The sequence below is a fragment of the Bos mutus genome, chromosome 19 (assembly GCF_027580195.1).
Source record: "Bos mutus isolate GX-2022 chromosome 19, NWIPB_WYAK_1.1, whole genome shotgun sequence".
NCBI lineage: Eukaryota > Metazoa > Chordata > Mammalia > Artiodactyla > Bovidae > Bos > Bos mutus.
In genome coordinates this window covers 33474211-33618389 of record NC_091635.1, presented here as the reverse complement: position 1 = coordinate 33618389, position 144179 = coordinate 33474211, and the positions used below count along the sequence as shown (strand labels likewise).

The 144179-nt window shown below is 45.1% G+C and overlaps 1 protein-coding gene and 2 non-coding genes across 3 annotated transcripts; 2 read left to right on the top strand and 1 right to left on the bottom strand.

Moving 5' to 3' along the window:
* The first annotated feature begins 43076 nt into the window (after positions 1–43076).
* Positions 43077–143635, top strand: MARCHF10 (membrane associated ring-CH-type finger 10). The gene is made up of 11 exons (XM_005905332.2): positions 43077–43309; positions 51073–51179; positions 64591–64710; positions 92189–92360; positions 107593–107745; positions 113841–115269; positions 122276–122442; positions 125081–125190; positions 132891–133004; positions 139497–139539; positions 142710–143635. Exons 2-11 carry the CDS (start codon positions 51090–51092, stop codon positions 142745–142747), a joined length of 2436 nt encoding a protein of 811 aa, XP_005905394.1. The 5' UTR covers positions 43077–43309; positions 51073–51089; the 3' UTR covers positions 142748–143635.
* TRNAW-CCA (transfer RNA tryptophan (anticodon CCA)) lies at positions 123992–124064 on the bottom strand. The gene has a single exon. It is a non-coding gene; the product is annotated as a tRNA-Trp (tRNA).
* On the top strand, positions 124282–124355 carry TRNAG-CCC (transfer RNA glycine (anticodon CCC)). Its single transcript has one exon. It is a non-coding gene; the product is annotated as a tRNA-Gly (tRNA).
* Positions 143636–144179: the final 544 nt, after the last annotated feature.

Genomic DNA, 144179 nt, shown 5'->3' with positions numbered 1-144179 from the left:
CCAGAAATGTTCATGACTATGGAAATATATATACAAATATGTTTTCCCCCAACAGATGGTCTCAAACTGTACATACTTTTCTGCAATTTGCTTTTTTCCTAAAAACATTTTAGACATTTTTCTACATCAGTATGTGTAGATCTACATCTTTTTTTACAGAAATAAATCCATTTATACTATTTTCACAACTCATATAAAGGAATAAAACTCACTGCTTAAAGGTTATAAAGTCAGTGTGGGGAAAAAAAAAGTCTAGCCATGTGCTGCTTACAAGAGAAATACCTCAAACATGATGCACAAGGCCTAAAAGTCAAGGGATTCACTCCTACACTGTTGGTAGGAATGTAAATTGGTGCAGACACTATGATGAGCAGTATGGAGATTCCTTAAAAAACTAAAAACAGAGATACCATATGATCCTACAATCCCATTCCTGGGCATATATCCAGAGAAAACCGTAATGGACAAAGATGCACGCACCCCAATGTTCATTGCAGCACTGTTTGCAAGAGCCAAGACATGGAAGCAGCCTAAAGTCCACGACAGATTAACAGATAAAGAAGATGTAGTACACACACACACACAAGGAATATTACTCAGCCATAGAAAAAGAATGAAATATTGCCATTTGCAATATTTCATTGCAAATGAAATATGGATGGACCCAGAGATAATCGTACTAAGGGAAGTAAGTCAGATGAGAAAGACAAATATCAGATGCTATTGCTTATATGTGGAATCTAAAAAAAAAAAAAGATACAAATTAACTTGTATATAAAACAAAAATGAGGGCAGGAGGAGAAGGGGACGACAGAGGATGAGATGGCTGGATGGTATCACTGACTCAATGGACACGGGTTTGGGTGAACTCCGGGAGTTGGTGATGGACAGGGAGGCCTGGCGTGCTGTGGTTCATGGGGTTGCAAAGAGTCAGATATGATTGAGCAACTGAACTGAAAACAAAAATAGACCCAAAGACATAGAAAACAAATTTATGGTTACCGAAGGAGAAAGATGGGGAGGGATAAATTAGGCATTTGGGATTAGCATATATCATACTACTGTATATAAAACAGATAACCAATAGGACCTACTATATAACACAGGGAACTATAATCAATATTTCATAATAACTTATAAGAGAAAAGAATCTGAAAAAGAATACATGTGTGTGTATAACTGTATACCTGAAACTAACACAATATTGTAAATCAATTGTATTCCAATAGGAAAAAGCACCAAAAGGTGGAAAGGAGACAAAAAAAGAAAACAACAACAACAAAGTGTTCTTGAGAGTTGTTAAAAAAAAAAAAAAAAGTCAAGGGATTCATTAAATAAGAACACATGAATCTGTGTGTGTATATATATTTAAATAAATAAATGGAGGAGAAGCGAAATTTCTGCCTTACAGAAGAAAAGTAACCAGTAAGTATAGATCAAATGACGAAAGTAGAAAACTGCCACTTGGCAACCATGATAGTAATAACTGATGCAAGCAAGAATCACTGATTTTTACTAAAGGGCAGTTGGTGATGGACAGGGAGGCCTGGTGTGCTGCAATTCATGGGGTCGCAGAGAGTCAGATACGACTGAGCGACTGAACTGAACTGAGACACTTGAGAAATGACAGCTTATTCACAATTGTCTCAAAATCTCTCTCCAAAAGAGAGAGGGAATTTACAAATTACAAAAGGAAAAATAAGAACTTTCTAATGAAAATTCTTGACAGACACCACCCTAACCGGGTGATCTAAATTAGCAGCACAGTTAAGGCACACATCATCTGATATCAGGCACTAAGAAGGACATAGCATTACTTCTGGAGTATTTCTATCAAAATGCATAATGTGAATATCGTTACGATGAACCATCAGACAAACCCAGCTCTGGAGACATCCTGCAACAGTAACAGATCCTTCAAAAAAGTCAAGTTCATGAGAGACAATGAAAGCACTGAGGAAGCATTTCAGATTTAGAGTAGCTAAAGAGATGTGACAACAGAATGCAATCTGTGATTCAGGACTTTCTTTTGCTATAAAGGACAAGGAGTTGTCTTAACTGGGATAAACCCCAATGGTCTTCCAAGATTACAAATCTGATCTTATAGCCACCTCTACTTGACTTCTTCCCATAGAGACCCTTTGCCTTCAAAATAGAAACCAAATCTGTTAGCATGGAATTCATTGCTCTTTGTAAGATGTCCCATCTGTAAACCCTTCAGTATGTATCTCTAAACAATGACTTTTTTTTGGTCCACACTGCCCCGCATGTGGGATCTTAGTTCCCTGACCAGGGATCGAAACTGCATCCCCTGCAGTGGAAGCACAAAGAAGTCTTAGCCACTGGACCACCAGGGAAGCCCCTCCAAGCAATGACTTTCTTGTTGATGGTAATGCAGCCACGATTTCATACAGGGCTGGGTATGAGAGCTACTAGATAGCAGAGAGCCGGTGGACCAGCCCCCACCGTCCACGATGGTGGAAGCACAGGTGTACAATTGCTATAGATAAGCTGAATTCCATATCTCTAAGAGTGACGCTAGGTCAGTATTTTTAAACCCACCTTCCCTCCAGGTGATTCGAGTATGTAGTTGGCCCCTAAAAACCTCTCTACTCTCCTCTCCCTACCCTCCACTCTTGAGCTCTGGGGATGAGAAACCATAGTTCTGGGGACCCACAGTCTTTTTTTAAAAAATATTTATGTATTTGGCTATGCTGGGCTCAGTTGCAGCACGCAAACTCTTAGTTGTGGCATGTGGAATTCTAGTTCCCTAACCAGAGTTCAAACCTGAGTCCCCTGTATTGATTGGGAGTGTGGAGTCTTAGCCACTGGACCACCAGGGAAGTCCTGGACCCACAGTCTTGAGCTTCTATCTGGGAGGATTCACCTTGCTGTGCCCACTCCCCTGCGCTGTACCTGGCTCCTCTGGACTCTAGCATTGCCACATAAGATGCGTGTTTTCCACAGATACAGACATTTGTCATCTCCAATAGACACATCTCCTTGAGGCTGACTGGGAAGCCACAGGGAAGGCACTGAACCAGAGGTTCTGGGAGTCTCAGAGGAGGGGGCAAGATGTCCCTGGGTTGGAAATTCCAGAAAGGCCTCCTGGAGGGAGTGGCTTTTGGGCAGGGCCATCAAAGTAGGATGGGTGGGTGGAGACCTATAATTGGACTTACTCCTATCTGATCTGAGTTCTCTGAAAGCCTGAGGCATTTTATTTCTCTTCTCCACCCTTTTCCCCACTTGAATTAAAATGTGATCTTCTACATCTTGAGGGTGCTTTAAGCATGGGCTTTAGAGTCTGAGAATACTGGGTCTGTACACATGTGGTCTGGGGTGTGTCAGGGGACCTCACTGACCTCAGCTTCCTCATCAGAGAGCTGGGGATGATGGTACTTCATAGGGTTGCAGGAAGCATTGAATGGAATGCTCTAGACAGAGAAAATCACTGAAGAGCAGTTGAACAATCATTCTGAGGGGGCTTCAAGTAGGGTTTGATGGACTTGGATAGGACATTTGTCATATCTCAAGTGGCAAAAATATTACCTGACTCTCTTAATTAAATGTCTTATTTTGAGATCATTGCAGATTCACATGCAGTTGTACGAAATAACTCAGAGAAGTCCTGTATATCCTTTACCAAGTTTCCCCCAATGGTAAGTCTTATGAAACTGTAGGACTATCAACCAGAATATTGACGCTGATACTATCATGATTCAGAACATCTCCTCCTCCACCAAGAGTTCCCAGGCTGCCTTTTTATAAGTACACCTACTTCTCTTCCACCCCATCCACTCCTTAACTCTTCAGTTCAGTTGCTCAGTGATGCCTGACTCTTTGCAACCCCATGGACTGCAGCATGCCAGGCTTCCCTGTCCATCACCAACTCCTGGGAGCTTACTCAAACTCATGTCCATTGAGTTGGTGATGCCATCCAACCATCTCATCCTCTGTTGTCCCCTTCTCCTCCCACATTCAATCTTTTCCAGCATCAGGGTCTTTTCTAATTAGTTCTTCACATCAGGTGGCCAAAGTATTGGAGTTTCAGCCTCAGCATCAATCCTTCCAATGAACACTCAGGACTGATTTCCTTTAGGATTGACTGGTTTGGTCTCCTTGCAGTCCAAGGGACTCTCAAGAGTTTTCTCCAACACCACAGTTCAAAAGCATCAATTCTACGGTGCTCAGCTTTCTTTGTAGTTCACCTCTCACATCCATACATGACTCCTGGAAAAACCATAGCTTTGACAAGACAGACTTCTGTCAGCAAAGTAATGTCTCTGCTTTTTAATACGCTATCTAGGTTGGTCATAGCTTTTCTTCCAAGGAGCAAGCATCTTCTAGTTTCATGGCTGCAGTCACCATCTGCAGTGATTTTGGAGACCAAGAAAATAAAGTCTCTCACTGTTTCCATTGTTTCCCCATCTATTTGCCATGAAGGGATGGGACCAGATGCCATGATCTTTGTTTTTTGAATGTTGAGTTTTAAGCCAGCTTTTTCCCTCTCCTCTTTCACTTTCATCAAGAGGTTCTTTAGTTCCTCCTTGCTTTCTGCCATAAGGGTGGTGTCATCTGCGTACCTGAGGGTATTGATATTTCTCCCGGCAATCTTGATTCCAGCTTGTGCTTCATCCAGCCCGGCATTTTGCATGATGTACTCTTCATATAAGTTAAATAAGCAGGGTGACAATATGGAGCCTTGACATACTCCTAACCCCTGGCAACCACTAATCTATTTCTATAATTTTATCATTTCAAGAGTATCATGCATGCAGGGAGCTCAAACCCGGTGCTCTGTAACAACACAGAAAGGTGGGATGGGGTAGGAGGAGGGACGGAGGTTCATGAGGGAGGGAACATATGTATACCTATGGCTGATCCATGTTGATGTATGGCAGAAGCTAACACAATATTGTAAAACAATTATCCACAAATTAGAAATAAATTTATTAAAAACAACAAAAAAGAACCCAAACCAACCAACCAGTGTCTTGTAAATGGAATCACATAGTATATAATCTCTTGGGATTTCCCTTATTCATTTGGCATAATTCTCTGAAGAGTCATGAAAAGGTTGTTGTGTGAATAATTCATTCATTTACATTGTTGAATATTATTTTGGATGGACCATCATTTAACCACTCACCCATTGAAAGACATCTAGGCTGTTTCTAGTCTGGGACTACTATGGATAAAGCTGCAATTAACATTTGTGTATAGGTTTTTATGTGAACTGAATGTATGTTTTCATTTTTCTGAAACAAATGTCCAAGATTGTAATTTCTGGGTTGCCTAGTCATTATGTGTTCAGTTTAAGACATTGTTGAACTGTCTTCCAGAGTGGCTGTAGCATTTTAACTGCATGCCAGCAATATATGAGTGAGCCAGTTTCTCTGCATCACTGCTGGCATTTGATATTGTAGTTATTTCTTATTTTAGCTTTTCTGACAGGCAAGTAGCAGTATCTCATTGTGGTTTCAGTTTGGATTTCCCTAATGGCAAATAGGGAGGAGGGAATGGCAAACCACCCCAGTATACTTGCTGTGAGAACCTCATGAACTGTATGAAAAGATAAAAAGATATGACACTGAAAGATGTCCCCCAGGTCAGAAGATTTCCAATATGCTACTGGGGAAGAGTGGAAGACAATAATAGCCCCAGAAGGCATGAAGCAGCTGGGCCAAAACGGAAATGCTGCTCAGTTGTGGATGTGTCTGGTGATGAAAGTAAAATCCAATGCTGCAGAGAACAGTACTGCATAGGAACCTGAAATGCTAGGTCCGTGAATCAAGGAAAATTGGACACGGTCAAGCAGGAGATGGTAAGAATTAACTTCAACATCCTAGGAATCAGTGAACTAAAATGGACATGGACAGGAATGGGCGAATTTAATTCAGAAGACCATTATATCTACTACTGTGGGCAAGGGTCCTATAGAAGAAATGGAGTAGCCCTCATAATCAACAAGAGTCCAAAATGCAGTACTTGGATACAACCTCAAAAATGACAGAATGATCTCAGTTTGTTTTCAAGACATGCCATTCAACATCACAGAAATTCAAGTCTATGCCCCTACTACCAATGCCAAAGAAGCTGATCAGTTCTACAAAGACCTAGAAGACCTCCTAGAACTAACACCAATAAAAGATGTTCTATTCATTACTGGGGATTGGGATGCAAAAGTAGGAAGTCAAGAGAGACCTGGAGTAACAGGCAACTTTGGCCTTGGAGAACAAAATGAGGCTGGGCAGAGGCTAACTGAATTCTGCCAAGAGAACGCACTGGTCATAGCAAACACCGATTTTCAACAACACAAGAGATGACTTTACACATGGACATCACCAAATGGTCAATACTGAAATCAAATTGATTGCATTCTTTGTATTGAAGATGGAGAAGCTGTATACAGTCAGCAAAAACAAGACCTGGAGCTGACTGTGGCTCAGATCATCAGCTTCTCACAGCAAAATTCAGGCTTAAACTAAAGAAAGTGGGGGAAAACCACTAGGTCAGCCAGGTGCGACTTAAGGTGATGAATAGGTTCAAGGGATTAAATACAGTAAACAGTGTGCCTGAAGAACTAGGGACAGGGGTCCAAAATATTGTACAGGAGGCAGCGGACAAAACCATTCCAAAGACAAAGAAAAGATGGCAAAGTGGTTATCTGAGGAGGCTTTACAAATAGCTGAAGAAAGAGAAGCGAAAGGCAAGGGCAAAAGGGAAAGGTACATCCAGCTAAACGCAGAGTTCCAAAGAATAGCAGGGAGAGACAAGAAGGCCTTCTTCAATGAACAGCGCATAAAACTAGAGGAAAACAGCAGAAGGGGAAAGACGAGAGATCTCTTCAGGAAAATTGGAAATATCAAGGGAACATTTCGCCCAAAGATGAGCACAATAAAGGACAGAAATGGTAGAGACCTAGTCAACTCAGAAGAGATGGAAAGAAGACACAGAAGAATTGTAAAAAGATCTTAATGAACCAGATAACTATGATGGTGTGATCTGTCACCCAGAGCCACTCTGGGGTGTGAAGTTAAGTGAGCCTTAGGAAGCACTGCTGTCAATAAAGCTGGTGGATGCAATGGAATTCCAGTAGAGCTACTCAAAACCCTAAAGGATGATGCTGTCAAAGTGCTGCACTCAATATGTCAGCAAATTTGGAAGACCCAGCAGTGGTCACAGGACTGGAAAAGGTCAATCCTCATCCCAGTTCCCAAGAAGGGTAGTGCTAAAGAATGTTCAAACCATCAGACAATTGCACTCATCTCTCATGCTAGTAAGATCATACTTAAAATATTACATGCTAGGCTTCAGCATTATATGAACCAAGAACTTCCAGACATCCAAGCTGGGTTTAGAAAAAGCAGAGGAACCAGAAATTAAATTACCAACATCTGGTGAATCATAGAGACAGCAAGCGAATGCCAGAAAAACATCCACTTCTGTTTCATTGACTGTGCTAAAGCTTTTGACTGTGTGGGTCATAACAAACTGTGGAAAGCTCTTAAAGAGATAGGAATACCAGACATCATCTTACCTATCTCCTGAGAAACCTGTAGGCAGGTCAAGAAGTAACAGTCAGAACCCTGTATGGAACAACTGACTGGTTCAGGACTGAGAAAGGAGTACACCAGGGCTGTCTGCTGTCACCCTATTTAACCTATACACTGAGCACAGCATGAGAAATGCCAGGCTGGATGAGTTATAAGCTGGAATCAAGACAAGTGGGAGAAACATAAACAACCTCAGATATGTGGATGATATCACTCTAATGGCAAAAGCAAAGAAGAACTAAAGAGCCTCTTGTTGAGGGTGAAGGAGGAGAGTGAAAGAGCTGGCTTAAAACTAAATATTAAAAAACCTAAGATCATAGCATCTGGCCCCATTACTGGCAAATAGAAGGGGAAAATGTGGAAGTAGTGACAGATTTCCTCTTCTTGGGCTCTAAAATCACCGTGGATGGTGACTGCAGCCATGAAATCAGAAGACAATTGCTTCTTGGCAGGAAAGCAATGACAAACCTAGACAGTGTGTTGAGAAGCAGAGACATTACTCTGCTGACAAAGGTCCATATAATTAGGGCTATGGTCTTCCCAGCGGTCAGGTACGGTTGTGAGAGCCGGACCATAAAGAAGGCAGAGTGCCAAAGAATTGATGCGTTCCAACTGTGGTGCTGAGGAAGACTCCTAAGAGTCCCTTAGACAGCAAGGAAATCAAACCAGTCAATCTGAAGGGAAATCAACCCTAAATACTCACTGGAAGGACTGATGCTGAAGCTGAAGCTCTAGTATTTTGGTCACCTGATGTGAACAGCCAACTCTTTGGAAAAAGTCCCTGATGCTGGGGAAAAAATGAGGGCAGAAGGAGAAGAGGGCTTCAGAGGATGAGATGGCTGGATGGCATCATTGATGCAATGGACATGAACTTGGGCAAACTTTGGGAAATGAGGGACAGAGAGGTCTGGCATGTTGCAGTCCATGGAGTTGCACAGAGTCAGACACTGTTAGGCGACTGAACAACGACAAATAATACTGAACATCTTTTCATGTGTTTTTTGCCATCTTTAATAGCATCTCCATGCCTTTTGGCCATCTTCTAATTGGCTTTTTGCCTATTTTCTTGCTGAGTTTTGAAAATTCTTTATATATTCTAGATATTCTGGGTAGCATATATGTGGCTTGCAAATATTTCCTCTGGAGAAACATGTCCAGAGCTATTTTTTTTTGTCTTCACAGAATCTTGTGCAGAACAAAAATTTAAATTTGATGAAGTCTCATTGATCAGTTTTTCTTTTTATGGACATTATTTTTTTGGTGTCAGGTCTAAGACTTTTCCTAGACCCAGGTTGCAAAGATTTTCTTTTTTTTTTCTAATTGTCTTACAATTTTACATTTCATAGTTAAGTTTATGACCCTTTTTGAGTTTTCTTTTTTGTAGCAAATGAGCTTTTTTAAATTTGTTTTTGCCTATAGATATCTAATTGCTTCAGCAAGATTTTTTGAGGTTTGCCTCCTTTGAATTGGTTTTATATGTTTGTCAAAAATCATTGGGGCATATTCGTGTGAGCCTGTTTCTAGATTTTCTTTTTTGTTCCATTAATATGTCTAAAGTGTCTCTTTGCCAATACTATGCAGCTGCAATGACTACGGCTATAGAGTAAGTCCTGAAATCTAGTAGACTGATTTGTTGTTTAGTCACTAAGTCATGTTCAGCTCTTTTGTGGCCCCATGGACTGTAGTCCATCAGGCTCCTCTCCATGGGATCTCCCAGGAAAGAATTCTGCAGTGGTTTGCCATTTCCTTCTCCAGGGGATCTTTTCAACCCAAGGACCCAATCCTCGTCTCTTGAATTGGCAGGTGGATTCTTTACCACTGAGCCATCAAGGGAGCCCAGTAGACTGATTACTTCCAGTTTATTCTTTTTCAAAATTGTTTTAGCTTTTTGTTTTGATTTTCCCTATGAAGCTTAGAAAATTCTTGTCAATATCTATAAAAAGTCGTGCTGGAATTTTGATAGGAATTAAAATTTTATATCCATCTGGGCAGAATTGATATCTTTACTATGTTGAGTCTTCCAATTCATGAAAAAGGAATATCTCTCCATTTATTTAGATATTCTTTGATATCTTTCCTCATATTGTAGAATTTACAACATACAAGTCATATTCTTGTTTTGTTACATTTATACCTAGGCATTTTTTTGGGGAATGATTGTTTATAGTATAGTATTTTTAATTTTTGTATCCACATGTTCATTGGTAGTATACAGAAATATAATTGATTTTTGGATTTTGATCTTATATTACACACCCTTGAGCTCACTTAGTTCCACAAGGGTTTTGTTTGGTTGGTTTCGTTGTTTTTTGTTGGGTGGGGGAGGCAGATTCTTTGGGATTTTTAATGTGGTCATGCCATCTGCAAATAGGAAACCTTGTAGTCCTTCCTTCTCAACTTATATGCATTTCCTATTCTTTCTTTTTTATACTGATTCGACCTTCCAGCACTACGTTCAGTAAGAATGGTGACAGTGGACCTCCTTGGCTGGCCTCAGTCTTAGAGGAAAAGCTTCAGTCTTTCCCCATCAAGTATAATCTTAACTGTTGTAGGTGTTTTGTAGATGCTCAAAGGCTTGGGATAGATTATTTCCATTCCAAAGGAGAGAAACAGGAAAGAAGGAAAGGGTGATGGGTCTTAAGCAAAGCTAAAACCTAGCAAGGCAAATTCCACTGGATTTTAAGGCTTGAGAATAATCTTCTCTGGTTCCATGCTCTGCCTCCTGGATCCCCTAAGACAGCAATTCCACTTCTGCGGCTTCCTTCATTTCACCTCTTTTCTTTATGACCCCTTTAATTCAAATTGGCTGGGTCTTTGCTGGTAGAATCCCATCTCTATTTCTGGCCTCTGTTCATTTCCATGTATAGGCTCTCTAGTTGTGGCGCATGGGTTCAGTTGCCCTGCAGCCTGTGGGATTTTATTCCCTAAACAGGGATTGAATCTGTGTCCCCTGTATTGGAAGGTGGATTCTTAACCACTTGACCACCTGTGAAGTCCTCTCTCATTTTTTTTTTTTTTTTTTTTTAACAATATGGATAGGTTGAAAATTTTCTGAATCTTCAAGTTCTGGTTCCTTTTTCTTAATTCCTTCTTCAATTCATCGCTCCTCTTCCACGTTTTACTTCAAGAATTCAGGAGGAACCAAACTTCTCTTTCAGTAATCTCAGCAAAGTATCTAATTTTATCATTCACAATTCTACCTTTCCAAAAACACTAGAACACATTTCAGCTAAGCTCTTTGCCAAATTTTAACGAGGATCACCTTTCCTCCAATGTTCAAACTCCTGTTTCTCATTTCTGTCCAAGATCTCACCAAAATCACTTCTTTTGTTGTTTTTAGGCCATACCATGTGGTGGTGGGATTTTAGTTCCCTGACTAGGGATTGAACCTGCCCTCAGCAGTGAGAGTGCAGAGTCCTAACCACTGGACATCCAGGGAAGTCCCTCACCAAAATAACTTTTAACATCTATATTTCTAGCATGCACCTCAAAACTCTTCCAGCCTTTACCCATTGCACGCATGCATGCATGCTAAGTCACTTCAGTCATGTCCAACTCTGTATGACCCTATGGACTGTAGGCCACCAGGCCCCTCTGTCCATGGGATTTTCCAGGCGAGCGTACTGGAGTGGGTTGCCATGCCCTTCTCCAGGCTTTACTCACTACCCATTTCCAAAGCTGCTTCTGCATATACAAGTAGTTGTTACAGCAGCATCCCACTTCTCAGGATCAAACTCTGTTTTAATCTGCTTGGGTTCTAAGTTACTTCAGTCATGTCCGACTCTATGCACTGTAGCCCACCAGGCTCCTCTGTCCATGGGGACATTCCAGGCAAGAATACTAGAGTGGGTTGCCATGCCCTCCTCCACGGGATCTTCTCAACCCAGGGATTGAACCTGCATCTCTTACATCTCCTGCATTGGCAGGTGGGTTCTTTACCACCAGCACCACCTGGGAAGCCCTTGGGCTTGGGCTGTTATAACAAAAGATATACCATAGCCTGGGTGACGTAACGAAAATTTATTTCCCCACAGTTCTGGAGGCTGAAAGTCTAAGGTCAAAGGCCAACAAGGTCAATATCTCATGAGGGCTCTCTCCCTGTGTTGCCGTCTCTTACTCTGTCCATACATGGCAGAAAGCAAGTGATCTCTCACTCACACTTCTTATAAAACCACTAATCCCATCACAAGGGCCCCACCTCCATGACTTCATCTAACCCTAATTATCTCCCAAAGACCTCATCTCCAAACATTAACACATCGGGGGTTAGGGTTTCAACATCTGAACACAGCCCATAGCATTGTTGAGAAGTCTTCTGTCTTCCTAGGCTGTTCCTTTTCCAATCCTTTGGGAAGAGACAGCAGGCTATTGTTTGGGTTTTCTCGTCTGCTCCTGTTGGCATTTCCAGGTTGCAGGCTTCGTCAGCTGCAGGCTTGAGGTATATGAGGCAAAAACATCCAAGAGACAGTTGTGCTGCTCCTCAGGTCCTGACATCCCTAGCCACTCTGCCTTTTCTCCACATTTCAGAGTCTTCTTTCATTTTCTATATAATGTACAGGGTTTTCAGGTTTACTCAGTGGAAAGAACAGGGAGAAGTATATCTACTCCACCTTCCCTGTTACTCTAATCTTTTTACAACTCTATTGGAAGGCTGTGCCATAACTTACTGATGAACATTTAGCATTGGTAATAAATGTCATTTTTTCCTACTAAAAACAACACTGCAATAAACAATGGAGTCGACTGTTTAGTTGGCTGTTTGCTTGTTTCTCATTTCTCTATTACCAGGGCTCAGTAGTGCCAAGCCACATAGCAGGTAAGTAATAAATGTTTATTGAATGAATAACTGCATTGTGACTGAACTGCCTCATTCCCTACCTGGTGTGGACTTAAATGCATCAGAGACTCTTATTACTTAAAAACCTCAACAGTTAGAACTGATTTGACTGAAAATGTACTTCTCAGGCGAGGTGGGAGGGAGGTCCAAGAGGGAGGGGATATATTTATCCATACAGCAGACTTACTTCATCATACATCAGAAATAACACAACACGGTAAAGCAATTATACTTCATCTTTAAAAATAGCTTATTAATTGATAAAGACTTGATTTATACCTTCTCCATCAGTATTTGCACTTTATGATTGACAGAACTTAACTTTCTCCATATGGGTGCAAACATGATTAGAAGGAAATTCATGGAAACAAAATCCCAACATAAATGGGAAGGAAGTCCAAAAAGGACGGGATATATGTAAATATACAGCTGATTCACTTTGCTGTACAGCAGATACTAAAACAACATTGTAAAGTTAACTCTACTCAATAAAAATTAATTAAAAAAAAAAATCCCAGTGTTAACTCCCAATGGGATTATGGGTGATTTACATTTCCTTACGTTCTAAGTTTCCTACAATGATCACACTTTGTATCTGAAGAGTAACACAATAAAAATCACTCAGAGTCAAAAGCTTTTAAAACTCAATGGCCTGAAGCTGCAGTCATTGGTGGAGGGTCTGGAGTCCCCATAAATAACATCATGCTGTGGGTATATTTACTGGTAGGCTGGCCCTGCATGAATCTGGAAACAGAGATGGGAGCCTAATGTGAAATGCATCACACCACCAATAGCATCGCAGCTCAGGGGTCCCCAACCTCTGCTCCAAGGGCTGACACCTCCTGTCAGATCAGCAGTGACATTAGAACATAAATAAAAGGCACTATAAACTTAATGTGCTTGAGTCATCCTGAAACCATCTCCCCACCCCAACCCTGGGCCATGGAAAAACTGTCTTCCACGAAAATGGTCCTGGTGCCAAAAAGGCTGGGGACTGCCAGCCAGACTCCTCTGTCCATAGGATTTCCCAGGCACGAATACTGGAGTGGATTGCCAGGGGATCTTCCCAATCCAGGCATCGAACCTGCATCTCCTGCATCGGCAGGCAGGTTCTTTCCCACTGAGCCACCAGGGGAGCCCGCAGATAAACACGCAGAAATTTCACACAGCTGTACCCAGTGCTGGTCAGAGGAGTGAGCAACATGGAGGCAGACAAGTGGCAAAAGCTGGGGTGTGTTGAGCCATTGCCTCACGTCAGATACTGTTCTGGATGCTTCGCATGAAGCAACGTCCTAATGACAACACCTACTCCATTTCTACAGAGAAGATGGAAGCGGGGCTGCCTTGTGTGATTGCCCTCAGTCACACAAGAGCAGACAGAGGAACCAGGACTCAAAGCACAGGAAGCACAGCTTCAGAGCCCAGACTCTGAATTTCCAGGGTGTCAAGGTCTCCTCTGTCCTAAAAACACCTCCTTGTTCAGCTGTTTCTTGATCTGTCATGCTTGCCAGAAGCAGCACTGAGGTGTTTGTAGACAAAGGGAGATGCAATAAACCTTGCCCATGGGAATTCTGTGTGGGCATGTACACCCCCATGGCATGCCCCTGATGGCTCACTACTGATTTTCCCCTTCCACTGTTTCTAGAACACACCTCATGATTTGCCTTCACCCCTAACTTTATTTGGGGTTCCCCAGGTGGTGCTAGTGGTGAAGAATCTGTCTGCCAATGTAGCAGATACAAGAAACATGGGTTCAGTCCTTGGGTCAAGAAGATCCTCTGGAGAAGGAAACAGCAACCCACTCCAGTATTCTTGCCTGGAAAACTCCATGGACAGAGGAGCCTGGTGGGCTCCAGTCCATAGGGTCGCAAATAGACACGACTGAGCGCGTGCACGTGCGCGCACACACACACACACAGAGTTTGCTTAGCTGTGTCTAGTTGCATTATGCATGATCTTTGCTGGGCCTTGAGGGCTTAGTGGTTGCAGCCTGAGGCCTTGGCTGCCCAGCAGTATGTGGGATCTTATTTCCCAGATGAGAAATCAAATCTGTGTCCCCTGCATTGCAAGGTGGATTCTTAACCACTGGACCCCCAGGGAAGTCCCACCCTTAACTTTTTTTTGGAATATGATTGCTTTACAATGTTGTGTTAGTTTCTGCTGGACAACATCATAGATCAGCCACAAGTATACATTATGCCCTCCCTCGTAAACCTCCTTCCTGCCCTCCCATTCCACCCCTCCAGGTTACTACAGAGCACTGAGCTGAGTTCCCTGTGCTAGCCTTAACTTTTGACTACTACTAGACCTTTGCCTTTGGAATAGGTCTCAGCTACCTCATCACACCTCCTCTGGTTCCATCCTTACGTTCTATTCTGGCTGCTTCTCATAGTCATTCCCATATTTAGTCCCCCTGCTGGGGGTTGACAACAGTGGATTTATTTCTCTGGTTTTGGTCCCTGTGAAAACAGTATTTCTGGAGAGATACACTAAGTCTCATTAGTATTTTCTCCAGAAAACTCACACTAAGGCATAATAATTTGAGCCAGAAAATCATAGACTGTGAATCTGTTAAAAATGGAAGGGATGACTTTTGGTGATGATGTTGGTTATTTGAGTGATACCTCTGAGGTTCTAGAGGCTTTATATATACTGTCTTATATTGGGTTGGCCAAAGAGTTGGTTTGGGTTTTCACATAATGGGAGAACCTGAACGAACTTTTTGGCCAACTCAATATAATCTTCACAGTCTTGGCAATGATATCATTTCCCTTTTACAGATGGAGAACAAAAGACTCCGAGAAGTTAAATAAGATTACGTAGCCAAGATTCAAATCCAGGTCTGCTGGTTGCAAAACTAGAGTTCTTTCCCCATTTCTATGCTTAAACATGAGCGGAGGAGTGAGAAAAGAAAGGAAAAAGTTGAGGACACCATATACTGTCTACGCATACAAATACATTATAAGCCCATTACTGGGCATCATCTATAAGTTTTTTGGTTATTAAAGAGACATTCATTGGCTCACAGACTTTAGGTAATACATTTATACATACACACAGTATATTTCTTGAAAAATAAGAATTATATCCTGCCAAGAGCCACTGGGAGAAAAAAACAAATCTAAACAAAATTGACTCTGCCCAATGGATTAGAACACTGGCTTCAGTGCATAAAATTTCTTTTGTACTTTCTAAATCATTTTTGCAGAAAATGAAGTGAACATTCCACATTTGGGAAACAGATTTCTATTTGGTCTTTCCAAAGCTTAAACTAAATAGTATGGGTTGTATTTGTTTGCTGTAGGCCAGTGGCTCTCAAAATGTAGTCCGTGGGCCCCGGGGATCTGTGAGATCCTTCCTAGGGTGCTCACAAAATTAAAACTATCTTTATAATTCTAGAGATTATTAAGATGCTATGTGCCTTTTCCCTGTGTTAAAATTTGCACCGATGTTAAACAATGGTGGGTGAAATTGCTGGTATCTTAGTATAAATCAAGACAGTGGCACCAAACTGTACCAGTATGAACAGTCCACTGATTTTAGAGAACAGAAAGACAAGCAACTAGGAGAAAATACTTATAAAATGCATATTTGATTAAAGAGCAGTATCCAAAATATACAAAGAACTCTTAAAACTCAACAATAAACAACCCAATTAAAAAAAAAAATGAGTAAAAGATCTCAACAGACAACTCAAAGAAAATACACAGATAGCAATGAGCACATGGAAAGATGCTCAGCATCAGACGCCATTAGCAACGCAAAACGATGAGATACTACTGTATACCTATTAGATGGCTAAAATTAAAAAAAAAAGACAACAACTGATAACACCTAATGTTGGCAGGAATATAGAACAATAGGAAAACTCATTCACTGCTGCTAGGAACGCAAAATGGTATAACCACTTTGGAAGATAGTCTGGCAGTTTCTTACAAACTTTAAATAAACAGTCTTACCAGAAAACCCTGGTGGCTCATTTGGTAAAGAATCTGCCTGCAATGCAGGAGCTTGCCTGCAATGCAAGAGAGCTGGGTTTGATCCCTGGGTTGGGAAGATCCCCCAGAGAAGGAAATGGCAAACCACTCCAGTCTTCTTGCTTGGGAAATCTCATGGACAAAGGAGCCTGGCAGGCTATAGTCCATGGGATCACAAGAGTTGGATATGACTTAGCAACTAACCACAACCACTGGACACCCAGCTATCACATTCCTCAGCATCTACCCAAATTGAGTTGCAAAAACTCACACACAGATGAGTAGTAGCTTTGTTATAATTTCCCAAAACTGAAAGCACCCAAGATGTCCTCAAAAGCTGAATGGGTAACAAATTGTAATACACTGATCAATGGAATTTTACCCAGCTACAAAACGAAATGAGCTCTCAAGGCATGAAAAGGCATAAAAGAATCAGATCAGATCAGATCAGTTGCTCAGCCAGGCCTCCCTGTCCAACACCAACTCCCGGAGTTTACTGAGACTCATGTCCATCGAGTCAGTAATGCCATCCAGCCATCTCATCCTCTGTCGTCCCCTTCTCCTCCTGCCCCAATCCCTCCCAGCATCAGAATCTTTTCCAATGAGTCAACTCTTCACATGAGGTGCCCAGAGTACAGAGTTTCAGCTTCAGCATCATTCCTTCCAAAGAAATCCCAGAGTTGATCTCCTTGCAGTCCAAGAGACTTTCAAGAGTCTTCTCCAACACCACAGTTCAAAAGCATCAATTCTTCAGCGCTCAGCCTTCTTCACAGTCCAACTCTCACATCCATACATGACTACAGGAAAAACCATAGCCTTGACTAGACGAACTTTGTTGGCAAAGTAATGTCTCTGCTTTTGAATATGCTATCTAGGTTGGCCATAACTTTCCTTCCAAGGAGTAAGCGTCTTTTAATTTCATGGCTGCAGTCACCATCTGTAGTGATTTTGGAGCCCAGAAAAATAAAGTCTGACACTGTTTCCACTGTTTTCCCATCTATTTCCCATGAAGTGATGGACCGGATGCCATGATCTTCATTTTATGAATGTTGAGCTTTAAGCCAACTTTTTCACTCTCCACTTTCACTTTCATCAAGAGGCTTTTCGGTTCCTCTTCACTTTCTGCTATAAGGGTGGTGTCATCTGCATATCTGAGGTTATTGATATTTCTCCCGGCAATCTTGATTCCAGCTTGTGTTTCTTCCAGTCTAGCGTTTCTCATGATGTACTCTGCATATAAGTTAAATAAACAGGGTGACAATATACAGCCTTGATGAACTCCTTTTCCTATTTGGAACCAGTCTGTTGTTCCATGTCCAGTTCTAACTGTTGCTTCCTGACCTGCATACAGATTTCTCAAGAGGCAGATCAGGTGGTCTGGTATTCCCATCTCTTTCAGAATTTCCCACAGTTTATTGTGATCCACACAGTCAAAGGCTTTGGCATAGTCAATAAAGCAGAAATAGATGTTTTTCTGGAACTCTCTTGCTTTTTCCATGATCCAGCAGATGTTGGCAATTTGATCTCTGGTTCCTCTGCCTTTTCTAAAACCAGCTTGAACATCAGGAAGTTCACGGTTCACATATTGCTGAAGCCTGGCTTGGAGAATTTTGAGCATTACTTTACTAGCATGTGAGATGAGTGCAATTGTGCAGTAGTTTGAGCACTCTTTGGCATTGCCTTTCTTTGGGATTGGAATGAAAACAGACCTTTTCCAGTCCTGTGGCCACTGCTGAGTTTTCCAAATTTGCTGGCATATTGAGCGCAGCACTTTCACAGCATCATCTTTCAGGATTTGAAATAGCTCAACTGGAATTCCATCACCTCCACTAGCTTTGTTCATAGTGATGCCTTCTAAGGCCCACTTGACTTCACATTCCAGGATGTCTGGCTCTAGGTCAGTGATCACACCATCGTGATTATCTGGGTTGTGAAGACCTTTTTTGTACAGTTCTTCTGTGTATTCTTGCCACCTCTTCTTAATATCTTCTGCTTCTGTTAGGTCCATACCATTTCTGTCCTTTATCGAGCCCATCTTTGCATGAAATGTTCCTTTGGTCTCTCTGATTTTCTTGAAGAGATCTCTAGTCTTTCCCATTCTGTTGTTTTCCTCTATTTCTTTGCATTGATCGCTGAAGAAGGCTTTCTTATCTCTTCTTGCTATTCTTTGGAACTCTGCATTCAGATGTTTATATCTTTCCTTTTCTCCTTTGCTTTTCGCTTCTCTTCTTTTCACAGCTATTTGTAAGACCTCCCCAGACAGCCATTTTGCTTTTTTGCATTTCTTTTCCATGGGGATGGTCTTGATCCTTGTTTCCTGTACAATGTCACGAACCTCAGTCCATAGTTCATCAGGCACTCTATCTATCAGATCTAGGCCCTTAAATCTATTTCTCACTTCCACTGTATAATCATAAGGGATTTGATTTAGGTCATACCTGAATGGTCTAGTGGTTTTCCCTACTTTCTTCAATTTAAGTCTGAATTTGGCAATAAGGAGTTCATGGTCTGAGTCACAGTCAGCTCCTGGTCTTGTTTTTGCTGACTGTATAGAGCTTCTCCATCTTTGGCTACAAAGAATATAATCAATCTGATTTTGGTGTTGACCATCTGGTGATGTCCATGTATAGAGTCTTCTCTTGTGTTGTTGGAAGAGGGTGTTTGTTATGACCAGTGCATTTTCTTGGCAAAACTCTATTAGTCTTTGCCCTGCTTCATTGTATATTCCAAGGCCAAATTTGCCTGTTACTTCAGGTGTTTCTTGACTTCCTACTTTTGCATTCCAGTCCCCTATAATGAAAAGGACATCTTTTTGGGGTGTTAGTTCTAAAAGGTCTTGTAGGTCTTCATAGAACCGTACAACTTCAGCTTCTTCAGTGTTACTGGTTGGGGCATAGACTTGGATTACTGTGATATTGAATGGTTTGCCTTGGAAATGAACAGAGATCATTCTGTCATTTTTGAGACTGCATCCAAGTACTGCATTTCAGACTCTTTTGTTGACCATGATGGCTACTCCATTTCTTCTGAGGGATTCCTGCCCGCAGTAGTAGATATAATGGTCATTGGAATTAAATTCACCCATTCCAGTCCATTTCAGTTTGCTGATTCCTAGAATGTTGGCATTCACTCTTGCCATCTCGTTTTGCCACTTCCAATTTGCCTTGATTCATGGACCTGACATTCCAGGTTCCTATGCAATATTGCTCTTTACAGCATTGGACCTTGCATCTATCACCAGTCACATCCACAGCTGGGTATTGTTTTTGCTTTGGCTCCATCCCTTCATTCTTTCTAGAGTTATTACTCCACTGATCTCCAGTAGCATATTGGGCGCCTACTGACCTGGGGAGTTTCTCTTTCAGTATCCTATCATTTTGGCTTTTCATACTGTTCATGGGGTTCTCAAGGCAAGAATACTGAAGTGGTTTGCCATTCTCTTCTCCAGTGGACCACATTCTGTCAGATCTCTCCACCATGACCTGCCCATCTTGGGTTGCCCCATGGGCATGGCTTAGTTTCATTGAGTTAGACAAGGCTGTGGTCCTAGTGTGATTAGATTGACTAGTTTTCTGTGAGTATAGTTTCAGTGTGTCTGCCCTCTGATGCCCTCTTGCAGCATCTACCGTCTTACTTGGGTTTCTCTTACCTTGGGCGTGGGGTATCTCTTCACGGCTGCTCCAGCAAAGCGCAGCCGCTGCTCCTTCCCTTGGACGAGGGGTATCTCCTCACCGCCCCCCTTCCTGACCTTCAACGTGGGATAGTTCCTCTAGGCCCTCCTGCGCCTGCGCAGCCACGGCTCCTTGAATGTGGGGTTGGTCCTCCCAGCCACCACCCCTGGCTTCAGGCGTGGGGTAACTCCTCTTGGCCGCTACCCTTCGGGCATGGGGTCCTCCCAGCTTCTGCCCCTGACCTGGGACGTGGGGTAGCTCCTCTCGGGCGCACTTAGCATGCAGGTCATCACAGCCGCCTGTGAGCTCATATTGCTTTAGTGAAAGAAGGCAGTCGGAAAGGGGTATATATGGTATGACTCCAACTGTAAGATATTCTGGAAAAGGTGATAATATAGAGGTCATAAATAGATCAATGGTTACCAGAGTCTGGGGGAAGAAGACAAGGGGTAAGTAGGTAGAGAACATGGTTTTTAGGTCAGTGAAACTATTTTGTATGACACTGTCATGGTGGGCACATGACATGCATTTATCAGAACCCATAGAACTATGTGCCACAGAGAGTGAACTCTGTTGTACGCCATGGACTTTAGCTAATTATAACGTACCAATATTGGCTCATCAATTTTTTATGTTGTTTTTCAGTGGTTAAATCATGTCCAGCTCTTTGTGACTCCATAGACTGTAGCACACCAGGCTTCCCTGTCCTTCACTATCTCCCAGAGTTTGCTCAAACTCATGTCCATTGAATTGGCAATACCATCCAACCATCTCATCCCTCTGTCACCCTTCTCCTTCTGCCCTCAATCTTTTGCATCAGGATCTTTTCCAATGAGTTGGTCCTTCACATCAGGTGGCCAAAGTATGTGGACTATTATTAAAGGCTTTACTGAATTTGTTTCAATATTGCTTCTGTTTTATGTTTTGGTTTTTTAGACTTGAGACATGTAGGAGCCTTGCTCCCCGATCAGGGATCACACCCCTATGTTGGAAGGTGAAGTCTTAACCACTGGACACCCAGGGAAGTCCCCCGGTTCATCAATTTTAACAAACATACCACACTAATGTAAGATATAAATAATAGAAGAAACTGAGAGGGGGAAAGTTTATGGAAACTCTGTACACCTTGCTCAATTTTTTGTAAAGCTAAAACTGCTCTAAAAGTCTGTTAGTTTTTTAAAAGATAAACGTCCACTCATAGGATTTCCAATTCCTCATTGCAACTAACCTTTAAGAAGCTACAACCTGTGGAATCTGGGTTTGGTAGTCAAAGAAGAATATTCACGATTGTTTGAAAAGGCTGTTAAAATACTCTTTTCCAACTACCTATATGAGTAGGGCCAGATTTTTTTCACATACTTTAACCAAAGCAACATATTAATATCACAACGAGTTGAATGAACTAGCAGATATGAGTCTTTTTTTCTATTAAATCACACAAAATCTAAAAACAATCCCTCTCTTTGCACTATATATATTTTTTAAAGAAAATAGAATTTTTCTTTTGAAATGTCATTAATATTACATGTAACAGATTTTTAAGTTATTTTAAAACAAATACATATCCTTATTTAAAAATATGTTTAAATGGTCTCTGTTCACATTTCTTATACAATAAACATTGATAGATGTAATCCATACAAACAAAACCTCATTGGGGTCTTCAAAAACAGTTTAGGAGTATAAAGGGGGTCCTGAGAATAAAAAGTTTGGGAGCTGATGCCCTGGGCCTATATGGTCTGGTTAAACTTTAATTTTTAGGCTGTTTTCTGGACCATTGAAGAAATGATGGACTAATAGCAACTGCCATCTAATAGTTACATGGAAGCTGCCAATATCCAGAAAGTGGCCATCAGGGCTGTCCAGGCATAGGCAAAAATATGCATATATATACATGTATGCTAAGCATATCTCTTTTTCAAGTGTGAACTTGGAATTTGTTCAATTTTCATTCTTCTGTTATCTTTCTTTAGAATGAAACATTTCAAAGAATGTAATAAAACACGAAGGTAAATAAAAAAACAGTGCAGTCAAATTTATGGTGTGGGAACATAAGGCTTGCTATTACAGCTTTTAATGGCAGATAGTTTACAATAAACATTGGGCTTAGCCTGGTAGAAAATAGTCACAGACAGGAGGTAATTACTTGTCCATCTCCAAGCATCAGAAACGCTGGAGTCCCTCCAGCTGAATAATGTGGATCTGCCAACTGTCACTCACTTGGACGGATGCTTTTTTTTGGTTGTTGTTTTAATTAAATTGGGGGGAAAAAGAATATAAGACAAACCTCCTTCTGAAAGTGCTAAAATTCCATGGATGGATAAACCCACAGACCATCATTTTACACTGTCTTTATTAGTCTTGGATAAATCACAGGAGCTCCCATAAATAGAGTCACAGAGGGGAATGGAATGTATACGGTGCTAGAAAGGGCCCATTGCCAGCAAATCTGAATATTACAGTGTGGGTTCTATAAACAGTAAGACAGAAATGGCTAGATCCCCATGCAGATAACAAGAATATAAATGGACCTTTTAATGAGCTTTGCATCATCACATATGAAATAATAAATACACCCAAACAGAGAGAAAAAGAGGAAGAGCAAAACTATGCAAAAATTCTGTTGTTAAGATATGTGGGCAGCGTGACTTAAAATAGAAACCAAGCAGTTTTCCAAAGACTTGAAGGTTTTAGATAAGAAAATATAATCGCTCTAATTCTTGTTTAATCTTGTTCCCTACAGCTTTTGTCAGAAACAGTTAGTTACCCATCTCTGTTTATCTGAGGACAGGGGAAACTGTTCACAGACATATACTTGAAACAGGTACTCACAAGTACAGATTCTAATTTTAAGCCTTTTACATTAAAAAAAAAAATCATGGTGAAATTCAAGGTTATGTGTAGGGAGAATAGCCAAGACACAAATGCCATGCATATTTTATGTTCATCTCCAACGTGCCTCACAAACAACTTACACTTATTTTTACAATGTACTTTGGATGAAAGGGTAATTTAGCATCAATTCTTACATTGTTAACGAAAAAGGCTTTACGTTTATTAATACCTTAGATTATTTGAAATCAAGGGCTCTCGAAGTCACACTGATGACTTAGCCAGGCTGCTTTTTTCTTGAAATAAAGAATGTGGGTAAGAGTAATTCTAATTTTTATTTGGATTATCATTTCATTGGCTAAGAGGTTGCCCCAGAATTTGCTGTTTGTCTCGGGGAACTCAAACAGGGGCTCCGTAATAACCTGAACAGGTGGGATGAGGAGGGAGGTTCAAGAGGTAGGGGACACATATATACCTATTTCTGATTCATGTTGATATTTGGCAGAAAACAAAATTCTGTAAAGCAATTATCCTTCAGTTAAAAAATAAATAAAATCAGATTAAAAAAAAAAAAGATTATATATTAAAAAAAGAGGTGCCCCAGGACTTACTTCAAGGGAAATTTCCATTTCATTTCACAGTAAATGAAAACATTTTTTGCTTATATAACCCTATATAGAACAACTAGCCTATCCATGGCAATGCTAATAATAGTTTGATTTGTTATATGTTAAAAAAAGAAGTTAAAAATAAACAGTGCCAGAACTGAGGCACTGTAATGATCTTCACTTTCAATTTTATACTGAAAATGCATGACCTGTCACAGGTGCCAAATGCCAAAAAATAATGTGGACAGTGAGAAAATGAGTAAAATTTTAAAAGAAACTCAGAAACAGACTTGTGGACCTGGGGTGAGGGTAAGTAGAAAGGAGAAGGTGGGATGAATTGAGAGAGTAGCGTTGATATATATACAGTGGATGTGTGCTCAGTCATATCCAACTCTCTGAGACCCCATGGACTGTAGCCCACCAGGCTCCTCTATCCATGGAATTCTCTAGGCAAGAATACTGGAGTGGGTTGTCATTTCCTTCTCCAGGGGATCTTCCCAACCCAGGGATTGAACCCAAATCTCCTGCATTGGTAGGAGGATTCTCTACTGCTGAGCCAAGGGAAGCCAGAAAAACTTTAGCCAGAGAATAAGTTTAATCAGAGATATCAGAAAATACAGAAGCAAACGAAAGCAGTCAAAGAGGACAAAATAATAGCTTAGTCATTAAGCAAAGTCAGGTACCTTTAGTTCCTCCTCAAGGGCTACGGATAATATTCTGAGCCTCATCCTTTGAGCCGTATTATAAATACCAAAACCCCAACCAGGTAGAAGAAGTTAACTACATGATGACCAGACTGTAGCCATGACAGATGCTGCCAACATTCCCAGAACTGGCCTCAAGGAAATGGAACAAAACATCCCTGGAACTGAAGACTGCTGCTGCTGCTGCTAAGTCGCTTCAGTCGTGTCCGACTCTGTGCGACCCCATAGACGGAAGCCCACCAGGCTCCCCCAACCCTGGGATTCTCCAGGCAAGAACACTGGAGTGGGTTGCCATTTCCTTCTCCAACGCATGAAAGTGAAAAGTGAAAGTGAAGTCACTCAGTCGTGCCCGACCCTCAGTGACCCCATGGACTGCAGCCTTCCAGGCTCCTCCATCCATGGGATTTTCCAGGCAAGAGTACTGGAGTGGGGTGTCATTGCCTTCTCCGGGAACTGAAGACTAACTGTACTTAAAACAATCAAGATGACGCTCATCAGACCACTGCATGACCAATTTCAAGATAACTGTCAGAGCTGACCCAGTGCTGTTTCCATGTATAGCCCCCTCCCTCTGCCTACAGGAGTCACCACCACTGCCCATCTTGCTCCCCCACCCCTTGCCAGCCTCAGAAATAAAGCAACCTTTCTTTTCCACCAGCCTGGTCTCTATCTTGACTTCAGGGCGGTGAGCAGCCGGACCCCACTTTCAGTAACAATATGACTTCTCTCCCATTTTTCCCCTCTGGTACTGCCGCCTGCTTTCATCAGCTTCACAGAGTCAGGGCAAAAAGCAAACACGAAGCCAGGAGATCACCATTTTGAAAACCCATACAACTCAATATTGAGCATGAAGAAGTCTTAGCTTTAACTAAAAGTTTGCACGTGGAACACTTCTAGGTAGAAGAAACCTCATGAGTGGGCTTTACTTGACCCTGCGTTTTTCTAAAAATTGGATTGTTTGCCAGCATTCATAAATCAGGGTATTTCACTAGAACAGAAACAAACACAGACCTACATTTCTGTCTTCTGGAGTAACCGGACCAGCAGCAGTTCTGGCAACACAGGACCCCCGTCGCTGTGCCCTGGGTGCAGGGGGACAGGAGACAGGCCTTGGCTGTTCTCCACCCAGGGGCTCAAGCATTCCCCCCAGCCCCTGCCCCAGCTCAAGCGTCCCTCCAACCCCTCCCCCAAGCCCACTTTGCGCATGCACACTTCCTGCTTGGTATTCTGACTATGAAGACCCTCTGGATGAACCACTAGCTCTAGCTGTGAGTCAATGAGGATGAGCTGAATCAGATTCAGGTGTTAGCTTCTTCAGGGTTCTTCCCTATCCTTTCCAATAAAACCCAATATTCAGTATATAGTTTCCAGATCATGACTGAGCCTAAAATGAGAGGCATTTAGGGCCACTGCCCCAGATGAGAGGGCTTCCCTGGTGGCTCAGTGGTAAAGAATCTGCCTGCCAATGCAGGAGATTTGGGTTCAATCCCTGGGTTGGAAAGATCCCCTGGAGAAGGAAATGGCAGCCCACTCCAGTATTCTTGCCTAGAAAATTCCATGGATAGAGGAGCCTGGTGGGCTACAGTCCATGGGGTCACAGAACAGTCGGACACAATTGATCGACTGAGCAACAACAACCCAGATGAGAATCACTTTAAAGTCATCATTGATTTAGAGATTTTCTGGGAAATAAGAGCTCAGAGTCTTTACTAAAAGTTTCTGTCTAATCTAGGTTGATCTGGGTAATGTATCTTAATTCAGAGTGAGAAATTCTGAGACCAAGCAGGGAAAAGATGTGTGATGGAGGTATTACTGAAGTGTTTCGCTGGGTATGAGATAAGCAAGAGGAGAATTCCTGAGTTCTGGACCCTACTCTGCCCCTAACAACCTGTGGGACTTGAGGTGAGTTGCTTAATCATTAGCTCTGTTTCTTCACCTATAAAATGAAGGGGATGTTTCTGCACTCAGAGGCCAGGCCATACATTAGAATCACTTGGGAGGATTTTAAAGCCTACTGATGCCCTACACCTGACCCCCGACCACCTGAATCTGATTCTCTGAGCTGGAGGTCCAGGAATCAGTATTTTCCCAACATTTCCCTTTGTGATTCTGAGGTACAGACAGGGAAGCAGTGCAACATTGTTTCCAAGGAGAGATGTGAATCAATATGATCTCCAAGGTTCCTTCTCCAATTTTGTGGTCTCAGGGCTTCCCTCATAGCTCAGTAGGTAAAGAATCTGGCTGCAGTGCAGGAGACCAGGGTTTGATCCCTGAGTCAGGAAGATCCCCTGGAGAAGGGAATGGCCACCCACTCCAGTGTTCTTGCCTGGAAAATCCCATGGACAGAGGAGACTGGTGGCTGCAGTCCATGAGGTTGCCAAGAGTCGGGCATGACTGAGCAACTAACACTTCACTTCAGGAGTGGATGCCAGGAGAATAGCCATTTGCTCTGTTAATTTCTCCTTTATTTCAGATTGCTTGTAAAGGCTATACATTTCACACTTTTAAAATATTTTTTTTCAATAAGTCACTAAAAGAGGCCCAGACTAGAGCCCCAGTTCTGACACCCACTACCTTAAATTAACTTTCCACAACCATATTCAGGCATCACTTGTTCAAGGCCCACTGATTCTCACATTGTAAGTATTTTTACCCTGGGGAAAGTATCTAAATTGCTGCCATTTAAAGATACCAAGATTTAACCACTATAGAGAACAGTATGGAGGTTCCTTAAAAAACTAAAAATAAAACTACTAATATGATCCAGCAATCCCACACCTGGGCATATATCCAGAAAAGATGAAAATTTTAATTCAAAATGATACATGCACCACAATATTCATTGCAGCCCTATTTACATAGTGCTAAGGCATAGAAGCAAGCTAAATGTCCATCAGCAGATGAATGGATAAGAAGATGTGGTACATATATATGATGGAATATTACTTAGCCATAAAAAGAATGAAATATTGTCATTTGCAGCAACATGAATGAACTTACAGATTATCATCGTGAAGTCAAAGACAAATGTCATATGATGTCACATGTGCAACATAAAAAGTGATACAAATGAACTTATTTCCAAAACAGAAACAGTCTCACAGACATAGAAAACAAATTTATGGTTACCAATGGGGAAATCGGGGTGGGAGGGTGGTGGGAAGAGATAAATTAGGAATCTGAGATTAACAGATATACACTACTATATATAAAATAGATAACCAATAAGGATGCTGTATAGCATAGGGAACTTTATTCAGTATCTTGTAATAACCTATAATGGAAAAGAATCTGAAAAATATACAGATGGATAGGGAGCTATAGATCTGAATTACTTTGCTATACACCAGAAAGTAATGCAACACTGTAAATCAACAGTATTCAGTAAAACAAACAAAAAGATACTAAGCGTGTCACAGTATTTAAAAGGTAACTGCCAGCCACACCCGATGCACAAATACCTAGGATGTGATGAGTCCCAGTGGAGATGCCCTGGAGTTGAAAAACATATGATGTAACTTTAGCACCTAAAAAGTAAAATATCTCATTAATAATTTTTATGTTAATCCCATGTGGAAATAATATTTTAATATAGTGAGTTTAAAAATATATATTAGTAGGGACTTCCCTGGCGGTCCAGTGGTTAAGATTCCAAGCTTCCCTTGCAGGGAGTATGGGCTCAGTTCCTGGTGGGGGAAGTGATATCCCACGTGCCGTAGGGCATGGCAAGTTTTATATATACATATGTATATATATTCTTAAATGTATATTATTAAAATTAAATTTCCCAGTTTGCTTTTACCTTTCCAAATATGGTTACTAGAGAATTTTAAATTCCTTAGGCTTTCTCCCATTTCGTTGCTATTAGATCGTTCCAATGAGACATGTCTACTTTCTGAAACTTCTGTTGAAGTTTATAGTGTTGAAAAGAAGTCAGCTCCTCAGAATGAACTAAGTTAGAGTTTGAAAAGACATTTGATGCCTAGTCTTTACTGCCCAGGCCCCTACAAGGAGTTGATTTTTTTTTTTAATTGGAGGATAATTGCTTTATAATGTTGTTGGTTTCTACTGTACAACAATATGAATCAGCTTTAAGTAGACATACACCCCCTCCCTTCCTGAGCCTCCCTCTCACCCCCTGCCCCTCCCACCCCTCTAGGTTGTCACAGAGTACAGAGCTGACAAAGGGACAATTTTTAATAGAATTGACTGAAACTACACAACTTCATCTGGATGAGGATGCACAAAATCAAAAGCAGGCCTCTATGGCAATAGGACACTGTTATACAGTCAAGTAGGGCCCTTGGGAGAATCCTAGTGGAAAACTTCGAGGGAGAATGATGTAGAGGAGGTCACATCCTCCTTCCTCCCACCCAACATTAGGAATATAATTTCACTATATTTACTAGCCCACAATGTTTTCCTCATTCATGCATTCACTTAATGCCGGTTCTGTCCTGAAGCTGGAAAAATGCAAATGATAAAGAATGAACTAGGGACTTCCCTGGTGGTCCAGTGACTAGATTCTACGCTCCCCCTGAGGGGGCCTGGGTTCCAGCCCTGGTCAGGGAACTAGATCCCACACTCTGCAACTAAGAGGTTCTAAGTGCCGCAACCAAGACCCAGCACGGCCAAATAAAATAATTTTAAAAAGAAAGAAAGAAGAATGAACTAAATGAGTGAGTGCATTTGGAGGGGGCAGCATCTGAAGGTCCTACTTATAGCCACTTTGTTTTCCATCACTGGTGTCTCAAACGTTTCAAAGCCGTTGTTTCTGCAGCCTTGTGGGATTTCCAGCCAAAACGTCTCAGATTAGTAGTAATCGGGCCCCCACCCTTGCCTTATCATGCAGCCACAATAGAGGGCCGGGAGGGAAAAACATAAGACTGAATGGAAACAAGGCCAGCTCTAAGTGCAGAAAGAGTCGGCAACTATCCAGACCATGTGAATTCAGAGGTGCCTGTAGCACTCCAGCATGCTAAGGAAAATGGTTTTTCCACAGCCAGCCAAAGCTTAAGGCTTTGAAGCCGGTAAATGCAGGTGTTCCCAGGTGTCCCCCATATTAGTCATTCATACCTTAATGTGAATACTTTTCAGATCGGTTTGATTCTGTAAATGATGGGCCATGTGTGGCTGCCCTGAATAGAATTTGATAAGACTGGGAGCAAAAAGAAAGTGGGGGAGGGAGGAAACAGACAGAGACGGAAGGCGGGGAGAGCTGACGGCCAACGTCATCTGGCTCAGATGGAGCCAGCGCCTGGCACTGTGAGAAATGCTTCCATCCGAGGGGAACTGACGCGCCAGCAGGCAGTGCTGAGTGGGGCCTCCAGAGCGGCTTGGAGGCACTTCATTCCTCACCGTGAGAACCTTCCCTCTTTCCATCTCCCCGTCCGGGTCTCCCAGGCCCACACCCTCCTCTATTGTAGGGTTTGCTCCATCCTTGTTTACCTTCCTTCCTCCCCCACAAGCACAAAGACTGCATCTCATTCCTCTATGTCCCCAGGACTTGGCACTTAAGTGCTTAATAAGCGTTTGATGAATGAATACATGACTGTACTTCCCTGCCTCCTGAGGTGGGAGGATCCCAGGAGGGTCTATCATCCTGCTGGTGGAACTGGGTTCCAAAACCCTGCATCAAACTGTTTTTCTCAACTCTGAACACAACATTCTTCAACAAAGATGAAGGGGCAGAGGCGTGGGACAGGTCAGGGCATGAAGATACCACCACCTAGATATACACGTATCTATTCAGATGCTGCCAGAAGGTTGCTTGGCCCTTTCCCATGGACGCAAGTTACTGTTTCACACCCAATCTCTGTAGGTTGTTTGTTTTTTTTAATGAGGAAAAACCATTATTATAATTTGTTTTGCATCAAAATAAATAAAAAGCAGAGTATCTTTTATATCAAAATAAAAAGCAGAGTATCTCAAAACCCTCCCCTCTCTTATCCCTTCCCCAGTAGATTATTATACTTTTTAACAAACTGACTCATCACCATTTTCCAGCATTTGTGATGTGCAGCAAGCAAGTGACTGGCACTCAGGAAGCTCACGGTTCCAGTAACCGTTGTGTGGCCTTGGATAAGGGACACAGGGAGACTCTTTGTTCTCTGGCTTCTTCAGTGTATTAAGGAAGATAATGGTAGATTCAATGGGTATGAAACAAGCTTAACATTCGCCTGCATGAAGCTCTTTGAAATGCATGAAGGGCCCTACAGTGTATAAATGTAACACTTGCCCCAGTGTTCACTTAGAACCCTAGTCTGAACATTTATAAAATCTCTCTGTGGATGTGTGTACACACAAACACACACAAACACATACATGAATATATTTTAAATTGTTTAATTGCTTTTAAAATTTTAAGTAAACACACTGAAATGATTATAAGGCATCTGTACAATGTATCCTAAATGCAAGCCTGCCACGATAAGAGCTATTTGAGAAATGAAATCACATCAATGCAAGAATAGCAATGAGCCAATTGATGAAATATTGCATTAGCAACGGCCTCTGACCTCGTACGATGCCAACCAAACGCTTTTTCCTCCCTTTGTAATTTAGTTATTTTTCAGTTAAATTAATTTCTTAAAATCCACTCAGATAAGCCGCCTGTGTTAAAACACACACACACACACACACACTCCAGGTATAAGTGAATTAAAGGACAAACTGACCCCAGTTGGGATTCTCTCTCCCTCTGCTTGATTTTGGAAATGGACAATATCTTGTTTTCTTTTTTTTTTCTATCTCTGAAAGACTTTCCCATAATGTCTTCCTGCTAATTTGTGATGTCAAGGGCACCCCTCTTCCCAGCCCCTAAGACAGAAACCCGTTACCACAATACAAAACTCTGAAAATGCATCCATAAAAAACCCCACTGTGTCTCTGGCTTTTTTTTTTTTTTTTTTAAGTTTTAACAATTGAACACATACTAACTGGCTCGGAGGTGGCTTTGTAAAGGTAGCAGCTCTGAGAAGCGTGCTGACAAGCCCGCCCCACATGTCTGTGCTCAGGCTTGCTGGTGGAGCGTATTCCACACACAACCAGGAATTTGTGTGAGGACTGAGCGTGGTTAAGTCATGTTTCAAGAATGTTCTCTCATTATCCTGACTCAGAGGGTGCCGTGAGCCAAGAAGGGAGCCCGCCCAGTGATACCTTCTGTCCCGTCTGGTTTTCAAGAACTGCCTTCCGTGGTCTTGGTGCCCGTGGACTGATGTCACCACGGTTCAGCTCTTCACATATTCTTTTTACAGGGTGAGAGCAAGAGCGCTTCCTCCTGTTGACGTGTTTAAAACTGAGTGACCTCAGGGTTGGGCTGACTGAGAGAGGGGAGAGGTGACGGGGAACCAGAGAAGGCTCCAGCCTGGAAAGAGAGGCGAGAACCAGGGACTGAGATGACCAGCCAAGAAATGTTTGGGAGAAGATAGGAATCTAAGAGCTGCGGTTTGGCAAGTTACTCTTAATGAGAACGGCAGGGGGAGAAGTGGCGGGGGTGAATGGGACAAGGAGGGCAGAGGGGTGCTGAGGAATGAGAGGAGGAGGACAGCAAGACAGGAAAAAAGAGACAGGGAGGAAAAGGAGCGGGCCTCAGTGTGGGACAGAAAGGCGTCACTGGGACAGTGCAATGAAGCACACTGGAATGAGAGGCTGCAAGTTACAAACCAGATATGCTACGCAATATGGGACCTCTGGTCTTGTCAATGTCCTGGAAGTAGGAGAAAGGGCTTTGATTATTCGTCTCTAATCATCTTATCTTAGTGCCACTCGCCAGGAACGTACTTGAATGACATTTTGAAGTTTCCTTAATGGCTGGAAGAGGGATCAAGTGGTCCCATCTCCCAGTTCTGGTGAGGAACCTCCTCACAGGTCTCCATGTGATATGACACGTCCACACACATACACACACACACATGCACACACAACATGCTTTAAAACCACCCATGGCTTTCTGTTTTTTGGCTGCTCTGGGTCTTAGTTGCAGCATGTGGGATCTAGTTCCCTGACCAAGGATCAAACCCAGGCCCCCTGTACTGACAGCACAGAGTCTTAACCACTGCACCACCAGAAAGTTCCCACCCATGGCTTTCCATTGTACTTGGAATAAAATCTACCACCAAATCTTGCAACCTCGCCAGTCTTCCCTCACAACAGTTTTCCGGTCATGCTGGATTCCTCTCAGATCCTTGAATCCCATGAGCTCTCTTTTACCCCAAGACTCTCCCAACGTTGTTTGTCTCACCTGCGCCCCTTCTCCGCCCGCCGAGAGCTGGCTCCTCTTCATCCTTCGGATCTCACCCGCAGAGACCATCTTTGACTACTTTGTCTCAATAGGTTCCTGCTCTCCCCTTCACCACCACAATATCCTCTGTCACTGTACCCTATTCCTCTCCTGGTGCTAATAGCATGTATTTATTGATTTGTCTACACATACATTGTCCCTGACACCTATCAGTCAAAGATTTGTTAAGTGAGTCGACAGAATGTTCTAGATTCACTGGTTTGGAATGCACAGCTTTGAACACCAGCAGCAGTCCCCCATCTTGACTCTAAGTGTCTCTTCCTCCCCCTTGTTGTCCCCACCTAGCACCTATCTAGGCCATGAAGCTGTTCCTGCTGCCTGTGACACCCTGAGAGGGCCTCCCCCAAGTTGGAGGGGGGAGCATCAGTCCTTAGTGGGGGTGAAGGCAATGAGGGGTCACAAAGGGTTAAAAAGAAAAAAATTAGTTAGCCACTGATCTGATGCTTGTGCTCTGCTGGGCTTAGTCACTCAGTCGTGTCCGACTCTTTGTGACTCCATGGACTGTAGCCCTCCAAGCTCCTTTGTCCATGGGATTCTCCAGGCAAGAATCCTGGAGTGAGTAGCCATTCCCTTCTCCAGGGGATCTTCCCGACCCAGGGATCAAACCTGGGTCTCCTGCACTGCAGGCAGATTCTTTACCTTCTGAGCCACCAAGGAAGCCCCAGGTAGAACAACAGAAAGCAAATCATAAAGAGTACTGGGAATTCCCTGGCTGTCCAGTGGCTAGGACCTGGTGCTTTCACTGCATGGCCCTGGGTTCAATCCCTGGTTTGGGAACAAAGATCCTGTAAGCCCTGCAGCATAGCAAAAAAATAAAATAAACAAAAATTTTAAAAATAAAAGCTTCCTAAGAGAAGTGCAGACATTAGAAATATCCATGTCAGGGGCTACCCTGGTGATCCAGTGGCTAAGACTCCCAATGCAGAGGGCCCAGATTTGATCCCTAGTCAGGGAACTATTCGGAGAAGGCAATGGCACCCCACTCCAATACTCTTGCCTGGAAAATCCCATGGACGGAGGAGCCTGGAAGGCTGCAGTCCATGGGGTCGCCGAGGGTTGGGCACGACTGAGTGACTTCACTTTCACTTTTCACTTTCATGCATTGGAGAAGGAAATGGCAACCCACTCCAGTGTTCTTGCCTGGAGAATCCCAGGGACGGGGGAGCCTAGTGGGCTGCCATCTATGGGGTTGCAGAGAGTCGGACACGACTGAAGTGACTTAGCAGTAGCAGCAGGGAACTATTAACAGACCCCACATGCCACAACTAAGGGGCTTCCCAGGTGGCGCTAGTGGTAAGGAACCCACCTGCCAATGCAGGAGATGTAATAGACATGGGTTTGATTCCTGGATTGGGAAGATCCTGCAGACAAAGAAATGGCAACTCACTTCAGTATTCTTGCCTGGGAAACCCCATGGTCAGAGGAGTCTTGAGGGCTACAGTCCATAGGGTTGCACAAAGCAGGACATGACTGAAGGGACTCAGCATGCACACATGCCACAACTAAGACCCAGCGGAGGAAGGAAGAAGCAGATTCCACGTCAGGGATGAATGCTCCTGTGTGTGGCATGGTCCTTTGTTGTTGGTACTGTTTAGCCACTCAGTCATGTCCGACTCTTTTGTGACTTGATGGACTTTAGCCCGCCAGGCTCCTCTGTCCATGTGATTTCCCAGGCAAGAATACTGGACTGGGTTGCCATTTCCTTCTCCAGGGCAGCTTCCTGACCCAGGGATAGAACCTATGTTTCCTGCATTGACAGGTGGATTCTTTACCATGAGCCACCTTGAAGCCCATGGCACAGTCACTGGGGGATCCCCAGATACCTCCTTGTGAGTGCAGAGGGCAAAATCTCCATGACTGCCAGGATCAGGAAACACATGATTAGAAGGGGGGCTCGCTCCCCCACATCACTGCTGCCCCTGCTCCTCTAGGGAGCTGTCTTCTGTGCTGCTCTGTTCCCCCCCTCTCCTGCTATCCAAACAAAACATCACCAAGTAACATCGACTTATTGAAGGTCCAGGAGTTGCTCAGTGCCCTGTTGATGAGAAGGATTTTTTGTTGTTGTGTTTGGCCTGAATATTCATCTATCCAGAGCATATTTAATAATCACATGAGATCCCTGATGTTGTCATAGCTTTCTGAAACCTGAGTCTTGCTTAGAGCTTGGTGATCAGTCCACAAATTAAACTCTTGGCCAAACATATATGGCTTGAGTTTATCCCAAATCCAAACAAATCAGATATTCTTTCTGGACAGAAGTCAAATTCTTTCCTTTGGCAATAATTTCTCAGAAATTCAGAAAAGCCGTATGTTTTCTGTTCTCAAAGTTCTTATAATCATATCAACTGCATCAATTGCCATAATGAAGGGTTTTTGAAAAGTCTGAAGCTTCCAAAGTGGATAAAGAAATCAAAGCCTGTTTGAACTTTTGAGAACTATCCCAACAAACTTTAATGAGTTTGCCCTCTCTTTGTAAAACAGTACAACAAACCCACTGCAATTAGAAATGAGGGAAATTCTAAGGGATTCCCCCAAAGGACATCCTTTTTTTTAATTAAAAATTTTAATTTTAAAATTGTAGAGTTTGCCAATGTCCAGTAGAGTCTACTTTATCCTGCAAGAGAATCAGATCTCAAATATTTGACCTATGAAAGCCCAATAAGCATTACTAAATTTCAGATAGTTCATGGACGACTGCAAGTCTCAAACTGGATACACCCTCACAATTAGGTATAAGGTCATAAAATGTCACTCTCTGAAATTCAGAAAAAAAAATCAATCTAAACTTAACCACCATGATATTAGCAACATAAGGTGAACATTTTCAAGAAATAACTACTTTAGAGATGTTTTATAAACTCATGCATGATGTATGTACCTTGATGTATCCTCAGCAAGGAGAATTAAATTTATATTATGCAAATAATCATGACAGCTACCATTTGTTGAAGAATTATCATGTGACAGGTTCAAGACCAGAAACTTTGCACTTGACGTTTCATTAATCGTAACACCAAGCTAGTGCAGAGGCTCGGGCTATTCCCATTGTAACTATGTGGATCTCGAGGTGTGAAGAGGTGTTTACTACGTCTTTTTGCTCAGTCACTAAGTCGTGTCTGACTCTTTTGTGACTCCACGGACTATAGCCCGCCAGGCTCCTCTGTCCATAGAATTCTCCAGGCAAGAATATTGGAGTGGGTTGCCAATTCCTTCTCCAGGGGATCTTCTTGACCCAGGGGTCGAACCCGTGCCTCCTGAATTGGCAGGCAGATCCTTCACTGCTGAGCCACCAGGAAAGCCCTGTTTACCACATATCATACAGCAAAGGCCACCCAGGACTTGTCAAGTCCAAGCCATGCTGTTAGTGGTGTAAGTGGAAGAGAAATGGTTCAGAAAAGTTGAGCAAAAAGGCAGTTAACTGAAACAAAGATGGGGTAAAAAACCTCCCAAAGCTTTGAACAGTTCAAATCAGTTATCCAGACTGAAACCTCTCTGGAGGGAAGGAAGGTTATTCCACAGGGCCTCCTCAGCTGCTAGAGATATCCCTGAGGACACTCAGCTCCCTCTGATCTAATTCAACCTTCACCAAACACACCTTCGGGTCTTTAATTTGATCTCCCAGGGATGCCTTTCCACCAAGAGGGAGGACTCTGGATATGTGACCATGGATGGTCAGCTGCCAGCTTTAGTCTCTGGGCTAAAACATCAGCTCAGTCAGGTGGAGTTCATTTAGTCTCCACTGAGTAGAATTATTAGGAATTAGATCCCAATAATTCTTCCCTGGTGGCTCAGATGGTATAGAATCTGCCTGCAATGTGGGAGACCTGGGTTTGATCCCTGGGTAGGGATGATCCCCTGGAGGAGGCATGGCAACCCACTCCAATATTCTTGCCTACAGAATCCCAAAGGACAGAGGAGCCTCGTGGGCTACAGTCCATGGTGTTGCAAAGAGTCGGACACGACTGAGCAACTAAGCATAGCACATAGCACAGTTCCTATAAAGATCAGCCCTGAATTAACTAAAATGACATTTCTGATCTTAGGAACCCAAGGAACTCAATCCTGGATCTTCAGTGACTTCCACCAAAATGTATACCTAGCCCCAGGTCTTCCCTGATGGTCCAGTAGCTAAGACTCAGTGTTCCCACTGCAGGGGCCTGAGTTCGATCCCTGGTTGGGGAACTAGATCCCACCACAACTAAAGAAACTGCATGCTGCAACTAAGACCCGGCACGGCCGAATAAATAAATAATAAGTAAAAAATTTTTTAAATGCATACATAGCCCAGAAGATACACCTCAAAACAACCTACCAAGTTCTCTAGCCATCTTAATGACATTGATAAAGGACTGCTTTTAATGAGTGACATCAAGAGATGGTAACATTCCATATCCACAGTCTGGCCAAATATCTCTATGGGATGAATGCAGAAAGTCACAATAGTCCATGGCATATTCAATAATCCACTAGCCAGTTACGGTTACCAAGGGGATAATGGGGAGATGGGGAGAGATAAATTAGAAGTTTGGAAATAACATCTATACACTACTATATGTAAAATAGGTAAACAACAAAGATCTACTGTATAGCACAGGGAACTATATCCATAACTTATAATAACCTATAATGGAAAAGAAGCTGAAAAATATATATATATATAACTGAAGCACTTTGCTGTGCACTTGAAATTAACACAACATTGTAAATTACACTTAGCATCAAAGAATTGATTCTTTCGAATTGTGGAGCTGGAGAAGACTCTTGCGAGTTCCTTGGACAGCAAAGAAATCAAACCAGGCAAATCTAAAGGAAATCAACCCTGAATATTCATTGGAAGGACTGATGCTGAAGCTGAAACTCCAATACTTTGGCCACCTGATGCAAAGAACTGACTCATTTGAAAAGACCCTGATGCTGGGAAAGAGTGAAGGGAGGAGAAGGGGATAACAGAGGATGAGATGGTTGGATGGCATCACCGACTCAATGGGCATGAATCTGAGCAAACTCCAGGAGATGGTGAAGGACAGGGAAGCCTGGCATGCTGCAGTCCATGGGGTTGCAAAGAGTTGGATATGACTTAGGGACTGAAGAGCAACAACAAATATTTTTTAATTAATCAGATGAATCCCAGTAGGGTTCTGGAGGAGAACCCATGAAGCTTTAAAAGACCACTGTGCCCACAGTCCCCTTCTCAGAAAAGCCCCTCCTAGAGATTCTATCTGTAAACAACCTTCTATGCATTGAATGAAGGCAACATCACCTGGGTGGCCTCAGCCAATGAAAAACAGAAACCCATGGGTCACAGTGAGGACCAAGGTAAAAAATGACCATATTGCGTATGAGGGAGCCCATCTCCTTGTAGGACCACTTGGCATGAAGCACTATGTCCATCAGGGGAGCTCCTGATTAGACAGTGACAAAGTGACCTAGTTAGACTCGCTCTTAGGAAGAGGAAATACTAGGTGAACAAAGAAAGCATGGGTTGTTCCAGATCAAGTAGCTGGGCCAGGTCTCCATGAGGCACCTAACCCTCAGGGGCTTAGAAAGCAGGCTACAGCCCTAGACAGCTTACTCTTTGTACTGAGTTCAATATTTCCCTCAAAAAATGTGATTTCTAAAACCTAATACACAGTCTACTTCTGAAATTTTATACTTGAAGTTGCCCTTTGCAGAACCCTTAAATTAATCTAAAGAACTTCTTGATACTTATTTGCAAACACCAAATATCTCAGTCATTTGAATCTACTATCTACTTAAGTTGGTTTTTTCCCTTCATTTGTTTATCATCCGTCAGGGACACCATGCAAAGAGCAATGAAGAGTAGGATCCTTTCCCCAACCAGGAATTGTGCTTATTCCTCAATGTAACATTTCACGTTCTTTGCATTTTGCTCTTTAAGGCTAGAACTAGTCTTATTAGTAATTTACATGAGCAACTCTGGGAGATAGTGAAGGACAGGGATGCATGACATGTTGCGGTTCACGGTTGCAGATAGTCGGACATGACTTAGTGACTGAACAACAACAAAGCTCAAATTTACCCATTAAACACTGTAACAGGAGTTGCTTGATAAAAGTTTTTACAAGCTGACCTCTGGAACTCTTGCCCTCTTGCAAAGACACCATGATTCTTTCCACAGAAGTTAATTTTCATAAACACTTGAAACGTAGAAGAGTTTAAAACTGAGACATGAAGTGACATCTCCAAACCTTTTGAAGATTTACAAATGTTCAAAAATGTATGGCTGACATGCATATGCAGTAAATAAAATCTTAAAATATGCCTCAAAAAGTAAAGCTACTGATTATTGAGTGCTTAAGTGCATGCTAGTGCTCAGTCATACCCAACTCTTTGCGACCCCATGGACTATAGCCCTCGAGTCTTTGTCCATGGGATTTCCCAGGCAAGAATACTGGAGTGGATTGCCATTTCCTCCTCTGGGGGATCTTCCCAATCCAGGGATTGAACCCATGTCTTTTGTGTCTCCCGCATTGCGGGCAGATTCTTTACCTCCTGAGCCAGTGGGGAAGCCCAATTGAGTGCTTACTGTATATCAAGTAAGATGTTAAGTGTTTCACTTGTCCTGTCTCTCAAATCCCCATAGAAATCTTTTGAGGTAGAAACTATTGTTTTATACAGATGTTGAACTGGAAGAAAAATGTGGGTCTGATATGTACCAAGGTGCTTTTCTTACTAGTAGGTATCATCAGGGAATCAGGAATGGGAAGCCCTGCTTTTAAGCCACTTGCCATGTGTCCTAAGGCAGGTCACTTCTCTTTGACTTTCTCATCTGGATTTCAACTTCCTCCAGTGTTAATCATTATAATCATTTTTATTTGAGGGGGATGTCCTCGCTCCAGCAGAACAAACTCTCTACCCATCATTTCACTATTACAGTTTCAGTCCAGTGTGTCTTAAAGATTTTTGCATCTTTAAGCACCTCCTTTCAAAAAGCACAAACTGTGGGGAGAGGTCGTGGGTTAGTACTTCTAAGTTAATGCTTCAATTATCAGTTAATACTTTAATAAGGATTACTTAATGGCTAGCTGACAACAAGAACAGAATATGGATTGGGCTACTGAAATTCCAGAAAAGCTACTTCTGCTTCACTGGCTACACTAAAGACTTTGACTGTGTGGATCACAACAAACTATGGAAAATTCTTCGAGGGATGGGAATACCAGACCACCTTATCTGCCTCTTGAGAAACCTGCATGCAGGTCAAGAAGCAAAATTAGAACTGGACATGGAACAACGGACTGGTTCCAAATTGGGAAAGGAGTACATCAAGGCTCTACATTGTCACCCTATTTATTTACATTACACCCTACAACTTATATGCAGAGTACATCATGCAAAATACCAGCCTGGATGAAGCACAAGCTGGAATCAAGACTGCTGGGAGAAATATCAATAAACTCAGATTTGCAGATGACACCATCTTTATGGCAGAAAGAAAAGAGGAGTGGGAATGTAAATTGATACAGCCACTATGGAAGATGGTATGGAGATTCCTTTAAAAACTAGGAATAAAACCACAATATGACCCAGCAATCCTAATCCAATCCTAATCCATTTTGAAACCAAAATTGAAAGAGACACATGTATCCCATTGTTCATTGCAGCACTATTTACAATAGCTAGGACATGGGAACAACCTGATGTCCATCAACAGATGAATGGATAAAGAAGTTGTGGTACTTATACACAATGGAATATCACTCAGTTGTGGGACATATCACAATGGAATAATATACAATGGAATAAAAAGGAATGCATTTGAGTCAGTTCTAACGAGGTGGATGAACCTAGAACCTATTATAGAGTGAAGTAAGTCAGAAAGATAAATATCGTATTCTAACGCATATATATGGAATCTAGAAAAATGGTACTGAAGAATTTATTTATAGGGCAACAGTGGAGAAACAGACATATAGAATAGACTTATAGACATGGGGAGAGGGGAGGAGAGAGTGAGATGTATGGACAGAGTAACATGGAAACTTACATTACCATATGTAAAATAGCCAACGGGAATTCGCTGTATGGCCAGGAAGCTCAAACAGGGGCTCTATATCAACCTAGAGGTGTGGGATTGGGAGGGAGGTTAAAAAGGGAGGGGGTATATGAATACCTATGGCTGATTCATGTTGATGTTTGACAGAAAACAGCATAATTCTGTAAAGCAATTATCCTTCAATAAAAAATAAATAAATTTAAAAAAATAAAAAGAAAGAGAAGAAGAACTAAAGAGCCTCTTAATGAAGGTGAAAGAGGAAAGTGAAAAATCTGGCTTAAAACTCAACATTCAGAACACTAAGATCATGGCATCTGGTCCCATCACTTCATGGCAAATAAATGGGGGAAATGGAGACAGTGAGAAACTTTATTTTCTTGGGCTCCAAAATCACTGCAAATGGTGACTGCAGCCATGAAATTAAAAGATGCTTGCTCCTTGGAAGAAAAGCTATGACCAACCTAGACAGCATATTAAAAAGCAGAGACATTACTTTGCTGACAGAGGTCTGTATAGTCAAAGCTATGATTTTTCCAGCTAGTCATGTATGTATGTGAGAGTTGGACCATAAAGGAGGCTGAGCGCAGAAAAATTTATGCTTTTGCACTGTGGTGTTGGAGAAGACTCTTGAGAGTCCCTTGGACAGCAAGATCAAACCAGTCAATACTAAAGGAATCAACACTGAATATTCATTTTGAAGACTGATGCTGAAGCTGAAGCTCCAGTACTTTGGCCACCTAACGTGAAGAGCCGACTCATTGAAAAAGACTCTGATGTTGGGAAAGATTGAAGGCAGGAGGAAAAGGGGATGACAGAGGATGAGATGGCATCACCAACTCAATGGACATGAGTTTGAGCAAGCTCTGAGAGATGGTGAAGGACAGGAAAGCCTGGTGTGCTGCAGCCCATGGGGTCCCAAAGAGTTGGACACAACTGAGCAACTGAACGACAGCAATGCCACAAGAGATGGACAGGTATTAGGGATTGCTGAAGAACCAATGAAAGCTGGATGACAAAGTGCCCAAAATAAAGACTTCACGTAAATATTGGGTTGGCTTAATATTTCATTCAAATTTTTCATAAAAGTATGGAAAACCCAAACATAATTTTTGGCCAACTCAATATATTTGATCTGGGCTCTGCCAGGCTCAGGATGTGCCTTAGGAGTTGGTATGAAGGCAGGGAGTAATGTTCAGTGTGTAACACACAGTTGCTTCTGGTGGAAGTATGATTGAAGAAGCGCTGAATGAGGAAAAGCAAGAAGGTAAGCCCTGGGAAGGGATTTCATTCCCCAGGGAGTAAGGTATTTTGAGAGCTTCCTAATGTGTGGCTCAATGACACTGGATCTGTGCTGGTTTTAGAACAATGGAAATGGTGGGCATAGGGTGTGGAAGACAGGGATGCAGGGTGTGGTTAGGAGGCCCATCTAATAACCCAGTTAAAAGGTTGTGCGTGCGTGCTCAGGTGCTCAGTCGTGTCTGACTCTTTACTACCAAATGAACTGTAGCCCACCAGGCTCTCTGTCCGTGGCATTTTTCAGGCAAAAATACTGGAGTGGGTTACCATTCCCTTCTCCAGGGGATCTTCCTGACCCAGGGATTGAACCCACATCTCCAGCATCTCCTGCACTGGCAGGTGGATTCTTTACCACTGAGCCACCTGGGAAGATTAGTTAAAAGGTCACAGAGCCCCAAACTAGGGTGGTGGTGATAAAAGAAAGAAGGGTGTGTGATGCTGCAGGAGACATGGAGGTCAACTGGATTTAGGGGATTACTGAGAAGACACCCAAAGCACGGACACCTGAGGATTCTGAGCACGGATGAATAGTCCAAGTATTTCTATTCTCCCTTTTCCCTATTCTCTACCCAATCAAAAATGCCAGAACTTGACATTAGTTGGCAAGTTATCAGGTGTCTAAATATGCACAATAAATGGAAGAGAGTCATCTTTGCCTACGAAAACCACAGACAAAAATAAACCTGACAGAGGGCGTATCTAGCACAGGCTCAGGCGCCTTCTTTGCAAATCTGTGGGCACTAGTCTAAACCTCCAAGAGCCTTGGGAAAAGCAGCCAAGATTACTGACAACCAAGAGAAAACCGGACTCCTGTCTCTGATCTACCATTGATGGGGTGACCCCCTTAGTCATTTATTTCTTCCTTTTTATGTTGGCGCAGACATTTCAGAGATCCCCTGCGCAGCTCAGACTGCAGGGCTGCACTGTCTTTCCCTCTACCGTTGTGTTGCCTTTAATATTATTTTATTCGATTAAAAATACTTTCCCCTCTGGTTTTCATTCTTCAGCACTAATCCGGGCAGGAGCGAAGGCCTCAATATCTAGGTCTGGGCTTTGGACAGCAAGACAAAGCCAATCCGACTCCTTCAGCACCTCTTCTTCGCTTGCCGCCATCGCCGCTTGGCCTTCCGGATAGCATCCCGACTAGTTCCCACGGCAACCGGCCGGGCTCCCAAGTCCGGGTTCAGGACCTCCACGGCCGCAGCCCCGCCCCGCCCCCACGGCCGCGAGAGGAGGGCGGGGGCCGGGTTGCCAAGGAAACGGGAGGACGCTAGGCAGCCGCCCCCACCGCCTCCGCCCCTAGCAAGCCCGGCCGCCGCCGCCAAAAGCTGCCTCCGGGGAGGAGGAGGAAGAGGGGCCGGTAGAGGCGGGAGAGAAGAGCGAGGAGGAAGAAGAGCACCGGGACAGCCCCGCGCGATTGATGGGCGGCTCCTCCGCCCTGGACCGGCCCGCCTGCCCCGCCCCTCGGCCCCTTTAGCCCCTTCCAGGGGGAGAGGACTGACCCGCAAGGTAACGGCCGGCCCGGCCGCCCCCGCGACCGCGCGGCCCCTGGTCCTCCGAGGATGTGGGGGAAAAAGATGGGAGATCACTTTTCCTTGAGACGACTCCGATTCTGGGACGGGGTTGAGGGGGCGGGGGGTGCGGAATCCCGCCTAAATCCTAAGGACTTGGTCACTCCCTCTCAGCTGGCCACACCCCCCGCATTTTTCTACCTCAGACACGGTGTGGGGGTCCTGTATTTGCACTCTGGCAGGCCCCTTGCATCCACATAACTTCCCCCCCCATACTCCAAGAGAAGTATACGGTTCACGGCCCTTCCGGCCCCTCAGTGAGAAATTATTAGTATTGTTGAGAGCATCGAATTGCTGGTCCAGCCTGTGACATCCCCGCCCAGCCCCAGAGTTTCCCAGTTACACGTTGAGTCTGTCTTTTCTGGGCTTGATGGTCAGTGTATGACCGTCCGGCTCTTTCACGGTTTGATTGATAAAGGGAAGTCAACGCCAAAGAACTTTTCTCATAAGCCATTTACAGTACTGCACCCCAACCCCGCCCCCGATCTCCTAGGCAAATCGGATGGAAGAGTCAAACCATCTACCCTCGCCCCGCTCAGTTCCCCGTCTTTTTCTTGGGTCATAGTATTATTCTCTCAGTAGTAGAACGTTAGGAAGAGTGAGCCTAAATCACTCGTATTCGTCGCCTATACTCAAAATATTTTTGTAAGTTAAGATTTTTTTTTTTACAGATTTTTCGAATTTTTAAGATTTTTGAAAGTTAAATTTTAACAAATTTTGTAATCTTTGTTATTACAAATTAATTGTGTAAAGAAGATGAATAAAGCCTCTACAATCCTTCTTCCCAGCACCGAGTTATGGAAAGGTGGGAGATTTATAAACCTGATGTGCAGTGCTTAGTCACTCAGTCCTGCCCAACTCTTTGCTACCCCGTAGTCTGTAGCGCGCCAGGCTCCTCTGTCCATGAGGATTCTCCAGGCAAGAATACTGGAGTGGGTTGCCATGCCCTCCTCCAGGGGATCTTCCCATCCTAGTGATTGAACCCAGGTCTCCCACATTCCAGGCAGATTCTTTACTATCTGAGCCACCAAGGAAGCCCATAAACCTGATGATCAAGTATAAATATAAATACAGCCATTTAGGTTTTGGTTCAGAGGAACCTTAACTTGAAAGAGGGGCTTACATTGACATTTTTCTTTGTGAGTGAACCAATAACGTATTCATTTTGATGACACTTATAATATGAGATGGAGAAGGCAACAGCACCCTACTCCAGTACTCTTGCCTGGAAAATCCCATGGATGGAGGAGCCTGGTGGGCTGCAGTCCATGGGGTCGCTAAGAGTCAGACACAACTGAGCGACTTCACTTTTTCACTTTTCACCTTCATGCATTGGAGAAGGAAATGGCAACCCACTCCAGTGTTCTTGCCTGGAGAATCCCAGGGATGGGGGAGCCTAGTGGGCTGCCGTCTATGGGATCACACAGAGTCCGACACGACTGAAGTGACATAGCAGAAGCAGCATAATATGAGAACATCACAAGAAAACAGTGAAATGGCTTGATTATTATTAATAATAAAAAGAACTCCCTTCCCATCAATTCCTTTTTGTGAAACGTGACCATAGAACAGAAAGACAGCACATGTGATTTTTTTAGACCACTGGAAGAAATATATTCGGCAGTCAGACTTTGTTTCCCCTTAGTCAGGGAAATTAAGTCTGAATTCACTGGAAATTGACACTAGAGAGGAAGGCATATGTCACAAAGTTCTTAGAATATTCCTCCCTGAACTTTCACAGACGTGTAGAATTTTGAGGCCAAGAAGAATTGTTCACTCTCGCTTTCAGCCAAGTAGGACTTCCTCTCCCACATGCCTCCTCCTCCTCTCTTCTCATTTCCTGCTCCCTCTCCTGACTTAATATGGCTTCTCCTGTGGATTTCTAAAGCCCCAAACTGGCACATTATCACCAGAGACTTAAAACAGAAGTGTGCATAACCATGAGTGGATATTGAATTGAGAAGCAGTTCAAAGGTGAGAAACAGCAGAGAATACAGAATGCTGTTTTAGAAACATGCTCCCTGCCCACATGTTATTATCACTCTCCTCCCCTCCACCTGCCTGTATTTGCTAAGAAAAAAATTGGGGCTTCAAATGGCCATCTGGTTGAGTAGGCCCACAAAGCTGAGATCCACACATGAAGCATGATCTCATGTGGATTTATTTCCATATAGTGATTTCCATTTCTGGTTCCTCCTGCTCAGTTTTCCAAACCCGAAGTCCAGTATGAAGTTCAAGCGCCACTTCAGAAATGTGGAGGATGTTCACCTAAACTGTGGTGACCTACCCATCATCTCCTTGATCTAGCTCTAATAATCTGTTTCTTTGGGGCCTAGAGTATTTGTTTAATCTCACAAAGTATTGATGTATTTAAGTAAGAGATTAAATGTGGCACCACGATGCTTCCAAATATTGATTTTATAGTAGAGTCCAGTCATAGAGAGTTTATGGGAGGACAAAGAGACTTGTAGGCAATTTTAAAGTCCATTATTTGGTAGGTGATTGTGAAGTCAGAGGTAACCTAGCATGGAGTAATTCAGATAATGCTATTTCCCACCTCTTTAGACAAAATTATTTCATGTCTCTTGACTGAGAAGCCTCCTTAAAATAACACAGCATTAAAGCCAGGAGAGATTAGCTGGTTTTTCCAGGTTAATTTTGTAACCAAAATGTATCATCCAAGTGGATTCTGGGATGCACTCTTTTAGTGACCATTAACATATTTTCATTGTGAATCCTTATGTTCTCTGCCTGATTAATATTCAGACAGGCTTTTCTTTCCATCAGTAGCAGCAGGGATTCATCTTTCTGCCAGTTTTAACACCATTGTTTTCTGAAAAGCGTGGGAACATAAGTTTATTCTATGCAGGTACAAATTCATATGAAAAGTTAAAAGCAGTCTCTTAAATTAGACTTCCATAAATGACTATTAAAATTCTCAGAGACAAAATTTAGGCTTTGTGTGTCATCTGTGGAACTACCTATCAGATTGTAGTTTTGGATTCTGACTCACAAAGATCAACTTGCTATAAATGAGAGAAAATATGCCCCAAGGGGCCAACACAAGTTCCTAGACGATATTGTTTGGGGCTCAATGATAAATCTTGCAAGATTTCATAGAGACCAGACCAGACACTGGGTCACCATGAGTCAGAGGCAACCTGATTCTGCCAATACCTGAACAACTGGAAAAATAAACCAAACAAGGAAGGAGAGCCATAGAATACAGACACCTGAGGTCAAGAATGTCCTCTGCCTTATCTTGCTGTTTCTCCAGAGCCTCCAGCAGCATCTGTCACATGACTGTCATTAAAAAACACATGTAGGAAAGAAGAACCAAGCTGGAGGCATCACTCGTCTTGATTTCAAACTATATTACAGTGCTATAGTAATGAAAACAGTATGATATTGGAAGAAAAATAGACATATAGATGAATGGAACAGAATAGAGAAATAAACCCACGTATATGTGGTCAATTTATGACAAAGGAACCAAGAATATACAGAGGGGAAAAGATAGCCTCTTCAATGAACAATGTTGGGAAAACTGGACAGGCACATGCAAAAGAATGAAACTGGACCACTGTCTTACACCACACACAGACATCAACTCAAAATGGATTAAAAATTTGAACATAAGACCCCAAACCATAAAACTCCTAAAAGAAGTAAGATAGTAAATTCTTCAATATTGGTCCTTGCAATGGATTTTTTAAATGTGGCAACAAAAGCAAAAATCAACAAGTGGGCCTCCATCAAACTAAAAGGCTTCTGCACAGCAAAGAAAACCATCAACAAAATGAAAAAGCAAACCCACAGAATGGGAGAAAATATTTGCAAATCATATATCTAATAAGGGGTTAATATACAAAATATATAAATAACTCATACAACTCAATAGCAGATAAACAACCTGATTTTTAAAATGAGCTGATCTGAATAGACTTTTTCCCAGAGAAGACATACAGGTGGCCAACAGGTGCATGAAAAGGTGTTCAACATCACTAATCAGGGAAATGCAAATCAAAACCACAACGAGATACCACTTCACATGCGTTTGAATGGCTTTTATCAAAAAGAAAGAAACAACAAGTGTTGATGACAAGTGTTGGCAAAGATGAGGAGAAAAACCCATGTGCACTGTTCATGGGAATGTAAATTGGTGCAGCCATTATGGAAAACAGTATGGAGGTTCCTCCAAAAAATTAAAAATAGAACTACATTTGACACAGCAATTTCAGTCCTGGGTATTTAATCCAAAGGAAATGAAAACACTAACTCAAAAAGATATTAATATATGCACCCCTAGGTTCATTGCAGCATTATTTACAATAACCTAGACATGGAAGCAACTGAGATGTCTTATCAATGGATGAATGGATAAAGAAAATGTGGTGTATCTATAAAGATCCCCTGGAGAAGGAAATGGCAACCCACTAAAGGATTCTTGCCTGGAAAATTCCATGGACAGAGGGGCCTGGCGGAGCTTGTCCATGGGGTCACAAAGAGTTGGACATGACTGAGCATGCACATACTCATGGACACACACACTCTCTCTCTCTCTCTCTCTCACACACACACACACACACATAATGGAATATTATTCATCTATAAAAAAGGAGGAAACCTTGGCATTTGTGACTACATGATTGACCTTAAGGGCTAAGTGAAATAAGTCAGAGAGAGACAAAATACCATGATCTCTCTCATATGTGGAATCTAAAAAATGAAATCACCAAACTCATGGATACAGAGAGCATACAGAGAACAGCTTGGTGGTTGCCAGAGGCATGGAGTAGGAAGAGAGTGAAATGGCAAAGGAGCTAGAGAGTACATACTTTCTGTTATTAAATAAATACTAAGGATGCAATGTACAACATAGTAACTATGGTTAATAACACAGTATATGTGAACATTGCTAACAGAATAGATCTTAGAAGTTCTCATCACAAGAACAAAAAATAATTGTAATGATGTGGGCTGACAGATATTAACTAGACTCATGGTGGTGTTCCTTTCACAATACATACAAATACCAATGTACTCCTGAAACTAATATGATGTTATATGTCAATGAGGTAGTGCTTAGTTATGTCAGGCTCCTCTGTCCATGGGATTTCCCAGGCAAGAATACTGGAATGGGTCACCATTTCCTTCTCCAGGGGATCTTCCCAACCCAGGGATCAAACCTGTGTGTGTCTCCTGCATTGGCAGGCAGGTTCCTTACCACTGAGCCACCAAGGAAGCCCATATGTCAATTATATCTCAGTTTTAAAAAAAAAAAAATATATATATATATATAGATAGATAGATAGATAGAAATAAGTAAAAGAGCTTCACTGGTTAATAGGCCCCTGATGACCTTATAAATGAAAGCCAGTAGACTCACTATGAACTATGCCATTAACTAATTCAATGTTTTTGTCATAAATTTAGACCACACCAGTCAGAGACAAACTTCTTAAAAGCATCGTCTGCACTTCCTTACCTCACATTTACGCAACTCAGTGCAATCTGTCTTCGGCCCCGTCACTCCACTAAAAGGCTCTCACCAAGGTTATTAATAATCTCCTCCTTGAAACACGCACTTCTCAGCATCTGTGAAACTGCGCCCACCTGATTCTCGGTTTTCCTCCTGCCTCTCTGGCTTCTTCCCAGAGTTTCTCTTCTGCTGCCTTTCCTGTTCTTAAAATCCAATGGTCCTCAGAATTTTGTCCTGGGTGATCATTCTCTTTTCAATACCCACCCTGCCTTCCACTGCAGCTGTTACCAAAATGCCAGCAACGCCCCAGTCTTCACTTCTCTGGTCAGCTCCAGAGCAGTATATCTAACTGCTTACTCGACATCTCCATTTGCTGTCCCCGGCCCCCTCAAAATCTCCATTATTTTCTCACAAACCTGCTCCTCATTCCAAGTTTTCTGAAGGGAGGATTGGCATCAACCATCTGGCTGCCCAAGCCAGTGACCTGGGCAGCCTGCTGCCTTTATACCTCCATCTTTTTTATTATCATGTCATTTTTATTATCACCAAGACCTGATGATTTTTCCCTCCTCAGTGTCCCTTGAACTGATCATGATTAGAGCGTGGGCACTGGCATGAGACTCCCTGGGTTCAAACCCCAACTCTTGGGCTTACCAGCTCTGTAACCTTAGACAAGTTACTTAATCCCTTTGTGCCTCAGTTTCCTCATCTGCAAAAGAGATCTAATTTTTGCTGCAATGGTGAAGATTGTGTGAGTTAGTATGTTTAAATGTGTCAAACACTGCTTAGCACTTCCAGAGGCTTCATAAACAGTAGCTATGAGCTCCTCCTCCTCTTCCCCTCCAGTTGTGACCCAAGTCTGGGCACCACCTTACGTAGATTCCTCTAACATGTCCCCAGTGGCCTGTCCACTTCCATTCTTCCTCTACCTCCTCCCCCACCCTCCATCCAGTCTCTATCCTACAGCTGGAGGGACCTTTGGCTTTGTTTTGGTTTTGGCTACAGCTTATAGGATCTTACTTCCCCGACCAGGGATTGAATCTGGGCCCCTAGCAGTGAGAACATGAAGTCTTCAGCCCCAGACCACCAGGGAATCCCCTGAAGGGAACTTTAAAAATGCAGATCTAATCATGTCCTCCCCCTGAATGGAACCTTCCAGGGGCTTTATATGACTCTTTGAATCCAACCTCCAAGGCTCCTTGTGAGCTGGGCCCACAGCCCTTCCGTGGCTTTCCTGGCCTCCCTGTGTTCCAGCTGCCCCATCCCCTTCCTGCCCTGAAACCTCTGTACTTTTTGTCCTTTCTGTCCCAGATCCTTTCTGTCCCATTTCCAGCCCAGCTCACTCCTTAGCAAAGCCAGTATCCTTCCCTAAGGAAAACCTTGCCTCCCCCTCCCCCAATGACAGTTTCTCAGAGACCCGGTGTTTCCGCTCCGTCGCACTTATCAGCATCAGGGTCCACTGTCAAGTTCTAAGACTTGGGGTTTGAACCCAGAGAGTCTCACACTAGTGCCTGTGCTCTAATCATGATGGATCCCAGGGATACTCAGGGATGAAAACCATCAGGACTTGGTTTTCATATGGTTGGGCTAGGAGGGGGCAGGGTGAAGGAAGCCACCCAGGTTACTTGCTCGGGCAGCCAGCTGGTTGATGCCAACGTTCCCTCCAGAAAACTTGGGAGGAGGAGCAGTTTGTGAGAAAGCCATGTGGAGTCTGAGGGGCTGGGGGACTACCATATTCAGTGCTGGCTTCCACCCTAGATTGAGAAACACAAAGCCCAGGGCCATGTCATCATCCAGACCACCTGACCCCCATGCCCAGCGGAGTGCCTGAATTGGAATAGGGGTGTGATCATTGTAGAGTCCATGCGTTTATGTGACCACGGGGCTCAGAGCTTCGGTCATTGCTAATCGAGCTAGGTTCTTTTTTGTCGTGTGGTCAAACTGCTTCTGCCGGTCTAACTCCCTCTGAGTAACCAGGACAGGCTGGCTGAAGCCAGCTGATGAAAGTGGCTACATTATTTATGTCTGGAACAAGAGGGCTGTAAGGGCATCGACACCCAGACAAAGAGTCCTCTGAGTCTGAAAGGAGCATCTGTGCCCTTCCAACAATGGACATGAGATTAATAAGAGAATAAAAGCAATTATACTAAGAGAAGTCCCCAAATGGCAAAGCAACAAAGGGTTATATCACAGCACATTTATTCATCTTCTATACACAGGTCGGGGATTAAGAATCATGTTACATGAAGCAAAGGACAGGCAGAAGTTCGTCAGTGATGTTCAATATCTGCGGGACATGCAGCACAAGGTGGACTCAGAATACCAGGTAATAGCAGGAAGTGAGAATTCTCTTCCACCAGCAGTATGAGGAGAGAATCGGGGAAACGGTACTGGTATATGAGAAGCAGTAACAGGTTTCCAAAAGCCAAACCCCACACTTGGGACTTCCCTGGCAGTCCAGTAGTTAAGACTTCGCCTTCTAATGCAGGGGATGCAGGTTTGATCCCTGCTCTGGGAACTAAAATCCCACATGTTTCAAAGCCAAAAAAAAAAAAGTAAAACAGAAGCAGTATATTAATGCATATACGTGGAATCTAGAACAATGGTACTGATGAGCCTATCTGCAGGGCAGCAATGAGACACAGACATACAAAACAGACTTGTGGACACAGGCGAGGAAGGAGAGGGTGGGACGAATTGAGAGCAGAGCACGGAAACATACACACTGCCACGTGTGAAATAGATAGCCGGTGGGAAGTTGCCTGTAGATCACAGGGAGCTCAACCTGGTGCTCTGGGACAACCTAGAGAAGTGGGGATGAGGAGGTAGGAGGGAGGTTCAAGAGGGTGGTGGGGGGCAGCGATATATGTATGCTTACGGCTGATTCAGCCTGTTGTACAGCAGAAACCAGCACAACATTGTAAAACAATTATCCTCTAATTAAAAATATATTTTAAAAAAACAGAAGCAATATTGTAACAAATTCAGTAAAGACTTTAAAAATGGTCCATAACAACAACAAAAAAAATCTGTAAAAAAAAAAAAATCTCAAAAACCCATACTTAACAGCTGTGTGACCAATGAAAAGCTACTTCTCAGAGTCTGTTTCCTCATCTGTACAATGGGGATAATTGTGCCCCCCCCCTCCATTATATCCTCATGGAAATGAAATAACATTTTTAAAGTATTTAGCCCAGGGCTTGGCACACAAACCTTATCAACAAATGATATCAGGGCTTAAATTGGATAAACCAGCAATCAAGAAAAAAAAGACATTAAGGAGTTAACCGGGTCACCCTACCATTTATCAAACAACACACCCTTCCATTGTCCTGCAGCCAGAAGAAAGGTGGTTAACACATTTTACAACAAGCTAACTCTTCGTCACCCTAGTTACAGTGTTTACATGCAAAAACAAAACAGACAGGGAGCCTGAGAAGTCATGATGTAATTACCCAGAGCTGGCGTGGGACAAACCTACCAGACTGGCTTGTGGGATTCTGGGAGCAGTTAGAAAGTGTCACTCAGCCCACTGGCTGGAGGTCACCCTCAGCAACCAAGGAGGCACATCCTTAGCTTCAGCTGAGGATCGAAACGTGCTCCTTCCCGAAGGAGAACAGAGACCTGTCACCATCAGGCTTTTCCCCTTCTTGGCAATTTCAAATATAACCCAACCTCCCGTGTCACCAAGGCAACCAGACCGATCTCAGTAACCTGATTTCACCTGTATAATACAGTTCAGCTCTGGGCCTGGAAATGAAGTCAGCAATTGCCTCCTACTCTTGTCAATCCACCTCCAAGGCTGTAGAATTGAGGGGATTTCTATAAGATAATAAGAATGTAAACATCCGAACTGGTCACACTGGGAGGCCCTCTGCTTTCCACAAAGATGTCTCTGCCACAGAGCCCAGGTTTGGACACACTTGCTTGAAACTGTCTTCTGAACAGGCACGTAAGAAGATCAATCTTATTATGTGATGGTCTCTCCTGAAGAAAACCGCACAACCGTGCAGCTTGGAGTCACTTGCAGCTTTATTTTCTAATCTCACTTGGGCTTTCAACACTGTGCTTGTTAATAAGGACACTTTCAACACTGTTTTTATAAATAATAATTATTATTAAGTGCCTACTGTGTCCTGAACGGGGCTTCCCTGGTGGCTCAAGTGGTAAAGAGTCCACATGCTAATGCAGGAGACTTGGATTCGATCCCTGGGTTGGGATGATCCCCTGGAGAAGAAAATGGCAACCCACTCCAGTATTCTTGCCTGGGAAATCCTGTGGACAGAGGGACATGGCTGGCTACAGTCCATGGGGCAGAAAAGAGTTGGACATGACTGAGCGAGTAAACAACAACAACATTCTGAACAAAGTCCCTTCTCTCCCCGAGTTCTTATTCTATGACTGAGAAACAAGCTACACACACAAGTAAATTAATATGTGAGACAATATAATATATATGATAAATTTAATGAGGCCAGTAAAACAGAGGTAAAGGGGGTGGGGTGATGCTCTTTTACATAGGCAAGGCATCTTCTTTGAGGAAATAACATTTGATCCTGGAGGTAAAATGATGGGAAAGAGCTGGTCAGAGCATCCTGAGCAGCAAGGAAGCAGGTGCAAAGGCCCTGTGGCGGGAACTAATGGTGCAAACAAAAGAAGGTCAGCTTGGCTGAAACACTAAGGGAGGATGTGGATGGGACCAGATCACATCGAGTCTCTCAGGGCAAAGCTTGGTCTTTGGCGTTTACTCTTATCCCAGTGAGAATTATTAAACAATTTAAAGCAGGAGAGTGGTATGACCTGATTTACCTTTTTAAAAAGATCACTTCAGGGGCTTCCCTGATGGTCCAGTGGTTAAGAATCTGCCTTGCAATGCAGGAGACACCAGTTTTATCCCTGGTGTGGGAGGATCCCACGTGCCTCAGGGTAACTGAGCCCAGGCACCACAGCTGTCAAGCTTGCGTTCTGGAGCCCGTGAGCCACAATTACCAAGCCCACGTGCCTAGAGTCTGTGTTTCACAACAAAAGAACACACTGCAACGAAAAGCCTGCACATCACAACTAGAGAGAACCTCCCCACTCGCCGCAACTAGAGAAAGCTTGTGCGCAGCAATGAAGACCCAGAGCAGCCAGAAATAAATGAATTTAGGGGAAAAAAAAAAAAAAAAGATCACTCTGGCTGTTGTGTGGGAAAAGGACTGAAAAGGGCAAGAGAAGCTGCAGAGAAACTTGTAAGGAAACTGATAAAAATTTAGGCGAGACCAGCATGGTGACAGTGGGGGTGGTGAGAAGCAGCCTGACCCAGGAAATATCAACAGAAGCCGCACAGACATCTTGCTGATAGGGAGGAAGAGTGAGGGAAAGAGGGATGAAGGATAACTCCAATATTTTCTCTGTCCATCAGTTCCCTCCATTATCACGGTTTAAACTTTATTTTTTTCAAACCTCCCATTCCTGTACTTTCAACAAGGACCATCTCTCCCTGTTTTGCACACACACGAAACCAAAGAACTTGAGGCCGACAGGTGGGACCCCACTCAGCTCTTCCCCTTCCATTCCGGGATGCATGCCTGTCTAGCCCTCAAGGCTCAAGGGGAGAAGGACACTCTCACTGCTGGGGCCGGACCTGAGAGCTTGGTCCACGCCCCTGTGTTCCCAGCCCCTCTCCATCCGTGGACCTCTCATCTGCATCCTTGGAATTCCTTCTCTTCTTACTGTCTCAGCCCACAAACACGTTCAACTCTCTCACACTGAGAACAAAAGAACAAAGCTGTCTGTGGACCATGAGTCCTTTTCTAGCCGCAACCCCGGCACTTTCTAGTCTCCATATGTCCCCAAACAGTCAGCTAGACTTTTGTCTCCACTCCCTGCTCCCTCGAGTGCATCCCATTACCTACTGGCCTGTTAGTCTCCTAAGATAACTTTTAACTCTTTGTTTTCTGAAGCTTTATCTGCATTTGGGGCCATTACTCTTTCTTTCTTGAAACATTACTTCTCTGGCTTCCTGACATCACGTTCTCCTGGTTTTCCTCCTGTTTCACTCACATTCCTCGCTCTACCCATCACGTGTTAATTCCCCTAGGTTTCCATCAGCCCAGTTTTCTCCTAATTCACAGGTTCTATGGCCCATCTCAACCCTTCCTATGTGTTTAACTACCACTCATACACTGATGGGGCTTCCCAGGTGGCTCAGTGGTAAAGAACCTGCCTGCTAATGGAGGAGACATGGGGTCAATCCCTGGGTCGGGAAATCCTCCTAGAGAAGGAAATGGCAACCCACTCCAGAATTCTTGCCTGGGAAATCCCATGGACAGAGGAGCCTGGAGGGCTACAGTCCATGGGGTTGCAAAAAGAGTCAGACACTCATGATCTGTAATCCTGAGTCTTCTCAAAGTGTCAGAATCCCATACACACTTGCTTGCTGGATGGTTCCATCTAGGAGTTGGAAAGGCACACTGAATTCAGCACGTCCATGGTGGATTCTGCATGGTCCATCCCCGATCATCCTCTTGTGCACCCCTCTCTGAAGATGGTGGCCCAAGCCTTCCCTGACTCCTTTCTCGTTGTCACCACGCACAATCCCCCCACCCCCACCCCTGCCAGTTACCAAGTCCTGCTGAGTTTACCTAAAAGCTCATGAACTTGTGCCTCCCTTCTCATCCTGTGGCCATTGCCCTGGTTCCAACCTCCATGGTTTATCTCCAAGTTTATTAAAATATCCTCATATCCGGTCTCCCTGCCTGCAGCCTTGCCACCTTCCAGATTGAAATGTATGGAAAATGAGAACTGAGTATGCAATTCCATCATTTTCCCCTCACACAGAGGCAGGTCCCAAACCCAAGAACCACAGCAAGAACAGCCCAATCCTCCACCACTTCTCTAACCTCCCTTCCCTGGTCCTTATTCTCTCAGCAAGAGTGGTGAAGACCATAGTTTTAACTTAGAACTAGAGGGACCCTCTGTATTCCCATGGGACCCTCTCTATTCCCATAGCACCCTCTTCAAAACAAAGCAAAACCTTATTTAAGTGTAATTTACATATCATAAAATTCACCTGTTTTAAGTTTAAATTTACCCAGTTTGCTATCATCACCATCATCTGGTTTTAGAACATTTCTATCACTCCAATACCAAAGCACCCTTTTCATACCTCTTTTTCATTGTTGATGAAATTGTATTGGAATTGTCTTTTGTATGTCTTTCTATCAAACTGGACCACAGCTTCTTCAGGGAAGGACAGAGTCACTTTCCTATGTTGAATTGAATGCCTTGTCATTGATGAAAGCCAGCATTAGCGAACTTGACCACCAACGATGTTTATCAGACACAGGTCCAGCTGACTTGTAACTAATCTTCAAAGTCAAATCCACCTTCATTGAGCATTTTCAAAACCACTCACCACAAGGTCTACAAAAATAAATTTGATTGTCCTTAATATGTTCTGAGGATTGTCGAATTAAGTATATAGCAACCCACAGAAACTACTTTGATGGGAATAGTGATGAGTTATATTATTGACTCTGTCCTCGCCTTCTTCCAGAAAAGATTTAAAGTAGGGATTTAAGAATCAGTTGCATGCGACTTCCCTGGTGGTCCAGTGGTCAAGACTTCGCCTTCCAACAGAGGGGCTACGGATTCAATTCTTGGTCGAGGAGCTAAGATCCTACATGCCTTGCAGGCAAAAAAAAAAAAACAACTCTTAAAAACACACACACACACACACAACATAAAACAGAAGCAATACTGTAACAAATTCAATAAAGACTTTAAAAATGGTCCACATGGAAAAAAAAATCAGTTGCATGAGTTTAATGACCCCCTCAATAACTTGGTCCATATACAACCTGTGTGTATTTGGATAATTTACTAAGATAGACTTTGCACTGGGTAGATACTGAAACCCTGGGGCATCAGTGAGCTTGGCCAGTTACTTGTGGAAACCCCAGCTTTTACTCGGACCCCAGTGATGTGCAAGGGACTCCCCATTTCAGGGTGTACAATAGTGTAAGGCCTAATAACCAGATGTGACTCCCAAATCATAGACCTTTGCCACATACGCCTTCCTGTGCTGGACTTGCCTTTAATGAACTGGCTCAAATTGAAGCCCTTAGAAACCTGCTATACACACTATTCCTGCAACTGCCTAAAATACTCTTCAGGCTGGTATGCACCAAATTAGCAGTGCCTTTACAGGTCTGTCTGCTAGCAGCAGGAGAGGAAGGGTAAACCCACCCTGAGTTATTCTGATGCTGTGCCTCTCAGTGGTTGGGTGGGACACTTTTGAAAAACCAAGAGGAAATAAACATCTATTTGGCATATTACATGCTATTTCAGAATCTGGTAGCTAGTACGTAATTATACACCATCTCAGAATTTGGCTCTGTTTCTTCAAGGGTGTTCATGCTGTTTAGCTTTTTATTTCCCCTTCTTTTGGTCAAATGTGTTTATGTAGCTTGTGGCAAAATTTAGCCGTTAACATCCACTGAAAGCTAAAAAGAAAGATTACACCTGGCATTTCAGGATGATTTTCTAGACTCTATCAAATGTGTTCAAATGGGTTTCACTTCATGTTGCTTATTTTTCATTCGGATTCTTTCAAGTACAGATCAAAACCTAATATGATGATATAAACTTGTTTAAGGATGTGATGGGTCACTGCACCAGGTGGCACGAGTCTGGGGACTATCCACTCGGGGGGTTGAGGGAACAGAGATAATTCAACTTTTTCTCCTGCAGGAGTCACGGGGAGGGATATGTGACATGTGCATTCCTCTACTCTTCATAGAACAAACAAAAAACTCACTGGAGGGGAATAGCATATCAAACTGTTTTTTATACCTTTGATTTCTCAACCTCTTAAAACTGATGAACTTTGATAATGTCCCCAGTGATAATTAAAAGCCCAAACTCTGAGTTAGGCATGTTGGATCATTGTTGTTATGGAGTCACTCAGTTGTGTCTGACTCTGTGACCCCATGGACTATAGCCCACCAGACTCCTCTGGCCATGGGATTCTCCAGGCAAGAATACTGAAGTGGGTAGCCATCCCCTTCTCCAGGGCATCTTCCCAACCCAGGGATCAAACCGGAGTCTCCTGCATTGGCAGGCAGATTCTCTACCACTGAGCCACCAGGGTAGCCCGTGATGGATCATAAGAACAATTAAAAGCAACTGAAGGCCGAAGTAAGTCCCGCTTCTCAAAATGCTTGTGGGGTTTGAGTAACAATAACCTTGCTGATGAAGATGTAGAGTTGGGTCATCATTACAACGCTTTTTAGACCAGAACCGTGAAGCTGGAAGAGTTCCTGGGGTGTGTGGCTTCTTAAGGTACCAGGAGCCCAGATGATGACTAGAAGAGTGGGGCTGGTAATAAAAGGGACAAAAGAAACTTTGAGCATCCCTGTGGGTTCAGAAAGCTGTAATTCTGAAGCAAGTGGTTTACAGAGGTAGCCTGCATGACTGGGAGTGGGAGCTCCTCAGTTGGCTGCTGAGGGGATAGGCGGGCTTAGCAAGCAGACCCCTACTTCTGGGGCAGATAAACAAGGATGAACGTCAGGTCTGCAAGAAGAGTCTTTCTTCTTCCACAGCCAAGATTGGAGTCACATTATTTGGCAAGAGCAGACTTTAGAAAAAAGGAGTACACCCAGATGTGGGATTGGAAACAATTAGAAGTTGATTAAGACTACAATGAAGATGGTAGTGGTGACGATGATGGTGGTGGTGGTGGTAGATGGTGATGATGCTAAGTTTTACTGAATGCTACAGCAAGCCAATCACTCTGCTTGCTAAGCATCTTACCAACAGTCCCTCAGGCTCTCCCTGCAGTCTTGCAGCACAGAGACACCTCCATCCCAAAGATGAGAGAAGCAAGAATCTATGGAGCTTGCCCAAGGTCACAGTGCTAGAAAGTGGCAGAGCTGGGTCCCGTTGTGTTTACCAATACTGAGTTACAGTGAATCACAAAGCCCACATCGTCCCCCACAGGCACACAGGCACGTTTGTTTTCCAGCCCCACAGTGGTACCTTCTGCACAGAAGGCAACCTGAGCACGTGTTACAGTCAGAAGGATGGGTTTGGGGGTCCAGCGGGTGCGACACCAAAGAGGAGCGAAGGAAGAAGCCCCGATTCTCCCCAGAAAGAAGAAAAAAGGCGTTACCTGGAGCCTCCACTTCAAGACTCAGCCAGTTCTTGCCACAAGAACAGAAACTTATTTATAGCACTCTAGCTCCAGACACATGAAACTGAAAGAGAAATAAAGTCCCAGGATAAGGGGAGCCCCTGGTGATGATGAATTACAAATCTTTTCCTTCTCCCCATCCTGGGGAATTCACACTCCTCAGCCCCTATCCCTTCAGGACCCTCCAAGCAGAAACCGCATCAACATCAGAAAACAACAACAAAAGATCATTCACATGTACAAATAACAAGAAAACTGGTCCCTGGGTAGGGCTGGGGGGTATGGCCAGATTCTTGCTGTTTCTAGGACTGGAAGTCCAAACTTAGCTCTGTCCCCATGTCCCCTTCTTAGCAAAACTGTAACTTGGAGAGGACTAGTGTTTGATTTACATGGAAAGATTGCTTGGCTGTTTCAAGATTAAAATTAGAAAGTACCTACCTTGCCACTGGTTTCTTCTGCTCCTCTAATGAGAGAAGGTGGAGGGAGGGGGAGAACTAGAGGGGAAAAACATTTTTTTCTCAACATTGCAAATCATTCTATTCCTCCTCCCCTTTTAGTAAAGAAATGTTTAAGTCGCAGGCATTCTTGGAGAGAAGTTTCAAAAAACACTCAGCCCACAAGAATTCTGTTCATCCCACAAAATCTGCCTCGGTCCTGCATGCAGTTGCTAATACGGGCTCCTCCACTTTCAGCCCATCAGCATTTCCTTCCCCAGCCTTTAGGGTAACAGAGACCTCTGAGGCTCCAGGAAACAATACTACAGGCTGGGGCTCCCCTGCCCCCAACAGGCGCTCCACCACTCATCGTAAAGAAATAGGGAAAAAGAGGCCCATATTTAGTTGGACTTTACTGACCTCTCCAGCTGACTCTTTTTAGTTTTAGCTTGGTTTATTCTATCATTTGGTGTCTGTTTAACTTATTATAGTTACTATTCAGTATTGGGGGTGGTGGTGTTCTTATTTAAATTATTTATTAAAACAAACACTGTTCAGAATTATTTAAAAGGCTTAGCTATTTATTGAATATATGGCATCATTTTTGAAAATAACAAACCAAGGGCTGAAATCAAGATTGCTGAGAGAAATATCAACAACCTCAGATAAGCAGAAAATACCATTCTAATGGCAGAAAGTAAAGAGGAACTAAAGAGTCTTTTGATGAGGGTGAAAGAGGAAAGTGAAAAATCTGGCTTCAAACACAACATTCAGAAAACTAAGATCATGGCACCCAGTCCCATCACTTCATGGCAAATAGATGGGGAAATAGTGGAAACAGTGACAGATTTTATATTCTTGGGCTCCAAAATCACTGCAGATGGTGCCTGCATCCACAAAATTAAAAGATGCTTGCTCCTTGGAAGAAAAGCTATGACAAACCTAGACAGTGTATTAAAAAGCAGAGACATCACTTTGCCAACAAAGGTCCAAATAGTCAAAGCTATGGTTTTTCCAGTAGTCATGTATGGATGTGAGAGTTGGACCGTAAAGAAGGCTGAGTGCTGAAGAGTTGATGCTTTTGAACTATGGTGCTGGAGAAGACTCTTGAGAGTCCCTTGGACAACAAGGGGATCAAATCAGTCAATCCAAAAGGAAATCAACTCTGAATATTCACTGAAAAGAACTGATGCTGAAGCTCCAATATTTTGGCCACATGATGCAAAGAGCCAGCTCACTGGAAGAGACCTTGATGCTGGGAAAGATTGAGGGCAGGAGGAGAAGGGGAGACAGAGGATGAGATGTTTGGATGGTATCACCAACTCAATGGACAAGAGTTTGAGCATACTCTTAGAGATAGTGAAGGACAGGGAAGCCTGGCGTGCTGTAGTTCATGGGGTCGCAAACAGTTGGACACAACTTGGAGATTGAACAAAAACAAGGGGAAAAATTCCTCCATTTTGGAGTGTTCTCCCTTTCCAAGCAAGGCGGGGTAAAATGATACCTTTCTCATAAGTATCCAGGATTCACCTTGCTGCAGGTGCCACCTGGCCGCTGTAGATGAACTCTGAAACCAGTGCTTCACCTGCCAATCAGTTGTGAAGCATGGTGTAACTGATTCTCTGTTCCCAAGTCCAAGTGGTAAATGTTTTGTTAATATCAGGTCATTTCTACTCTTAACCTTGTGGCAGAATACTGGCTTTCCCCTTGGCCATGAAATTCTGGCAAGTCCTTCAAGGAAGGAGATGCATTTTCTAACAGAGGGAAAAAGATGTGGAAGGAATCTTTCCTTTCTTTAGCCAGGCAGGAAAAGGGAGATGTCAAGCCTCATTTAGAAATAAGATTGTCTTTATGCTGCATTTCTTTACTATAGCAGTGGATAATTCGGCTCTGGCAGGACAAAGGTGAGTTCAGTTATTGGACCTGTAGAAATTCTGCAAGAAATTTTGCTATTTTGCAGTATTTAAAATGTCAGTTGAGGGCTTCCCTGGCAGCTCAATGGTAAAGAATCCACCTGCCAGTACAGGGGACATGGGTTTGATCCCTGATCAGGGAAGATGCCACGTGCCATGGAGCAGCTAAAACGGTACACCACAACTGTTGAGCCTGTGCTCCAGAGCCCAGGAACCCTCGAGCCCTGGAGCCCATGCTCTGCAACAATAGAAGCCACTGCAATGAGAAGCCTGCACACCACAACTAGAGAGTGTCCCCGCTCGCTGCAACTAGAGAAAGCCAGCACAGCAACCAAGACCCAGCACAACCAAAAATAAATAAGTAAAATTATTTTTAAAAAGTGATGAAACAATTGGAAGGGAAACCATATACAAAGGGAGGAAGGGAAGGAGGAAGAGATGAGAAGAGAAGAGAAATAAATCGGGGTCCATACTTCATATAGGGCTTCCCAGGTGGCACTACTGGTAAAGAACCCACCTGCCAATGCAGGAGATGCAGGTTCCATCCCTGAGTTGCAGAAGGTCCCCTGGAGAAGGGCACGGCAACCCACTCTAGTATTCTTGCCTGGAGAATCCCATGGATAGAGAAGCCTAGTGGGCTACAGTCCATAGGATTGAAAAGAGTCAGACACGACTGAAGTCACTTAGCATGCATATTTCACATCATGGTGGTGGTTTAGCACTAAATTTTGTCTCACTCTTGCAACCCCACAGACTGTAGCCCGCCAGGTTCCTCTGTCCATAGGATTTTCCAGGCAAGAATACTGGAGTGGGTTGCCATTTTCTTGTCCAGGGGATCTTCCAGACCCAGGGATTAAACGCAGTCTCCTGGGCTGAAAGCAGATTCTTTACCAACTGAGCCACTAGGGAAGCCCTTCATGTCATATATAAAGTTAATTCCAAACAGATTATAGATCTGTATGTAAAACTATAAAACTTTTAGGAAAAAAATAGGAGAAAGCCTTTGTTTCCTTGGGTTATGAAAAGTGGCCTTAGATACACCAAAAGCACTATGCAAAAATAAATAAAAGTTGAAAAGCCAGATAAAGATAAATATCTTATGAACATCGCTCATGTGTAGAATCTTAAAAAAAAAAAGACAAAAATGAACTTATATACATAACAGAAATAGACCCACAGACATAGAAAGCAAATTTATGGCTACCAAAGGGGAAGCAAGGGAGGGATAAATTAGGAGTTGGAATTAATATATACACACTGCTGCTGCTAATAAGTCACTTCAGTCGTGTCCGACTCTGTGTGATCCCATAGACGGCAGTCCACCAGGCTCCGCCGTCCCTGGGATTCTCCAGGCAAGAACACTGGAGTGGGTTGCCATTTCCTTCTCCAGTGCATGAAAGTGAAAAGTGAAAGTGAAGTCGCTCAGTCATGTCCGACTCTTAGCGACCCCATGGACTGCAGCCTACTAGGCTCCTCCGTCCATGGGATTTTCCAGGCAAGAGTACTGGAGTGGAGTATTGCCTTCTCCGATATACACACTACTACATATAAAATAGATAATCAACAAGTACCTACTATATACAGGGAACTATACTCAGGATTTTGTAATAACCTGTATGGGAAAAGAATCTGAAAAAAGTGATTCATATATCTGAATTACTCTGTTGTACACTGAAACTAACACAGCATTGTACATCAACTATACCTCAAAAAAACACAAAAAATCCATTGACATGCCCATAGAACACAATGGCCTTGGGTTTTGTTCAGTCCTAATACTGGAAGAGAAATATTTTGGTACTAAATTTTGTTTTTAAAAATGGAACAATTCTTTGGTTGTTTTATTTATTTTTGCATTTGGGAATAGATAGTTCCCTCCAAAACAAAAAGCAAATTTAGCTAACATTAAGTGCTAGATGCTGGAGGATTCAAAAGACATGGTCTTTACCCTCAGGATTTCTTGCTGATCAGCAGTAGAAACAGGCTCAAAAAATAAAACAACTAAATACAATAGTGGAAAAGTTGCATAATTCAAGTCACGTATGTATACAGGAGCAATTAATAGGGCTGGGGAAGAATATACCCTGAGTCAGGGTAGAAACTACAGGGATGAGATGCCCTGTGAGCTGGTTCTTAGCAGATAAGCAGGGTTTGCCAAGAGAGCGTGCTGCGAAAGGTATTCCAAGCGGAAGGAACAGCGATGTGCTAAAGTTCTCATGTGTGAAAATTCTTATCCTGTAGCTGGAAATCTACAGAATTCTACCCTGTAACTTGGAATCTGACCCAAGGGGATATAGAGCAATGGAGGTGAGCATGAGGAGAATGAAGAGAATAAGAATGAGGGGAGGGATAAATTAGGAGTTTGGGGATTAACAGATACACACTGCTGCTGCTACTGCTGCTAAGTCGCTTCAGTCGTGTCCTACTCTGTGCGACCCCATAGACGGCAGCTCACCACGCTCCCCTGTCCCTGGGATTCTCCAGGCAAGAACACTGGAGCGGGTTGCCATTTCCTTCTCCAGTGCATGAAAGTGAAGAGTGAAAGTGAAGTCGCTCAGCCGTGTCCGACTCTTAGTGACCCCATGGACTGCAGCCTACCAGGCTCCTCCGTCCGTGGGATTTTCCAGGCAAGAGTACTGGAGTGGGGTGCCATTGCCTTCTTCAACAGATACACACTACTATATGTAAAATAAACAACAAGGACCTGTTGTATAGCACAGGGAACCATATCCAATATCTTGTAATAACCTATAATGGAAAAGAATCTAAAGAATATGTGTGTGTGTGTGTGTGTGTGTGTGTGTGTATACCTGAATCACTTTGCTGTATACCTGAAACTAACACACCGTTGTAAATTAACCATACTTCAGTTTTTTAAAAAAGGGAGGCTGAGAACAGAAAGAGAAGTAAATACAGTGTACTAGAAAGAGCTAGAAGGCAGCTCTAAAAGGCAGCTTTGGGGTAAGTACTTGACAAAATGCCTCTGTTGTTTGAATTTGTTAAGGCAGCAGCTAATATTCTTGACCTGGCATTTGGGGCAAAGAGAGGAGGAAATGATGCCTGGGTATCTTTACACCTGATAAGAGGTATTGGTGAACACTTAGATATGGACGCCTGTATTGCATGTTCCTCATAATAGGAATTCCAAGCATAAGGTTATCAGAGCCAGTTGTAGACCTAAGCCAAAGAAACATTTTTGTTGTTATTCTGCAGGCTTGTCTAAGACGACAGGAATACAAAAGAGACCCAAATGAGAAGAAACGAGATCAATTTTGGGGGCAAGAGACAAATTTTGAGAGATCCCGGTTTTCAAGCGGGTCATCTTCCAAACAGGTACTTCGAACTCTGGGAGACACTTTTTTTGCTGCAGAGGGGGTGTGTGTGTGTGTGTGTGTATGTGTGTCTGTGTGCATGATGTTTAAGAATTTCAAAGGGCAGGGCGGGGAGAGACAGCGGGAGAAACTCTCATCCTGGCTACCAGCCCCACCATGCCTGCTCCTCCTCTGCTGTGTGACCCTCCCTCTTTACCCTGTTGAGTCTCACTCTTCTTTCCTATACATAAAGGGTCCAGTGGAGAGGTACCATCCAAATCAGAAATGCTGCGACTGTTTAAGAGTTGGAAGCACTGGGCCTTCTAAAGTGCAGTATCATACTATATCTATATACCTGTATCTATGCCTACTTGATCTGTCTATATAGAGACATATATATGCAGGCTTATGATCTTACCCATTGCATTGCTTAGTATAGATTTTATTTCAAATAGAGTAAAATGCAGTAATAATTGCATCATGTAATAACTAGAAATTGTTCAAGTATTTTTGTCTGGATGATACTAATAAATAATGAGACCAATATAGGAACTTTCCTGGAGGTCCAGTGGTAAAGAATCCACTTGCCAAAGCAGGGGATACGGGTTCGATCCCTGGTGTGGGAAGACTCCACATGCCTCGGGGCAACAAAACCTGCGTGCCAGAACCCCCAGCCCTCGTGCTGCAACTCCTGAAGCCTGAGCACCCAGAGCTTATGGCCACAAGAGAAGCCACCGCAGTGAGAAGCCTGTGTACTGCGACAAAGACCCGGTGCAGCCAAAAATAAATATAAATAAATAAAATAAGATCAGGAATCTGCCTGCAAAGCAGGAGACCCAGGTCCAATCCCTGGGTGGGGAAGATCCCCTGGGGAAGGAAATGGCAACCCACTCCAGTATTCTTGCCTGGAAAATCACATAGACAGAGGAGCCTGGTGGGCTACAGTCCACGGGGTTGCAAAGAGTCGGACACGACTTAGCCTCTAGACCACTCCAACATAACAGCAACATGAAAATGATAACAACAGTAGTAATAGTTACCATCACTTGAGTGATTACAATGTTCCAGTACCATGCTAGGCGCTTTTACCTATTCATTTATTGAATTCTCATAAATCTCTTTGCAGGTTATAGCCTCATTTTATAGATGAGAAAACTGAGCCTTAGAAAAATTAAGGAAGTTTACCTAAGATTTCACAGCCAGTATGCCCTGGTGGCTCAAACAGTAAAGAATCCACCTGCAATGCAGGAGACCCGGGTTTGACCCCTGAGTCAGGAAGATCCCCCAGATCTTCAGGTCAGAAAGATCCTTCTTCCCCTGGAAAAGGAAATGGCAACCCACTCCACTATCTTTGCCTGGAGAATTCCATGGACAGAAGAGCCTGATGAGCTAGTCTATGGGGTCACAGAGAGTCAGACACAACTGAGCAACTAACACAACACACACACACACACACACACACACACACACACATTCCTTTCCAGGCAGTCTGACCCCTGAGAGGGTGGCTCTGAACCACTGAGCTGTATGATCATATTTCATGTTTAAGATCTTATCTGTGTAAGGTTTTACTTATCCTATGTAAGCACTGAATACCGCAGGCTGCATTCAACACCAGTTGTTAGTATGGAGAATTGATTTAAGATGAGTATATGCCTTTTATGAATTCTTATTTAATATTTTATGCCTAAAATATACTCTGGAGGATGGGCTCTCTTCTCTATCAGTAGTATGGATCCCTGAGATAGATCCTGGATACCTGATATCAATCAAGTTCTTGTTGGGATTTCTTCTCTAATCTAGGACATTCACATAGCAGTTATTTAATGTTCAAAGGACACCTTAAAAACATCAGTGATTGATGATTATGGATATATCCCTGGGAGAGACCTATACTCCCTATTAAGGAACATAAAATTGCACAATAAAACATTCCACCTGAAGCCCGAAGGTGAAAGAAACTACCTCACAATATTGGCAGCTCTGAGAAGAACACGCCGCCTGCATCTTTTCCTGCTGGTTGTTATTGTTTAGTCATTAAGTTGTGTCTGACTCTTTTGTGACCCCATGGATGGTAGCCCATCATGCTCCTCTGTCCAAGGGATTTCCCAGGCAAGAATGCTGGTGTGGGTTGCCATTTCCTACTCCAGGGGATCTTCCCGACCTGGGATCAAACCCACATCTTCATTGGCGGGCACATTCATTTCCACTTGAGCCACCAGGGAAGACCATCTTTTCCTGTTAGTCAAGGACCAAATAAAATGCCTGGTGCTGATTAAACTTATGGAGTGAGATTAATCCAAAACTTAAATCTAGTTTGGCTAGACCAACACATTTTTAGCATTAAGATAAATTCTCCCAGTTTTGCACTTAGAAACAAAAATCAAGGACAGATGAAAAAAGAAAAAAAAGTAACGTAATTTCAAACAGTAGCATAGCAATCTTCCTAGACTGGAATTACTAAACAAATAGGCAGCTGGGTTCTTCTTCTATTTTCATGCAAAGTCTCACGTGCAGAGTCTTGGCCATTTTGCACGGCAACACTCATGCATTTGGGATATTCTAGGACTTGAAGTTTCATGCTGTAAAAATTACTCATTCTTTGAGGCAGGCATCCCCAACCTCCGGGATCTAATCCCTAATGATCTGAGGTGGAGCTGATGTAATAATAATAGAAATCAGTGCACAATAAGTGTAATGTGCTTGAATCGTCCTGAAACCATCCCCCCGCCCCCGATTTGTGGGAAAATTGTCTTCCATGAAACTGGTCCCTGGTGCCAAAAAGATTGGGGACTGCTGCTTTAAGACAGCATTGCAAAACACTCAGACCACATCTAAAAAAGGACACAGTTGTACATATAAAAGTAATTATGAAATAAAGACAAAAATATGTGGTGAAATGCATAAAACTGGCAATTTCTAAAGCCCAAGGACAGGATTTTTCATGTTGGCTTTGTGTCACGGCACCTCGGTATGCCAGAGAACTCAAAACATGACTGAATACTCCCGATTTTTTCCAGATGATGCTGTCCCAAGGGCTTGGGTATTGATTGTACAAGTGCCAGGGCTGCCCTGATGGCTCAGACAGTAAAGAATCTGTCTGCATTTCAGGAGACCCAGGTTCTATCCCTGGGTTGGGAAGATCTCCTGGAGAAGGCAATGGTTACCCACTGCAGTATTCTTGCTTGGAGAATTTCATAGACAGAGGAGCCTGATGGGCTACAGTCCATGGGTTTGCCAAGAGTCAGACGCAACTGACATTTTCAATTTTCACTGTCGTACAAGTGCCTTCCAGGCTGCACCTTCTCTATCAGGAAGAGCGACAAAACACTGCTACATGTAAAATGGATAATCAACAAGGACCTACTGTAAAGCACATGGAACTCTGCTCAACTTTATGTGGCACCTGAATAGGAGGGGAGTTTAGAACTGGACATGGAACAACAGACTGGTTCCAAATAGGAAAAGGAGTACGTCAAGGCTGTATATTGTCACCCTACTTATTTAACTTATGTGCAGAGTACATCATGAGATACGCTGGGCTGAAGGAAGCACAAGCTGGAATCAAGATTGCCGGGAGAAATATCAATAACCTCAGATATGCAGATGACACCACCCTTATGGTAGAAAGTGAAGAACTAAAGAGCCTCTTGATGAAGGTGAAAGAGGAGAGTGAAAATGTTGGCTTAAAGCTCAACATTCAGAAAACGAAGATCATGGCATCTGGTCCCATCACTTCATGGGAAATAGATGGGGAAACAGTGGAAATAGTGGCTGACTATTTTTCTGGGCTCCAAAATCACTGCAGATGGTGACTGCAGCCATGAAATTAAAAGATGTTTACTCCTTGGAAGGAAAGTTATGACCAACCTAGACAGCATATTCAAAAGCAGAGACATTACTTTGCCAAGAAAGGTCCGTCTAGTCAAGGCTATGGTTTTTCCAGTGGTCATGTATGGATGTGAGAGTTGGACCATAAAGAAAGCTGAGCACCGGAGAATTGATGCTTTTGAACTGTGGTGATGAAGAAGACTCTTGAGAGTCCCTTGGACTGTGAGGAGATCCAACCAGTCCATCCTAAAGGAGATCAGTCCTGAGTGTTCATGGAAGGACTGATGTTGAAGCTGAAACTCCAACTTTGGCCACCTGATGCAAAGAGCTGACTCATTTGAAAAGACCCTGATACTGGGAAAGATTGAAGGTGGGAGGAGAAGGGCATGACAGAGGATGAGATGGTTAGATGGCATCACCAACTCGATGGACATGGGTTTGGGTGGACTCCGGGAGTTGGTGATGGACAGGGAGGTCTGGCGTGGTGTGGTTCATGGAGTCACAAAGAGTTGGACATGACTGAACAACTGAACTGAACTGAACTTGTAAGGGAATGGATACATATATATGTATAACTGAGTCCCTTTGCTGTTCACCTGAAGCTATCACATTATTTGTTAATTGGCTATACCCCAATACAAAATAAAAAGTATTTTTTTTAAAGCAGAAAAAATAATAGTGGTTAACCCAATTAATATTTCTTACAAACCTATAAAGTTATATCAATTTTTATTGAATTTATTCATATTATAAATAATGAGGGCAGTCATAACCCTATTTATTAATAAGCTAAGGACTTATGTGAAGAAGGAAATGGCAACCCACTCCAGTATTCCTTGCCTGGAGAATTCCACGGACAGAGGAGCCTGGCAGACTACAGTCCATGGGGTCGCAAAGAGTTGGACATGACTGAACACACACACACATAAGGACCTAAGTACCAAGATAGATTCTCTAAATCATTCATCACAAAACATTGGATTGGCAATAAATGTGGGAACATTTTATCCTACAAAGTAGTATTTAATTAAAGGAAAATTAAAGGGTTGATTTACAAGGTTAAAAAAAAAAAGTGACAAAATTCGAGTTTTCCACAGTGAATTTCACCTCTGCTTCACTCCCTGATTACAGACATTCCTTGGAGGATCTTGGAGGGGGTTGCCTCTGGATCAAAAGTGCAGGCAGGGCAAGGTGAGGGGAGATGTAACTCAAGGCATCCTTCTCAACAGCCATCTGGCTTGTGTGCTTATAATGCTAATCACTTCTCACTCCATCTTTTGACTTCTGCCTGGTACAAGTGAAGCCAGAGAACCCTTATGTTAGCAGTCCCCAAGCTTTCTGGCACCAGCGACCAGTTTTGTGGAAGACAATTTTTCCACGGACTCAGGGGAAGGGGATGGTTTGGGGGGATGAGTCAGGCATATTACGTTTATTATGTACTTTATTTCTATTATTATTACATTATGATGTATAGTAAATAATTATACAACTCACCATAATGCAGAATCGGTGGAATTTACTATGGTCTCTGTGCAGTCAAACCTCTCTGCTAATAATAATCTGTATTTACAGCAGTAGCTAGCATCACCACCTCAGCTCCACCTCAAACCATCAAGCATTAGATTCTGATCAGGAGTGTATAACCTCCTGCTGCTGCTGCTAAGTCGCTTCAGTCGTGTCCAACTCTGTGCGACCCCATAGATGGCAGCCCACCAGGCTCCTCTGTCCCTGGGATTCTCCAGGCAAGAATACTGGAGTGGGTTGCCATTTCTCCAATGCATGCATGCATGCTAAGTTGCTTCAGTCGTGTCCAACTCTGTGCGACCCTATGGACAGCAGCCCGCCAGGCTCCTCTGTCCACAGGATTCTCTAGGCAAGAATACTGGAGTGGGTTGCCATTTCCTTCTCCACATAACCTAGATCCCCGCATGTGCATTTCACTGTAGGGTTCATGCTCCCATGAGAGTCTAATGCCGCTGCTGATCTGACAGGAGGCGGAGCTCAGGCGGTCATGCAAGCCCAGGGGGAGTGGCTGTAAATACAGATGAAGCTGGCTTCCCTGATGGCTCAGTGGTAAAGAATCCACCTGCCAATGCGGGAGATGCAGGTTCAATCCCTGATCCAGGAAGATTCCACATGCCGCAAAGCAACTAAGCCCGTGCGCCACAGCCATTGAGCCTGAGCTCTAGAGACCCTGGAGCTGCAGCTAGAAGTACACGTGCCTAGAGCCTGTTATCCGCAAGAAGAGAAGCCGCCTCAGTGAGAAGCCCGTGCACTGCAACGAAGAGTGGCCCCTGCTCGCCGCAACTGGAGAAAAGCCCGAGCAGCAACGAAGACCCAGCACAGCCAAAAATAAATAAATAAAATTATTTTTAATTAGAATATAACAAATATTTTTTAAAGAGAAAAAGAATGTAACAAATATTTTTAAAAGAGAAAAAAGCAAAGAAAGGGGCAGGAGAAAGATACAGTCCAATGAGATAGCGTGAACCCAATCCAAGTCCTCTTCCTTAGGAGAACACTCCCCTGAGTAATATCCTTGTGAAGGTGGCTATGGCTGCAAACTCGAAGGGAGGTTTCACCTCAGATTGGAGAAGGAAAGTTCATTCCCTGATTCAGTGGGTTGTGTGAGAGTGGATGGCTTAATCCATGGGAATTTTTCCAACTGTACAATCATGAGGTAAGGCATGCCACCACCTCATTTTGACACTTGTATTACAATTTCCATTACTCGTTCATTCCTTAACTCAGTCTCAGGCCATCACAATGCTGATGGGCCTGGAATAAGTGAGGCATTTGCCATTAAGTAATAGCTATAGGACTTGAGTTTGAGTGAACTCCGGGAGTTGGTGACGGACAGGGAGGCCTGGCGTGCTGCGATTCATGGGGTTGCAAAGAGTCAGACATGACTGAGCAACTGAACTAAACTGAACTGAATAGCTACAGTATCAAGAAATCATTTCCAAGCACCTGCCTGGGGGGTGGGCAGATCCCCAAATGCGCAGCTAACATGGTAACCCTTCCCTTATGGCCCAACCTCCTTACTCCTGAGGCTTGGTGCTCAGTCTAAATCGAAGATAAAGCAATCTTCGGCAAGCCTGTGCTGAGCTGGTCTTTAAAGCAGCACCTTCTAGAAAAGGGACCCCTTCTGCACTGTTGGTGGGAATGGAAGTTGGTGTAGCCACTATAGAAAACACTGTGGAGGTTCCCTAGAAAACTAAAAATAGAATAACCATATGATCCAGCAATCCCCCTCCTGGGCATTTACCCAGACAAAATTGAAACTCAAAAATACACATGCACACCTATGCTCATAGCCGCACTATTCACAATAGCCATGGTATGGAAATAACCTAAATATCCATCAACAGATGAATGGATAAAAATGATGTGGTACATATATATGATGGAATACTACTCAGCCATTAACAAAATAAAATAATGCCATTTGCAGCAACATGGATACAATTAGAGACTATTATACTAAATAAAGTCAGAAAGAGAAAGGCAAATACCATATGATATCATTTATATGTGAAATCTAAAATATGACACAAATGAATTTATCTATGAAACAGAAAAAGACTCACATACATAAAGAACAGACTTGTGGTTGCCAACGGGAAGAGGTTTGGGGGAGGGATGGAGTGGGAGGTCGGGGTTAGCAGATGTAAGCCATTATAAATAGAATGGATAAGCAACAAGGTCCTGCTGTATAAAACAGTGAACTCTATTCAATATACTGTGATAAACCATAATGGAAAAGAATATAAAAAAAGAATGTCTGTATAACTGAACTGCTTTGCTGTGCAGCCGAAATTAATGCAACACTGTAAATCAACTACACTTCAATTTTTAAAAATTACCAAAATAAATAAATAAAGTGGCTTCTCCTAAATGCATTTAAGTTAGTGATGTGACACAGTACAAAGAACACTTACCATCGAGGGCCAGCTCTGCCCCTCATTACAGTGCAAATTCAGACAAAGCACTTTACTTCTAAGCACTTCAATTTCCCATCAAGGAGATCCTTATTATTATGCTATTATCTCATGGGATCACTGTAAGAATGAGTGAGCCTCTCAAGTGTCATACGAACATTAGATTCATAATAAATTGCCTTGGTGTCCAGCTATTTCTGCAAATGATGCTCCAACACTTACGTATGGAGGAGCAGCTCCTGAGGCTTCTGGAGTGCCTTCTTTCCCCTCAGCCTGGTCCCAGGCCACATGTCTAAAAGCCAACCTAATGTAGCAACTTAATTTTAGTCCCTTTGCAAAGTTACCTACAACCCTGAGCTGTTTAATCAAATTAGAATTTAACAGGGAAATAAACAGCAGCTCCGCAGAACCAACGAGACCTTGGATGATTTAGTAGATTAAAGGGCAAAGCAGGGACTTCCATGGTGGGCCAGTGGCTAAGACTGTGCTTCCATGCAGAGGGTGCGGGTTCCGTCCCTGGGAGCAGAGCTAAGATTCCACATTTCTTGCCACCAAAAAGCCAAGCCGTAAAACAGAAACAATATTGTAACAAATTCAATAAAGACTTTTAAAATGATCCACATCAAAAAAAAAAAAAGAATATAAAAAGCAAAGCAGTCTCTCAGTATAAACAGGAAACAGTGTCCCCAGGACACTGATGGCCCAGAGGAGCCTGCTGTGATGACAGGGACACCAGGATATTAACCCTAAGCCTCTCAAGACTTCACAGAGAAGGGTCAGGAGCCCCAGTCTCCCCACAGAAAATGGTGAAATTGACTGGGTGACAGGAACCTTCAGTGGAGAAAGTCATCGTGGACCCTTCTCATCTTCTAAGACCCTGCATCCGTGCCAGATGGGAACTTCCAAAAGCACAAATGTCAAGGATTGAGGACGCACGCAATATTTACAGGATCGGCAAAGAAGGTGACCAGCCCTCAGTTTTTCAAGAGCACCCCTTGCTAACAGGAATAAGATTATCCTCCTCCCAGCATCAGCAACTGAGCAGCTCGATGTCTAGATCCCACGCCACAAGGACCCAACGTGACACTGGAAGGAGGCGGTGAACCTGACTCCAGCAACAGCTGGCTCTGCCCCAGGCCTGGCTCAGCACGATGTTTACCTCCACGAGATCACCTGAACCTTCCAGAAGGCAAGGGAAACTCAAGTGTGGAGGCGGCTCCCCAACACAAACATTTTTAATTGTTTTGTTCATGATCATCCATACAAACTTGAGAGGTTGAAATGAAAAGTAAAGCCTCTTCGAGTAATCTGCAGTGGCTTAAAAAGTCAGAATGTGTGTTCATACATGAAGGAAGCAAAAACATAAAACTGTGCTGTTTAATACAGTGGACATAAGCCACGTGAGGCTATATAAATTAATTAAAATAAAATTGTAAATGCAGTTCCAGGCTCAGTAGCCACTCGTGGTCCAGGGCTGCCATACAGGACATTAACACTGTTGCAGAAATCCTGTGGAAGAGCACTGCTCCAGATTATGTTGTTGTTTAGTTGCTATATTGTGTCTGACCCCATGGACTATAGCCTGCCCGGCTCCTCTGTCTGTGGGACTTCCAGGCAAAAACACTGGAGTGGGTTCCCATTTCCTTCTCCAGGGGATCTTCCCAATCCAAGGTTCAAACCTGCGTCTCCTGCATTGCAGGCAGGTTCTTTACCACTGAACCACTAGGAAACTGCTCCAGATTACAGTCAAGTCCAAAAGATAAGACAAGATCTCATGGGCCAGGAAGGGGTTTTGTTTCCCAGAAATCAGCCCTGCGTAATCCAAACTACAGCGCTTTGCCCATGACAGCTCCTTGCAAACGTTCGCTCTCGGATGATGAGTCAGCTGGCTTGCTTTGCGTTTGGGTTTTCCTCCGACCTGGGTATATTTGCACGCCTCCTTTCACTACCTTTCTCTTCAGCCTCTCCTGCCTGTGAAAACCTTGAGCCTCTCCTCTTTCAAACGGCTCTCAGGGAGTTGTTTGTTCTCCCATTAATCTGTCAGTGTCAACCTACCGACACCCTTGGTGGTGTCACGGAAGCAGCCAGCTTAGCACATGGCATATGTGTTCTGTGACTCATTCTTTTGATTTTCTCTAACTTCTTCTTGTGTGTTGCCAGACTCCCCATGGGCTGGGCCTCCCATCCTGCCTGGGGGCTGTGTGTAGCTGAGGCGGGTCACACACAACACACACACACACACACACACACACACACACGTTCCAACTGCCCCACCCTGGGAGGCTGTGAGTCATCCCTAACACCTGGCCAGGTGTTGTCTCCACCGCCCCCTTGACTCTAGCGCAGATTCCTCGCCCTCGAGGTGCCCCTGAGTGACTACACACCTCCGCCCCACATCTCGAACCCGACGTGGACGTCAGGGCGATGGAATGCGCAGCCCACGGTTTGCCGGGTGCACACCTGTGAGAATCTTCGCTTGAGTTTGTTTTGCCTGAACTTCTTTCTGCCCAGGAGAATTCTGGAGATCCTCAGACTCCTCCGCCCTCTCCTTCTCACATTTGACAGCTGTCAGACACCAGAGCTGGAGAGTCTTACCTTCCTCTGTCTTGAGATCTGTCCACCAGCACCTCCATTTACACAGCTCTATCTTCCTTTTTTCTTTTTGCCTGGATTACTGTAGGAGCCATTTTCCTGGCCATTTCACCTTCACCCCAACCCTTCTGGCCAGTGTCCTAGGCAGCAGTAAGAATGATCCTTCTAAAAGCAAATTAGATTGTGTCGCTCTGCTATTAAAAGTTCTTTAGTGGGGACTTCCCTGGTGGGCCAGTGGCTAAGACTCTGAGTTCCCAATGCAGGGGGCCCAGGTTCCATCCCTGGTCAAGGAACTAGGTCCTACATGCCGCAACTAAAGGTCCCGTGTGCTGCTACTAAGACCCAGTGCAGCCAAATAAATAAATACATTTTTTAAAAGTTCTCTAGTTGTTCCCCATTGTCTTAGGATCAAGTTCAAACACCTTAGCAAAGTGTTTGATGGCCCTGATGGCCCTCAAGGCCATTGGTGGCCTGACCCTCAACTCTGCAAGCACTTCCTTTGGGAAGAGCTTCCGAGCAGCTACTGGGGGGTCCAGTGGTTTTGTTTTCGTTCCTTCACTGTGTCCCCATACCACTCTCCAGGCTCAAGCACACCTTAGGACACGTGTCTGTCTCCTCAGGCTGGGGGTCACTCAGGAGCAGGCCCTGGTGGTTACTCCATTTCCAGTGCCCACCACATGCTAAGCGCTCCATGAATGCTTGAAGACTGACAGTCGCAAGACCATTTTAGGAATATGCTCATGTTGAAGTCATAGTGATGCAACCGGAGCAGGACTCCTCCCCTGAGCAAGAGAAGAAAGCGAGTACTGTTACCAGGGTGGTGAGCAATCCCCAGCCTGGCTTGAAATCATCCAGAGGAGGGTGGTTTGGTAAGACAGGCAGTGAACAAGGGCCAGTCTGGCTCTGAAGATTGAAACTGCCATCAGCCATCTGGAAATAACCTCACTGCTGATGACCAGACTAACCAGCTACAGAGAGCCTGGCTCAGTAGGCTCTCCCACCACCAAGGGACGGGTGGCACCTTTAAAGCTCTCGGTAGGTTCCTTTTATCCCAGGTGGGCAAGAACACAGAGACATAAGAAGCTCTCTCCTACCGTTCAGCACAGGGAAGTCTGCTCGGTTTTATGGGGCAGCCAGGATGGGAGGGAGGTTTGGAGGAGAGTGTGCTGCTGCCGCTCTGTGTGCTCAGTGGTGTCTGACTCTTTGTGACCCGAAGGACTGTGGCCCACCAGGCTCCTCTGTCCATGGGCTTAGCCAGGCAAGAGTACTAGAGTGGGTTGCCATGCCCTTCTCCAGGGGGTCTTCCCAACCCGGGGATGAAACCCAAAGCTCCTGCATTGGCAGGCAGATTCTTTACTGCTGAGCCACCTGGGAAGCCCCTTGCGGGAGAATGGATACTAGTGTGTGTATGGCTGAGTCCCTTTGCTGTGCACTTGAAATTACCACAACGGTAATCAGCTATATTCCAATACAAAATTAAAAAGTTAAAAAAAAACAGACTCATGACTGAGCAGAATCTTTGGAGCTGACCTCTGGACATGAGCCCACCATTGCTTCAGACTGCCGGCTTTTCAGATGAAAGCATCTTTCTTTCCTGCTGACACACACACACACACACAAACACACAAGCAGTTCTCCGTGGACAGAGGAAACTCAGACTAGCCCAAAGTTGACCCAGGACTCACTCGTATTTTATAAGAGGTCATCTTGGTGTAACTGAACATTCCACCAGGTAACTCACCAGGCTGAACCAGAGGTTTTCTTTGTGATCAGTTCGGTTCAGTTCAATCACTCAGTTGTCTCCGACTCTTTGCAACCCAGTAGACTGTAGCACGCCAGGCTTCCCTGTCCATCACCAACTCCTGGAGCTTACTCAAACTCATGTCCATTGAGTTGGTGATGACATCCAACCATCTTATTCTGTCTTCCCCTTCTCCTCCTGCCTTCAATCTTTCCCAGCATCAGGGTCTTTTCCAATGAGTCAGTTTTTCTCATCAGGGGGCCAAAGTATTGGAATTTCAGCTTTAGCATCAGTCCTTCCAATGAATATTCAGGACTGATCTCCTTTAGGATGGACTGGTTGGATCTCCTTACAGTCCAAGGGACTCTCAAGAGTCTTCTCCAACACCACAGTTCAAAAGCATCAATTCTTCAGCGCTCAGCTTTCTTCATAGTCCAACTCTCACATTCATACATGACCACTGGAAAAACCATAGCTTTGACTAGATGGACCTTTGTTGACAAAGTAATGTCTCTGCTTTTTAATAAGCTTCTAGGTTGGTCATAACTTTTCTCCCAAAGAGCAAGCGTCTTTTAATTTGATGGCTGCAGTCTCCATCTGCAGTGACTTCAGAGCCAAAAAATAAAGTCCGCCACTGTTTCCACTGTTTCCCCATCTGTTTGCCATGAAGTGATGGGACTGGATGCCATGATCTTAGTTTTCTGAATGATGAGTTTTAAACCAACTTTTTCACTCTCCTCTTTCACTTTCATCAAGAGGTTCTTTAGTTCTTCCTCGCTTTCTGCCACCAGGGTGGTGTCATCTGCATATCTGAGGTTACTGATATTTCTCCCAACAATCTTGATTCCAGCTTGTGCTTCATCCAGACTGGCATTTCGCACGATGTACTCTGCATATAAGCGAAATAAGCAGGGTGACAATATACAGCCTTGACAATCTCCTTTTCCTATTTGGAACCAGTCAGTTGTTCCATGTCCAGTTCTAACTGCTGCTTCTTGACCTGCATACAGGTTTCTCAAGAGGCAGGTCAGGTGGTCTGCTATCTCCATCTCTTAAGAATTTTCCACAGTTTGTTGTGATCCACACAGTCAAAGGCTTTGGCATAGTCAATAAAGCAGAAGTAGACATTTTTCTGGAACTCTCTTGCTTTTTTGATGATCCAACAGAAGTTGGCAATTTGGTCTCTGGTTCCTCTGCCTTTTCTAAATCCAGCTTGAACATCTGGAAGTTCATGGTTCACACACTGTTGAAGCCTGGCTTAGAGAATTTTGAGTGTTACTTTGCTAGTGTGTGAGATGAATGCAATTGTGCAGTAGTTTGAACATTCTTTGGCATTGCCTTTCTTCGGGATTCGAATGAAAATTGAACTTTCCCAGTCCTGTGGCTGAGTTTTCCAAATTTGCTGGCATATTGAATGCAGCACTTTCACAGCATCATCTTTTAGGATTTGAAATAGATCAACTGGAATTCCATCACCTCCACTAGCTTTGTTTATAGTGATGCTTCCTAGGACCCACTTGACTTTGCATTCCAGGATGTCTGGCTCTAGGTGAGTGATCACACCATCATGGTTATCTGGGTCATGAAGATCTTTTTTGTATAGTTCTTCTGTGGATTCTTGCTACCTAGTTCCAAAGAATACCAAGAAGAGGTAAGAAAGCCTTCCTCAGCGATCAATGCAAAGAAATAGAGGAAAACAACAGAATGGGAACGACTAGAAATCTCTTCAAGAAAATTAGAGATACCAAGGGAACCTTTCATGCTAAGGTTGTGATCAGATTACAGAGTAATTGGAAGACCTGGAGCTCAGGCCCCTCTGTGGACACACCCAGGGCCCAAAGACCTTTCAGAGCAGCAATGGTGCAGGCGAATAACTACATCTGGGCAAAACCAGCAGGACCTCATTTCTTCTTTGTTTCTGTGCTTTGCCTGAGCTCCACTAGGTAATCTTAAAATAGGGCATGGCAGGAAAATGGGGCAACTGTCAGTTCAAATTGCAGCTGCTTCCAGAGCATCGTCCTGCCTTTTCAACAGATAAGCAGGATAGCCTAGAGTCAATCCTTCCACAGGACGACTCTGCCATGCGGCCAGGTCAGACAAACACCAATTGGTTATCCCCGCTCAGTGAAATCCACAGTACCGAGCCTTGCTGACCTCTGACCCCAAGAGTTCCCCGTGTTAATTGGACTGAGCAGCTCAGAAATTGCATGAGCGAAGATTATAATAAAGTGGCTCTTTTCACATTTTATGTAGTGCTGTGTGTTTCCATTTGCAACCTCTTATTAAAATCCCCTACTTAAAAAAAAAAAAAAAGATTCCACTGCTTTTTAAAACCAAAAAACTTGTTAAAAACCTATTAAAATTCAGACATCAAAATTTTTTAAATTTTCAGTTGCGAGATGTGATTATTCAGAGGCATACCTACATTAAGTATAATTTGTAATTACCACATTTCATCATAAAACCTCCCTTTGTTTTACTGTTACATTGCTTTCTTTTTACAGAATTATAAATCACTGGTGTCCAAGACACCGTGTTGGGTGGTATGGGGCGATAGTGATGAATAAACTGCCTCGCTCCCGCCCTCGGGTAGTTCATAGTGTTGGTAAAATAAGACATCACATGAATGCCTGCAGATCAAGATAGTATCTGATGAGTGTGATAAGAAGGCAAGGGAAACCTGGGAAACCTTCCTGGAGATGCTGATTTTCAGTTGGATATTAGGGCAGGTACTGGGGAGCTGGGAGTGGGGGGTGGGGAGCCAAGGTAGGGCAGAGGTTACAGGCGGAAGGGACAGCCGGAGTCAAGGAGAGGCACCCTGGGGAGCAGGTCAGGGGCCAGGGCCAGTTTCCCCGCAGCACAGGAAATGTGCATCAGAGCACCCCCTGGGGGAGGGCGTGGTGGTGCTCACATCCCCCCACAGCCCTTCCTCAGGATCAGGAGGGCACCCTTCTTGCTCCCTGATGCTGCTCTCAGACGACCGCTCCCCTGGCTCTGTTGGACATGCCATCCGCTGGGGCTTGTGCTCTTTATTCCACCATTCCCTCCTGCCTTCATCCTTGTTGTCTCCTGGCCACTCTCCCCTCTTCAGTGAGGACCGGGCGTGGCTCCCTTCCTCTCCACCCCATCTCCTGAACTCTGGTCGCAAGCATGGATCAGCAGTCCCCAACCTTTTTGGCACCAGGGACCGGTTTCGTGGAAGACCACTTTTCCACAGACCAGGGGCCGGGGGATGGTTTGGGGATGATTCAAGCACATCACGTTTATTGTGCTCTTTATTTCTAACCTGATGCCACTGCTGATCTGACAGGAGGTACCTGTCTGTGGTCCAGAGGTTGGGGACCCCTGGCCTAGATGAGTTCAGCATCTACCTGGGTGATCCAGCCACACCCTGCCTCCTCAGTTCCCCAAGCATCTTAAAGGTCCCCCTCCATCCCTCCCTGCTACCTTCCCCAACACCACATCCTAATCGGCATCACCAGATAAAAGTTCTCCATCTCTAAAAATTACTGGTCACCACCAGCCTTCCTGCTCTTCTGCTCAACCACTTCTACTGTGACACTTCTTCCCACGGGGAACCTCTGGTTCACTGGTTCCTCTCCCTTTGCCCTCTTATTGCCCCCTCTAGGTAAACTTCCCTTCCCAAGCAGACTGTGTTCTGTGTTTGATCCTCTTTACGTTGCCTTGCCCTTTGTTTTGTTTCCATACCTCTCTGACAAAATCCTGCTCATCCATGGTCTCTGGGTCTGCACCCAAGCCACTGAAAACTGCACCGCCCTCCCCTCATTGCCATCCAGTCATCAACCTCCCCACCTCTGCTCAGGAGCCCACCTCCTAGCTCTCTCCTCACTCCATCCATAGTCCCTTCCATTCCTGCACCTCCCACCTCTGTACCAGAGCCTTCCCATCTGTGTTTAATAATGACCTAATCTCTCAGGGCTTCCCTGGTGGCTCAGATGGTAAAGAATCTGCCTGCAGTGTGGGAGATCTGGGTTGGATCCCTGGGTCAGGACGATCCTCTGGAGGAGGAAATGGCAACCCACTCCAGAATTCTTGCCTGGGAAATCCCATGAACAGAGGAGCCTGGAGGTCTACAGTCCAGGGGGTCACAAAGGGTCAGACACAACTGAGCAACTAACACCAAGCTTCCTGTCTAAAATTTGAGCAGAACAGACCTTCCTTGAGTCCACATCCCCTCCACTTATTTCTTCTCCCTCACAGTCAAGGTTCTTAGGAGAATCATTTACTCTGATTGTGACTCTGTTTCCCCACCTCTTACTCACAACGCAACCCACTCCAACCTGGCTGCCATGCACATCATTCCACAGAAATGGCTCTTGATCATACGCCTTCCACTTCTGTGGTGCAGAAGGGCTCCTGTGGTCCTCACTGTGCTCGACCTCTCGGCAGCTCTGACTCATCTGGCCACTCCACACTTCTTGAAATGCTGTGTCCCTGAGCTTCTACGAAGCCACAGTCTCCTGATTCTCTCCTGGCTTCTGCTCCTCCCTTCTCCAGTCCTGGGATTCTTCCAGGCTTGCTTCTCTTCTCACTCTACACCTGGGAGTTAATCCTGGTTTTCTGTCACAGGCTTCTTAGGCAACAACGATGACTTCTTTGCATCTTCTTCTCACAATAATATTTTCAAATGCATAAAATAAGATGCACTTCCTATTCACATGTAACCCACTTCACTCTGGCTGCCCATCAACAGGCCCAGTGCTAAAGTTCCCAGCCTGGCCCTTCGTTCTTTTTTTTTTTTCTCCTGGCTGCACCACACAGCATGTAAGATCTTAGTTCACCAACCAGGGAGCGAACTCATGCCCCCTGCCATAGACATGTAGAGTCATCACCACCGGACCACCAGGGAAGTCCCTGTCAGCTCTGTAAGGGCAGTCTTTGAGTCCTTATTCTCATATTCCCAACAGAAGTAGCTATGTCGCCTTTTCCATTGGAGGTCCCTGTTTGTGTAACTGTATGCTCATCCTAAAGCACCAAGTGTGAGATAAGAAATTTCTTTTAAAATTTATCTTACATTGACTTTACTGAGTTGATCACTGATCTCTCATTGTTACTTGATGATATCATGAAGAGAAAGATTGTTTTTTTAATATTTATTTATTTATCTGGCTGTGCTGGGCCTAACTTACTGATCTTTGTTGCGTCGTGAGGGACCCTTCATTGCGGCATCCATGTCCTCTAGTTGTGGCTCGTGGGCTTCCGTAGTTGCAGGGTGGGGACTTAGTTGCTCTGTGGCCTGTGGGATCTTCCCAGACCAGGGATCGAACCTGTGTCCCCTGCCTTGGAAGGTGGATTCTTAACCACCGGACCACCAAAGAAGTCCCAGCTAAGACTTTTTAATCTAAAGAAACGAATGTCTATGATGAACCATACAATCGAAGACCAGCAGCATTCCCCAAAAGTACCTCGTTTATCCCAGCAGCCCTGAAAACACCTGCACTTCTACATCTCTAGTGCTGCTCCATCTCCCTCCAGTATTTTACCAAGAGTTTCTAAACACACAGAAAAGCTGACAGAACTGTACTATGAATATCCACATCCCCACCACCTCGATACCACAGTGCTGACACTTTGCTGTACTTGTTTTATCACGTATCTAGCCCCTTATCCATCCGTTGAGACATCGTGTGTTTTGGTGCATTTCAAAGTAAGTTGCAAACATCAGTACTCTACCTACTTCCCCCTGAAAAAAACTTGAGCGTAAGATGTTATGGAAAAACCCAAACGAACTTTTTGGCCAACCCAATACATCGTTCTGGAAAAAGGAATGGCAGCCCACTCCAGTATTCTTGCCTGGAGAGTTCCATGGACAGAGGAGACTGGTGGGCTACAGTCCATGGGGTCATAAAGAGTCAGACACGACTGAACGACTAACACGTACATACATCATTAGCCAGAGTTGAATATTTGTTTACGGTTTTTGTGATTTGATTTGTTCTATTTTTTCCCATTTTTTAAATTTTAGAGGTAAAAATTACCTGCAGTGACTTATACAGATTTTAAGAGTAGTATTTCATGAGTTTTGATAAATGCTTGTAACCATATAACCTGACCCCCACTGAATTTCCATTATCCCATGCCCCTTTCCAGTCAATTCCTGCCCCATCCCTCAGAGGCAACCACTATTCTGCATGTTTTCACCATAAATTAGTTTTGCCTTTTCCCATTTTTTTACACTCTTTTCAGTTTAGCTTTTAAGTCATTTCAGACCCTTTTTAGAAATAGGTGGAATATAGATTCTAAACAGATGAGCTAAATAAATGAACCTATTCAATAATTAAATTAAAATTACAAACAAGTTACAAATTACAATATTTTCCCAAGATAACAAAGATTCTTTCTAAAAGATAATATGTAGTTGGAGAATATTTGTAGAATCTGGCAGGTACATCTGGAAATGTAAATTAATACAGCATTTCATTAATACAGTTAATTAATACAGTTTGGGAACAAAAATTTGTAAATCTTTGTGATACTGTTAATCTACCAATATAAATTCCCACTTCAGGAATAAAGAAATAATTGATGATGTGCATGAATACATAAGAATATTCATCATAGCATCATTTACCACAGAAAAAGTTGGAAGCAACCTAAATGACCAACAGAAATAATTACGACAGAGCCGTACAATGTGAATATATTGTAAAGACAAAGAGAACTGTTAAGAAAGAATAAACTTTACTTAGTGGTTTGTTAGAGTAACATTTGTATTGTGATTCTGAAATTATTTCCTGTGTATTGCAGAGTAAAAAATTAATAAATGTTTTAATATGACTGAGGAATAAAGATTTTAAATATGAGAGAGAAAATAAAAGAAAGGAAGGGAAAACCCCATAAAATATTTAATTTTAACTTTAAATATTTCTGCGAGCTCATAATTTTTAAAATACATATTTCTAATTAATTTCACCAAAAAGACTTAGGAACACTGTCCCTCTATTTGCAATGAATGCACATAGCAAGCAGATATTGATTTCTAAAAAGCTTTCTAAACTAGAAGGAACCAGAGCTTACTGGGAAAACAACTGATTCTAGGTCTGAGCCAGGTAAAGTCCACAGTTAGGCTATGAAATTTTACTGTACCCGAAAGCGAAGAAGTGCTCAGAGATTCAAGTCAACAGCAGACTAGAATGAATTCCCATTCACCACTGCTAGTATAATTTGAGCCTCAAAAAATGTGATGAGATAATTAAATAAAATATGCCCGTGAGACCACAATGATGATAACAAACAAGTAAACAAACAAGAAGGGAGGAAAGGAAAGTTCTTCTTTAGAGAAGAATACCAGCCAGTAATTGTAGAAGAAATGATAGAAAAATCATCATTTTGCTACTTTGATGTAATTATCAATTCAGTCAAAGCACATCAAAAGATGCTAAAATTATTGAATAAAATGTGTAATTAATAGGCTATTTAGTGTCAAAGAATCATCTGATAGATTACCTACTAATTACAAAAGGGAAAAATGCACTTTTATATTAAAAAATAATATTAAAAAAAAATCTAGCAGTCAGAAATCTAGCAGTCAGCTCCTTACCCTAGAGACCAAATAGTGTTGTTTTGTGCTGAGGTGATGTTACAAAGATGGATATCACCACCTATGCAATATTCTTACCCAAAATGATTAGCCCCCAATTTTATTATGAGAAAGCTTACAAATCCAAAACACACAACCTTCTACGAGGCTGAGACTTTTCAAACAGAAAAAATCATGAAAAGGCAAAAAGGGCCGAGAATTAAAGAGACGTAACAAGTGCGCATGCAACTGGTGGATCTTCATTGGATGGTAGATCGGAACAAACATTTTGGTGACAGTTTGGTTTGAAGATGCTCTACATATTAGGTGATGTTATGGAACTATTAAATTCTCTTGGGTAGGATAACAGTATTGTGGCTTTGTAGGAGAATGGCTATTTTGAAAGGAGATGCATGTTGAAGTATTTAGGGGTAAGAGTATCATGAAGTCCAGTCACTTTTAAATTGTTCAGAAAAAGAATATATATATTAATTATATATATATAGAGAGAGAGAGAGAAAACAAATTGGCAAGGTGAAGGGTAATGGATGTTATTTCTATTGTTCTTTCAACTTCTCCATAGATTTGAAATTTTTAAAAATAAGGTTGAAAAAATTGTAGAAAGGTATCTATGGATGCAATGTATTGTTAAGTGACAATGTAAAGTATGGTTCAATTCTATGGCTGTGAGAAGAAACATTTATGCAGATACATAAACATATGTGTAGGGTAATGTTAGCTGCTATAACAAAGGGACCAAAAATGTGATGACTCAATCAAGACAGAGGTTTATCTCTTACACCTATGATGGCCCAGGTTGGCTGAACCAGATCAGAAGGCATCTCTCCTCCACTAGGACTCACAGGGATTCAGGCCTGTGATGTTTCTGATTAACACATGACTTTCAAAGCTGTTGCCTTTCCAGCTGAGGTGCAGGGCCACAGATGATCTCTGAAGTATGCTGCACACATCACTCCCCCTTCCACCCCATTAGGGAGTCTTTCCTCCCAGGGCAACACCTCGTTGCAGGGGAAACTGAGTCATTGAGTTCGAGGTGGGTGGCACATCCCAGCTGCAGCTCTCATCACTTGAGCAGAGATTTCAGTGGAAAGCTAGCAGTCTCCAACAGAGTCATTAAAAAGGGGTCTGAAACAACACAGACCAAGCGATTTTCAGTTTTTATTCCAAGGTTAATGGAGCTTTGAATGCTTCAAAATTTCTCTCTTTGTCTTTAGTTTTCCATTATGAACATGCATTTTTCTTGCAATAAAGGAAAGACTTACATTTTATGAAAATAAGCCATTGAAACTACAAAAACATCATTTCACTGGCAAATTGGCTGGATGCTTCATTTTTTTCTCCCTGAAAGAAACATACAAGCTAATCTTAAATACCACAAATACCACATTAAAATGACAGCTTTCAACTCAGAAACCTTCAGTTGGACCCTATTCTCCAATGCATTGATTCTCCATCCTTTGCTTGAATCTCAGAGACCCCCACGATGTGTGGAGGACTGTGCCAGCCGGCTATATTTCTTACCTCTGTTCCCCACGCCCTCTGTTCTGGCCACGTGCCTCACTGAGAATCACACCACGCATGTCACTCCATCCACACCTTGGCTCCTGTGCTGACTCCAGCCAAAGCCAGTTCCTATCAGTCTTTCATAGCAAATACCACCTAGAAAATACCACCTCCTCCATGAAGCATCCCTTAACTTCTCGTGTTCTTTTTTTCTTTTTTTGCTGTGCAGGCCTCTGAAATTTAGAATCGGTACCACCCCATTTATCACTTAACTAAACATAGTTTTGCTAGTACAGCTAGTACTGTGCCTCTCCCATTGCAAGCATGGGCTTTCCAGATGGAGCAGTGGCAAAGAATCCACCTGCCAATGCAAGAGATGGAAGAGATACAGGTTCAATCCCTGGGTTGGGAAGATCCCCTGGAGGAGGAAATGGCAACCTACTCCAGTATTCTTGCCTGGGAAATCCCATGGGCCAAAGAGCCTGGCAGTCCATGGAGTTGCAAAGGGCTGGACATGACTGAGCACACACACACACTGCAAATGCCTTATTTGTATGTGGGGGCTGAAGACACAGTAGGTACATACGATGTTTTTCAATTAAATGTTTTATGACTTATTGTTTCGAGTAGGAGGTATTTTTCATGGATGACCTCCACTTAAGCGCCATCTTTCACATTCTTCAGATGCTCCTCTCACAGAGGGCAGTCTCAGTGTGCTACAGAACACTATATTGGAATGTTCAAATTTTTTAAATCCAACAATTTCCTGGCCACATGCCGCTTTCTCACTCACTGCCCACCACACAGAACTCCATCTCAAAGAACACTACATTCGTTTGTCCCCCAAGCATGAACATGTATGGTTACCACCCATGTAAACCAACCATGATTTCATTTCCCATGAGGGATTCAGCTGCGTTTAAGAAATACTAGCAAGTGTCATAAAACAGGTCACGTTTGCCATTTCAGTAGCTTGCAAAGCTTTCACCCAGAGGCCCTTCCCCAGGGGGATGTCTCGTAAACAAGAAGCAGGTTCTACTAAAGACCAACAATGCCTCTCCTTCAGAGAGCAGCCCCAAAGGTGATCAAAGATTATGAAGACATTAACCCCTAAGGCCACTGTTGCTCTCAGGTCAGTGTCGCAGACAGGATCATTCTAAATTGCTAGCATGAGAATCAGAAAAGATGGCAGACAGGAGCATATTCTCTATAGCTGTTGTTGGTGAAGACAACGGCTCATGAAATTCATGTACATGACAGCCCAGCTGACTCCCAAAAGCTTTTCCTGCTGAGTCTGATCTCGTCCAACCCCACCTGGCAGCCACGTCTTCAGGTGGGAGACACAAACGGGGTGAAGAAGCGGTGGGATTTAGGTGAGTGAGACCCAAGTTCAAATCCCACCCCCCCCCAAAATTACTAATCTATTCTTTACTGTTGTTCAAGTTTACAGTCCTGGTAAGCAATTTCAAAATCGTCCTGCACATGGGAAGCACTTTGCTGCCCTTGGTGGTGGTTTAGCTGTTAAGTCGTGTCCGACTCTTATGACCCCATGGACTGTAGCCCACCGGGATCCTCTGTCCATGGGATTTTCCAGGCAAGAATACTGAAGTGAGTTGCTATTCCCTTCTCCAGGGGATCTTCCCAACCCAGGGATTGCTGCCCTGACAGTTTTTTTTTTTTTTTTCCCCCTAGAAGAGAAAACATTTAGCCAGCTTTATGAGACTGCATAGAACCTGCTAACTTTATATTTCTTTAATTCATAAAGGTACGCATCCTGTCCAGAATGCTATTGGGTTGGCCAAAAAGTTCATTTGGGGTTTCCCATATGATGTAATAGAAAAACCGGAATGAACTTCTTGGCCAGTGCTATATTTATACAAGCTGCCCTCAATTTTCAAAGGCAGTTTTTATGTTTGAGGCACAGTAGGAATGTGGACTTTGGGGACAACGCTCGGAAGACACACGTTTGCACCCACAGTCCCCTGGCCACCCTTCCTGTGTCCTTACTGTTTGAGTGTCGAGTTTCACGACCTTGATCCTTCTCTTTCACAATCTCATGAGAATGCTTTATTTCAAATGTAACGAGCACACTGCCTTTCTCTGGCACCAGCCTGACACTGTTCTTTGCCTGTTTTCTTATTCACAGCAAGTCATGTCCTGATCTCTACACTAGGTCATAAGATCCACTCAGCTCATCCATCACATGACACTGGCTACAATGGGATTTGCACACATCAATCAGAATTCAGCAATGGGAGGGAAGGAGGGAGGTGGCATACCAGTTGAGAACCAGCTCCTTAGGTCTTGGAAATGAGCCATCAGGCAAGAGCTGGAAAATGACTTGATCCTTTCTGTTCCTGATGACTTCTGTCTCCTTGCCCTTCTGATCATCTCTGTTCAGTGTCACCTTGCTGTTTCAGACTCAACATCAGTAGGTCCTTGTCTAGAGATCTAGTCACTCTCACATCCCTGAGAAAATGTATCCCACTTCCCAGCTCTTGGGTCTCCACCTTCTAGAAGATCTAACCAGAACCATTATAATGTTTCAAAGTCCTACTTCAGTGCTCAGTGCCACTTCCATACCCTAAGGTAAATTCCTCCTTTTTCCTGTATGAGTTTTTCTCTGAACTTTTTTTCTTTCTTTTTTTTAAAATTGGTTTGATTTAGAATTTTTTATATTATTTATTTGGCTGTGATGGGTCTTACTTGCAGCATGCAAACTCTTAGTTGCAGCATGTAAAATCTAGTTCTCTGACCAGGGATTGAACCCTGGCCCCCGGCATTGGGAGCATGGAATCTTAGCCACTGGATCACCAGGGAAGCCCCTTTCTGAACTTTTGAGAGATTCTAGCTCTGACTAAGGTAATATCTCAACTTTATTATGGACGATGCCCAAAGAGCAAGCTGGGGAATCTTTGAAAAATGTTAATTACAAAAATCATAATACCCTATATACAAATTAATTTCAACAATAGTTTCTTTAATTAACATGGTTTTCTTAGGACTCTTTTCAAACTACCAAGAGAGAATCTAATGTCTACACATGTATTATATAGTCTAGGCTTTTCAGTTTTGTTTGTTTGTTTGTGTTTCATGTTTCAGGCTTTGATTTTGAAAGACAGAGCTAGTTTTCTTCCTCTTAAAGGAATAGCAATGTGCTGTTGCCTCCACCTCCGTGTGACATTTCAACATAGGAATACAAGGGAGAAGAAATGAAAATTGTAATTGCTCTTTAAAATTGCAAGAGGAGGAGACACTTTTAAAATCAGCTTTAAATCAGTATAATTTAATTATCATCTGATAATCTTTCAATGTTAAATATTTTCCATTAGAGCTTTATTGTCTGAAAGGGAAATTGTACCATATTTTTCTTAAGGCTAGATAAATGTCAGCTGGCTATTTATGTCACAATCATAAATTATACAGCCTTTGGAAGAAATCAAGAGTCTGGTATAGGACTTGCCACACCTTGCTGTCCATTGCTCTTTGAAATATGTGAAAACCCATTAGAATTTCTCAGAGGGGCTTACGGTTTTGGTTTCAACAGCAAGCAGTTAATGTTCAGTAGTTAGCTAGTTAATTGTTTAAACGGCTTAACATGAATGGCTAATTGCAAAAGCCAACGCTTACAGGGCACTTCCTCAGTGTTCTAAGTGCAACAAACATATCTTAACTCATTTCATCCTCACAGAACCACCAAAAGGAAGGGACTATTGTTCACACATGAGAAAGCCTGAGAGGCAAAGAGATGAACTAAAACTAACCCTATGTCACGCAGTCACTATGTGTGACAGTGAGGATTCACTCCCAGCATGCTGGGCTAGAGTCTTATATATTAATCTTACATTTTATTGCCAGAATGAGTTACTACAACTTCTTTCACCCAAGGCTCGTCCTCCTTGGATAATATAATGGGCTTGCCCGAGAGAGGATGCATGAGAATGGCTGAGTACGTGACAAGACACAAATGAAAACACAAAATGTTGAAGTGATTGGCTTAAGATTAGTCAATGAAGCAAGCAGGAAAAGACTCAGCACTGCATTTATAAGTATTCTAGTTCTTTCCATTGTGGTTTTAGTTTCCAGCTGACAAAACACTCACTTTCAGCTGTAATTTCTGGACCCACGAGTGATTATCATACTCGTAATATGTATGACTGAGTTCCTTTGCTGTCCACCTGAAACTATCAGCTATATTCCAATACAAAATAAAAAGTTAAAAAAAAAAAGAAAAAAGAGGGATTCACAACTGGAAGTCAGGTTGATAGAACCAGGAACCAGAGAAAGATGTATTTGAAAGGCAAATGCATGATTCCAAACATAATTTTGTTGTTGTTTGTTGCTTAGTTGCTAAGTTGTGTCCAACTCTTTTAGGCATGGTTTAACTGGCCAAACTTTCTTTCACGTTTGGTGCTGTTAAAGCAAGAGGTACAAATGAATGGGGGAAGGAAGGATAAACATGGCTTAACACCCCACCCAATTAAGAGTCTCTTCACCAACTCCTCTGGACTCACCACCGCCTGGGGCAAGCAAAAATTCTCGTTCTGGCTGAGGATGATGGGGAGAGACCCACCAGCAGCAGTGGGCACTATTAACTGCTCTTGATGCTGTAACCATGGATACTGGTCGTCTTAGCCCAGAGCATCTTTCCTACCTTTCCATTGGCTGAAAATAGATGTGTGAGCAGGCTTCTCCATTCACTAATGTAAGTGTGTGGAAGTTTGGTCACATGCTCACTGATGTTCTTCTTGCCTATGACCGTCTTAGGCACTATCATTAAAATTTGCCCACATTTCCTTCTCTGAGAATGGGAAGCGTATCTCATGCCCAGAAATGACCTCATGTTTCATCTTTGACATTTCAGAATCATTATCAAGGATTTCTATTAAATTCCAGATTCACAAGGGAAAAGGGAGAACAAGCAACTCATTATGTCCTTTCCTTCTTCTCGTCCCTTTATCTGAGGGTGGTCTGTTTTCTGAAAATGCAGAGAGAAACAATAATTATTTGTTGGAAGGCTGTCGCCAGGCTCTAAGTTACCAAACATGATTTATAATCCAGAGAAGAATGATCTGTCCACCTGTAGATTTGTACTGACTTCCCTGTAGAAGACTGACAGGTAGGGGACTTTTTTGAGAGCTGAGTTTGTCTTACGTTGCACCCAATAATTCAAAGCTATTCAGAGTATTTTCCTGAGTCAGGTGGCTTGAAATGAAAATGCCACAACTGTCAGCGAGAACAGGGAGCAAGATCAATACAAATTGCCACCACTGGAGAGGCATGGGGGTATTAATTTAGCACTCTGTGTCGACAGAGGAATACATTTTCAGAGGACTTGCCAGTACAGACCGTTGTGCAATGCAGGAGTATTTAGTGACCCTTTCCCTGGGAGGAGGGGAGGCAATCCTTTGGTTTTATTTGCCATGGAGCATATCACCTATCAAATCATATGAACACCAGGACCTAAGACCGTAAGGCAGGACTTAAATCACCTTCAAGACCAAGTTTCTCCTAATTATGTATTTTTTTTCACTCTAAGTGTGGCCAAGTATGATAATTGCTCAGTTGTGTCCAATTCTTTTGCCACCCCTTGGACTACAGCCCACCAGGCTCCTCTGTCCATGGAATTCTCAGGCAAGAATACTGGTGTGGGTAGCCATTCCCTTCTCCAGGGGATCTTCCCAACCCAGAGATCAAACTCAGGTCTCCTGCACTGCAGGCAGATTTCATTGCATCTGTAAGGCTGTGTTAAGATATTCTGACACCACGTGAGTCATGATTTGTCCGTGCATAGATTTATACTGACTTCTTTACAGAAGACTGACAAGTAGGGTCTTTCTTAAAAGATTAATCTATCTTATGTTGCACCCGATAATTGAGAGTATTAAACTGAGGTCTCATTTATTCAGTCCCAACACTCGTCTCTAAATTTCCTTTTCATTGTCAACTATATGATTAACATAAGGAATGGTTCTTCCTCACCCGCGCTGGAGTAGTTCAAATAACAAATATCAAGAAGTTTAAATGCATGGATGCTTTCATATGCAGCTTTTAACATGAGCTGTTTATTGGTCATCCAATTACTTAAGGGTCAGGAATTCATTCTTTTCATAATGTCATACCAAATAGACTCATTAACTTTGCTATTATTTCTAAATTGCTACACCCAGTCCATGAAAATCTGACTGGCGAAAAGGGCACATTGAGCAGGCAGGACACTCCGATGTCTCTGCTGAGAGGTTGCTGCATTTGGCTTGTCTCTTTTTCCTCTGCCCAGCAAAGAGGACCTATTGATCACTGATACTCAGATCTGACCTTTCATTTTCGGTAGAGTTCTGCTGATGAGGATGCTCAAGCCGAACCAAGATTATCTGCCACAAGTTCTGCTTGTAAGACCGATTCTAGACTTCCGGCAATTGACCAAACCTCAGTCAAGCAGAAACATAAGAGTACCATGACTCCCAAGAAATTAGAGAAAGCGGGCCCCAGCAAACCCCCTCCAGGTGAGTGGCAGGTTTATTGAAATTCACAAAATCTAAAAGGTGAGTGGCGGGTTTATCGAAATTCACAAAATCTAAAAGGTGAGTGACGGTTTTCTGTTTTGTTTTGAAATTCACAAGCTTTTTTAAGCCTAGCATCACACCAAGGACAACAATCAGATAGGTGGTCTGATGACAGACCAGTGTTTTTCATGTGGCTCATTCAGGTTTTGGAGGGTTTGATGATCTTCCGCTAGTGATCAGATTCATTTTGGAGAACATCAGGTTGAAGAGGTGTGAAGTAGGCAGAGTAAGGGTCTCCACTGCCCACGCATTCTGCCCACTCACTGCCTTTGTGTGGCACTGGCTTAGAATGGCTGCCCTTTCACCTTCGTCATCCTTCTAGGAGGATAAAGACATTTGGCCCCAGGTATCAAGTTTTATGACTCAATCCAGAGCATGAAGGGAAGCTTTCAAATGCATCTGAATGGCATAATTTACTGCCGAGAAAGAGAGTAATAAAGTCTTCTAGTTCTGTGGTTGTCCTCTCTGGGGGGAAACAAGGGGGGCCTTGATAAATCCTCCCCTTTGTGCAACTTGGTAAATAATTCACTCTTTAGCTGCCTTTGAAGCAAAGGCCCGTCCTCTGCTTCAGGCAGGAGCGACTTAATAGTATCCAGAGAGGGGATAAATGCAGCCGGAAGTTTAGAGTCCCTCAGGCTCATCTCCATTAGAGCCAACATCTGTAGGACAAACTTGATTCCTCTGAGGAACTGATGTGGAAGTTGGGATAGCCAGGCAAAAAGGCCCATCTTCTGCTTGCAATGGAATGGAAGCGATCCAGATTAACTGCCCAAGAATTCGTAAATAGCATGCAATTTGTTTAAAAGCACAACGATTTCCTAATCCTAAATAGCTCCTGTTCTGCAACCATCCATCCAGTTAAGTCTGGATGCATTTTTAGACAATGGCGACTCTCAGATTAACTAGGCATATTTCATAGCTTTAATGAAGGTGGAGAAAAAAATTGACTTCTGAAATGATATCCTTTCAGGCAAAGCCCCAACTCCTTTTCCTAGTTAATTGGCCAAATTTTCTTTTACCTTTGGTGCTTTTAAAGCAAAAGGTACAATGAACGGGTGAAGGGAGGATAAACATGGCTTAACACCCCACCCAATTAAGAGTCTCTTCACCAGCTCCTCTGGATTCACCACCGCCTGGGGCAAGCAAAAATTCTCGTTCTGGCTGAGGGTGATGGGGAGCGACCCGCCAGCATCAGTGGGCACTATTACCGCTCCTGGTGCTGTAACCACGAGACCCGCCAGCATCACTGGGCACTATTACCGCTCCTGGTGCTGTAACCACGAGACCCGCCAGCATCACTGGGCACTATTACCGCTCCTGGTGCTGTAACCACAGATATTGGTTGATGCTGTATAACCCAGAGCATCTTTCCTACCTTTCCATTGGCTGAAAACAGACGTGTGAGCAGGCTTCTCCATTGTAATGTAAGTGTGTGGAAGAAGTTCGGTCACATGCTCACTGATGTTCTTCTTGCCTATGACTGTCTTAGGCTCCATCATTAAAATTTGCCCACATTTCCTTCTCTGAGAATGGAAAACCTATCTCATGCTTAGAAGTGACCTCATGTTTCTTCCTAGTTAACAGCTGCTCATTTTGAAGTGTTTTAGTAGGAATTAGGTTTTTAATTCAACTGTTTAAGAAGGAAATAGGGCAGATAAGATCACTCCTCAAATATCTCAAATACATGCTGTCATGGATCGAACTGAGGATATCTTTTTAAAAATTGAATTTAAATAATGGAACTGTAGTCACTCGTTATAATTTTTAGCCTTCTTGCTAAAACCGGGTAGCCATTTGCATGCTGTGTTTTGTCCTTTGCAGAGATAAATCATTCAAATGGACAGTTCAGGCCCATTCCACGTTTGGTTTGTTTGATTAACACAGATGTTCTTCCAACTGAGCGAACTCCATATGGAACTTACTACACTTACAGGAAAGGAAAATTAACTCACTTTCCATTCTATAAAACCTCAAATTTGAGGAATTACTAGACTGGAAAGCACCAAGGTATAGACAAGAGAGCCAAGTTGGCAGAAGGATAATTATTTCACCAAATAAGAGATGTTACTTCCCCAATGGCTCAGCAGGTAGAGAATCTGCCTGCCATGGAGGAGACATGGGTTCGATCCTTGGGTCAGAAGATCCCCTGGAGAAACAAAGGGCAACCCAATCCAGTATTCTTACCTGAGAAGTCCCACAGAGAGAGGAGCCTGGAGGACTACAGTCCCAAGGGTCGCAAAGAGCTGGACACTATGAGTGACTAAGCAAGCAACACTTGGAGTAAAAGCCTTTAAAAACCACCTTGATTAAAAAAAGAAAATCCACCAGCTTAAAAATAATAATACAATAAATAAATTTTAAAACACCAGCTTTATTATCACATTATAGCTCTAGGCTGTGTCCGAGCTCTATGCAACCATGGACCGAGCTCTATGCAACCACAGGACCACTGTGGCCCAGCCATCCAGAGAGCATAAAAACCCTGCTGATTGATGTTAGTTACTATAGCAAATGGGGTTAATCAGGTAAACTAAAGGTAGGGTCTTGGTGTGTTGGGATCCACTCATTTTACATGTGTAGTCTCACCCACAGAATTCCCTTATCAGTCCAGGGAAATGAGAGCCCATGGACAAGGCAATAACTTAAGCTGAGTTTATTCAGGCAAAGTTGAGTCCAGTGGTGGTGAGAACTCAGAACATTCTGATAAATACCCTGCTATAGTAGAAAGAGAGGCGTGGGGACCTAAAGTATCTAGGACACAGCCATCCAATTCAGTGGGTAAATTCACAAGCTCCTGCTTTCCTTCACCTCTGTGGGGAAATAAGTTTCTAAAGCATTTTGGGGGCCACCCAAAGATTGCAGTGAGTTACCAAAACTTGCCATGTCAGACCTGAGTTCTACGCAAAACTAATTCCATTAAGACAGTGGAATTCCTTTGCTCAATAGGCTAACATTCCATACTGTGTTATGCCATACTTTTCCTGGATAAAATAATTCAGCTGGGGAATGTGGCTTGACTTACATGCAAACCTATGTAGTGACATTCCGTTATAATCCTTATATGTGAATTATCATCTGGAACCCCTAAAACAGCTATTTACAAGAGAGGAACCACTGGTACCCGCTACTAATAGATTTATAACCAAGAAGGTCTCAGATTTTCATTGTACTTCACACTCTGTTAGGAGGAATTCGTGCATTTTAAATTAATTCATATATTCCATGGAACTGTTTCTAAATGAGTTGGCTTATGATTCGCCTTGTCCCCTATCTCCATGCAGTTGTGGGCAAGTGCTTTAGCAACAAAATGCTTGGATTAGCATCTGGGCCCTGTTTCTCATTTGCTGTGTCCCTTTGAGAAGTAACTTCTCTGTGCCTCAGTTTCCTCATCTGTAAAATGGCAGAGCCTGGGAGTCAGAACAGATCCTACCTGCTAGCATAGCTGGGAGGATTCAGTGATAAAACATTCTCAACCATTAGAACAGCCTCCAGCACTATAGCTCATACATGATAGCTCAGTTGGTAAAGAATCTGCCTGCAATGCAGGAGACCCCGGTTTGATTCCTGGGTCGGGAAGATCTGCTGGAGAAGGGATGGGCTACCCATTTCAGTATTCTTGGGCTTCCCTTGTGGCTCAGCTGGTAAAGAATCTGCCTGCAATGTGGGAGACCTGGGTTCGATCTCTGGGTTGGGAAGCTCCCTTGGAGAAGGGAAAGGTTACCCATTCCAGTATTCTGGCCTGGAGAATTCCATGGACTGTATAGTCCATGGGGTCACAAAGAGTCAAACACGACTGAGTGACTTTCACTTTCACTTCACTAAGGTATCCTGCACACAAGAGCTTTATTCAGTAAGGAGAATGGACTAGAAATTTTGTTTTGTCTTTATGTTAACTCCTCCCTCCTCCTCAGTCTTCTTTCCCTTACCAAAAATCAGAGTTGTACTTTTAAACACCTAACACAAACACAGGCACAGACACTTTTACTACACCCTGAATTTTCAAAGCATAACACCAAATGGAAAAAGATGAACAATCAGAAAGCATTCACCAAGCCAGAGATTTGCTTTCCCTCCAAAAAGACATGAAAAACTCAGGCGGCAAGTCAAGACTCAGCTGGGTCTGACATGCAATCGATTCAGAAATCCTATTTCACAATCAAGGTGAACATGGATGCGGAGTGAGAAATAAGCCTGGCCCAGTTAACATATTCTTCTTTCAGAAGCAGGGGGAGGAGGCGTGGGGATTAACCTTTACCAAAGACCCAGTCTGTACCCAGGATCTGAGTCCTTCCATCGACCTGTATGAACCAGTGGGAAGCAGAGCAGACAGCAGGCCCATTGAGTGCACGGAGCTGTAGGGGCCACCGGCTCCTGGACTCCTGCCTGTTCCCAGAAAACCTCCCAGCCCCGTCTTGGACAGGAGCCGCCTCTCCTTTCCAGGACATGTAGAGCCATCCAAAGGCCATTGTGCTGTGGGGGTCTGACACCCAGAGTCCTAAGACGCTCCTGACCCCCAGTGCCAGGCTCATAGGAAGTAAAAGCCCTCTTCTGCCCTCTCCTCTCACCCGGCCCCGGCACAGTCCCTCTCGTTATGTGCCAGGAAAAGTGATCTGGATGGAGTCCGGTGAGCCTGCTTCCAAAATCTTGCCCTTTAAAACAGAGCCAAATGTTCTGATATTCTCCTCACTTCTTATTGAGTTCAGTGTTAGTCATTACCAGATACAGATTTGTAGGAGTAGCAAGACCTAGTCAGCCTAAGAGTGGGCTTATGATGGAGACTAAAACTAAGAAAAAGCAGCAAACTCATATTTTAAAAGGTACACCTCTAAGACAACTGTGGTCTCTGTTGGATTGGGAAATATTCACTTGAAGAGCAGCCAGGAAGAGAAATTTGAGGGCAAATCCCAAATCTTCATAACTTACCTGGCAAGTCAGTTCTGTTGAAGATTCCCTGAGAGGCCAAGATGAATGGGTTTCCAGGCAAGTCCAGCGGCGTCCAACAACTTTCCAAGCTGTCTGCCCAAGTTAGAAAACAACTGACATAAGCAAATGCTCCTATATTTATAGACTGAATCCGAATTCTCAGTCCATGTATGGTAATGCTCCTAAATGAGGGGCGCAGGTATCACAGAGCCCGGAATTTGAAGTCCTGGTTCAGATTTCTGGTCTACTTCACCCTATAAATATAAACTGGCAACTTCTTCAATCTCAGTTTTCTCATCAGTAAAATGGAGTTGTTACCAACACCACAAGGTAGACGTGAGGAGTAAAATCCTGGGTATAGACTGGGCTTTAGGTAAAGGTTAGGTAAAGGTTAATCCCAAAGACCCCCTCTACTTATGAAGCCTGCTCCCAACACCATAGGCCACTCCCAGGTTAGCATCTCTGTAAAAGAATAGCTCAACCAAAGATATTTTAGTTTGAGATGTGACAGGTCATAACTTGATCATTTAAAATGTTTCACTCTTTGATTATCAATAAAGTCATCCATCTATACCTCCAGGACCTATGGGATATTAGCAACACATTCAACTCTCCCCCACCATCTCAGAGCACATGGCACAAGGGGCCTTGGTTTTCCTGCCCATCATGCATTCATTCAGCACTTCACTATTCACTTACTGCCTGCTTATCTGCCAGGCAGCACATAGATACTGGGGATACAAGACTCAAACACACAGGACCTGCCTTCCAGGGGCTCCCAGCCTAGTGGGAGGGTGGGACACCAAGACACCCTGGCCAAGGTAAGTTCTAAGGATGTGTAGGGAGGGGCCTGTGGGGCAAAAATTCCTGAAGGAGGGGATTTAGCCAGGGCCAGAGGAGGAAGGTGGAGAAGGCAATGGCAAGTCACTCCAGTACTCTTGCCTAGAAAATCCCATGGACGGAGGAGCCTGGTGGGCTGCAGTCCATGGGGTCGTTACGAGTCGGACTCGACTGAGCGACTTCACTTTCACTTTTCACTTTCACACAATGGAGAAGGCAATGGCAACCCACTCCAGTGTTCTTGCCTGGAGAATCCCAGGGACGGCAGAGCCTGGTGGGCTGCCATCTATAGGGTTGCACAGAGTCGGACATGACTGAAGCGACTTAGCAGTAGAGGAGGAAGGTGGCTTCCCAGGTGGCTAGGGGTAAAGAACCCGCCTGCCAGTGCAGGAGACACAGGTTCAATCCCTGGGTCAGGAAGATCCCCTGGAGAAGGAAAGGGAAACCCACTCCAGTATTCTTGCCTGGAAAATTCCATAGACAGAGGAACCTGGCGACCTACAGTCCATGAGGTCGCAGAGGCAGACAGGACTGAGCGAATGAGCACAGGAGATTAAAGCAGGAAAGGTGCACCCAGCAGAGGTGCTGAAGACACAAAGGTGTGGAAGAGAGGATGAGGGAGGGGAGAGAGAGAGGACAGACAGACAGACATGGAGAAACTACAATGAGTCTAGGGGCTCACAGTATCTCCAGACAAGGAACAGGGGCATCACCTGAGAACTTGTTAAAAATGCGAGAACCCCAGCCCTGCCTTACTGACTCAGAACCCGCATGTAACAGGCTCTCTGGGAGATTTGTGTGCACAGGTTGAGTATGAGAAGCTCTGGGTCAGGATCAGGCTACAAGTTAGGAAGTGTAAAGTTGATGCCCTCCAGGTAAGCAAGGACCCGGCTCCAGAGGGCCCTGAGTGTCATGCTGGAGGTGCTGGAGCAGCGGGCTGAACAGGGAAAGGGCTCTACCAGATCAGCATTGTTAGCAGCTGACCGTGACCAGGGAAGGGGGTTGGCAAGGAGGGTGAAGGCAGACAGAAGCCAAAAGACCAGACTACCCACAACTGCAGTGGCCCCAGAGAGACCTGAAAAGGGCTTGACCTGGAGCAAAAGCAGAGGGAGAGGGTCTGGGCCAGAGGGATGTTTAAGGAGGTAAACCTGGCAGAATTTGGTGAGGGTCAGGAATGGGGAAAAGGAAAAAGGAGGAATCCAAGAGATCTTGGTTTCTGGCCCAGAAAACTAGGCCAACAGCAGCTGCCTTTGCCAAGGCTGAGAAATCAAGGAGAAGGCAAGGCTTATTCTGTGGCTGCTGTCTTCAGGAACATCCTAGTCAGGCCAGGAGATGCCAGGAAGCACCTGCTTACCCAGGTCTGCTGCTCAGCAGAGGACTCCCGGCCACCAGGAAGAAGCCAAGGGCCGGCAGTGAGTAAGAGGTGGCTGAAACCACAAGAGTGTCTTCCCTGAGAGAGTGGACGGAGTAATAAGAGAGATGGTGCAAGAACAGTTGAGGAAGGAAGGGAAAGACAACTACAGAGAAAGGTTCCAAGAAGTAGGAGCCACTCTGGGAGCCGAGAGGCCTTTGAAAATGGGTGGGTAAGCTCCTATAGCACTTTCAAGAACTTAAGGATTAGAGCCCTCCATTATAGGTAATGGCTCCAACAATGGCGTCTTAGCTCTGGAACCAAGTTCAACCGCAGCATTTCCCGAACTCCTCTGTTGCTAAGAATCGCCAGGGAGGTCCTTAATAAAGCACACACACCTGAGGCCTGTCCTGACTCAGAGCCTGTCTCTCCAATGAAGGGGCCACAAAGCTGGTTTTTTAACAAGCTCTATAGGTGATTCTCATCATACGTTGGGCCACTGTCTCATTGCCTTGCTTCTCAAACTTTAAAATTCTCCAGAAATACCTGGGAACCTCAATAAACTGCTGGTTATGATTCGGTAGGTTTGAGTGAGCAGGAAGTCTGCATTTCTAGGCAGCTGCCAGGTGACAGCCACACTGCTGTGGTCTCAGGACCACCCTGGCAGGAACAGGGCTAGAGAGAACACCTCTCTCATTTTGCAGGCAAGGAAACAGGTTCTGAGGCGGTAAACTGTCAGTCCAAGGTGACCCAGCTTGGTGAGCACCAGAGCAGAGAGATATGTCCTGCCTGAGGGGGGTCTCTCTGAATCGTGACTCCATCAGACGCCCATATTCTGCCTCCAGCAAGGATGGCAGATTGAGTGTGAGGTTAGCAAACAAATCATTAACTTCACCTGGACCCCTCCCTCCTGTCCACCTGCTTCTTCCTGCTTGCTCCCTCTCCCTGCCCGTGAGCCCACCAGGATCTCTCTGTTCCTTTCTCTTTTCCCCCAAGCCTCCCCTCTGCAACAGAAAGGCCAGATTAGGGCATGACCACAACCTCCCAACCGGGGTGGGCAGCTGGAAGATCAGGGGAGAGAGGCTTACCTAAGTGAGACCCCGTGGACCACCATATGTTGCGGCCAGAACAGCTAATTAGACTGGCTGTGGGAGAGGAGAAGGGCCCGTGAGCTTCCACATGGGAACTTAGTGGGGAAGAACTTTCCTGCATCTGTCGAGGACGCCGGAGACCACTGGCGGGGAAGGGGAGTGATGGTGATATCACTGCCCTGCTTAACTCTTCAGCGACTCTGAGACCCGAGCCAGGCGCCTCCCGGGCAGGAGCCGGGCACTCGGAGATGCCATCCACCCCTCAAGAACGATTTTTGAGTTTTGATTCATTCTCAGCCTTTTGAATGTCCTTTCCCCCGGGCAAGTGTTACCTCCTGACCGCTCTTTTTCTTTCGTGCAGGTGACAGCAGTGAGCACCCACTGTTCTGTGTTGAATATTCCCCTTACTGCTCCGTCTTTGCTTTCTCCCCTGTCCCGCAGCCCAGTACCAATTACTGCTGCCTCCTCCTGCCACTACTGCCACCCGCCTCCCCAGCGGCGGGCCAGGTCACCCCACCACACGTCCCTCCAGCCCCCTTTCCCCCCTTCCTGAGCCCCTCTCCTTCCTCCCCGGGCCCCGTGCCCGAGTCTCCAGCCACCCTGTGCTACTTCCCCATCTCCAGCCCCAGGCCCACCGAGACCCCTGTGCTGTGCCTGCCCAGCCCCCGACGGCCCAGTAAAATTTACCTGGTGTGGTAAGTGGCCCTCGGCAGGGCGGGGCGCACAGCACAGTGGAGCCGAAGAGAAGGGGGGGAACCTCAAGCTTCCGGAGGGCAGGTGGACGAGAGGGGGGACCACGGCTGGCCAGTGTGGTGCGTCGGGGGCACAGGAAGACCAGACAGCTGCAGCCACTTCACTCAGCCTTCTCCTAGCACTCGAAGGAGTGAGCGACAAATAAAATCCCATCCTTCCTTTCTCAGTCTCTCTCTCTCTCTCTCTCTCGAGACTCATTTGATTTCTTCATGCCTGTGTCTGGCACAGTTTGGATCATAACCGCCAGAAACCCAGCAGGCCCCTCCGTGTCTGACAGTAGTCCTGGAGGTGTGACCATGCCCTCAGAGCTGGCCCTGAGAGGGAGGCATCAGGGACAGGACCGGGTGGGGGATGTCCTCGCTGGATGTGAGAGCCGGCTCAGGACCACACCGCGGAGGGACAAATGAAAGGCCTCGGTCACTGTTTATGTTTTCTTTCCTGACTACTTATTAGGCCCTGCATCTCTCCAAATCAAAAAAATCCCACCTCCTGGGTCCCTAAATAAAACACATTTATGGTCCATAATTAAGCTTTCATTAAGATCTCCTCTGGGGATGTGAGACAACACACATTTCCCAGCACACTCAGACCAGCAGACAGACACGGCCTATTATTTCTGACTGTACAGAAGGCTGCCTATTCCACCAGGGCAACATCGGCTCTTGTGGTTAAGCTGTAATTCTGCCCATGATCCAAAAAAAGCAATAAAACCTTTTCAAAAGGCATCTCTCAGGCACAATCCTAGGCACTGGGCATTAAAGTGGAGATAGTGTGGGGGAGGGGTACAGGTTCAGGAATTGTATTTCCCTCTCCACCTTTCTTTTTCACTTTGTCTATCCAGAGCTGTGTCTGCGTATACAGTAATGTGAGGAGTTAAAGGATGATCAGGTGCATGGAATTAACATGGGCCACTAAAAGGACGAGGTTCTCAGTTGTCAGGGGCCTTGGTGGGGCGGGGGGTTGTTTTTGTAGGTCTTTTCCTTCTCTTGTGTTTCCTGCCTAGAGAAGTTTCTCCAGTATTTGTTGTAAGGTTGACTTGAAGGTGCTAAATTGTTAACTTTTAAAGCTTTTGACTTCTCCATCAAATCTGAATGAGTGCCTCACTGGGTAGAGTATTCTTGTAGTTTCTTCTGTTTCATGGCTTTAAATATATCATGCCATTCCCTTCTAGCTTACAGAGTTTCTGCTGAGAAATCAGCTGTTAACCTTCTGGGTTAACCCTTGTATGTTATTTATCATTTTCCCTTGTTACTTTTAACATCTTATCTTTGTCTTTAATTTTTGTCAGTTTGATTAGTATGTGTTTCAGTGTGTTCCTGCTTCAGTTTATCCTGCCTGGGACTCTCTGAGTTTCCTGGACTTGACTGAAGTTCTATTTCCTTTCTCATGTTAGTGAAGTTTTCAGCTATTATGTCTTCAAATATCTTCTCAGATCCTTTCTCTCTTGTCCTTCTAGGACCCCTATAATGAAAATGTTGGTGTTTTTAATGTTATCCCAGAGGTCTCTTAGGCTGTCTTCATTTCATTTTCTCTTTACTCTGTTCTGCAGTGTTGGCTTCCACCATTCTTTCTTTCCCTCAGTTATCCTGCTACTGATTCCTTCTAGTGCATTGCTCATCTATTTGTTTCTTCTTTAGTTCTCCCAGGTCTTTTTAAATGTTTCTTGCATCTTCTCAATATTTGACTCCATTATTTTTCCCAAGATTCCAGATCATCTTCATTGTCATTGTTCTGAATTCTTTTTCTGAAAGGTTGCCTATCTCCACTTTATTGTTTTTCTGGGGTTTTATCTTGTTCCTTCATCTGGGACATAATCTTCTGCCTTTCCATTTCTGTGATTTTCATTCTGGAGGCTGCAGGATTATAGTTCTTCTTGCTTCTGGTAGACAAGGCTATCTAAGAGGCTTGTGCAAGCTTCCTGATATGAGGAACTGGTGGTGTGTAGAACTCAGTCTTGCTCTGGAGGGCAGGGCTGTGCTCAGTAAAACTTTAATCTGCTTGTCTGCTGATGGGTAAGTCTGTGTTCCCTCCCTGTTAGTTTTTTGATCTGAGGCAACCCATCCCTGGAATCTGCACGCTATATGGTAGAGCTAATGGTGATCTCCAGGACGGCTCATGCCAAAGGGTACTTCCTATGACTGCTGTGGCCAGTGCCTTTGTCCCTGTGCTGAGCCATTGCCAACCCATGCCTCTGCAGAAGACCCTCCAACACTAGCAGGTGGGTATGGTTCAGTCTCCTGTGGGGTCACACTGCTTCTTCTCTGAGTCCTGGTGTACACAAAATTTTGTGTGTGCCCTCCAAGAGTGGAGACTCTGTTTCCCCTGGTCCTGTAATCAGATCCTGCTAACTTTTACAGAGAGATTTCCTGGGGATTCCTAGTCCCTTTGCTAGATCCCCAGGCTGGAAAGCCTGACATGGGGCTCAGAACCTTCACAACAGTGGGAGACCTTCTGAGACACTAGTGTTCATCCGTGTCTGGGTCGCCCATCCAGACTGGGCCTTGATTTTATCATGACTGCACCCCTCCTACCATCTCACTGTGGCTTCTCCTTTGACTTTGGATGTGGTGTATCTTTTTTGTGTGTGTGCCAGCATCTTCCAGTCAATGATTGTTCAATAGTTGTGATTTCAGTGCTTTCACAGGAGGAGGTGAGTGCACACCCTTCTTCTCCACCATCCTGAACTAATCTCCAGTCGTCAGGGTCTTGTATAAATATAAGATTTCTACTTTTTTTTTTTCTTTTGCTGGTCAAATTAAGAACTCTTCAGTCAAACGATTGGTGCCCCAGCAATGTCAAGACAATTGAGGCAGACGCCTCCTGTGTAAACAGCTGTTTGATTTCTTTGCTACTGGAGGCATCCCTTTGCCCAGATACTAGAAGGAATGGGTTTTATGGTGCCCAAAGCAAGCCACAGTCTTCCCAAAATTCACTGACAAACTTCAGGGTGATAGGTTGCCTGGCAACAAAACTTCTGAACACAACTTGCTCCATCCTCTGTAAGGCAAAGGCTCTGTCTTACTACCTGGAGAGGAAGTTATATTTCACCTTTTAGTGTCAGTATAATTTAGTCTTCCTAAAAATTAGTATATGTAGCATGCTATCATGAAGATCATCTTAGGAAGGCCCCCATGACCTGAACTTTTGTTCACTTTGGATGTGAGGAAGGTGATTAGGATCTGGAATCCATGTGCTGATACATACAAACTAGGCACTTTGTGTGCTGCTAGCCTGTCCAACTCTTTGTGATCCCATGGACTGTAGCCTGCCAGGCTCCTCTGTCCATGGAACTTTCCAGGCAAGAATACTGGAGTGGGTAGCCAGTCCCTTCTCCAGGGATCTTCCCAGCCCGCAGCTTGAACCCGGATCTCCTGCGCTGCTGGCAGCTTAGGTCACTTCACTTGTAACTGCAGGTGCAGATGGAAAAGAAGGAGCAGTTCATAAGACTTTGCCTTCCATAGAAGCTAAAGGATATCACAGGGAAGAAGTCAGTGGTGCAGCCAAGTTAGATTATAATCTTTAGGCCAAAATGTCTTACTCAGCTTTGTGAGCCCTTGGATTATTACAGAGAAAAGGCATTTGTTGAACAAATTACAATAAAAAGAGTTGCTATTTGTCTTTTGAATTTTATAATAGGATTAAAGAAGAGAGCAAGAATTACACAGGAGTAAAGGGTGCTGAATAAGTTATTCTCAACCCATAAAGCCTGCATAATAATACGTTTCTGGTCAAATTTGGTTCTCTCAGGGGAGTGACTTCAGATTTCCAATTATTATTGGTAGTATTATTATCACTGTTTATGGCAGAAGCAGCAGTTACCATTTTTAGCAGGTAATAAGCACCAGACACTGAGTTAGACCATTTACCTACATTATTGCTAAACCTCACGATAACTCAAAAGGATGCGAATATTCCCATTTTACAGTTGCAGATACTGAGATACAAATGCCCAAAGTCAGAAGAATCTGGCTTCATTACCAGCAGTGTTTTCTTCACTGCCAGATCTGGTCAAACAATCTCTAGTTTTTTCAGTTTTATTACTTTAGTTTGCTGATAACTCAATTAGAGGAGACATGGTTATGGAAATCATTCTGGAAATCACTTAAGAGAGCTGATGCTTTGAAGAAAGTACTCTTTTGAACAAAACAGACTAATCTGTTATCTTGGGTGTTCAGCACAAGGGAAAAAATGGTTCTACTTTTGGAATTACCCATAGTTTTCAGCTGAATGCATCTTCTCAAGCCCTATAAACCATACTAAGTGATTATTACTTGTCCTGCAAGAGAGTTTGAGAAAACACACAGGCTGGCTAAGACAGGGTCCTCATCCTTAAGGAGCTTACAGTCTAGTTGGAGAGAAAAGACACAATTCTGAGGCAATCTTGGAATATTTAAATACTAAATGCCCTAAGGACCCTGAAAGTTCTGGCCAACACAGGAAACAGGCCTCCAGGGACCTGCTGGCTGGAGCAAGCTAGTGCAGGCTGGAGGAAAAAGGCCCTCTGGGAGACAGGGGGCGTAGGGGTGTGGATGGGGTGGGGGAGCAGGAGGGCTGCTGCCTGGGGTGTGAAGGAAATCTGAATATTTGGCTGGAAATCAAAGTAAAATCCTCATAAAAAGGACCTTTGAGCCAGGTCCTGAATATCCACTGGACTTGGCCTGTGCCCCAAGCCTGCCCCTTCCCTGGTCCTCCTCCTGTTTCCTCTTCAGTAAAGAATGATCCTGCTGCTTCCCTGCCCAGCCGCACCCATCTGTCAGGTGCTAGGCAGGGGGCAGTTGATGACTTCTGAGAGCTGCAGAGGAATAAGGCCCCAAGTGATGGAGAGAAGCCTATGGGCCAGAGGAATGCAGCTCCTGGGGTAGGAGGGCAGGATCCCTTACTGTTAAGCCCTCCATCCCTCTCTCTCACCCTCCTCTCTCCCAACTTAGTGAGATCCTGTCTAATCACCATCCTACACCCTCCAAAGAATGTATTCTCATTTTCTGGAGAATTCTCTTTCCGATCATGCCCACAGTCTCTCTGGGCTCCACCGACGTGCCCTCAGCTGGAACCCACGCCACCAGCAGCTCCCCCTTCTAGCAAGTTCCCTGACGAGGGCCTGTCAGGGAAAGTAAGCTGTAGCTAATCATTGTTTTAAACCAGGCTTCACGGGCAGCCAAGGAGAACTTCCATTCCTTTCCTCAATCTGATTTTAAAAGACCCACATAACCACAACTTACACCGTGGGACATAAATCCAGTTGTCTTCATGTGCCAAGGAAGGCTGTTCTCGCGCATACGACTCAGAGACCCTTCCCAGCTTTACCCTCCCTCCCCCTTGGCTGCTGGCTATTTGTGAAAGTTCTGAACTGTCCAAGAGGAGATGAGCCAGGCAAATTCTCCTGGAAGCATTTCATCTAGAAATTCACCATCTAACTGCCTGTGAACTTGAGAACTTGTAGAGATGCGTGGAAAACAACAAAACTCTTTTCCCAAGCTCATATGCACTGAGACTTAATACATGTGAAGAGGAAACTTGAGATTATTCATACCAATTAGCAACCTAATTCAAAATGTGACTTAAAAAAAAACATATTACCAGGAACTCAATTAGAATTGGCACTTCAGTTACTGTCTTCCTGGGAATGTATCAACCCCCCCCCCACCCAGTGGTGGGTAACACACAGGCAAAAAAAAAAAAAAGGTCCCCAGATGCTTGGACTCTTTCTGGAAGGCCATATTAGTTGCTAATAAGCAACCTGAGGATATGAACATCTAGGTGCAGAACAGACTGTGATTCAAGTTTGGATGAGGACATGGGGAGCTGGGCTTTGTGTGTCCCAAAGATAAAGGCTCTCGATGGTTTCACCAGCAGGCCCATCCCAATATCTATGAACTGGAAGCTAGAAACTTCTTAGCAAAAGGAAGGACCCCCTTCAGAATCCACATGGCAGGTGTCAGGGGGTGTTCATGAATGGTGATCACAGTCTTGTGAAGTAGGTATTATTATTCCCATGTCACAGGTGGGGAAAACTGAGGCTTCCGGAAGTGATCTGTCCAAGCCCATGTGGTTACAAGATCATAGAGCCAGGTTTCAAATCCAGCTTCTCCCTCACCTCCTGTTGTTTTTTTTTTTTATTCCCCTAACCGCCTTCCCCACCACAGGCCCTCTGAGCAGTCTTTCTACAAAGATGTTTTCCTATACAAAATTATTGAAAAGATTTTGCACTTTTCAGCAGCCCAGGCACCACAGATTTTATCAAGGAAGAGGAGGCCAAACCTGGGGAGACTGACAGTCAGCCCAGAGACGCAGAGCCCACGATTGTCTGGGGACAGAAGCAGACAGAAACTGCAGCGGCCTGGGAAGGTACCTGCCCTCAGGGGAATAGGTGAGGATGCTCATACATCTCTGACCTCAGAGACTGATTTACACTATTACATGGTGAATTCCGTGTGCTTTTTGTGTGAAGAGAGTGTACCTTATAATGAAATACTTAAAAGGTTTTAAAAACAAACTATTGGATCCAGTTTCCTTCTCTGAGGGAGGCTGGCAGGCAAAGGCAGGGCGGGGAGAGTTTTCATTTTCTCTGCCATTACTCCATAAGCAAGACCATGTAAGGTTTTGAGTGGATGCCCACCGTTAGGCTTCTGGAGAGGGTATTTTGGTGGTGGGTGGTAGGTATGGGGGTGGGTGGGGGAGGGGGTGGGTAGAGAAGCAGTTTCCAGCTCTGAGGATGTCTCACCCCGCCGCAATTCCCCACCTACCTCCCAGGAGGGCAGGATAGAGGTCTGTGGATGGTAGACAACTCACCTCCCCCAGAGATTTTCTCCCTTCTGATCCAAGGTGTCAAGATCTTAGCGTGTAAGAAATAACATAGAGGCAGATATAGGCTTTATTTCAAAACACTGGTTTGGCCGACACCTCCTCTTTTGGTCCTGAGCATTCATCCCAAGGCCCGAGCCATGCTGCTCGGCTAACCACGCTGTCCTCTCCTGCGGTGGCAAAGGAAAGGAGGAGTAGGTCCTAAGGAGCCCCCTTGGGGGTCAAGGAAAGGGACACTTGACAGCTCACCTTGCCAGCCAAGCACCTGTTTCGTCCCCTTGGAGGAGCCACTGAGCATCACCTTTCCGCACCACCCGCTGAACGGAGGAGCCTTTACTTAAAAGTATGATATGTACTGTGGTGGACACAAGTAAATATAGAACATGTACTCGGATGGCTTGAAGTTAGGGGCGATTGGAGCACATGTGACTCTGTAACAGCTCAATGTCCAGAGGCCCCCAGTGATCTAATGCCTCCTGGCAGGAAGGGCAGAGCTCACTGCTAATCCCAGCCCTCCATCCTCCCAGTGGTGCAGCCTGGGGTGGTCAAGAAGCCAGTCTGGGTTACAGTGCCCATGTTTTAAAATAAGGATAATGAAATCTACCTTGCTAGAATAACGAGAGGAAGTGCTATTCTCAGCAGCACTTGAATATTGCGGGAACTCAACTACCGCTAGTTTCTCCTGCCATCTCCCCGACAGTCCTCAGTGAACTCTAGACTGCTGTTTGGAAGGTGAGGTTCCCCGTGTATCAAACATTCCTTGACCCACGAGGCTCATCTAATCCTCCACGTGTGCCCAGAAGATACTTTCTATTATCCTGAGATTCACTGAGAATTTGTCCTGATCTTCTATTATACCCCCGACTCCTTATCTTGCCTCTGGTCCTTTTTTTTTTTTTTTTCACATTCCAAAGCAGTTTGCAAAAAAATAAATGAATAAATATAATAAAGTAGTTTGCATAAGTTGGAGTAGGAGCCAGATGTTTGAATTGTGTCAGCAAGAGATCCAAAGCAAATGTGACAGAGAGCTAATATATTGAAAGCGCTTACAAATCAATAAGGAAAACATGAATACCTAATAGGAAAACCGGGGAAGAGGCACTGCAGACAATTTCACAGAAGAAATAATACAGGTGGTTAATAAAGTCTGGGGAGGGGGGTAAAAAGTTCAAGCTCACTCAGTAGTAAATGTAAATTTACAAGAGAGAAATTTGGCCTACCAAATGGGCTAAGGTCTTTTTTTAGAATAATGCTCAACGACTTCTCTGGTGGTTCAATGGTGAAAAATTCACCTGCCAATGCGGAAGACATGGGTTTGATCCCTGATCCAGGAGGATCCCACAGGCTGCAGAGCAACTGAGCCAGTGTGCCACAGTTACTGAAGCCTGTGCACCCTGGAGCACGTGCTCTGCAACAAACGCCCACGCACCGCCCACTAGAGAGTTGCCCCTGCTCACCCCAGCTAGACAAAGCCCACACAGCAGGGAATACCCAGCACAAGTATAAAAATAAATAGAGTAAACAAAATTATATAAAAAATACTGCTCAATACTGATAGTGAAACTACTAAGATTTTCCAGGTACAGATACGCAGGTGCTATGCCAAGCCCGCAGCTACACTCCCAGGAACCACCACAGTTAGGAGAGATGCTTTCGTATCCTACCTGGAGGGTCACTTGGGCCAAACTGGAATTTGGCAACCTGTGTCCTTGTCTTTAGAGAGCTTGCAATTCCACTCCTGTGAATCTATTCTAAGAAAATAAGATCTGCAGTCTAGGAGGTATGAGCGAGGATGTCTATCATGGTGTGATTTGTGGCAGCAAAAATCTGGAAAGAATCTACATACCCAACAACAGGGGGAAGGGTTTGTATAATGTACCCTTAGAGTAGAATCATTATCATGTTCTTAAAGAACAATTAATGGCAGGAGATAATGCTCACAATAAAAATGTTTAGGGAAAGAAAGCAGGACATAAAATTGTATATGCCCGAATACCCAATTTTGTTTTTAAAAATAGTATTTCTAGATAAGCAAGCCCTGGGTTGTAAATTCAAATGTCTTCAGGGAACAGGCGGGAAGGGCAGAGGTACCTAACACCGGCTAGGATGCTTGCAGTCCACCAGACACACTCCGCCTGAAGGCAAGTAACTCAGTGTTCAAACAGGCAACTGCAGAATAAAAGTAGCCCGGGGTCTTGAGTTTGCAACCCACCTCTGAATTCCAGAACAGCAGCAATGTTCCTCTGAGTTTCAGATACTTGGTGATTTTCACTTCTTCTTCATCCTCTTGTGTGTCTCCCAAGTTTTCTACAATAAATATCAACTACTTTTATTAACCAGAGGAAAACAGTTAAAAGTTTATGGCTGTCAAAACAGATGAAAACTGTTGGTCAAGCACATGTAGAAGTCTAGAACAAAGCCACAGCCTTCGGGCAGAGAGGTGCTTTTTCTGGTTTCATCTCGTTGCACCTACAACGTACAGTCGCACCTAGTTGGGCTCCTGGAAACAGCAGGCGTTCCGCTCACAGCTGGAGCCCATGCAGGGCCTCAGAGAGGCCTCAGCAGCATCTGCAAGGCCTGAGCTGCGAAGACTACATCCCTGGACATAGGCAGTCTAGGGGTCATCCCAGGCTTGGAGCTATGAAATCTGCTCCCTATTTGATAGACACAAGAAAAAGGGTTAAACTAGCATAAACATAGAATAGCACAGTCTGCCACCTTTAGGGGAAACACACAGGGACTGAATTTTTAAAGAGGAAGGCTGCTGGGATGGTGAGGAAGGGTGGAGACGCATTCCCCGGCGTTTCTGGAATCTGCACGCTCTGCAGGGCAGCACTTAGCCTGCAGCTCCCTCTTGCCCCAGAGGCCAGTGTCAGTGGCTTCCGTGAAATAAGATGTGGCTCCTGCTGTTTCCAGTTTCTGGGTTTCAGAAGCCACTCAAGCAGATTCTTGTTATCTACCTAGCTAGCTGATAGCCTATTGGGGGTGGGGGGGTGGGGGCATCTCCCGGAGCCTGAACTAAACAGACTCAGGGCAGAGGAGCTGCTCTGTGTGTTCACAACCAGAAGATTCAGGTCTCAGCACTTGCTAGCTAATCTCTGAGGCCCTTGTGCTCAGTCACTTCAGTTCGTGTCCGCCTCTTTGCTACCCCATGGACTGTAGCCCGCCAGGCTCCTTTGTCCATGGGATTATCCAGGCAAGAATACTGGAGTGGGTTGCCATTTCCTTCTCCAGTCACATTCAAAATGAAAAGTAACCAACTGAAGACTATACTTCTGAATCCACCGTACTACCTTTTCTCAAAAAAAAAAAAAAAAAAAAAATATATATATATATAAAAAAAAAAAAACACCATATATATGGACTTGGCTGGTGGGACAGTGGATAAAAATCCACTTGCCAACACAGGGGACACAGGTTTGATTCCTGGTCCAGAAAGATTCCATATGGCACTGAGCAACTAAGCCCATGTGCCACAACTACTGAGCCCCACACGCCCTAGAGCCTGTGCTCTGGAACAAGAGAAGCCACCACAATGAGAAGTCCACGTTCTGCAATTAGAGAGTAGCCCCTGCTTGCCACATCCAGAGAAGGCCCACATGCAGCAGTGAAGACCCAGTGCAGCCAAAAATAAATAAAAATAGCAGTGTGTACATGTAATATATATATATATATGTATATATTTATATATACACACATATGGTGGCATAGTGGTAAAGAATCTGCCTGCTGATGCAGGAGACACAAGAGATGTGAGTTCGATCCCTGGGTTGGGAAGATCCCCTGGAGGAGGAAATGGCAACCCATTCCAGTATTCTTGCCTAGGAAATCCCATGGACAGAGGAGCCTGGTGGGCTATAGTCCAGGGGTCATGAAGAGTCAGACTCGACTGAACACAAGCACAACAACAGATACATATATCAGGAGAACTCAGATCACTACGCAGAAGCATTTGTTCTTTAAAAAACCATCAGCCCAGCCTGGGTGGAAACACAGCTCCACTCCTTTATATCCACAGCCACATACCAGAGCATCCTAGAATCACTGCTTCGTCTCTTACTGGGGTTTATAAAACCCAGGGGGAGCCTGATAGGAAAGCTTAACTGATTTCCAGAAGAGCCAATGAGTAAAGATTCTCACTGTGTCCCCGAGTGTCCCATGTGGTTCACAGTGAAAAGAGGCTTACAGAGGGACCAGGACTGGTGCTCCCTGGGAGCTCCATTAAAGCAAGACTGTATGGACTTGGTCTTTAGCTAAGCTGCACACTCAGAGGATTTGCATTTTGCCTGCCTGAGCTGTTACCCGCACAGGCCTTCCTAAAGCTGTGGAGTCCTGGCCACCCTACAGGGTGAATTGCTTTAGAAGGATAAGGAAATAGCGCCTCACCAGACCCTGCAAGACAGCAGGGAGGGGAACGGGGGGAGGGGAGGGTGGGGTGGGAGGAGGGCTGATGGCAGGAGGGAACACAGGTGAGTGGAATCGGAGAAGTAGGTCCAGTGTTCTATCCACACTACGAGGGTAAAAATGCTCAGCAGTTCACACGTGATGAATGAAGTAGATTCTTATTTTCACAAGGAAATTGTTTCTTCAGGAGCAACACAGGGTAGTGGTTATGGAGACAAACTGCAGCATCAGGCAGACCTGAATTCAAATGTTCACTCCATCATTTACTGGAAATAGGATCTTGGCAAGTTATGGGACTTCCTAATGTATATAGCACAGTTAGCATGCTGCCCTCAATAAATTGTGCTTATTCACTAATTTTACAAGGTAAATTTTAACCATTTACCTTGTAAATGAAACCATTTCACCCTCAGAGGATTCCACCCATTTGGGCACTCACCCGACTCTTTCTACACCTCCCTATACTTCAGATTCAGGAGACAATGGAGAGGAATTCTATCATAGCCAGAGGTCACAAACTGATTAGGGGCTAGTGACAAAGGGGAGATCATGATTTCATGAGAGAGTTATGATTTTTATCTGCAGGGAATAGTAAACGTAACCACAATCATCAATTTAATGGGACACCAGTTTCTAGAGCCTTCCTCCAATCTGCCACAGTGGACCATGCATTTCTTAAGGTTCTGTGAAGCTGCGTGTGAAGCAGGAGTATGAATGTATGTTGAATGAATTGGGATGGGTCAGCGCTGGTAGTTTCTGTAATAATCATTCCTGGACCGCTGGTTTTCCTTCTCAACAAATACAGGTATGAATATGAAAATCATATTCATATTGAATGAGAGGTTTTACTCATCATCAGCCCTGACTGATGTGGGGGCTGGACAGTCTTCCAAGAGCTTCTGCAGAAAAGATCTGTATCCTCAGGGTCACTCTGCTGCCCCAGGACCAACCTGAGCTCCACAAGTATGCAAAACAGAATTTGTAGGTGGTAAAGTGAGGCCATGGACAGAGGAGCCTGGTGGGCTACAGTCCACGGGATCGCGAAGAGTCAGACGCGACTGAGTGACTCACACTTTACTTTTAAACTGAGGCGGACTCTCCTGGACACTTTCAGTACCTCCAGCCACTTTAACCACATCCGTTTTCCTCTCCAGGGCTTGTTGGTTGCCTTATAGGACCCTCCCACTTGGTATTAAGAGGTCTTGCATCCACGAGCACCTACAGTAAAATGATTAAGCTTGTCTTTTCTCAATGCAGATCCAATAGTTCAACAAGAACATCCAGCATGGGCAAGTGACACCAAGCTGAAGAGGCCCACTCAAGAGAGAAGAAACTTGGTCCCATCCTCACAAGTAATAATGGTGATGGAAAACTCCCGCACTGAACGAGCCAGAAAAGGAGACACAGGCACGCGCTCCCAGAGCACGCCACACTCAGCCCTGCCCCAGGCCTTCCAAGGAACACACAGTCCCCAAGAGTTGGATGAGTCCTTGGGGCCACCACTTGTAGCCAGCACCCTGGGAGGGCCGAGAAGGACCACGTTTCGGTTCAGAGACGAAGACTTCTATTCCATTTTATCCTCAAACCCTGGAGGTGAACATGATGACACAGAAGAGGAAACCCACATGGAGGAAGAACTTTTGATGGCTTGCATGCACCCGCCCCGTTCTCCTTCCAGTCATAAGAGAAGTAGATTCCTTGGGACACTGGCCACTCAGGCCAAAAATAAAAACTCTGAAGAAAATCCTGCACACTGCAGAGCGAATTCTATAAGGAGAAGTGAGGCCAGGCATGGCTCCTTAAGAATTAGCAATGCGATGGAGCCAGTGACAGAGCAATCTTCTGTCGGGCAAAGGATGTCCCAAGACCCTGGGCTCTCTGATGGGGGATCTATTAAAGGAAAAGACAGCAGTGACTGTGAAAGTGAGAAAAAGGCCTCTCATTCATGGGACACCCAATCCGAACCCAGCCTGGAGGATGAGGATGACATCAATGCTGAAAATGAATCCCGTGATGGTATCTCTATGGAAGAGAGGCCTGGAACCCATGCTTATGAAAGAGACTGTCAGGCCTATTTAAGTGAGTCTAGTAACCCTCTTGATTCTTTCCTTGCTGGTAGACCAATGGCTCCAAGACCATCAGTGAATTTATCCCATAACATGCCTGGATCAGTCACACATTTCACTCTGAGAGATGATACTCTGGCAGACCTGCCCCCATCATCTACCTTAGTTCCCAGTTCAGACTCGGAGGAAGGTTCCAGGTTTAGCGGTCGTCAACCACTGTCCCCCATTAGAAACAGGAATCTACTTGCTGGTGCTGAAAACTGCAGTTACCTTCCAGTAGACAGTGCACATGACCTTGATGTCAGGGGAGCAGAAGATGTTACTTCAACAAGCCCGGCTCAGGAGGCTCCCTTATATACAGACGGTCTCTTGCCAAATCCTCAGGGCAACCTGTCCTTGATGGAGTCTTCCAGCTCCTCCCCATCAGGAATGAATGTACAAGGCCACTTGCACGTGGCACGGTCTCTGCAAGAAAACAGACCTTTTACGTTCTTTGCAGTGTCTGAGTTCCCAAACCAAAATGAGAATGGGAGCGGAATGGAGTTCTCTGGCTTTACCAAAGCAAAGGGAGCCCCTAAAATGAAGACGGATCCTGAGAAACTCAAGAAAATACAAGAAAGGTGAGGGGTTTTCATAAATGTATGAATATGAATCTATATTTTTAAAATTCCATTTCTCTAATGCCAAAAAGCAGTGCTTTCCTAAAAAGGTTCAGTTCAGTTTAGTCGCTCAGTTGTGTCCAACTCTTTGCGACTCCATGAATCGCAGCACGCCAGGCCTCCCTGTCCATCACCAACTCCTGGAGTTCACTCAGACTCACGTCCATCGAGTCAGTGATGCCATCCAGCCATCTCATCCTCTGTCGTCCCCTTCTCCCCCTACCCCCAATCCCACCCAGCATCAGAGTCTTTTCCAATGAGTCAACTCTTCGCATGAGGTGGCCAAAGTACTGGAGTTTCAGCTTTAGCATCATTCCTTCCGAAGAAATCCCAGGGCTGATCTCCTTCAGAATGGACTGGTTGGATCTCCTTGCAGTCCAAGGGACTCTCAAAAGTCTTCTCCAACACCACAGTTCAAAAGCATCAATTCTTCGGCACTCAGCCTTCTAAACAGTCCAACTCTCACATCCATACATGACCACTGGAAAAACCATGGCCTTGACTAGACGGACCTTTGTTGGCAAAGTAATGTCTCTACTTTTCAATATGCTATCTAGGTTGGTCATAATTTTCCTTCCAGGGAGTAAGCGTCTTTTAACTTCATGGCTGCAGTCACCATCTGCAGTGATTTTGGAGCCCAGAAAAATAAAGTCTGACACTGTTTCCACTGTTTCCACATCTATTTGCCATGAAGTGATGGGACCAGATGCCATGATCTTTGTTTTCTGAATGTTGAGTTTTAAGCCAACTTTTTCACTCTCCTCTTTCACTTTCATCAAGAGGCTTTTTAGTTCCTCTTCACTTTCTGCCATAAGGGTGGTGTCATCTGCATATCTGAGGTTATTGATATTTCTCCCGGCAATCTTGATTCCAGCTTGTGCTTCCTCCAGCCCAGCGTTTCTCATGATGTACTCTGCATATAAGTTAAATAAGCAGGGTGACAATATACAGCCTTGACGTACTCCTTTTCCTATTTGGAACCAGTCTGTTGTTCCATGTCCAGTTCTAACTGTTGCTTCCTGACCTGCATATAGGTTTCTCAAGAGGCAGGTCAGGTGGTCTGGTATTCCCATCTCTTTCAGAATTTTCCACAGTCTATTGTGATCCACACAGTCAAAGGCTTTGGCATAGTCAATAAAGCAGAAATAGATGTTTTTCTGGAACTCTCTTGCTTTTTCAATGATCCAGCGGATGTTGGCAATTTGGTCTCTGGTTCCACTGCCTTTTCTAAAACCAGCTTGAACATCTGGAATTTCATGGTTCATGTATTGCTGAAGCCTGGCTTGGAGAATTTTGAGCATTACTTTACTAGCATGTGAGATGAGTGCAATTGTGCAGTAGTTTGAGCATTCTTTGGCATTGCCTTTCTTTGGGATTGGAATGAAAACTGACCTTTTCCAGTCCTGTGGCCACTGCTGAGTTTTCCAAATTTGCTGGCATATTGAGTGCAGCACTTTCACAGCATCATCTTTCAGGATTTGAAATAGCTCAACTGGAATTCCATCACCTCCACTAGCTTTGTTCGTAGTGATACTTCCTAAGGCCCAGTTCACTTCTCTAGGTGAGTGATCACATCGTTGTGATTATCTGGGTCATGAAGATCTTTTTTGTACAGTTCTTCTGTGTATTCTTACCACCTCTTCTTAATATCTTCTGCTTCTGTTAGGTCCATACCATTTCTGTCCTTTATCGAGCCCATCTTTGCATGAAATGTTCCCTTGGTATCTCTAATTTTCTTGAAGAGATCTCTAGTCTTTCCCATTCTGTTGTTTTCCTCTATTTCTTTGCATTGATCGCTGAGGAAGGCTTTCTTGTCTCTTCTTGCTATTCTTTGGAACTCTGCATTCAGATGCTTATATCGTTCCTTTTCTCCTTTGCTTTTCGCTTCTCTTCTTTTCACAGCTATTTGTAAGGCCTCCCCAGACAGCCATTTTGCTTTTTTGCATTTCTTTTCCATGGGGATGGTCTTGATCCCTGTCTCCTGTACAATGTCACGAACCTCAGTCCATAGTTCATCAGGCACTCTATCTATCAGATCTAGGCCCTTAAATCTATTTCTCACTTCCACTGTATAATCATAAGGGATTTGATTTAGGTCATACCTGAATGGTTTAGTGGTTTTCCCTACTTTCTTCAATTTCAGTCTGAATTTGGCAATAAGGAGTTCATGATCTGAGCCACAGTCAGCTCCCGGTGTTGTTTTTGTTGACTGTATAGAGCTTCTCCATCTTTCGCTACAAAGAATATAATCAATCTGATTTCAGTGTTCATGGGATTTTAAATCACAGGTAAGCCCTTCCTTGACATTTTAATGATGCTTCTTTCAAGAAAATTGTCTATTTTGTTGCTTTTAAAATATATATCTTTACAAAGAAACATTCTGTGTTCCAGCCCAATGTCTTCAGTATTCCCAAAGTGTTTTTTTCCCTTGCATGCTATAACTGTAAGAAAGGCAAGTTTGCCAGATAGCACGTCTTTCGGCTGCATTGCATATCTTGCAGTAACTTACTTTCCTGACCAGGAATTAAGCCCATGCCGCCTACAGTGGAAGCACCAAGTCCTAACCACTGGACAGCCAGGGAATCCCAAGCGTTTTTGATTGTTATACATGGCTTTCCCTTACCCACCCGCTCACCCCCAGCAATTAGAGATTTTTACGAAAAGGTTGCTATCTCCCCAGAGAAGGAGCCACTCAGCACTTGAAGTTCACCAGCTCTCCCCCATGGGACTCTGGGCAAATCCAACCAACAATTCTAGAATTTGAATCTTCCAAACTACAAGGCCAGTCTCAAACAGTTACCATAGTTACCTCAGTTCTCTGAAGGGCCACGCTGGGGTGACCACTGCTTCCATTTTCCGTACTGTTTCTCATGCATGAGAAAGAGAGAAATCAGATCTTTTTTGAATTGCTCTTTTCTTTGATATCTCCTTTCTTGTGAGATGATTTGGGGATATTTCACAACTATGAAATGTGATACTTTTTAAAGCCATCATTAAGCATCATGTCAGGATTCGACCATTTCACTCCTCCTAGGGGTTACCATGCCTTGATGTTGGCTTACTGATCTGGAAAGTGGTTCTTTGAAGGCAAGCCCTCTTTCTCGTGTGTTAGTATGGCTCACTGGGCCATTAACTTATTAGTGTTCATTTGCAAGTGAGAAAATTCCATGGCAGTGAATTTGAGTGCAAAAAGGAGGAAAAGATAAGACTTAAGACTTAGAATGCACACATACTCCTATAGCTCTTCTCCAACTGCTGGGATGAAGTTACCTTCCTTGTCAGTGGCACTTTTTTTTTGTTTTCATATCAAACTACCAAAAGACTGACCCAGGGTTAAGGGCCAAAAGGTCTCAGCACCAATCCATCCTCACCTACCCCCAAACACATTTTTAAACCCACTTGTCAGGGGTCTGGATTTCCATCATCCCAAAGCAACGCCTTTGGGTGAAAAATGACTTCTGTTAAAAATGCATCTACGTCTAGGGGTAGTAATGCATTAAACAGCTGTTATTTGTGCACTGTGTTTATCAGACACTCTCTTTTTCTGTATATAATAAACCTTATGCTGTTCTAATTATTTGAAAAGCATTCATTTTGGAAAATATTAAAAATACAGACTTAAAAGAATAACCAATAACCCTATAATCCAGAGAAAAGCATTGTGAAAAACTTTGTTTCCAGTCTTTGGTCTTTGCATATAAATGCAATTTTTAGTAAACATGGTCATATTTTATAATATGCCTTATTTTAAGATTTCAAGCCCGTTTCTCAATGCCTCTTACACTCTTTAAACTTTTCCCTTGACTAGTTAGATACATACAAATAAGTATATAACATTTGCACACATCTAGAGAATTAGAGAAGGCGATGGCACCCCACTCCAGTACTCTTGCCTGGAAAATCCCATGGACGGAGGAGTCTGGTGGGCTGCAGTCCATGGGGTCTCGAAGAGTTGGATACGACTGAGCGACTTCCCTTTCACTTTTCACTTTCATGCATTGGAGAAGGAAATGGCAACCCACTCCAGTGTTCTTGCCTGGAGAATCCCAGAGACGGGGGAACCTGATGGGCTGCCGTCTGTGGGGTCACACAGAGTCGGACACGACTGAAGTGACTTAGCAGCAACAGCAGCAGAGGATTAGAACAAAACCTAGGCATCTGTATGACCACCTTCCAGCAGACAGAGACTCACTGGAGCTTGTGAGCCCCTCACCCACCCTACTTCCTCATGTCCTCCCTTCATCTCCTCCCTCCTAACACCCCATGTGTGTGTGTGTGTGTGTGTGTGTGTGTGTGTGTGTGAAGTGCTCAGTCATGTCTGACTGTTTGCCCCTGGAAAGCATTCTTACATTGAATTTATAATTCCTTTGCTTTTTATCTTGTTGCTGTTGGAAGTTTTTTGCCTTATGGCTTCACCATATGAGTATATGCACTCCTAAACAACACACTGTGTATATTTTTGAACCTGTAGAAATGTTTCTATTATTTTTGAACTCCATAGAAATGGAATAGCTGTTCTGTGACTTGCTTTTCCCACTTATATCATTAGGCAGATGCATCCTGGTTGATATTTTCGGGTTTAATGCATTTGCATTCACCACTACAGACTACTTCGTCCTAGGAATTACTACAAGTCAATGGACGTTTGCGTCCTCTACCGTTTTCTGTGCACGATGGTGCACGATCAGTCTTGTGAACGTCGCCTGGCGTACATGTGAAGGGTCCTCCGGGATATATATGTAAGAGTGGACTTGCTGGGCTGGTGGGTAGCACAGCTTCCACTGTGCAAGTTAACATACTGTCTCAACGATGTGTACAATGATATGCATGATGTGTACTGCCTCGATGAGTTACACTTAGCACAGTGCGTGCTAAGTCACTTCAGTTGCGTCTGACTCTTTGCATCTCCATGGACTGAAGCCTTCCAGGCTCCTCTGTCCATGGGATTCTCCAGACAATAATACTGGAGTGGCCTGCCATTTCTTCCTCCAGGGGATCTTCCCCACCAGGGACTGAGCCTGTGCCCCCTGCGAGATGAGTCAAGTACTGGACCACCAGGGAAGTCCCTCTCGACTCTTTTAAATGTTAAACAGCCATTTGTCTTTCTTCTTTTACAAAATGCTTACCTATGTCTTCTGCCTATTTTTCTTTTAGAATATTTTTCTTTTATGTTAAGAATCCTTCATATTATATATATATATATATATATATATATATATATAAAAGAACCCATTATATATTCTGGCAACTAATCTGATCCTTTGACAGTTATATCTTGGACATATCTTTTCTCAATTTGTATTAAGAGTTGGTATCTCCTCTTTCTTGATGTTTTCTTAAGGAAAGTAAATTCTTAATTTTAATGTAGTCAATTGTATCCATCTTCTGTTTGGACTGTGATTTGTATCTTGCTGTCTTAATTAAGAAATCCTTTGTAACCTGGGGTCATTGCGACATTCTACCTACTCTTTTCCAAAATCTCTACAGTTTTGCTTTGCACACTTAGGACTTAATGTGAAATGAATTTTGGACTCAAGTGTGACATTAAATGTGTGGTGTGAGGTATGCATTTTGAACACCCAGGATCTTCCCCCTGCAGAGCCGCATCTGCCATATAACATAAGTGTGTAAGCTTGTCTCAGGACTCTCTGTTCTGTCCTTTTGGCCTTTTTGTTTTTCCCTAAAGAACATCATCTCAGTGACTGCGGCTTTATAAATTTATCAGAGCAAAGCCTCCCTCTCCATTTTGTTCCATAAGAATCTTTCACTATACAAACATTTAAGCATCAGCTTGTTGGGATTTTCATTGGAATTGCATTGAATCTATAGATTATCTGGGGGAGTCTTTTTTTGATAAACATGGCATATTTCTTCTTTTGTTGGTGACTATCACAAGACAGTGCAATTCTGTTCTTTTTCATTGAACTTCCCTTTCTTGGGGAGAAAATTCTCTTAAGAAACTGAGCATACTCTCCTATATCCAGAGCAATGGCTATTTCTTCCTCTCTGTTGATTTTAGTCTCCAGCCAATTTTCCTTTCCTTGACCGGACAGTCCCCAGGCCCATGAAGATTCTAAAGCACAAAAAAATAGCCTTAGGCCTCTCAAAACCCTCCCTACAGAAATATCTACCAGCTATTCCTGACTTACTGTTTATGAGATACAAATATGTTTGCTTACACTTTCACTAATTCCATCTTCATCACATACTAGCATCTTATATTCTGGAATGTCGGCATAATTCACTGGCAAGGGTAATGGTGAGCTCAGGTCCAAGTTCACTGGTTCATCATTCATCCCAACCAGCATCTACTGAGTAGCACCTGCCAACGCTCGACAGGCTCCAGATGTACCTTATCACCATCACCTGCACCCAGGCTGCCCTTACCACCCTTGTAAGTAGGTAGCAGTTGTCAGATTATCCTCATGGCTTTACACTTGAGGAAACAGAGACCCGGGAAGCTTAAGCAGCATGTCATCAAACTCAAGGAAGCCTCAAACCCAGGCCTGCTGACCACAAATCCCCCCACGCTCACCTCCCCCCAACACTCACTAACACACCACACCAGCTAAACCCCACAGTGGCCGAGGTGTGGAGAGGGGCTCCTAGCCTCTGGCTCAGCTTCCCTCTGGAGTCCTTTCCCAATCTCTAGCTGTGCGATAGGAGCGCTGGGTTCTCCTGGTGAGCTCGCACCCATTGGTAACTGCAAAGAAGCCTGACAAGAATCCATGCACTTATTATCAGTGACCATGCAGCAGGGTCGGAGGGAGCAGTGGGTGAGCCCCAGGAAGGCGCAGCGGTGGAGATCGGGTTCCCTCAACCTTCCTCCTTCCAGGCTCCCTCCACCTCCCCCACCCCGCTCCCCCGGCCCCAAGGACGCTCTGGGAGCTAGTATTTGTGGAAACTAGTATTTGTGGAAACTGCCGACGTGCAGACTCCTGGTGACGAGCGCTTGTTTTCCTTTTAGTCTCCTGGAGGAGGATTCCGAGGAGGAGGGAGACTTGTGTCGCATCTGTCAGATAGCCGGGGGTTCCCCCACCAACCCTCTCCTGGAGCCATGCGGCTGTGTGGGAAGCCTGCAGTTTGTTCATCAGGAGTGCCTGAAAAAATGGCTGAAAGTGAAAATAACATCAGGTAGGTGGGGAAGGTGGAAGGACATACGTGCCGCGATATGTAATTAACACGAGACGCCGCCGTGTGGGACCCGCGAGCCCCGACAACAGAGAACAGGGGGGCACTGGCCCAGGGCTCCTGCTGGGAGGCCCATGACAGACAGGATCAGGACTAAATGCTGCTTTCAAATTATGGGAGGTAAATGAGTTGGTTTTGGTTTTGTTTTGTTTTGTTTTTTTCAAGGCTCAGGGATGAATCCTGGAATGTGCTATTAAATTCTACTCCTGCTTGAGGCCTGAGCAGAGATGCTAAGATTACCTCTTGGGAAAGAGGGAACCACAAACAGGCCCATGCTTGGACTTTAGCAAGCACCCAGCAGTCAGGACAGCTGGTAGACCCCCAGCAAGACCTGCTTCCTTTGACTTGTGAGAGAAGGTGTGGAGAGGCTTGACACCCAGAAACTGAGCCAAGCTGCCTTTCTGGAACAGGGGAAGGAAAAGCCTACCAATGTAATTTTTCTAGCCCTACATTAGATAAAGAGATTCCCATTGTGCTCATTTTGGCAGCTCTGTCTTTAACAGAGCTTGTAACTGGGTGTGAAGTCCCCATTCTCAACGCCCTGGGGAGGTTATAACCTAAATATAGCCACGTCAGTAGGTCGGCTGTAGTTTTCTTGGCAGGGAACAAGAAGTTTCTTTAAAATATTTATGAACAAGAGCAACTTGAATAACAAAAAAAAGGGGGACGCCAATGCAAAGAAGAGTTTACTTTGAAAAGACCTGCTATGTCTTTCAGAGTCCCCATCTCTGCAAACTTTTTACCCTAGAGCCAGAGGCTGTTTCTCTCCTCCATGGTGTCCTCCTTGGTTGTCATTGTGCTAAACGACCCAGGAGACCTTGACCTTGACCCTGTCCCTATGGGTTGTGGCCAGCCCCCCCCTCACCAAGCACAGCACACCATTTAATCAGGGAATGAACACTCGGGATGAACCAGTTAACTCTTCTCTCCTCAAGGCCCTTTCTCCACATCTGGAGGAGAGTAGTAGCAACTGCAGCCCGAGTTGCTTAAAGGCATCTTTGCACAGTGAGCAGAGAACCTAGCCCTTCAGAGAGCAAAGAACAAGTGGATCTCAGCAGCTAATGACCCTGCCGTGCGATGCTTTATCTTGCTAGAAATTTGGGCCAATTAAACATCTAGAACAGAAAAAATTACTCATGAGATATGTGATGAAAGTGCTGCTAAATGCTTGTAAATGCCAATTCTGGCCTGGGTGTGCTAGGCAGGATTAGACTGGAGGACACATGGGATGATCCATAGCCTTAAGTATTACAGAATGTTGTTAAAAAAAAAAAAACCAAGTCATCAAAATGCAGATGAGGGATCAGTGTTCATCCTTGTCTTTTGAAAGTCTCTATAATTTACTACCTGTTTGTATCCCCACTGGGGAAAAGTAGAACTGGATTGTAAAACTGTACAAACTCTATCTTTACCAAATAAATTCAAGTAACTGATTAGTCTTCTGTATTCTTTTTTTTTTTTTTGGCGTGCCTGGTGGCTTGTGGGACCTTAGTTTCCCAACCAGGGATCAAACCTGGGCCCTCTGCATTGGAAGCATAGAGTCCTAACCACTGGACCACCAGGGAATTCCCAGTCCTCTGTTTTCTAAAGCATAAAACAAACACCAGTACATCATTAACCAAAATGCAGCACCTACACCAGGGGAAAGGACAGACGGCATCACACTTGCTTAGATATAACAACCATAGATCTGCATCTTCCACTTTGCACTGAGGAATAGGATAAAGGGGGGGAAACGTGCTGATCTAGAATTCGCATCAAACAAAACTAAACAGGAGGACCTCCCTGGTGGTCCAGTGGCTAAGACTCTGTACTCCCAGTGCAAGAGGGCCCAGGTTCAATCCCTGGTCAGGGAACTAGATCCCATGCACCATAACTAAGAGTTCTCATGCCACAACTAAAGGTCCCACAGGCCACAAGTAAGACCTGGCACAGTCAAATAAATAACTATATTAAAAAACAAAACAAAAAATCAACAACAACAAACCAGGAACAAAGGAAGCCTTCTCCTGTGTCTTTTCCCAAATGAGGCTGAGCTCAGGCTCAAGTGTTCGACCCAGATATCGCTATACCACAGCCCACATGTGGGCCTGGGGTCCCTCACTTTCTCAATCGGGGAGTTACATGGGCAGAAGTAAAGGCAGATTTTTAAGCCATAGGTCGAGGATAGCTTCTGCCATCAATTTGGTCCTTACTAATTTATTTGCCTGGACTTGTGTTAGATCTACCAGGAAAAACATCAGTAACATAGACCCAGTGTTCACTCTTCTGGCAAACACGTGTGTCACAGACTCTCAGCCTCCATGTAGTAATTCCAAGTTTATGAACCTATGTGTTTATATTTAAACAGAGAGCAAGACCTGTTATTTAAAAGTCACGGGAATTTCACTCATGGGAAGCTTGCATAATAATGAAAACAATGACAAAGAAAATTTCAGCTCTCAGGTTCAAGGTCATTTTCTACAGAAGATGACCCACTATAAAAAGGCCACCAAAACTCAGAATTCCTAACACATACAAATTCGCTCTCAAAATGTCAACACCAAAAGGGTTACGTGTAACAAAATTCTTTCATTTTAAGGAGCAGATCTTGGTGCTGTAAAGACCTGTGAGATGTGTAAGCAAAGCCTACTGGTCAACCTGGATGATTTCAATGTGACCGAGTTCTACCAGAAGCACCAGCAGTCCCGGGTAAGAGAACCTCCTACCCGTGCTGGGTCCACATGGGTAGAGGTATAAGGCAGGAAGGAGCTCTTTCTCTGATACCAGGAATAATAGTGGAGGTGGGGTGCAGAGGTCCTGTGCAAGGCTCCCAATTCAGCTCGCTTCTCTGAGAAAGTCTGTTCCCAAATCGGACCACTGGAGGATTAGAAGACTTAGTCCCACTGCTGAGGTCCCACTACTGTCAGGGACAAAGTAGGAAGCTGCAGTAGCTGACTAGACATATAGAAATAGGAAAAGTCTGGCAAGCTCCACACCCAAATTTGCTGAAACAATTGAAGTTGAATAGCCACAAGAGAAAAAAAATCAGGGTCTTGGAGAAATAGTCCCCAGTTTATATATTGAGTAATCTTGGGGGGTAATGAGGAACAGCTTTGCTCAGGGTTTAAAAACATGTAAGCACCTGTTTACCTGTTTACTTTGTGCTTTTTTTTTTGGCTGCACCCAACCAGGGATTGAACCTGTGTCCTCAGCAGTGAAAGCAATTAGTTCTAAGCACTGGACAACCATGGAATTTCCCTATTGTGTGTTTAAAAACAAAACAAAACAAAACACCTCGTGAATTAACTCTCCTGGGCCATTGGATTGCAATTCTAGTACTGTGAAAGAGTTAACTTTAGATGGGAAGGTGGTTTATGCCCGAAATAATAGTTCATTGCCCATGTCTCCGGCAAACACTTCTGTTTAGAGCTATGCTGCCCAACATGGAAGCCACAGACACAGCTAGCTCACAAACAAGTGGTTACTTCCAGTCCAGATGTGCTGTGTTACACACCAAATTTCAAAGGCTCAGTCCAAAACTAAGAGTGGAAATCCCATAGACAGAGAAGCCTGGTAGACTACAGTCCATGGGACCACAAAGAGTTGGACATAACTGAGCAGCTTCACTTTCACTCTTAAAAAAAAAAATCACATAAATAACTTTATATTATAGTTTAAAATAAATAGTTAGTTGCTCATTTGTGTCTGACTCTTTGCAACACCATGGACTGTAGCCTGCCAGGTTCCTCTGTCCATGGGATTCTCCAGGCAAGAACGCTAGAATGGGTTGCCCTTCTCTTCCCCAGGGGATCTTCCTGACCCAGGAATCGAACGCAAGTCTCTTGCATTGCAGGCAGATTCTTTACCGACTGAGCCACCAGGGAAGCCCGTATTACAGTATAAATGATATTTAAAACATATCAGATCAAATAAAATACATTATTAAAATTATTAATAATTTCACCAGTTTCTTTCTATACTTCTTTATTGTGGCTCCTAGAAATTTTCAGGTTACATGTGTTGTCTGCATTGGTGGCTCACACGGTATTTCTATTGGGTAGTGCTGATCTGGACGATGCCTGGCAAACAATAAGCAGTCAATAGATATTTCTCTCAAATGAAAACGTCCCATCGTTACCATTATAATTCAAGACTGACCTCCCTCATCACGCAATTAGGGGAAAAAATGATTAATAACCACAACTGTAAAGGGCATAATATAAAAACCATAAAATCATTGTTAGCAACTGAAATGTCACTCTTCAGAGGAGTCACTTTGGCTTTCAGATCATTGGCCTGTCAATGTGTGTGTGCCAAGTCGCTTCATTTGTGTCTGATTCTCTCAGACCCTGTGGACCGTAGCCCACCAGGCTCCTCTGTCTGTAGGATTCTCCAGGCAGGGATACTGGAGTGGGTTGCCATGCCCTCCTCCAGATCTTCCCGACCCAGGAATTGAACCTGATAACCCACGTCTCCTGTGTCTCCTGGACTGCAGGTAGATTCTTGACCGCTGAGCCACCAGGGAAGCCCTGGCCTATAGCCAGACCTTTTTTGTGCAAAAAGCACAACAGAGTCGAAATGGTTCCCCTGAGTTTGGGCAGTCCTATAGTTACCTTTTTAAATCCTGGGTTATGGCTCCAGGAGAGAGTCACCACCAGCCTGTGAGTAGGGGAAAGCTGCCATGGCCACCCCACTGCCCCGCAGAGAGGGAACCGGGAGATTACTACCCCAGCCTCTCTCCTCCTGCCCTCTGGTCTCCTCCTAGGACCTGAACACAATGGGGAGCCCAAGCACAAGGGGCCCAAGTAAACGCAACCCATAGAGATCAGCCTCTCGGCCGCAGAGCAGAGTGAAAAATGGAGCTGGAGGGGAAGATGGAAAATACCCAGCACACTAATTACACGACATGGAAGCAGAAAAGAGTTTAAATTAGTTTCGAGGAGAACTTGACAGGCCATCAAAGCCTTTTGAAAATGCCCTTCATTATAATCACAGGGAGAAACTAGATTGACAGACCTACCCTGGTGGGAGAACAAAGGTCGCAAGAACCAATGTGCAATATTTATCTGCGGATGGAAAGCAGCCGAGGGCTCCCTCTTTTACGGCAGTTCCGACTGTTCCGATGGCTGGTGGTGAATTTAGTAGTGTCTGTTTGCTAACAGTCCGAGTTAAACTGGAGGCACTAGGGAGGTGTGACTTCCACAAGTTCAGAAACTCTCCACGGATGAAGATGGGAGTAACTGTCATTTAGCACAAAGATAGTGACGGGGACTTCCCTGGTGGTCGTAGCTAAGACTTGGTGCTCTCAATGCAGGGAATCCCAGCTTCGATCCCTGGTCAGGGAACTAGATCTCACATGCTTCAGTGAAGATCAGAGATCCCGTGTGCCCCCACTAAGACCCAGCACAGCCAAGAAAAGACCAGAGAGGAGAAAGAGTGAGCCCTCCACACACAGGCTTTTGAGGACAAAGCCCTCTAAGATACCTCACTTAGCGTCTGACCACAGACTGTGGACTTGCCCAGTCGGTGCCCAGCCAGCACTGTCAGTATTCTCTGAGGGACTTGGATTAGTGTGTATTTTCCGGCTTTGGTTCAATGCACCTGAGTAGAGCCAGCAGGAATGCTAACCGTGACCTCTAACAGGGCACTGAAATCTGATTTTCCCTCCTTTTTTTGGACATTGGGTGGTCCCCATAGGGTCAGGGCTTGTTACCAGGCTCCAGGTGGCTGGATTAGGAACTCCTATAGGCTGTCTGGGGAGTGGCCCCATGAAGCTAAAGCAGCTGGAGGGGGGGAGGGGAGACCAGGACCTGAACTAAGCACCTTGGGCTGTGGGCATCAGGCAGTCCATTTATTGGCCTGCCAGGGTTGGCATCAACTTGCTCCCGCCCTTACTCAAAGATGCCTGGAAATTAAGCCCAGCAGGCATTCCACACCCACTGCCCACCTCCCTGCAGTGTTGCCCATGAAGCAACTCCATATTATCGTGTGTGTATGTGTGCGCACGCACGCTCTTGAACCTGGAGGTGGGACTCACAATTGATTGATGGATTGGTTGATTGGGTTTCTGAGCGGAAGGAAGAGCTCCTGGATGGCAACAGATAGAGCTCCAAGGAACAGTCCAGGTTGCAAAATGGACCAGGAGAAAAGAAGTTTAAGAAAAACTGAGGTCAGAGATTGTACACTCAAATGCCATAGAGACCAGGCAGATTAACAGCTGCTCAGAATCTCCCAAGTGCCATCCACTGGGAGCGGTGGCGACTATGGCAAGGCAGTGAATACTCCTTCCAGCAGAAGGTGGTCACATCCTTCCTTCTTTCCTACCCTCCTTCCTTTCAACCAGAACACATCCACAGACCAGATTCTGCTTACTGGCTACCAACTGTTGATCCTTAGCTGAGAGCAGCTCTTTGAGATGGGTGGTTGCCAAACCAGGGCCCACAGCATCATCTGGGAATTTGCTAGAAATGCACGTTCTTGGGCCCTGCCCAGACCTAGTGAATCAGCATTTGGGAAAAGGGGGTGTCCAGGAACTGCATTTAAAAGGCCCTTTCAGTAATTCTGACACGTGTTAAAGTTGGGACCACAAGAGTCAAAAGTCATCACTAACCCAAAATTATACACTTTCCCCCTCATTCTTTGATCCATGCATGTATTTATTGAGCAATAATATTCCAGGCATGGGCCAGGCACTAGGAGCAAAGGGGCAGGCAAGGCACATGTGGTCCTTGCCCCCAGTCCTAGCTTTAGTTCTTGTCTCTTGCAGGATGTTTTCTGTTTTGCGAAATACCACGTCCACTCATATTAGCTCATTTTGTCATCACGCATTGAGGAAAGGAGGCAGAGCAGAGGCTATAATTCTCCCCACTGATAAATGGAGTCCCCTTCTCCATGCACAGTTAAAAGTCTTTGCCCAATGTCACAGGGCATGGTGGCCCCAGGCTGCCCATTCTGGGGTTCCAGGCTCCCTGTGTGATGAAGAAGTGCCCCTGCCATCCTGGCCCCTGCCACACAGGAGGGGCTCAGCGGGCCTCTGGCTATCATTGTTTGGAAGCACAGGCCTGACTGTGCTCCCTCTCGGCCGCTGACCGTGCTCCCTCTCGGCTGTGGACAGATGTCCCTGGACACACGTAGCCACCTAATCCCCCTCACACCTGGGAGCATCCTTGGAACATATTTGAAGACTTGCTAGAACTCTTAGCCAGGCTCTCTTTCTTTGAGCAGATTACATTGAGAATTTCCATCCATAACAAATCTCTCTGCTGAAATGGATTTGAACAAAATAAAAGGGCAGGAGAAAAGGAAGGAAAACATCTGGTAGGTGGGCAGAGTGCCCCCCTGAGCTCCTGCCCACTGCTTCACGTGCCTCCCCACCCCCATCTCTGCTGTTGCACGTGGGCAGCAAAGTGTGATGCACACGGGCCGTGGAGGGTCAGGTCGGGAGCAACTCCAATAAATAACGCTCCAAAAATTAGCTCATCCTGCCCTCACCGACCAAACACGACGGATGGAACTCTCTGATAACAAACGCCTCCCACTTGTGGCTTAGGGTAAAAAGGATGACTCCACGCTGACTATGAAATGTCTGCGCTGACTGGCCCACCCGGCCCCTTTTGTCCAGCATCACAGGCTCTGCAAAGGGCACATAAAGGAGCTGGGCCAGCGAGATTTATGGCACCAAGTGACAGGTTCCCTCCCACAGACCAGGGAAGAGACACAATCTGCTGGAAGTGACTTTTCAAATGATCTGCAGAAAACATTAGTGGATATTTTCCCATCTGCATGCCTCCGGGTCTTATGGAGTCATAAAAAGTAAATGATTTCCCTGCACGCTTTGACAGGCCTGATAGTTCCAAGCCATTTTCTATCTGATTGACTTGCCGTTATGCATCAGAGTGTCTGGGAGCAGAAAGGCTTCCTGGTGAAGCAAGCACTCAGGAGACAGCCATCGACAGCTCATGGGAGGCCCCCCATGAGGAAAAGTCAACAAGGGACAAGGCTTGGTCTGTGTGGTAGGTAGTCCGGGAAGGCTTCCCAGAGGTGGTGGCTCCTGAGACAGATGGCAAAGGAAGCACCGGCTCCTGGGGAAGGTGGGAGGAGGCCTTTAACACAGAAAAAAGAGAAACGAGCCATCTCCTCTCTGCCTGTTCTAGGCCAAGGTCAGAAGAGAAAGGCTAAAAATAGGCTAACCACTAAGGACTGTTGGCTGGAGTCTTTGAAGGCAGGTCTGTAGGGCAGGAGGGGGCTCAAGCAGTGACCTTGAGGCCAGTGGTCACCAAGATTCAGAGCTGGCCCCGATGCAGAAGGGAAGAGCGCAAGGATCTTTGCTCAGCTTGAGCACCTTTTCTGGCAGCCGATCCATCCTGGAAGGGGTGTGCTCTGTGCCGGCTTCCTGCGCTGCCCTCCATGGGATGGGAATAGGACACCGGGCGTGTGAAGCCCCTCGGGCCTCCGGGGGAAAGGAAGGAGGCGGCACTGAGATGCTACTGTGTCAAGGCTGAGCTTCAGTTCTCCTGGGAAAGCAGTCACGGTTTCGACCTTTCTCAAGGGTGATGTCAAGGGCCGTGCCCTCTGCCGGGGCTTCTAGTCCCCTGGGGTTTCCTGAGCATCGTCTGGCCCATCCCCGATCCTCCCACCCTGGAGATCTGACCCAAGGACAGATGGGGGAATAAAGTGGCAGACGGGGAGGAGTCATCACAAATCTGAGAATTTACTGAAGGTCGAGGCAGGTCCACAGGGCGAGGCTCCGCAAGACAGACTGCCAAAGGAGCCAAGGACAGAGGCACCACGGTCACTCGGATGGTCAGATCTTCCCTAGAGGAACCTCCCAGTGTTGTCAGCACCAGTGAGAAAAATACACCACCACCCACCCACCGAGAAAAAGCAAAGATATCAGCCAGTGCACGACGCGGCATACACAGCAAAGACGAAGGCTTAGGACTCAGGGAGGAACGCCTGGAACAAATGCGTTTCATCGGGAAGCCTTCTGCAAGGAGGCGACCTTGTGACGGCTGTAAAGAAAGTCATGGACACAGCCTTGGAAAGGTGGAAATTGGCAGAGGAGTTTTCACAGCAGAGACATGAAGGGACTTCCCTGGTGGTGCAGAGGCTGAGACCCCATGCTCCCAGTGCAGGGGGTCTGGCTCCAATCCCTGCTAGGAAACTAGATCCCACCTCCTGCCACTAAGAGTTTGCATGCTGCAGCTGAAGATCCCACATGCCCTAACTAAAGAGCAAAGGTTCCGAGTGCTGCAACTGAGACCCTGCACGGCTAAATAAAGATTTTCAACAGAAACAGACGCACAAAAGCAAGCCAACAAACCATGTGAGAAAGAGCATGCGCAGAGGCCTTGAGGTTCACGTGGCATCTGAGGCCCCACTGGGCATCCGAGGCCCCACCGGGCACATGCTCTCTGGGGCTTAGATGACAATAGGGCAGCCAGGGAGGGTGGGGAGTCAGGGAGCCCCTAGGTGCGACCATCACTAAGCCCAGTTGTGAAGGGAGAAACTTAGAGAACTAAGGCCTGAGGCCCTTTCCTGAGCAAACAAGGGATCTAGGAACATCAAATGTTCCCACCATGGACCTGTGTCCCAGATTCTCCAACAGACCCGTCTGCCTTCCTGAGTCATACAGTCTTATCCGGTTGACTCCCCTTCTCAGCGGCCAGCGGCTACACGTGTACACACAACATGACGTCCAGTTGCCTCCGTTCTGCCTAATGTGGTCCCACCGCACCATCTCCCCAGCCCACAGCAAGACTTTTTAAAAATTCAAAGCCAGCACCTTCCCCATATACTCCAGCTATACGAGTAGAGAATTTTGCCCAACAAACACTCCGCCCCCTCATGTGTGTGCGGCCATTCAGGGCCTCTGTCTAAAAGGCCCTGAATGGCCCTCAGAGCCACCTCCCAAAGTCCCTACCATCCTTTAGGACCATCAGAGACACTGTCTCCCAGGTCATATGCCACCAGCCTCTTTCTTCCCATTCACAACTCCTCTGTGGCCCTTGACACATCCCACTGATACGGGAGCCGTCTTTGAATGAGGCACACTCTCTCCCACATCACAGAATGGGGTCCCAGCAGGGAGCTGAGACCTTTGGCCCTGTGTTCTCCCAACACTCAGCTCAAGGCCATGGCAGGTAACTACTCAGTGAGTGTCCACAGCCCAGGACCAGGCCAGGAGCTTCTTCAGGCATCCTCCACTAGGCAGTCAAGGATTCCAGGATGCCTCCACCCCGGGTCCCCTTCTGCTCTGTTGTCCGGTCCCCCTCCAGAGCAGGCCTTGCCTTGGGGCTTGGGCTCCCATTCCTATTTCTTGTGCCCTCTTGGCCTAGGATCCTCCACCCTGTGATTGAGCCCGTGAATATTTTATAGATGAACTTAAAGGCTTTCTTGTCCACCTGTAGGTACAAAATGAGCTAATGAATTCAGGCTTGTACCTGGTGTTGCTGCTTCATCTCTATGAACAGAGGTTTGCAGAACTCATGAGACTCAACCACGACCGGGCCACAAGAGAGAGGGTGAGTGGGGCCCCGCCTGGGCCGTCAGCAGCAGCGTCACTGACCTTGCTGTGTGCTTTAGGAGATGTGTGTCTGTGTTCAGCTGGTGGGATATGGCACCGTCATCATTGGCACCAAGACTAATGGCTGCCAGCTACAGGCACAGCGCCCTCTGGCTGAAAAGTGACAGTCAAGTGTGAGTGTTAGTTGCTCAGTCGTGTCTGACTGTTTGCAACCCCAGGGGATGTAGCCCACCAGGCTCCTCTGTCCATGGGATTCCCCAGGCAAAAATACCAACATGAATAGATGAATAGCCATTCCCTCTTCCAGGGGATCTTCCTGACCCAGGAATCGAACCTGGGTCCCTTGCATTGCAGGCAGATTCTTTACCATCTGAACCACCAGGTCACGTAATTGTTTCCTATTAAATATGAGTGGTAATTAAATGGTCATTAATGGTTATATAAGCAAGTGGGTCTCTAGGGATATTTGGCCCCCAAAATAGAGGCCAGCAAGGCTGCGGGGGCTGGGTGTGCATCACACGTGGATGTCCACTGCCCAAGCAAGGAGGGTCCATGAGAAATAGGAGCCTTCCCTGCCCCCAGCCAAGGGAGCTGTTTATTTTGCTTTGGCTCCCAGGGTATGTCATCCCAGCATCTGTGTGTGTGTATATGCCAAGAAACAAAGGTGCTGATGGGGTCCCATCTGTCATTAGAGAAGCGTATTTACCAGGAACGATCATCTGTGGCTGCCCTTCCTTTAATAAAAGAGCCAGGGCCCTCTAGCAGACTGTGTGGTGTCGGGGGAGAAGCCTAGATCCACTACTCAGATCAGAATGTGGGAGAACAGGGCAACCTCTGAAACGTACAGACACCCTTGGCCATTATCGAGTCAGAACCCTGAGCCCCAGGGGACTGTCAAATGCGCCCGGTGGCTGGGCCAGGGAAGAGCACTGTCAGGACAGGGGTGCCTTCCTGACCCGAAGGCCACGCCAGGCACGGATATGCTTTTAGTGTTTGGGGTTTCCAGGACACCCCCTGAGCCTCGAAATTTGACCTTCTGCTCACTTTAGAAGGTCACCACAGATTCAGAAGGGACTGAATTCACAGGTTCACAGAGTTCACAAGTTCAGAAGGGACATCCCTGGTCGTCCAGTGGTTAAGACTCCATGCTTCCAATGCAGGGGATACAGGTTTGATCCCTGGTCGAGGAACTAAGATCCCACATACAGTGCCACATGGCAAAAAAAAAAAAAGGTCACCATTGGAAAGCAAGCCAGTGTAGCCGTGGACCAGCCGCCAGTGGAACCGTGAGGCAGCTATAGTGATGCTCTGCTACGCATCCCACGCACCTCTTTCTCTTCACCGTCTTGGCTCTCCATGTCTCTCTGTCTCTACTTTTCTACCTCAAGTGGACAAGAGGCACCTGCCAGCACCAGTCACTGTCTGAAGGTGAAACCCAATGACTCCAAGTGCTCCCTACACAGCCCCAGTCCCTGCACCACTGGAGGCCGTGGCAATCCATTTGGAGCCATCCCTGCTAGAAATGGGCTTCCCTGGTGGCTCAGTAGCAGAGAATCCACCTGCCAATGCAGGAGATGTGGGTTTGATCCCTGGGTGGGAAAGATCCCCTAGGAGGAGGAAATGGCGATCTATTCTAGTATTCTTGCCTGGGAAATCTCATGGACAGAGGAGCTTGGTGGGCTACAGTCCATGGGATTGCAGAGTTGGACATGACTGAGTGCACACACACGCCACTAGAAATGTTGGGTTCAAACCATTCATCATAAGAATTTGAGATCTGTCTCTATATCTTTCTGGCTTCCATTCTCCCCTTAGACCCTAAGCTCTCAATTAAGACAACAGGCTGGGTCTTCGCCAAGACATCTCCTCAGGCATCTCGCCCTCTCTCTGACCCAGGCCTGTCCTTCCTTTTACACTTCCGTAGTTTTAATGGTGACATAAATTCCTTAGAGACATACATTTTTTTTTTTTAAGTATAACAGGAAGCAGGAAATGATCCTTTGTTAACATTTCTGTAACCTTATTTTCACGATTCCACATCTTATTTAATGAACTTTTTATTGCACATTGAACTTCAAAGCACCCAGGGTTCAATAAAGGTTACAGATGGCCATACCATCAACAAACAAAGGCAAGAGACATTAGCCTCTGGAACTGTAAGGCGCACACAGGAAGGCAACAGAGAGTACAACCCACTGGATGAAAAACCCACGCCCTTAAAGCATTGACTCTAGAGAATGTTCTGGTAAAACTATCCCAGAGAAGGAGCAGGTAATGTGGGGAGCAAGCTGGGAGCCAGCAGGGAAGGAAGCAGGAAGGACAGGGCATCACTTCTCTCATCACAAGCTTACTTGTAATTTGAGATTCTCCGAAATATTGGGTGGGCCAAAAAGTCCTTTGAAGTTTTTGTACCATCTTACAGAAAGACCCAAACAAACTTTTTGGCCAGCCCAGTAGTTCTCACCCATATAAACCACCAAGCAGTAACCAGTACTAAGAACTAGTTAAGAGGTACCCGAATGGAAGTAGGAAAACAGGTGTGAATGTGCTCAGTTGCTGAGTCATGTCTGACTCTTTGTGACCCCACAGACTGTGGCCTGCCAGGCTCCTCTGTCCATGAGATTCTCCAGGCAAGAATACTGGAGTGGGTTGCCATAACAAGTGGCTTTTGTCAAATTGATTCTCTTCTGGATTTGAGTCTCAGTATTTTCTTGCAGAAGATTCTAAGGGTGACGTTTAGCAAGAGAGAGGCACTATGATGGGAAGGAACACCTCCTCCCCTCTTCTTTACTGAGCAGAACCTGAAAAGCCATTCATAACAGGCTCCTGGGTGTGTCTCAGTAAGACACAGTGGTGAAGGCCTGTCCATGGTGGTGATCACTCATTCACACCTGCATATCAGGTGCTGAGATGGGGACCTGGGAAAGTGGCTATCAGACATGATGTCCCTTTCTTGGAGGAGTTAATAGTCAGGTGGGAAGGTGAGACTCACATATAGGGAAAACCAGGAAATAATAAAAAAAGTAGCCCTTGATCCAGAGAAGGCAATGGCAACCCACTCCGGTACTCTTGCCTGGAAAATCCCAGGGACGGAGGAGCCTGGTAGGCTGCAGTTCATGGGGTTGCAAAGAGTCAGACACAACTGAGCGACTTCATTTTCACTTTTCACTTTCCTGAATTGGAGAAGGAAATGGCAACCCACTCCAGTGTTCTTGCCTGGAGAATCTCAGGAACGGCAGAGCCTGGTGGGCTGCTGTCTATGGGGTCGCACAGAGTTGGACACGACTGAAGCGACTTAACAGCAGCAGCAGCAGCAGCCCTTGATCAAGAGAACTAACAGATCCAGTGAATTCCCAAAGGCTGTGAAATAAAAAACCCAAAATCTTCCCTGACAGTGGCTTCCTGGGGTTTTCAGTGATCTTATAAACAAATAATTTGGCTCCCCAGTGAGGCTGTGAGCCTTTTTAAGGCAAAGTTAAACCTTCTACATCTATCCTTTTCCTGAAGCTGGACACACAATGAATCATGTTTGACTGCCGACCAAGTCCCAGACACTATGGATGCCAGGAGCGCTGAGTGGTTACAAACTTGCTAAATTACTGCCGGAAAAGGATGTGGTCTGCTAAGGGTTGCAGGGGTGGGTCAGGGGGAGGATATGGTCATTGGCAAGTTGGAATAAGGAACACTTACCTCTTTTGTACACCATGCTCCTCCAGTGCCTTGAAAATGCCTGGCACATACTAGGTACTCAGTAACCTCCTGATGCTCAAGCAATGAAAAAGTGAACAATACTTGCTTCTTCCAGAGGCAAGTATTGAAAAAATTGGAGAAATTTGGAGAAAGTGATAATATAAATTTATGGAGGAAAAAAAGTGTTCTAGGTAAAGGAACACTTTCAAGTTCAAGGTATATTTGAGTATTCAGAGGTTTTCTACATGTCTACCATGTGCTAGGTTCTAAACTGTGCTCAGTCTGCTCAGTCATGTCCAACTCTTTGTGACCCTATGGACTGTAGACCCCCAGGCTCCTCTGTCCATGGGATTTTCTAGGCACGAATACTCCCTCCTCCAGGGGATCTTCCTGACTCAGGGGTTGAACCCGTGTCGCCTACATTGCAGGTAGATTCTCTAACCACTGAGGCATCGGAGAAGCCCCTGGGTTCTAAACTAGATCCTGGGAAATATGAAGATGATCAAGACACACTTTGCCTAAAAGGGATTCAGAGTCTAAAGAAACAGATGGGTAACCAAGAGTATCCAAAAAAATAAAAAGTGCCTTGTGTTATTTCAGGAGATGGAGCTGGATGTGGAAGAAGGCAGAGTTAAAGGACAGGAAGGGGCCGCTGTTCTTGCCCCCCCTACCCCCTCTTCTTCCATACCTTCTGCAGGACAGACCCTCCAGGCAGGAGGGACACAAGCCAACGTTTCAGAGGGCTTTGCTTTGAATCCAGTTAGCTTGTACTCTTTGCCATCCGTCTTCCCACTGCTTTGGGAGCCTGGTGGCAAAGCTGCTTCTGTTATTGCTCCTGTCAACCGATCAGCTGAGGAGGTGATGCTGGAGCTGAGTCTCAGACCAGTGCTGGTGGGGAGGGAAGGGCACCCATGCAGAAGGGAACACAAAGGCTCAGGAAGGAAAAGACTTGTGTGTTTGGGAAAGTCAAGGCACTGAGTGTGGCCAGAGCTGGCGGGAAGTAAGGAGGATGTGACGGGGTTGGGTGCAGCTCTGGGAGGCTATGGAAGGCTTTCTAGCCTGGGGTTGACAGGTCAGGAGAGCTCTGTTTCTGAGAGGGAGTGGGAGCGGCCATGTGGAGGGTGGGCTGAAGGGGGAAGAAGCCCAGCTGGGCGGCTGCTGCACTGGGACAGGGTTAGGGGGCCCACGTGGGGAGCACTGGAGGTGGGGGGCCAGATTTAAGTGGGCACAGAGAGTGAGCTATGGGCTGAAGGGAGCAGTGACTGTTATGCTCTGCAAATGCCTAGCGGGAAACTGGCCTTTCCTCTCTTCAGCTGTTTACAATGGGAGCATCTCCAGAGAACATGGGGCCCCACCAGCCTCACCTGACCTACTTGGTTCACCCTTTAATCTCATGGGGACACAGGACTGTTCTGCAGGGTGAAGCTAAATGGACATGCCTTCCCTCCGCCTTCTCCCTTTCAGCGCCCATGTGGCACACTCCAGTATTCAGGGGCTGCTCCCTCCAGAGTTCCCTAACCTGGGCTTCCTCCTGGCTGTGGGTTTTGTCTGTGCCACACTCTCCAACCCCTCTCAATGAAATGACCCTGTACCCGAAATTGCTCTCCCTGCCTGCCCATGTGTGTGTGCGCACTGAAAGGCAGAGCGCAGACGGGACCCCATGGCTTCCACCATGCCCTCCTGGCCCAAGTACCCACCTGTCTTCTGCCACAGGGGAGCTACTTTCACAGTTCACTTGGAAGGGGAGGGGAGGGTGTTGAAGTCGCTCTGAAATCCCAGTGGCCTATCCGTGTGAGGCTCCATGGATTTTCCCTAGGCTCTCCCCATTCACACCACCTCTACAAAACGGAAAACCCTTGCCTCAGAAGACCAAATCTACCCAAAATTATGCAAGGCCCAGACTTGGCCGACTGTTGGGAAAGCTTGCCTACTCACCAAGTTGGCGCCCCCTGGTGGCCATCATTAGATAGCCACCATCTCCGGGCACAGAATCTAGAGGCAGGATGAGGTCGTCCTAGCAGCCTGGGGAACACGGAGGCCGTTGCTAGCACCGCCCGATGTATAATTTACCAGGTAACCAGGACTGCTCCTCTAGAAGAAATTCCAACCTTCTGCCCTTGCCCCTGGCCTTCTGCGGAGAGGGACCCAGGGGCTACACTGACCAGGCAGTTGCCCCAGTAACAGTGTCCAGCACCCCTTGTTTTGTCCCCCAGCCTGTCACAAAGGCCCTCCTCCCGCTGGGGGGGGAAGGGCACAAGCCCCAGAGCCCACATCCTTGCAGCCTGGCACAATGGCCTCCCACGGAGTACACAGTGTTTCTCATTGTGGCATAAAATGCCATAAAGTCAGAACAAAGAGGGAGCCCAGAGCCTTGATGGGCCTGCTGCTTCCTGCCGGGTGGAGAATACAACCGATTGTTTAAAAGCCAGTGGTGAGGCAAGTGGCCAATTAGCACGGCTTTCACCCCCACTGCCTGGAAATGTGACTCTGGACTGTCAGGATGGGGTTCTGCTGCTCAGATCAATTGCTGAGAGGTCGCAGGTCTGTTCACACTGCCAAATTTAGACAACCCAAACAGGCGAAGGTGACCTGCGCTATCGCTGACGCTGTCTTTAGGAGGCGCCTATGCCCCACAGGTGCTGAATATCCACACTGCCCTCGCACCTCCACGCCTCCTTCTCTGCCCCTTTAAGGTGATGTCAGGGATTCCTAGAATATTCCCGCGACTAGGGGATTAGACATCTGTTCACAATTGCTTTGGAAAAAAACGGTTCATTTTTCATTGTCTTCTTTCCCATAGTTGTCAAGAAACTACCCACAGCCCAGGCTGGAAGAAAATGAAAGTAGGTGTTGGGGATCGGTCCTGCCATGTTGAGGGTGTTTGGCAATTTGCTGTCTTTCTGTGGCTGTGTTGAACCTAATCCTATGGAAGGAAGTAACAACCGCCCCCTGCCCCCAGAGGCAAAAATAACCCCACAAAGCTGGGGAAACCCTAGCTGCAGCAGTCAGCACGGCAGTCCAAGTGTGCTGGATGCAGAAGAGATAAGAGTTTGAACTCATGCTGAAAGCGAAAGCAAAGGCGGGCAAAGGGAGGATCAGTCTTCCTCGGACATAGGATGACCTGCTGCAGGTTTTTTTTTTCTTTCCCTTTACTGGGATTCTCCAGCATCCAGCACTCGGAGGAGCCTCTTGGGTTTTCTTCTAAACCCCGGAAGGGCGCTGTGGAGCCATTACATAAAGGGCTATGTATTCACATAGCCATCATTCACAAGTTAGTATTGGAGTTACTGGATTTTCTCACTCTTCCGCCCAAGCCAGCGGGCCTGCTGGATTCAGAAGTTGAACAAGGAAAACAAGTGTCGGGAAAGGGCCAAGGAGCCAGGCCAGCTGTCTCCAAAGCAGGCTTATTATCCCATAGAAAACCTGACTCAAGAAAACGTGCTCAATTAAAGCAGGCAGGCTGGTGGTCAGATGTGGGAAGAACTTTCCTCATCAGCTGGGAGGATAAACGTTACAGTGAACTAAGGAACGGGGTGCCAGAGGTGACAGTTCCATCCCCAGAGGCTGTTCTGGAGAGAAATGTCACAACTGCCTGCCTTAAAAGGTTTAAAACAGCTATTTCCACTCAGGCTTTGCCATCAGAATCACCTGGGGAACTTAGAAAAATACAGATTCCTGGGCCCCTCCCAGAGACACCGATTCAGGCACTGGGGGGTGGGCCCCTGGTGACCGTGATACAGTCAGTGGTCATGGTAATGCTTTGGGGACCCACACCCCGCCCCCCGCAACCGACCGGCCCGCAGAGGCTGAACCAGCTCAAAGCTCCACAGGGTGGGGCCCAGATGACGACCCTAGAGCACCCATCTATTATTCAGGGCACGCAGTCCCGAGAAGCCGGCAGATCATTTTCAGAGGGGGGAGGGCTCTACAGGGCTCTCTGTTCACAAAAGGAACTCGTAGGGTCCCAGTCCCCGGGCGCCACCGCGGGGGTCCAGCCGAGCCGGGCGAGGGCCCAGAGCCCCCTCGCGCCCTCGCAAGGTCGCGGGGCCTCTCGGTGGGCGGCCGGTCCCCCGGCGTCGTCGCCTGGGTCGACCCCGAGCAGCTGCTCCGCCTCGGGCCGCCGGGAAGGGAGGCCAGGCAGGGAACGGTGAGAGCTAGGAAAGACCTTTGTGTGCGGGCGCACGCACCCCGTCTGCGCCCGGCCTTTGCCGAGAGCCCCGGCTCCGTCCAGAGAGGGCACCCCGCGCGTCGGCCGGGAAGGCTCGGTGGCCCGAGGCTCCGGGCAGGGTCTCGGCGCCGCGCCCGGCCGCGCCCGTCCCCAGCCCCCGCCCCGGAGGCGCCCGCGCTCTTCCCGGTTCGGGGAAACCTGCAGCGGCGGGCGCGCCCGGGCCGGTCTGGCTGGGCAGGGGCGACCCCTAGTGCCCAGCGGGGCCCGCTGCCGCCCTGCCGCGGGGGGCGGCCCGGAGCAGGATGCAGAGCCTCCCTCCACACCCCGGCTTGGGGATGCGGAAGGGGCACCGCGGCTCCAGGCCTGGGGCCCCCGGGTTGAGTGCCATCTCTAGAGGACGGGAGAAGAGCGCCCCCGGGGTGGTGCTTAAAAAGGAGCCTCCACCGAGGGAACCCTGCCTCCTGTGTTGCTCCGAGGCAGATGGTTCCCGCCCCCAGCCCCGCACCGGGTCACCAACCGCCTCTCTTCAGGAAGCTGGGACTAGCTCTAGGATCCACCCCCTCCCGGTAGAGTCCTAATGTGGGAGCCTCAGATTTCCCCCTCTGGAAACGGGTCCAGGCCCTTTCCGCCTGTCCCAGCCCTGCGCACACCCCAGGCGCCGGCAGGGGCAGCCCCGCGCAGAGGGACCGTCTTGGCACGCTGCTCAGACGCCGCCGGGGCCTGGCTTCCCGCCCGAGCTCTGATCAGGACAAGAGCCAGGGCAGCCAAAGGCGGATCCACACGCCTCGCGCCCTCCCCCTGGGGCCGTGGCTTCTCTGGTCCCCGGCAGCCTGGCAGGACTCACCTGGTTGGCAGCGCTCTGTGAAGATGGGTTGCTACAGCTGAGTCACGGCTGTGACCCGCTGCCCTAGCCCCATGCAGGTAAACAGGGAGGGAAAAGGCAACACATCAGGGCACAGCAGGTGACACAAAGATGCCAGCCTCTGTGGCTCATGCCAGCCTTCTCACTGGGCACCCTGTCCTGGGCTTCTGGGAACCGAGGCTGTGCACAAGATGCCACAGGTGGCACCGAGGTAAGGGCTGCTGGGGAGAGGCCCTGGGTGGGTGTGCCTGGGTCTAACAAATTGTCACACAGCCCCCCTGACAGCTGCTTCTTGGCTGGCACGAATAATGGTCACCACAGCCAAGTCCAAGTCTAGGGAGGGGAATCATGCCTCCAGCAGCCATCAATACAGGTGTGGAGAGGAGCGGCCAAGAAGGCCTTCAGCCAAGGCTGGGCCAGAGCACCTGCCCCCTACTCTAAATGTACAAGTCAAGGCAACTAGATTTGGAGGAAAGAGGAAGGTGAAAGAAGGTGGGCAGCTCTTGGAGCTGGGGCTGCGTTGTGGTGGAGGAAGAAGCTGAGAGCGTCCAGGTAGGGATGGAGGGAGGCGATTACTCTTGTTCCCTTGCCCTTCACCAGTCAGAATGTGCTTCCAAATAGGGAGCACTCACTGCAGCCAATGAGAAAATAAATATTGAGAATGAGAATCTTTCTCAAGAATAAAGAAAGCACCCCACCTGGCCTCCTCCTCTGACTCCACTGCTTCTCACTGCCCCTGTGCCCCGCCATCATATGACCCTCTGTGTCCAGCCAATTTGATCCCTGAAAGACTGCGGGGTCTCTGTTCCTCACACTGTTCCAGGCACTGTAGCATGTGTGGTGTGTGTGTGTCTGTTGTGTATTGTCTGTGTGTCTGGTCACTGGTGCTGGGGCAGGGGCTTGGGGGAGCTGGGCAGGAAGGGCAATGATGCCATCCTCCTCCACGACAGAGTCCGCAGCCTGAGCTTCCTCTTGCTTTCCAGGTTCCGAGCTGGGAGATGGGAGTGGCAGCAGTTTGTGAAGGCAACAGCCGAGTTGTCTAGCAAGGGAGCTGGCCTGGAGCTGGCCAGGCAGAAGCCTCTCCTCTTGGCCACCCTTCCTCCATGCCCACAAGCCTCCCTTCCTCCTCGCCACTGAAACCGAAACCGATGTTCCCAGTTATCTTTTTCACCTTCTGCCACTCTTTTTGGGGTCTGGCTCGAGCATCCACAGACAGCAACAGCGACCCGCTCAGTCCCAGACTTGGGCTTGCTGAGCCCCCGCCAGCTGCCCAGCTGCTGCCCTTCCACCCAGAAGTCCAAGGGGACCCATTGGCCCTAGTGGGCCCCATGGCCTGAGGTCCCTCTGTGGAGGGCACCCCTTCAGGTCTCACTCCACCGAGTGGAATCAGTAAACTGACGTTGTTCACCCAGTTTTGTGTTGTGCTCATTCCAGTCCCCTTGGACAAAGGCTCAGGGCCTGAAACTCTGAGGAGTACACCTCCCACACCCCCCACGTCTCACCTCTCCTTGCCCCCCACCATCACTGCCACATGGGATGACACCGCCTGGGCCCCCAGAGGCTGGCTGGCTGCCCCTGTAGGTACCCACTTAGGAGGGTTTGGTACATTTACTCCACACTTCTCTCCTACTTGCATCTTATCATCCAAAGACCAGATCAAGACTTAGGATGAAAAACAAGGCAGAGAATTTAGTAAGAAAAGAAGAGGTAGGTGTGTGTATATGAGACAGAGACAAAGCCAAGTCAAAAAATAAAGATGGAGGGAATGAACTGCAAAAACGTTACAGCAAATGAAAGAAGCCAGTCACGAAAGACTACATACTGTATGATCCTATTTACCTGCAATTTCTAGAAAGGCAAACCAGAGAAACAGAGCAGTGCTTGCTGGGGGTTGGGGAGGGAGCGGAGAGGGACTGCACACGAGCTCGAGGGGACTTTGCGGGGTGATGAGGGGCTTCTGAAAGCTGGTCTGTGGTCATGTTCACACAACTGGATGCATTTACTGAAGCTTATTGAACTGTGCGCTTAACACAGGCGAACTCTGGTATAATTGTAAAATATGCCTCAACAGACTTTCTAAACAACGGAAGAAGGGGCAGAGAAAGGGCAAGAGAGAGGAAAAGGTAAAAGGGGAAGAGATGCTTCTCAAAACGCCTTCAAGACCTGCCCTCCTCAGAACAATAGTGACCACTGAAGATGTTGCTGCCAAAGGGTCCCCTCAATAAATTACAGTGTCAGTAGGGTTTAGGAAAAGCTAGATGTCAAAATCTTGTCTGATATGTTCCACAGTTAGACAAAGTGACTCCAGGACTGCAAACAAATTCCACCAGGCTGCCTAGATCCAAGAACCAAACAAAAGGACATCTTTAAATGTGCATAGTCCCTAGAAGAGCCACTCAGGTTGAAAATATCTCCATAATGTATATAAAATTCCTATAACCTCAAGTTGCTCC

Excerpts from the sequence above, each read along its gene's own strand:
- MARCHF10 (XM_005905332.2), top strand. The coding sequence starts at position 51,090 with ATGTTACATGAAGCAAAGGACAGGCAGAAGTTCGTCAGTGATGTTCAA. Across the intron at positions 107,746-113,840 it reads ACCTGCCCTCAGGGGAATAG|ATCCAATAGTTCAACAAGAA; the intron begins GTGAGGATGCTC and ends TTCTCAATGCAG. Across the intron at positions 115,270-122,275 it reads CTCAAGAAAATACAAGAAAG|TCTCCTGGAGGAGGATTCCG; the intron begins GTGAGGGGTTTT and ends TTTTCCTTTTAG.